Below are 144,179 nucleotides of genomic sequence, written 5' to 3' on the forward strand. Positions count from 1 at the left end.
CCCCAACAGTAATTTTTTCAGATAGTAAGTCATACGTGTACGAATTTTATATGAGGGCTATGCGGGAAGAAAAACACATTCCTTCCGTATTTTCGGTCATTTCGAACATTTTCCTTTCCACCCCTTCTAATATCCATGTCGATAGGGGTGAACAACGACAACCGGAGTGTCATTTTTCACCTCAGCGACCTCGAAAACTGTGGATTGTACATGAATATTTGTCGTTTTCTATTATTTTTTATATTTCACCCGTCTTTCTGTGTTTGTTATAACTCACCCTCGCCCCTAGGGGTGCTAGGTGTATCTGACCCCCACAGTAATGTTTTCTATGTAGTAAGTCATGTGTATACCAAGTTTGGTTGAGAGATATGCTAGAACATACACACATACGTCTTTAAACTCTGTCCCTTTGGACATTTTCTTTTCATTACCAGTTCTAACCCGCCTGCTGATTAGGACTGAACTTAACCTTAAACGGCATCCAGAGTGTCACAGTTCATCTCAGCAACCCCGAAAACTATGGATTAAACACCATTATCGGTCGTTTTCGGTTAATGTTTACATGAAATGAAATGTCGTATGGCTTTTAGTGCCGGGATATCCCAGGCCGGGTTCGGCTCGCCAGGTGCAGGTCTTTCTATTTGACGCCCATAGGCGAGCTGCACGTCGTGATGAGGGTGAAATGATGATGAAGACAACACATACACCCAGCCCCCGTGCCGTAGGAATTAACCAATTAAGGTTAAAATCCCCGACCCGGCCAGGAATCGAACCCGGGAACCCTTGAACCGAAGGCCAGTACGCTGACCGTTCAGCCAACGAGTCGGACAATGTTTACATTTCAGCTCTACTTTAGAGGCTAGGGGTCTCTTACCCCAAAGGCATTTTTTCCAAACAGTAGGTCCAATTTTGGTTGAGAGTTATGCTGGTAATATACACATATATGTCCATTATCTCGGTCATTTTGGAAATTTTGTTTTTTCACTTCTTCTCACCGCTATGCGAAAAGAGGCAGAACTTGGACTTCTAAAAAATTCGGAGCGTTACTATTCATCTCAGTGACCCCGAAAAGAATGGATTAGACACTATTTTCCATTATCTCTACATCTCACCCCCTCGTGGGTGTGCTAGCGTTGTCATACCTCCACGCACTTTTTCTCCTGATAAATAAGTCATCAGTGACTAAGTTTGTTTGAAATCGCTTTCGTAGTCCCAAAAAGTATGGAACACTAATATTGTTATATTTCGTCCCCATGTCTGAGGCTTCTAGGGGTGTCTTTCCCACACAGTATTTTTTTCTAGATAGTAGGTAATATTTGTACCAAGTTCAGTTGACAATTATATTGGAACGTATAAACTAACATCCTTAAACCCGGTCATTTGGATATTTTCTTTTCTTCACTTCTTCTCACCCGCCTGCCAATTGGGGATCAACTTGGACTTAAACGACAACCGGAGTGTCACTGTTCATTTCAGCGACCCAGAAAACCATTTTGATGTGACCCTATTTTCGATTATTTTTTTTATATATCACACTTTCCAACACCTACCTTTAGGGGTGCTAATTTGTCATAACCCCACGCAGTTTTTCTCCTGATAGTAATTCATAAGTGTACCAGGTTTTGTTTGAATCGCTTCAGTAGTCCGGAAAAGTAGTATTGTTCGTTTTTAGTTACGTGTATAAATCACTCCTCCTCTAGAGGTTCCAGGAATGTCTTATCCTAAACAGTAGTTTCTCCAGATGGTAAGTCATACTTGTATCACTTTTGGTTGAAAGCTACGCTGTAACATACATAGGCTACGGTACGTCCATTATTTCGGTCATTATTGTCAATGTCTGTTTTACCCCTTCTCGCCCCATGCCAAAGGGGGATGAAATAGGATTTATAAAATATCCGGAGTGTCATTATTAATCTCAGGGACCCCGAAATTATGGATTCGACACTATTTTCGTTTATTTTTATTTATCACTTAGCCCTCATCGCAAAGGCGACTGAACTTGAACTTATAAAATATTCGGAGTAAGACGAATTATCTCAGTGCTCACGAAAACTACCGATTCGACACTATTTCAGATTATTTTATATATCACTCTCCCCTCTTCCCCACTTCGAAGGGGCTGAACTTGGACTTTAAAAATCCGGAGTGTCACTATTCACCTCAGTGACCCCGAAAACTATGGATTCGGCACAATTTTCTATTATTTTTATATACCGTAATTTCCTACAACTATATACCACTTTTTACATGTTTCTGTGCATAACTTGGTTCTATAATTCACGAATCAGATGAATAATTTTAGATATGTAGAATAGGATATAAGAAGGTCGATTACTATAACAGTTGACCATAGAAATTTCTATCTGCAAGTGTAAAAATGTGCAAAAAGTGGTACATTGTTGTATGCTGAAGTGCCCAACTATAGTCCTCTGAGGGTTTTGTATATTAGACCATAGTTGTAAGTACTTTAAACCATATATTTTACACTTGTTACACTTACAATTAACATAGAAGTATTTTTTTGACAATCAGCTGAAACGGGGATAGGTTTTGAAGATTTACCACAGCACACCATTAATTGTGGCCTAATGTTAAAGAAAATTGACAGTCTACTCCACAATACCCCATTTGTCTTTCAGTTCAGGGACGTTATATAGCTCCCTCTTAGATGATACCTTTGTAGGTGGCTTGATTTTACAAACAATATCTGATAAACTGTAACTTAATATATCGTCCTGAGAAGGCCATTTCCAAAAATTTCCACTTCTTGCCATACAACTCACTGTGATGCCTGATTTGTGCACTTTTGTTATAACACCAGGCCAGTATTCTTCTTCATATTTAACTATCACATTATCATCTACTTCAGGGACATATGCTTCAGTCTCTTCCAGAGGATGTGTCAGTCCATCCTCACTTTCTGCTAGACTCAGGTCAAAGTCATTATCTGTGTCAGATTTGTATGACACAGTGTCGTCATCACTACTGATAGTTTCTATCTTCTTAGGATTCTGAAAAAGAAAGTTAAATCAAATCAATAAATCATGGCTCTAATCTCAACGGTACAAGGTAATGTAAAGAAGATAAATGTAACCCAAACTTACCAGAGATTTCTTTTTCTTTTGAGAAATTCCTGAAGATCCTTGTTTATCTTGTTGATCACTGTTGATTGAGAGAATTGGGATATCTGTAGTATGTACACTCTTTCCTGGTTCAGCATTGAGTTTTCTTTTCCTTCTGTTTGTACCGTAAAGTGTCTCCTGTGCCCTGACTGATTCTAGATGCGTTATAAAGGACGAACTCACTAATGGCAATGACGAATCTAGTTCAGCATTCGGGAGCCTGGCTAATACTTCCTTCCTGTTGATAGGATACAGTCCAGATTTTCTGAACCTAGCCTTCAAAATTGATGGTCCATTGTTGGCTAATTTGTCCACCAACTTCTTTAATAGTGAAAGAAATGTGTCCTTTGGGATTGTTGGGTATTTCCTTCCGAAAGATGTTCGTTTCCAGTCATCTAGTATCTGCCGCCAGTAGATCTTCATGGGGCAGAAATAAGACAAATCCAGAGGTTGTGTCAGGTGTGTAGCATTTGGAGGTAAACAAACAAATGCAATATCATTGCGTTCACACGTCTCAATAACTCTAGGGCTAATATGGCTACTTAAATTGTCCCCTATTATAACCTTTCTCCCATCCTTTTTCTTTAGCTCAGGTAAAAGTAAAGTGTTAAACCAATCTTCGAAAGTAGTTCCATCGAACCATCCGCTTTTTGTACGGTTATATCTGGCACCCGTAGGGCCACCCTCAGTCCAAGTGTTCCACATTTTCTCCGCCTTATAATTAACATAAGGTGGTAAAATCTCGCCAGCTGCATTTCCACACATCATGACAGACACTGATGCTTTGGATGAATTCTTTATGGCTTCAGGATACTTACATCCCCGTTTTGTTAACACCTTTTTCTTCCCGGGATCATCAACCAGGTTAGTCTCGTCGTAATTATACAGATTTTCAGGAGGAATGCCTTCCAGTTCCTTCTGAATGTTATCAAAGTATGAATTTATTATGGCCTTATTCACAGCAGCTCTACTCCTCTTAATATTACTGGCAAATCTTTGTGATAAGGCAGCATGATGGCGTTGAACAAATGATTCAGCCCAACGTTTTCCAGGAAAATTTGCAGAAAACCTCAGTTCCTCGCGGCCGAAAGCGTCCAAATACATTTTTTACAATGCAGCGAAGGTCAAATGTTGAAATAGGAAAACCGAATTCACTCAGTTTGATGGCATGTTGTAGAAATGATTCCTCCTCTTCAGAAGTAAAGACACAGCAACGCCCAGGCAATGCCTCGTTATTTTCTCTTACAGCCTTCATCTTAAGTATTATAGAACTACGGGGAATTCCATAAGTCTCAGCAGCCTTACGGGATGATAATCTTTTCTCTTTTACATCTTTCAAACACTGTTGCATTACATCCTCCGAATAAGGTTTGTACGGGCGACCTCCTATTTTCCGTCTCTTTTCTTTGCTGTCACTCATTGCTGCCTAGGCCTAAAAAAGTAAACAAGAAAGCCATGCGGCTTGTTAGTTTGCGTTTATGGCAATAAATACGTGTGAAGAAGCTTGCACCATCAGACAAGTACACTGAACACAACTATGGTCCACCCAGAAACATGGACCATAGTTGTGTTCAAGGTTACAGTAATTTATTATATTGCACGTTTCTCATAAACGAAATCGACAAATCTACTTCAAACATGTGATAATGCGTGCCTAATATGCAACAATGTAAATAAAGAAAACACACTTGAGGTAACACTTACCTCCCTTTCAGTACGATGGAAAGTAGAACACCAAAGAACAAAGTATTCACCCTCGTGGTTATGAATCAGCTCTCACTATGCATTGTCATGCGGAAACGTGCAGTTCCCGACCCTGCCAGTAGATGGCAGAGTAGTTTAGCACTTCAGAAACGATGATAGCGCACTGCTGTCCATAAATGGTAGTACGCGGAGAATTTATAACCACAATGGACCATAGTTGTGCTTAAGGACCATACTTAGGGGAAATTACGGTATCACTCCTCCCATCGCCGCCCCACCCCCACCCCGAAGGGGGTTAAACTTGGACTTTAAAATATTCTGGAGTGTCACTATTCATGTCAGCAACCCCGAAAAGTATGGATTCAACACTACTTTCATGATTTTCATATCTCATCCCCCTCACCACCTTTCCCCTAAGGGTACCTGGGGTGTCTAAACCCACGTGGTTTGTCTCATGATACTAAAAATTCGGAGTGCCGCTATTCATCTCAGCGACCCCGAAAACTATGGATTCCACACTATGTTCGATAATTTTTATATATCATTCCTCCATCGCCCTCCACCCCGAAGAGGGCTAAACATGGACATTAAAAAATTCTGGAGTGTCACTATTCATCTCAGCGACCCGAAAAGTGTGGATTCGACACTACTTTCATGATTTTTATATCTCATCCTCCTCGCCCCTCTACCGCTAAGGGTACCTGGGGTGTCTAATCCCCACATGGTTTGTCTCATGATACTAAAAATTCGGAGTGCCGCTATTCATCTCAGCGACCCCGAAAAATGTAGATTCGACTATTTTTATGTATCACTCCCCCCTCGCCCCCACCCCACAGGAGCTAAATTTGTACTTACAAAAAATCCGGAGACTCACTATTCATCTCAGCGACCCCGAAAACTATGGATTCGACACTATTTTCGATTATTTTTATATATCACTCCCCCATCGCCCCCACCCCGAAGAGGGCTAAACATGGACATTAAAAATTCAGGAGTGTCACTATTCATCTCAGCGATCTCGAAAACTATGGCACTATGTTCGATAATTTTTATATATCATTCTCCCATCGTCCTCACCCCGAAGAGGGCTAAACATGGACATTAAAAAATTCTGGAGAGTCACTATTCATCTCAGCGACCCCGAAAAGTGTGGATTCGACACTACTTTCGAATATTTTATATGTCACCCCCTCGCCCCCCACCCCAATGGGTACATGGGGTGTCTTACTCCCATACGGTTTGTCAAAAGAAATCCGGAGTGTTACTATTCATCTCAGCGACCCCGGAAAGGATGGATTCGACACTATTTTCGGTCATTTTGGTATATCAATCGCCCTCACCCCCACCCCAAAGTGGGCTGAACTTGGACTTTAAAAAATTCCAGAGTGTCACTATTCATCTCAGCGACCACGTAAAGTATGGATTCGACACTATTTTTGAATATTTTATACGTCACTCATTCGCCCTCCCGCCCCCCGCCTCAATGGGTACGTGCGGTGTCTTACCCCCACGTGGTTTGTCAAAAGAAATCCGGAGTGTCACTATTCATCCCAGCGACCCCGAAAAGATGGATTCGACACCAATTTTGGTTATTTTGATTTATCACTCCCTCCTATCCCCCCACCCAAAAAGGGGCAGAACTTGGACTTTAAAAAATTCCGGAGTGTCACTATTCATCTCAGCGACCCCGAAAAGGATGGATTCGACACTATTTTCGGTCATTTTGATATATCACTCCCCACTCTCCCCCACCCCAAAGGGGGCTGAACTTGGACTTAAAAAATCCGGAGCGTCATTATAAATCTTAGTGACTCCGAAAAGTATTGATTCGACACTAATTTCGATAATTTTCTTATATCATTCCCCCCTCGCCTCCCACCCCAAAGGGGGCTGAACTTGTACTTTAAAAAATTCTAGAGTGTCACTATTCATATCAGCAACCACGAAAAGTATGGATTCGACACTATTGTGGAATATTTTACGTCACCCCCTCGCCCCCCCCCCGCATCAATGGGTACGTGGGGTGTCTTACCCCCACGCGGTTTGTCAAAAGAAATCCGGAGTGTCACTATTCATCTCAGCGACCCCGAAAAGATAAATTCGACACTAATTTCGGTTATTTTGATATATCACCCCCTCACCCCCACCCCAAAGGGGGCAGAAATTGGACTTTAAAAAATTCCGGAGTATCACTATTCATCTCAGCGACCATAAAAAGTATGGATTCGACACTAATTTCGAATATTTTAAAATTCAACCCCTCGCTCCGCCCCGTCCCCATCCCTATGAGTTTGTCAAAAGAAACCTGGAGTGTCACTATTCATCTCAACGACCCCGAAAAGGATGGATTCGACACTATTTCCTATTATTTTGGTATATCACACCCCTCACCCCCACCCCCCACCCAAAAGGGGGCTGAATTTGGACTTTAAAAAATTCCGGAGTATTACTATTCATCTCAGCGAATCCGAAAACTATAGATTCGACACTATTTTCGTATATTTTTATACGTCACCCCCTCGGCCCCCACCCCTAAGGGTACTTGGGGTGTCTTACCCCACTCGGTTTGTCTCCTGATACTAAGTCATAAGTGTACCAAGTTTGGTGTAAATCGCTCCAGTGGTTTAGGAAGAGATTTAATACATACATACATACATACATACATACATACATACATACATACATACATACATACATACATACATACATACATACATACATACATACATACATACATACATGTAACAAGTTCCCTAACCTGTTAGATGCTAAGCTGAAGGAGGGTGTGTTCATTGGTCCCGATATTTGGAAAGTAATGCTAGATGAAGATTTCCTTAATTCAATGAATGCCGTGGAGCGAGAAGCCTGGATTGCCTTCAAGTGTGTGGTTCAAAACTTCCTGGGAAACAATCGCAGCCCAGAGTATGTCGACATACATACATACAATGACATTTACAGATATATAGATATGTAATTCAAAGAAAACTGACACGTTATAATTTTTGTGTTACAATCTACAGAAGTACCTACATGGTTTCAGCGTACAAGCTACGATTTACAATTACTTGGATGGGAATGACAATATTTTCATTAAAAAAGTAAAATTCCTGTTATTCATTAAGGAAAAAGTAATATAATTACATAGTGCAACAATGATTGGCACAGTGTTGTAATGTTGTGTAACTTTCCCTCTTCACTGAATTCCTGAAAATATTATTTAAAATTTTAACAGGCGTCCGGTGATAATAGACCTCGTGCGAATGGCGAAATTTTACCTGCTGGCGCTCCTAGCGGCAACTCGCTCAGAACATTCATGTGACGACTGTGTGTACTGGCTTGTGCGGGAGAATCAAGTGTGACAGTGAAGGAAGCCATTTAAAGCTGAACTGTCGTCGTCCATAGAGATTTGTATGGACTTTCAGAATATTCGTTGGGATAAGTCATATTTCAGTAATCACATATTCCAGGTGAAAGAACGATTGGGAGAAGAAACGAGCATTAATTAAACGCCTTATGCAGTTAAACTTACAGTAATAGTTACCTTTCTTTTTGCACCATAAGTCATATGTATATACAGACTATTAATTTCAAACATAACTTTAATATACAGTACACATTTTCCGTGTCCATTGCCGTTGTAAATTATTTTTTTCATTAATTAATGCTAGTCTTGTTTTAACATTTAACAGATCGATTGCAAGCCTTGCATTTATATTAATACAGAAAGATTCTTCGAAGATTTCCTTTCTGCAACAATGGGAAAAACCGAAAAATGTTGCCGCAGAATATTTAGGAGAAATGTTCAAGGACAGATTAAGTAAGCGGCTAGTTTGTAGCGTACTGGAAAGTGAGGGATTTGAAACATTCAGCAAAACTGAACTATATGATAAAATTAAATTTATAGACTGCTTTTACAAGAATTTTGAAGGCCGAGTGTGAAGGTGAATCCTTAATTATCTCCAATTCGACTGTTGAAGCTACCGTGGATGATGCTGTAGAACAGAGCGAAACAAGACTTTTACTTCAGTGTCTACAGCAATTAGACCTTCAAAACGTTAATAAACTGTTTAGATGCTATGGAATAAATTACTTGTCAAGTGGCAAGATATCAATAGTGCCAAACAATTATTATGAATGCACGTTGCAAAGTGACGTCCTGAATTTTTATTATGACAACGTAAAAGTCACAAAATCGTAGACGTATGCTATAGCGATTGCGACTAGGGCTCAGTCTAAAAATCGTGCGTGGTTCGATCAAAGAAAATTACACATATCTGCCAGCCAGAGTGTTCACAAGATCATAAACTGGCAACTCAGCTTCTTCTTTCTGAGGACATATACAGTCCTGCAGTGAGATATGGCAGAGATAATGAACAGAAGGCATTTCAGGAGTTCTGTTTATCGTCCCAATGTTGCGTGTCACAGCTGGGTTTGTTAATAAACGAAGAGCAACCCTAGTAGCCTGGATGGGATAGTGCTAGGTCAGGACTGATCCTCTCTTTTGGAGATTAAGTTCCCTTACTCGTGTTGGGAAAAGCCCGTGATTGATGAGAACATGTGTAATGTTCCAAATTTGTATATTGACATTGATGGCGATATCAAGTTAAGGAAACTCACGTATATTACACCCAGGTACAGGCATCATTGTATATTTTGAACCTCAACTCCCGTGACTTTTTGTATATTCTCCAAAGAAAAGTGTGAAAGTGGGTGTCTCCAGAAAAGAAGAATTCCTTTCAAATATTATTCTCACGGCACGGAGGTTTTATTTCGAACATTACCTTCCACTAATTTTCAAGCGTTATGCATAGTGTTACATTGTTACCATACTCAAGCATAGATTTTACCACTATTCAGACATTTCAAACATAATATAATTTCTACTTGAGTTAGAAGTAAAAAAAAAAAATAGTGAACTAAATCGATGTAATCATGTGCAATTCAATAATTATATAATCATGTTTAAGTTTAGGCCTTTACCTAAAATATACTAGTCGTCTGTTTTATTGATCGGAGGACTGAAGTTCACTAAGACACCTACGAGACGAACAATTTTGTCTAAAAGAGTTAGGTACCAAATGTGTGCTTATTGTTTGGGAATACGAAGAATTTCGTTCCAGGAGGACAATTTGTATAGGAATAGTTACATCCAACCACAGACCAATTTGTTCTACTCTTTGTAGAACTTTCTTCCATCTCGAATTTGATTTCGTATCTCAACAAACGCAGCCTGATAATCGCGTTGCTTCACTTCACTGACGAGAGCAAGTCACATGAACTATTCGAGCAACTTGCCGCCAGAGCGCAGCAACATCCATGCGCACGAGGTCTATAGCTAGCTTGTAAGTGGCTAGAGGGAGTTTCATTTCGAGTGAGGACATAGATATTTGCTACAAATAGATATACAGTATGCCTTCAAATAAACAACCTCATTGATTTTATTCCCGGTAAACATGATTGGATTGTTTGTGAGTTTATCAGATAATTTAAACCCAAACAACCAGAAGCCACAGTCTATCTACCTTAACTCAGTATTATATTAGAACTGTTTCTAAACCACCTCTTAATATGTAATAGTGAAAATTCTAATTAACCCTCTACTCAATGAATTATTTTTTGTTTTCGTTTGGTGAAGGAAATTTAAAGCTTTAATGTTCAGCATACGTTCAGTGTTTTAGATGTACCAGCAATTCTTAACTGGGGCTAATAGCTTAACACTCGTATGTGATGTGGGCAAATAACTTATTTCTTACAACGTAAATTGAAAATGACTCGGATTTCTGCCCTCTTTCTTTCATTATCTTCTGCCTCCATTTCAAACTCTGGTTTCGTAGCAGTGATCGAGAGTGACTGGGAGAATTTCGCCCAACCTTCACGGCCTGTGACGTAGCCACGTCACTGTGGTTGATTAGCATACGCTGCGCTCATCGCCTGCCAATCCGCCCATTTACAGTGCTGGGCGCCCGCGGGACGAAATGCCCAGCGTGAGCACCTGTGCTCTAGACAATACTGGATACTGGATACTAAACTGAGGGACATGTTGACAGTGGCGCACCTGGCGGCCCGACCTCAAACACCGGGCGGCAAATTGAAACTACAAAAGTAGCATGTTTGCTTTGTTCTACTACGAAAGTTGAATGTTGATACTGATAGACATAACGAAACTAAATAATGATTTCGTTTTGTCCGGATCCTCGGCTGTTTGGTCAACGTTCAAGCATTCGGTTCAGAAGGTCCCGGATTCGATTCCCGGCCGGATCGGGGGATTTTAATCGCGTCTAATTAATTCTTCTGGCTCGAGGACTGGATGTTTGCGTTTGTTCCAACACGTTTCTCTTCATATTCGGACAACACACTACACAGGAATATAGAATAGTGATTTCTACATCTCGGTTTTAGGTGCTTGAGGCCCGATTTCACAGTATACGCTTAAGCCTTGGATCGGGCTTAAGCGGGAGCTTAAACTCTGGACGAGTTTCACAGTGGGGAGTGCAAGTGGTAAGCCGAGCTTATCTGTGACTGGCTTAAGCTGTATGAAACTGAGGTTTAAGCTAAGGATTCAGTTCAGATGGTAGAGCGCTGGCCTTCTTATAGCCCAACTTGGCAGGTTCGATCCTGTCTCAGTCCTGTGGTGAAGGTGCTCAAATTCATAGTTAGTGGGACATAAAACCAATAACATTAACATTAAATAACTTATATTTCAGAATATATTTCGAGGCTCGTGAATTAATACAGTTTCCTTGTTCCGATATACAGTAAAGGAGACAAAAATGTCGGTCGGTCACTTGCTTTCTTGGCTTACGCTGCGTGAACCATCAACGATAGACCCCAAGTGTAAGTGTACGAATTGTAGAGCATAGAAACCTCTACAAAAAAGTCCGTGATGGTATATAGCTATTTCCAACCGTTTGCCCTCTAGAAGCGATTTTATGCTATACTCAGCGGTAAAAAATATAACTCCTTAATATTAAATAAATATTTCGATATTATCCTCGAATTCCTCATCGAAATAAATTGTTTGAATTCCTCCAGTATTTTATAAGGATTACAATAACCTTGTCAGGACATTATTTGCACGAATGGTTCAGAAGTTATGGCCATTTTAGACTGTAGTGGTAATACGTGTCAGCAGGACGGGCGAGTGACCTTTTTTAAACTTTATTTTTGTTACTATTATTGGAATCACATTTTCCGTTCATTTTTCTAAATTATCTTGGCTGATAAACGATGTATAACCTACAAGTCAATGAATCATAGGCTACGGATGTAAACAAAGATGAGAATTGAATCATTGCGCATGCGCAAGTATTACCAACTTCGGAGATGTTCAGCTTAGTAAAGCTGCACATGGTCCCCCTACTGTGAAACTCGTAGTGTTTAAGCCAAAGAGTAAGCCTTGCTTAAGCGGCGTGCGTGGCTTACTAAAGCTTCGGCTTAAACTCAAACTGTGAAACCGGGCCTAAATGTTATTTAAGTGCCTAAAATAGACTCTCAAATAGGTTTAAAATATGTTTAAGCAGCTTCAAGTTTACGTATTTTAATCGAGAAATCGTTCACGACATCGTCAGGAGCATGTCGTAATATCCTGTGAATATAATATGCCATTTTCCGTGACATTCTATGTTAAATAGTGTCGTAATCAACATGTTTTGCCCAGTACGGGACACGAATGGTTCTCTGCTGGCTGGCAGGACTAGGGTCTCATTACGAGCATTTAGAGAAAAGAGAGCTTGCGCCAGCAGGTACATGAAAAACGCTCTCCCTCTGTAGAAGAGAGAAGGCACGCTGCACGTGATCGGTGATTGAGGTCAAAGGGAGGTGCTTATCACGTCGTGTCAACGCATGAAACGGTAACTCTCTGTGATTTTCCCCGCAAATCCACTGATACCAGCCTACAGCCTTCAGTTGTTATTATTATTATTATTAATAATAAAGGAAATTCTAAAATACGTGACAGTTATTTATGAATAAGGGCTCATGTGAATCAGGGGATTTTGTACTAATGTATGATATCAAGATGTGCCCTACATAATTAATGGATCACTAATTACGCATTGTATAAGGGTGCAGCAAATTGCAAACAGATGTCTGGGGCCTGACCGTACGACAGAAATCCCGGATTCCCCACGGTATGGCGTCCCCAACAGGAAATTATCTGATGATGCTTTAGAGATTGTGAACAAACCTACGATGGCGATCAGAATGAAATTTAATCAGTGGAAAGAAGAATATTTGAGCTTTCATTTGATACCTCAACCGACGTTGACAAGCAAGTATTAGTGGACCGATGTTTGGGAAGTATGCGTGGTTTTCCCCTTCTACTATCGCCAGGTCAGTTCCTGTATAAAAGAAAGGAGATTTGGAGTCAATTACTCAGTCTTTATTCGGTCTTTATTCAGTCTTATTCTTAGTGCAGTCTTTATTCATTGTATTCATCATATTGTGCGGTGTACAGATACTTTGTACCCAGTAATCTATAGGCACGGTGTTAATTATCGACCTATGTAAATCAAGTATTCGAGTGCTACGGAGATCATTGTGAGGTTTTAATGTCATGTGTGAAACCATGTAAGTATAGTGAATCGAGTGCTATTCGCCTACATTGAACCGTGTGGCAGTCGGTGATGTTTTATTATGTACGGATTGATATGTACATAACGTAATTAAGTGCATGGGTCAGACAAAGAAAGTGAAGTGCCGTAGGAGTACTTATAACGTCCCGATAGCAGATTCGGGAAGTAAACTTGGTGAGAAGGAATAGCGGCTTATGTGCGATAATGATAGAACGGGCAGCGTCTGCTGAATACCATAAAAATACAGTGAGTAACATGTCCTACAAATAGTAAGTGCCCTGAATTAGGCGAAAATAATTTCATTAACACGCAAAGTGTTAAAATAACTAAACTTTGTGTATCCAGAGACAGTGTTCGGGTGAGCGTGTGGTGCTTCAATACCTAGCTGATTGTTAGTAATTGTGATAAGTAAATGAGAGGAAATAAGTAATGAGCTACAGGACAATATTGTTACTGGTCTAGTAAACTCGAGTCTATGAGTTATTCTAATCGCAACGGGTTATAGTATGTGGCATAAAATTAACATGGCTGTAACAGAATAATTTCCTCATTTGCATGAACGTGACCCAGAAGCAGACGAACCCAGGTTTCCACTCTACTGAAGCTGACGTGATGATCGCCTACACCCTTTGGTTGTACCTGCCTGATGACAACTGATCACAAAGCTGAAGTACATTTCCAAATTTTAGGCGTGAAAGTTGTATCACCCCTTAACTGTAAATAGACAATTTTATGCTTGTAAATAAATTATAGTATAGGTAACTGTCTCAAGCTCTTTGTAAGACATTGGAATTTTCTTAGTTTTATTATATTTTTATATGGGGAATTTTTCTTCTATGGTTGGGTAACCATTCATTTTATTTTGACCCGGAAATTTCAATGCATGATGTAGTTATAAGATCCTAGAATTGATTAAGTGTGAAGTATCGTAATGAAAAGGGGTTAGTGTTCATTAGATTGTCTCCAGCTGCCATCAATTTACATATTGTTATGAGTCCTCAGAAGGTTCTTAAGTTATTTCTTTTATACTTCACACGTATTATAGGAGATTTCCCCAATTTTTGAGACTGCTGATCAAGATGACGGAGACATGACAGCCTTGCCTTGACATTGCTTGGGACATTATGCGAGCTGTTCATTCTGCCTTGCCACGATGTAACATTCACGTGCAGAAGCATAAATTACCACCGTCGTTGTAGGCTCAATAGTTCAGGAGATGAATGAATTCCTCCCAATTTCTTTCTTTATTTAATTAAATCGATATAGGAAATTTCAGGAAATGCACCCCAGATGTCTGAGGAGCGTGGGTTCAATCCCATGCGGGCAGTAATGACCTCAGTCACTGTCAGTGATCATAGGGGGATCATACCTTCCATGCGCCTTTCTCTATATAAAACGTGGTATACCTTGTGTTTCTTTTTCAGATAATTGCTATTGCTCATGTTGTATATTGGTATTTTTTGTCGAATGTGTTGTCCCATAGGAAACAACGTTGTTTGGAATCTGTTTTGTCAAATAGTGTTTATTAATATCCTGGTGAAACAAGCGTTGTGCGACAGTTTCATAATTCATAAGTATATTTAGATAGGAGTTAATAGGCTAATGTTGTGATATGACTTTCACGTGTCTCGGAAGTGTGCTTAATATAGCTTTATTAAATGCCTCAATCACAATGATATCACGATTTTACGAATTGTAAACTTGTAAAATTTGAAAGCATGATACAGGAATAATGAATAATTGCGAGATATGCCCTTTTATTATGTGTATTTGTTAATTAATCAATGTGTAATTATATAATTAGTGTTAGCGAGTGTTAATTAATTAGAGGAGGGACGCCTCTTCGATATCGTAAGATTATGTAGTGCAAAATGCAAATCAGACACCAATCATAAATCAAATACATATTTCCTCTCTATAAATTTTATGGCATATCTTCTAGTATATAATATGTGTTTTCCTCCGTTCTTTGAAGTTTGTGTTTGAAAGTATGGAACACCATTCTTCTCATTTAGTAGCAACGTCGTATTCCTTTCATATTTAGATTCCCCTTTATAGACATTTAATTTAGTGTCCATTTAAGCGAACAGACCATCGACGCGTTTGCTCTCGAACTTAGTCGTGGATACTACGAAGTAGGGGGGATGGGACTTCGATGCCGGTGTTTGTTTCCGAAGGTCTCATCCAGCATAGTCCATTCAGCCATCGTTTTTGTGAAGTAATTAATTGTGCTCTGGAGCCCTGGACAGGTGCAATAGGCATACATTACAATATCAATTTTATTTTGCCAAATTAATAACAACTCATTGGGGGGAATATAAAACAAGTTTCACTCACCTCTTTGCTGCAAACGTCACAGAATATAATTTTGCCATCCGATGTGAAGTGGGGAAACTACTCTAACCACTTATTAATTAAAGACGACTTGAAACCGGACAATTTCGGCATAATTCATAGTACTTACTCTACTACTTACGGCCGACTTGATGCGTCGCTCTAGTTAGTTCCTTACCGGCCTTGACAATGGGCTCCACGCACCGTAATCGGAATAGTTTCATAGCTCGACACCTGAGCTCGACACGTGCTGCTGGCGCCCTAAGTTTTTGCGGTAGAAATGCATAGTCCTCTATGGAAAAGTTATTGTCTTTGATTGCCGATTTATCGTAATTTAGAGGTATGGAGAATGTTACGTAGGTTAATACTGTTAAAATGATTAATCCTAAAGGTTACTTTCGTTGATATTTGCCAAAGTAATATCGTGAAAGGAAACTGCGGAGAGATTGAGTAGTCCAGCTGACGTTCTGATATTGACTTTTATTGCCGACTTATCTTATTTTAAATGAATGAAGGAGTATGTTACACTGAATAATACTATTAAAATGATTAATTCTAAAGGCTACTTTTGTTGATATTTGCTAAAATAACGTCGCGAAATGACACTGTGGAGAGATGGAGTAGCCCAACTGACGTTCCTTAACTGTGAGGAATAAGAGTAATCACTTTATTATCCATAGGATTATAGTATTTAGATACATAGCTGAACTTACCACAATACTTTTGTCTTCTGATGTTAATCTTGAGATTAAGAGTCATTGTTCAACTAAGAGTTTTATCATTCTTTAAGTGCTGTTGTCAGGAAGCGGACGTGGTCAAACCATAACGGTCTTTTTTTCTACGTAAATATTCGGTGTATGGATAACAAATATTTTGACTCAAACATGTTTAAATTTTAATTTCATTATATATATATATAGTTTCAAGTTACATTTCATTCATACCTTGCACTAGAATTTTAAATAAAAATTCAGTGAGAGAAAGTTATTTTGAGTAAATACTTGGTAAACTGTTCATTGCACAAGTAACACTTAGCTTCATACGTTGGCCTTACTGTCATACGAGTAATGGTTCCTACTTGTCAGTGTTTAAATGTTAAAGTTCGGAATATCTTGGATAAAAAACGTGTTGTGTTGCTGTCATGTGGCAAATATGACTCCCCCTAAAGGAGCTGAGTGGCTCAGACGGTTGAGGCGCTGGCCTTCAGAACCCAACATCCTGGCTCAGTCCGGTGGTATTTGAAGGGGCTTAAATACGCCAGCCTCGTGTCGGTAGATTTATTGGCATGTAAAATAACGCTTGCGGGACATCATTCCGGCACCTCGGCTTCTCCGTAAACCGAAAAAGTAGTTAGTGGGACGTAAAGCAATAACATTATTATTATTATTATTATTATTATTATTATTATTATTATTATTATTATCAAAGGATTATTCAATGAAAGAAAATGCACGAGTAATAAATACCCGAAAATAGAAACGGAAAGCTTAAGGTGAAAGTGCTTATTCAATGGTGCTATAACACAAACTTAAGTGTTTCAGTCATCCTTGTTCTTGTAACGTCATTTCTGCTTCAGGCATATCTTCACTTCATGCTAGTAGTTCTACAGTGAAACTGACATTTGAAAATGAATTTGTAAGTAAATCTCGAAAATATCCGAATTCATCAGATTATGTTTTCATATATTTCAACATAGTTTTGTCAGCTTTGTGTCAGCTTGTTATTTTTAGTGGGAGGCAATACATTATTTCTCAAAAATGCATAAACCAATGAGCACAGGAAGGAAGAAATTCAAAACACATGTAATTACCACATCTTTTTATCTCTCTGGTAGTATTGTGTCCAATATCTTCAAAACAGAAGTTTTAAGAACTGGAATATTATCAATAATTTTCTAAAAACCCCTGTCTGTACCTTCGTTATTGGCTGTTGAACAGCTTGCATCAGGATTTAAACAATGATGAGCAGCTTCAAATCTTCTGCGTTTCTTGGGTGAGGGTAGTGCGGTTCTAATAATTTTTCTTCTATGACCTTTGGTACTAGTCACCTTATAACTAGGATAGTTAAGGAACACTGATGGTACAGCATCTTTCTTTAGTACTCTTCTACTTTTGCCTGCAAATGAATAATCATGTTCTTTGGAATGAAGTTACAGACAACAGAAGAAACAGAATATTAGTGTTAGGAACAAAGTTATCGTGAAAAATTGCTGTGAGCCACTCGTTAGTTTTGCCCTTATCTACAGAATATTCAAGAAATTATAGTGTCCCTATGTTCTTTTTTCCTGTTCGAAGTACAAAAATATATAATATTTCCATAAAAAGTTAAAGAAAAACAATTACTACAGTACACAATTTAAAATTAGCGCATAAATTAGAATTCTTGTTTAGGATGAAGTCACCGCGATGAATCACTTTGAGCCACCCATTACATTTGTTCTTGTTTGCAGAAAATTTCTGTTCGAAGTACAGAAAGGCGAACAACAATATCACATATTCCAAGATTTGTAAACAAAATTTAAAAAATCAAATCACCACACTACACAATAAAAAAGTAAAGTAATTATAGCTTAACTATCAACTCTCAATAACAAGCCAACAAACACCTCATTACGAACACATTACCAACACTTACGACAGCAAAACAATATAAATGAAACTGAAAATGCTGTAATTTGCATAGAGTTAGTAAATAATACACTAGAGGTAGCAGAGGCGTCACCGTCTGTGACAGAGTCATTGTAGCCAGCGGAGCATGTTGAAATCTCAGCTGTTCGGCAGAAAGCTCGCTCCGCTATACTCATCAATGTAAATAGGGGACTTTTAAAACTGTGTGGATATTGATATGGTTTAAAATTCTTACATGTACACATTCTCAGAGAGTAAAGTATACTTGCGACGTCTCTCTCCAGTAGAAGGAAAGCCCCAAAAGAAGAAATAAACGACACATGCTTGATAAGAGAGGACGGTGTTCAATAGCAGTTAAGTAAACATAATCAATTTACTCTTCATGTTAAGTCTTCTAACAACGTGCTTTTAGAACGGGGATACGTATATTTCGTTATCTTTTGTGTGAACGTAATAAATGGACAGGACTTTGACATAATTCTGCTCAACGACCGAAAACATTCTCTCTCGTACGAAGCGAATAAATGAGTTTTTAGGCCAAACAGCGTTGGCGAGATTTTGGAGAGAAAAAAAAAAAAAAAAAAAAATTGTTATCGCTGGTTAAGACGCTGGCTTTCTGAGCACAAGTTGGCAGGTTCGATCCTAGTTCAGTCCGCTTCGTCTCCGAAAACCGTAAAAGTAATTAGTGGGACGTAAAGCCTATAACATTATTATTATTATTATTATTATTATTATTATTATTATTATTATTATTATTATTATTATTATTATTATTATTATTATTATTATCACTGTTTCATAAAAGTGATTACAAATGGAAATACACTGACTGACAGTGACAATGCAACACCAAGGAGGAGTGGTTCGAAAGGGATGAAAGTTGGGGAAAAAAACAGAGTCGGCACGGAAGAATAATTGATGTTTATTTCAAACCGATATGCAGGTTACACAATGCGCACGGCATCGACTCAGTAGGATGTAGGACCACCGCGAGCGGCGATGCACGCAGAAACACGTCGAGGTACAGAGTCAATAAGAGTGCGGATGGTGTCCTGAGGGATGGTTCTCCATTCTCTGTCAACCATTTGCCACAGTTGGTCGTCCGTACGAGGTTGGGGCAGAGTTTGCAAACGGCGTCCAATGAGATCCCACACGTGTTCGATTGGTGAGAGATCCGGAGAGTACGCTGGCCACGGAAGCATCTGTACACCTCGTAGAGCCTGTTGGGAGATGCGAGCAGTGTGTGGGCGGGTATTATCCTGCTGAAACAGAGCATTGGGCAGCCCCTGAAGGTACGGGAGTGCCACCGGCCGCAGCACATGGTGCACGTAGCGGTGGGCATTTCACGTGCCTTGAATACGCACTAGAGGTGACGTGGAATCATACGCAATAGCGCCCCAAACCATGATGCCGCGTTGTCTAGCGGTAGGGCGCTCCACAGTTACTGCCGGATTTGACCTTTCTCCACACCGACGTCACACTCGTCTGCGGTGACTATCACTGACAGAACAGAAGCGTGACTCATCGGAGAACACGACGTTCCGCCATTCCGTCATCCAAGTCGCTCTAGCCCGGCACCATGCCAGGCGTGCACGTCTATGCTGTGGAGTCAATGGTAGTCTTCTGAGCGGACGCCGGGAGTGCAGGCCTCCTTCAACCAATCGACGGGAAATTGTTCTGGTCGATATTGGAACAGCCAGGGTGTCTTGCACATGCTGAAGAATGGCGGTTGACGTGGCGTGCGGGGCTGCCACCGCTTGGCGGCGGATGCGCCGATCCTCGCGTGCTGACGTCACTCGGGCTGCGCCTGGACCCCTCGCACGTGCCACATGTCCCTGCGCCAACCATCTTCGCCACAGGCGCTGCACTGTGGACACATCCCTATGGGTATCGGCTGCGATTTGACGAAGCGACCAACCTGCCCTTCTCAGCCCGATCACCATACCCCTCGTAAAGTCGTCTGTCTGCTGGAAATGCCTCCGTTGACGGCGGCCTGGCATTCTTAGCTATACACGTGTCCTGTGGCACACGACAACACGTTCTACAATGACTGTCGGCTGAGAAATCACGGTACGAAGTGGGCCATTCGCCAACGCCGTGTCCCATTTATCGTTCGCTACGTGCGCAACACAGCGGCGCATTTCACATCATGAGCATACCTCAGTGACGTCAGTCTACCCTGCAATTGGCATAAAGTTCTGACCACTCCTTCTTGGTGTTGCATTTGCTCTGTCAGTCAGTGTATGACACTCGTTTGTGGTTTCAGACTATTATGGAATTCTTTATTTAGCTGTTAGTGAGATGTTTGATTTGCTTTAAGATTTCAAGTTGTAAAATGACTTCCTTTAATGGAAAGTGAAAGTGGCAAATGATATAATTGAAGAGAATTGAAAAAAATCTTTACAATATTATTTTGTTTGTTTCTAATTTGCTTTACGTCGGACAGATAAAGATAGGTCTTATGGAGACGATGTGATAGGAAAGGGCTAGGAGTTGGAAGGAGGCGGCCGTGGCTTTAATTAAGGTACAGCCTCAGGGTTACCGACAGTGGAGTTCGAACCCACTCTCTCCCGAATGCAAGTTCACAGCTACGCAACCCAAAACCCGCAACCACTCACTCGGTAGCATGCACATCAGTGGCACTACAAGAAAGGAAAATAAATACATCAGGTTAACCTATAAACATTGAGTAATCATGGCCATGAGGAACCAATTATACCCGTAAATGTAATCAGCGCTGTAAGAAATCACCATTACTTTCTGATTATAATGAAGAGTAACAGTGTGTGTGTCCGCCTCTGTGGTGTAGTGGTTAGCGTGATTAGCTGCCACCCCCGGAGGCCCGGGTTCGATTCCCGGCTCTGCCACGAAATTTGAAAAGTGGTACGAGGGCTGGAACGGGGTCCACTCAGCCTCGGGAGGTCAACTGAGTAGAGGTGGGTTCGATTCCCACCTCAGCCATCCTGGAAGTGGTTTTCCGTGGTTTCCCACTTCTTCTCCAGGCGAATGCCGGGATGGTACCTAACTTAAGGCCACGGCCGCTTCCTTCCCTCTTCCTTGCCTATCCCTTCCAATCTTCCCATCCCTCCACAAGGCCCCTGTTCAGCATAGCAGGTGAGGCCGCCTGGGCGAGGTACTGGTCATACTCCCCAGTTGTATCTCCCGACCACGAGTCTGAAGCTCCAGGACACTGCCCTTGAGGCGGTTGAGGTGGGATCCCTCGCTAAGTCCGGGGAAAAACCGAACCTGGAGGGTAAACAGATGATGATGATGATGATGAACAGTGTGTGTATCAACCTATTGGTTATAAAACAAAATTGCCTTTGTTAACCTACTTCGAACATTAGGATCATGCATGTATGATCTGCCAACACGATGTATACTTAGGCCTATGTACGTTTACTCTTTCACTCGATTTTCTGGATATTCGCTTTCAAAGACACGGCCATTCAGTGAAAGAAAAATGTCTTCCCTTAGGCCTATATTTCCTAAAACATTAATTTCGGTCTTCGTGGTAAAGTCCAAAGAATCTCATCACGCCGACAGGGAAAGAAACCGCGATGTCAGCGCAGGTAGGCCATCCACGTACGATAAGTGTCACACAAATTCTTATTTTATTCGCACGAAAATTAATTTCAAATAAACATACCTGTGAAATAATACGCAATTGCCCTTTATGAATCTCCCTGTGCTGCCCAGGAGACTGACATTTTCCGTAAGAGAAGTATAATACAGTACTTCAGTTTATCGAGAAACTCCAATAGTGACAGTGCCAAACAATCCATCTTTTGCCAAACAGCGCACTCGCTCAACTTCGCACGCGACTGCAGCGCCAGTGCTACCTCTAGTGTATTATTTACTAGCTCTATGGTAATTTGCGGCATTCAGCTTCCTGTCAGTGACTTAGGTGGCCAGCGCTCCAGTGGCATAATGGTGAAACCACTGCGGTGGGTGAAACATTCCAATTACAGCTTTATGCTGGACTTCACAAGCGATTGTCGAGGTCAGCACAAGACCAACCGCAATACTCAGACCACAATACAGAAAAGCATGGCTGCCGTACCGGGCCAAAGCTTTCATGGCGAGGATTAACCTAAGAATGGTCTGAGAATATTGTAGTAACGAAAATGTTTAACGAAGGTTTTAAAAACTTAAGCATTTGATACGTAAAATAAATGTAGTAATTTTAACGTGATCTGTAACTGGGAGAATGTTTTCTTGTTTGACATCTCACTAACATATCGAAAATTTTCGGCATCGGATGGAAGAAAAGGGCTAGGATTGAGAAGGTAGCGTTTGTAGTCTTAATTAAGTTACAGCCCCGGCATTTGAATGATGTGAAAATAGGAAACCACGAAAAACCATCCTTCAGGGCTGCCAACAATGAGATTCGAACCCACTATTTCCCGAATGCAAGCTCATAGCTGCGCGACCCTAATCGCATGACCAATTCACTCGGCATCTGTATGTATAAGGGATGCTGGCTAGATAAAATTAAGGGATACTTAGAGATGATAGGCCTGGGGAACATGTGGGAAGAGGTGTGGACGAAGACAGAAGCTAGAGGGATGAAGGTACTGGTAAGGAGGATTAGAGGTCTGGGCAGGCAGAAATTATTGGTCGAAAGTAGATTAAGAAGTTCCCTTAGTTTTTTTAATAAAGTTGAGGAAGTAACGGGGATAAACATTAGATACGTTGATAGGTTGAGAAGGAGAGGGTTGGTATGGTGGTTGTTGGGGATACATAAAAATACGGGGTGACTAAGAGGCAGAGATAAGGCAGTATGTATACTTTGTTGGGCGGAGAATGGTGATTTTCACTTATTAGGTAAGTGTGAAGACACAAATAAGATTAGAAATAGTTTACTGAGTGCCAAACATCGGAAAATTTTAGGTAAAGGGGACGAGCAGGGTATTATAAGGTGGATTATTAAGGAATGGGAAAACGGAGGAGAACAGAACAGGCATTTATGTGCGGTAAAAAATTCCTGTGTGAAAAAATGGAAGAGAAAGGGGCATAGGACGATATATCAGGATGTAAGGGAGAAGTGGTTAAGAGTATGAGGATATTCAGTCGTTGGAGTTTGTTGGAAAATTTAGAAGCTAGTGAAGTGTAGGTGATGTGGATATAGTGAAGTAGTTTGAATTCGAGCCTGGAGGCTAAGTAAGACCAAGTGGTGATAAAGGTTGTTGAGGTGGCGAGGTAGTGAGTGAGTAAATCTTTTGGTATCTTGGAATGTAGATGCCTTACCGGTTGCGATATTGAGTATTGTACGCAACTGTTGTCATTTGGTTTACTTGAATCCAGAGGAATTAGGTCATGGAACAAAGAATGCGGAGTAAGCAGTAGTGATTACAAGGGCGTGAGCCGAAACTGTTGTAAAGTACACTCAGCGGTTTTTGCAGTATAATATGTTGTGAAGGTCATGTGGAGTGTACAGTCATGTGGTGAATGCAAGGTCAGGGTAGGGCCAGATTAGTTGTTTTGAGGTAGATTTTTGTTTATTATTATTATTATTATTATTACTATTATTATTATTATATTTAATAGGATTATTGCTTTGTGAACATGTATCTGGGCTGGAAGCCTGTTATGTTCATTCATAAATAATACTACTCACTCGGCATCTAGTAGAGTAAGACGCTTTGAGCAGATTTTAAAAACATTACACCAAGTGAGTTGGCCGCGCGGTCAGTTGAGTACAGTAGCTGTGAGCTTGCATTCGGAAGATGGAAGGGGTTCGAATCCCACCGTAGGCAGCCCTGAAGATCTTCCCGTGGTTTCCCATTCTCACACCAGGCAAATGCTGAGACTGTACCCTAATTAAGGCCACGGCCGCCTCCTTCCCACTCCTAGTCCTTTTATATCTTTATATCCTTCCGTCAGCGAAACATTTTGTAGCGTTAATGTGATTTTAAATAACTGGCAAAAGAAAAAATGCATTACAACAAACATCAAGTTATCAACAGCTAAAAAGTTTCACTTCATTTAAAACAGAATATGAACTTAAGAAAAAATCAACACAACACCAAACAAATAATTCGTTTTCCCCTTATTAACACTATGACAGCATGCCCATTATCCTATTATGCATCATTCTCTAAAATATTGAAGTTGACTAAAATTAGCACTACACGCATCCAACAAACAATTCTTCTTGGTTCCCTGACTTTGAAGTTTCTTGACAATTTCTTTTGATAATCTCCTTTCATTTGAGATTTTCGCATAGTTGTTGATAAAAACTATTGGCCAGAATTTTTAACACACTCTTTTATAATTTTTATCGAAGGTAAACCACAGTTCTACACATCAATTTAATTAGTAATGTCTCTTTCAAGGGCTATGTATGTATATTCAGTCCGTCAGCGCTTCCGCTGGTGGGATCTTCAACAGCTCTGCCATCGGCTGTCATAGATGGCCTAGGCATCACTGAAGAGGCGTACTAGGGAAATAAGGAGTGAGGTCGTTTCTCGTTGCTTTCCTCACCAGCCAGAGTTGCTATTACATATCAGTCTGCCAAGCTCACTGAAATGCATCAACCGACCCTATGAGCAACATATTCACACCATTCATAGCAGGGACTGGCTGCATAAGGAATTAGCATTACTAGCATCGCTCATACCTCAGTCACTTTCATATTGTCAAAGCCAAGGATAAGACAGAGACAGATCTATGAAAGTAATAAAATTGTTCTAGCCTATACCAGAAGACATAATGCACTGTAAACACTAGGTTAGCAAAGGCATTTCAAGGGCTAACACAATCCTAAAACAAGGGCTTTATTTTTCATCAAGTTCCCCAAAATAAAGTTTCTGTAACTCATTTCAATATTACGACACTCTTCATAACTACCTAGATGAATTGCCAGTGTTTCACGTTTTCTCTATCTGTCACACTTCAGGCCATTTTGTCCTTAACATCCTAACACCTATAATTTTTCTGCTAGTAAAGCAATAATTTTAAAATACACTTGCACTACAAGTCACTCGTCATTTTCATATCGATGGAATATCTACAGTAGGTATTGAGAGCACTATCATTTTTCGCAATCACGTTGAATGGTTTCACATTTTTGTTGAAAAAGACTGAAAGTTATCTTTTTCACACCAACGTTTAAACGCTTCCTCGTCTGTCAGTGGTAGTTGCTGTCCATGCACTTTAAGACACTTTCTTCCTCGAGGTAAATAAATGTTATGCGAAAGCTGATTGTAGAATACGGTTAGATAGGGGACAATTTAATATATTTTCTAGGTCGGGGAATAGGTTCACTATTCTCAACGGGAAATATATATTTTAACTTAGAATTAAAATGTTTGATGCACACGTCAGTTTCATTATTTATATCAGAATTCTCGATATCACTGCACCGAGTCCATTTCTCTCGAAGATTGTATCCTTAGGTGAGGACAGACATGCCTGAAGAATTGCTTACAGAGATTTACACAACACGATCGATCCATACTAGGCCTAGCCTTATATATGCGCACTACATTCTACGTAAACATCAATAATGACACCACTTCTCAAACACAATGATAAACAAAAACATAACCTATGCGATATCACGTTCAAACACGAAATAATTAACCTACAAGTATTTAAAACTTCCACGTGAAAGCATCTGGCGACACAAATACTTCCTTATCAGTACCGGTATTGAAAATCACGAACTCGGAATACCATACCTATTTCACAATTATTACTTTAAACTCGTATCCACGATCTCACTTAACCTATGCCTGACCTGCACCCACGGCCATATTGCCTCCTATCGAAACCTGCCTTGAGGTCTGAGAATATTGTAGTTGGTCTTGGCCAGTATAAGGAGCGCAGCGAGGGATCTAGTCGGCCGTCGTACTACTACACTCGGTTTCAAGGTCTGTCGCGATAGGTGCGCTGGCAAAGTGGCACGTATTCTTTATAGTGTATTTGAAGTTATTACTTGAGCTTTGGGACCATGATATATACGACTTAACGCTGCATCCTGAAATCAGATTTCGCAGTTTAAGAGTACTAGTCACATTTTCTTCTTTATGAACTTAAAACCTGTGCATAGTCAAGATATGATGTATTAAGTAGACCTGTGTAAGAATGGACATATTTATGCTTATTGGAAGGACATGTGACATTTATGGCTGCAGATACAAGGCTTAGTCTTTAGAATATGATGATGATGATGATGATGATGATGATGATGATGATGATGATGTGACCCTATGAACTTATGGATCGGCCATCGCTGGATGTGGGCTCCGATTACATGTTTCCTTTGGTGGTAGACAGTGTGTGTAACAGAACATATGATTGTGTAATGAAAAATGCACACCCACTCCGTCCCCAACTTAGTGGAATTACTCAGGTAAAATAATCGATTCGGACGGGTATAGAACCCAGCATCCTCTGAACCGAAGGCTACTACGCTGGCCGTTATCTCAATCAATGTCCGCGCGAAGAAAATTATCAAGATCGCTGTGAAACAAATGTGGAGGAAATAGTATCGGGGATACAAGTTATAGAAGTGATGTGACTAATATTGAAAAGGAGGTTCGGTCGCGTGTTTGGACGACTTTATGTCGCTATCCTGAGTGCATACCTCCCCCACGTGTTTGGATGCTACTGACGAGCCATAAATCTCCTTTGAGCCCGTTGTGATAAGGAGGAATTACATCGCCATTGTATCGCAAATGTTTTCATGCTTCCAAATTATCATCTAGTAACTTATCAATTAATGAGCCATCGTTTTCTTAAAACGCAATCTTTCTCTAACATCACAGTAAGAAAACAGATCGCAAACTACGCACTGCGCTCTCATAACATTTTCTCACTGCACTCACCTCCACAATCCTCTATTTGAAACTACTATCTGCGTCTCACGAGAAGTCGCGGCACGAGTAACAGATTACTACAGTAAACTACAAACATTTGTCGTGATATACAGTGCGAGCTCTCTGAAAAAAAATGCATGTCCATTATTACACTGTTAATATGTAACTAACTATGTAACTAAATATGTAACTAAAGCACATTTGCACTACCACTTTCAAACTTCACCGTTCGCAAGAATCACCACGGACGGAACAGATGTTTATTGTCAGGTCTCGAGACTTGAGACTGGAGCATGCGCAGGAGCCCCTCGCACCCCTTGACTCGCATCGACGTGACTTCTCCTCAGACGACTGTGGCCTCGTTTAGCTTTAGATCGACACCTCTTATCATTAAGTTATTAAAACCCGAGTCTAACCATCGTCATCTTGGTCTCCCTCTACTTCTCCTATCCTCCATGGCCGAGTCCATTATTCTTCTTGATAATCTACTTTTCTTCATTCACCACGCATGACTGCGAAACCGGTGTATGCTGTTCCATCGAGTTTATACCTAACTCAGCCTTTATTTCACACTCCGAGTATCTTCCCGTTATTGTTCCCACCTGCTTGTATCAGCAATCATTCTCGTTACTTTCATGTCTGTTACTTCTAACGTATGAATACGATATCCTGAGTCTTATCCAGCTTGCACTCCCGTACAGCAGAGTCGGTCTGAATACTGACCGATATAAATATAGTTCCGTACGAGAACTCAATTGTTCTTACAGAATACAGTTGATCGCAACTGCGAGCTCACAACAGTTAATTGTCTGTACCTTGATTCAGTTTTACATAGTGTGCTGTCATCCTGGGAGAATACACATCCTAAAGCAGCCTACTTGAAATGATCTACCTGTTTCAATTTTGTATCCCTACCTGGCATTCAATCCTATTCGTTTCTTTTTCCGCTTCTGATAGTTTTTCAGTCTTGGAAATGCTCATATGATATAATCACTGCACCTGTTTTCAAACTCCAAGACATATGAGTGCAGGCCTTCAGCCCCTGAGGGGCCGCGACGATAATCCAGGGGTCCGCAATAATAACGTAAGTTGCAAGTATTTCAAGAGCGAAATTTTATTGTCACCCCCGGAGGCCCGGGTTCGACTTCCGGCTCTACCACGAAATTTTAAAAGTGGTACGAGAGCTGGAACGGGATCCACTCAGCGTCGGTAGCTCAACTGAGTAGAGGTGGGTTCGATTCCCATCTCAGCCATTCTGGAAGTAGTTTTCCGTGGTTTCCCAATTCTCCTGCAGGCAAATGCTGGGATGGTACCTAACTTAAGCCCACGGACGCTTATACCCCTCTTCCTTGTCCATCCCTTCCAATCTTCCCATCCCCCACTATGGCCCCTGGTCAGCATAGCAGGTGAGTACGCCTGGGCGAGGTACTGGTCATCCTCCCCAGTTGTATCCCCCGATCCAATGTTTCCCGCTCCAGGACACTGCCCTTGAGGCGGTAGAGGTGGGATCCCTCGCTGAGTCCGAGGGAAAACCAACCCTGGAGGGTAATCAGATTAAGAAAGAAAGAAATTTTATTCTACACACATAATTCATAGATCATTATTCTAAATTTAGGAACATTTATGTCTTCACTGTTGTATAACTTACATACAGTATATGTAGTTCTTGGCCGATAAATGGTACAAGTTGGCAGTTTCTTGTGAAGACCTTGTCTATGTCTCCACGTCTCTGATCGACTTTTGGGTCCATGACATCTCCTATACCCTACAATTTCTAGAAAGTAAGTCCGGCTCCATGACTAAATGGTTAGCGTGCTGACCTTTGGCCACAGGGGTCCCGGGCTCGAATCCCGCCAGGGTCGGGAATTTTAGCCATCATTGGTTAATTTTGCGGGCACGGGGGCTGGGTGTACGTGTCGTCTTCATCATCATTTCATCTTCATCACGTCGCGCAGGTCGCCAATGGGCGTCAAATTAAAATACCTGCACCTGGCGAGCCGAACTTGTCCTCGGACACTCCCGGCACTAAAAGACATACGCCATTTCATTTTTTCTAGAAAGTAAATGCTGCGTTTAATGCTTTTCGTGACAACATACATGTGTGAGTGTACCTTTTCTGCTCTCGCACAAATTAACCAAGTACAAAAACGGAACTGATGTTGAGCCCGATCTCGGGTGACTACGCTTGTAAAACGCTTGTCTTTGGAAAACAGCCCCATCCGTCCAATTGATCCAACAACTGTACCAAGTGAATTTTCTGAAGTAAGCGTCCAGATCCAGACTGTTGTAATAATTAGCCAAGTGTCACACTGTTTTATAATTTCTATGCAGGTTGTGAGTTTCACAAATAGGAAAAGTCCTCTCAGTTTTAATTACTGCGTTGATGGGGTGAAAGTTCCTTTTGGGGATCATTGTAAGTATCTAGGTGTTAATATAAGGAAAGACCTTCATTGGGGTAATAACATAAATATGACTGTTAATAAAGGGTACAGATCTCTGCACATGGTTATGAGGGTATTTAGGAGTCGTAGTAAGGATTTAAAGGAGATGGCATATAAGTCTCTGGTAAGACCCCAACTAGAGTATGGTTCCAGTGTATGGGACCCTCACCAGGATTACTTGATTCAAGAACTGGAAAAAATCCAAAGAAAAGCAGCTCGATTTGTTCTGGGTGATTTCCAACAAAAGAGAAGCGTTACAAAAATGTCGCAAAGTTTGCGTTGGGAAGACTTGGGAGAAAGGAGACGAGCTGCTCGATGAAGTAGTATGTTTCGAGCTGTCAGTGGAGAGATGGCGTGGGAGGACATCAGTAGGCGAATCAGTTTGAGTGTTTTCTTTAAAAGTAGGAAAGATCACAATATGAAGATAAAGTTCGAATTCAAGAGGACAAATTGGGGCAAATATTCGTTTATAGGAAGGGGAGTTAGGGATTGGAATAACTTACCAAGGGAAATGTTCAATAATTTTCCAATTTCTTTGCGATCATTTAAGAAAAGGCTAGGAAAACAACAGATAGGGAATCTGCCACCTGTGTGACTGCCCTAAATGCAGATCAGTAGTGATTGTGCATATAAGAAGTATCATTATGTAAATGACGTTACATTTAAATTTAAAAGAAAGTAAATATTTCTCCTAAATCTTTATACATAAAATAAGAGTTTTGTCTGTACACTGCTCAGAATTTGAAAAGAATGGTATTTCTGTATCGGTTATGTCCACAATAACAAGGAAATGCACTTTTTACTTTTCCGTAATTTCTGTCTGTCTGTCTATCTGTCTGCCTGTATGTATGTACACCCATCACTAAAATACGGCTAAAGATAATTTAATGAAAATCGGTATGCAACGTCGGGGAATAAGTCGCTACAATCTAGGCCATAAACAATTTTATTCACGCTGATAGAAATGGTAGTTTAGGGGAAGACCTAAAACTTAACTTTCAAATATTTATATTATTAGTGGTCCTATATTAATGAAAATTGGTATGCGTCGGAGAATAAGTCGCTACCGTCTAGGCTATAAATAATTTTATTCACGCTGAGTAAAATGGTAGCTTAGGGGAAGGCCAAAATTTTAATTCTTAAACATTTGCGTTATTAGTGGTCCTATCTCAATGAAAATTGACATGCATAGTCGGAGAATGAGCCTCTACAATATCATTTTATTCACGCTGAGTGAAATGGTAGTTTAGGAGAAGGCCTAAAATTTAATTCTCAAATATATTATTAGTGGTCGTATCGATAAATGCTACATAACCAAAGTTATATAGAATTAAATTTCCGACCATTTATGCCTTATACATTTTTACCGTACCGGCTATGATAACACAGATATTCAAGAATTTGTAATTTTATTGCTAAGTCCATATCAACGCCGAGCCACGAGAAAATGGGTTAACAGAATTTAATGAAAATCGGTATATGGAGTCGGGGAATAAGAAACAACAGTCTAAGCTATAAACAAATTTATTCACCCTGGACTGAAGTATAGTTTAGGAGAAGGCGCCTAAAATGTAATTTTTAAATACCTATGTTATTGATCCTATCGAAAAGTATGACATAACAAAAGTTATAGAGGATACAATTTCCGAACATTTATGTTTTATTCAGTTTCTTTGTTCTTTTACGTCGCACCGACACAGATAGGTCTTATGGCGACGGTGGGACAGGAAAGGCCTAGAAGTGGGAAGGAAGCGGCCGTGACCTTAATTAAGGTACAGCCCCAGCATTTGCCTGGAGTGAAAATCACGGAAAACCATTTTCAGGGCTGCCGACAGTGGGGCCCGAACCCACTATCTCCCGGATGCAAGCTCACAGCTGCGCGACCCTAACCGCACGGCCAACTCGCCCGGTTTATTCAGTTTTACCGTACCGACTATGGTACAGTGGTATTTCAGAGTCGGAAGAAAACTAAATGTAAAGGCCTACAATATCGAAAGCGTATGACATTGATCAACAATAACATTACATTGATCATTGTTTGTTGTGATGTTCTTTGTCTCTTATGCTGCCACTCAACTCCGATAGATGGTATTACTGCTGCGTACCGAGTATAACAGTATGACTGGATATTGGCGGGAAATAGCTGGGGAGTTAGAAAACTTTCTTCTTTAGCATGCCATTCTTCTGGTTCATACATTTTTTGATACAGCTGGTATGTAACACACTGCTTCATCGTAGTATTCCAGCTATTCGATCCCTACTCTGACGCGCTGTTTTGAATGAGCAGTGTGTATACTTAAAGCAGAGGCTCACTTAGTAGTATGGCCTGGTCTATGATAACAATTTAGGCCTATTACAATTATAGCACCACTCAAAATCAAACCCTGAAAAGAGCGTTTACTAAGAAAAGCTTTTATTCTATTCTGCATTTATTTTATTCAAAATTCTCCTCTGGCTTGGAAGAAAAATTTGCCTCCAAGTCAGATAGATTTTTCCGCCGCCAGTGTACTGTAGTGAATTAAGATTTTCCGACTCATAGGGTACTCCTAGGAAACAGATTGAAAAAAAGAGCATAGTTTTTGCCCTGGGAGTCTCCACTATTCGATCCCTCTCCGCCGAAAAAAGACAAAGTGTGTTCACGGATCACGGTTGTCTGCGGCTTTGATCATTCCAGCACTGGGACTTTGGACTGTTAGATCGGCAGCGTAGTCCTGTTCGTTAAAAGTGAGAAAATGTGTGGTTTTTCATTTGATCGGTATTTCATATGAAAGCATTGCATTTAATTGCGCCATTCCTACTGACGTCATTGTAATGACCTTTGTTCATTTTAGTTGGGAAAACCACTAAGACAGTCTTTCTGAGGATGTAAAAATGCAGGTGGAGAATGAGTGTCTACCATTATAATGAAAACTCCCCAACCTGATTGTGACTGATGGTAGGCAAGCGGGACTACCATTACAATGAAAATTCCCTAACTCAGTCTTCATATGAGAAAAGACGTTTGGTGACTTCCCCGTCGCGTTTCTAGGGTAGCGTTAAGAGCTCTGCAATTTAATACAATCTTGCTCACAACGCGTACACTATCTAACCTAGAATTCTGTATACAATGTAAAATTCCGTAGCGAAGCACGGGTCATCAGCTAGTTATGAATACAATTAAACATGGTAACATGACAACATTCTGTTTCTTTGTTCACTGAATTCAGTATTACGCTCTGTGGTTAGGAATTCTTTGGACATGAATGCGATATGCTAACGGGGCCTCGGACACAAAAGTTTGGGAAACCCTAGCATAGGCCATTGAGTAATTTAATGCATTTTGTCGATATGACCCTTTGATTTAACTGTTACGGAATATACAGGATGGTCAGAAACAACGTGAACCGACTATATGAGTGTTAGAGTGTTGGTCATACTGATAAGTAATTTGAAAGAAATAATTCGATATCTCGCGTCGTTGTCATTTTATCAGCTGTTGAAATTACCCAATCAGTCGCACTCAAATGGGCTTTGCGAGGCGGTGTTACTAAGCCTGTACGAGGCTTAAGACCGGTTTGAGAGCAGCAGACGGAGAAAGAACTTCGTCAGGATAAGAATTTGAATACGGACCTGCCAGGTGATAGCAAGCACGCTACGATGAAAGCCACAGTGTGTTTGTGTTAGTTGCTCAAGCCGGACTAAGCCACAACACCGCCCACAAAGCCCATATGAGTTCGACCGCCAAGCGATCTGATTGGCTCATTTCAACAGCTGATAAAATGACAACGACGCGAGATATCGATTTATTTCCTTCAAATTACTTATCCGTATGACCAACACGCTAACACTCATATACTCTGTTCACCTTGTTTCCTATCACCCTGTGTATGTAACCTTTTTCTATTGAAAAACAGAAGATCAATAACACCAATGCAAACCTTAAAAAAATCTCATAGTCAGAGTTAATTGTTCAGAATCACATATGTGAACTTTATTTCGCATCTCCAGATCTAGACTCGTACATTACATTAATTACCTACTTGTAAAATACTGTTCATTTAGCAACGCAATCAGTTCTAATGGAAATGTATTCTCTAGCCTCTATTCTCTAGATTTAAAGATATAATGCTGTAAATTATTAAACAAATACTCCAACTAGCTGAATATTTGGAAGTCCAAAAAGGTACTCTTTTCAATTTCCTTCTATGATTATGATGATGATCATCATCAATGTTCCACTCCAGTCGCCCGGGTGTGGTTTCCTTCTATGATGATTTAGTTAATTTAGTCACCTGTAAGCTGTGTAAAACTTGTATGTCATTTTAATATATTCTGCTTTTAACATGTTTCGCATTCACCTCTTGTTATATAGCACATTTATTTTGAGATACGAAGGTAGGCCTACATCTCCTTAATTGAAACTCCTACCCTCTCGTTTGCACCAAGCAAGATTTAGTGAAGGCCGCGCCAAATGGTCGAAATCTCGCCAAATTCTGGTTCGATATGATATAATTGTTACTTTGAATGTACCTCTAGTATGTTTTTACCAGTTAGGCCTATCTAATTATTTTTCATTCTTAACTAATAAAATTTATATGATGTATTGCTTCTGATACGAATAAATAAATCTATGAGCATTTATGCCCTGTACTTTCATGTGCATAGCAAATAAATAAATAAATAAATAAATAAATAAATAAATAAATAAATAAATAGGATGGAGAAGGTGAGGGGGTTGGTGGCCGTGGCTTATACTAGGAAGTCTCCAGCCATTCGCCTTAGTGCAGGAGAATGGAAAACCATGGGAAACCATATTCAGGACAGCCGACGGTGGGAACCAGACCTCCACCGCCCAAACGCAGAGGCGTAGAACCAAAGTAGAGTCGTAGCCACCTATCCTCTGTTCGGTTGGTCGGTCGGAGTGCAGAGCTGTCGGATCACGGACCAGCCGTGGCAACTTGTGGGCCGAAACTTTCTCTGCATCCGCCGACCAGATTGGTGAGGCACGAAGGTAGGCCTACATCTTCTTAATCGAAACTCCTACCCTCTCGTTTGCACCAAGCAAGATTTAGTGATTGACCTGTCTCGGTCTCATCCTTGGCATGATGATATGAAAGTGACCGAGGTATGAGTGATGCCAGTTCCTTACGCAGCCAGTCCCTGTTATGAATGGTGTGAAAATATCGCTCATACAGTCGGTTGGTGCATGCATTTCAGTGGACTTGGCAGACTGATATGTAATAGCAACTTCTGGTTTTGTGAGGAAAGCAACGGGAAACTACCTCAATCCTAACTTCACTAGTATGCCTCTTCAGCGACGCCTAGGCTATCTATAATAGCTTTTGGAGGAGCTGTGGAGGATCAAACCAGCATTCGGGCTAAATGCCCAACATACAATGTACGTGTAATTTCTTACCGCACGCCAGGGACATCAGCATTTCAAGAATTTAAAATCAATATCATTGTAACATTGTCCTCAAATTTGTTTCAAACTTACAACTGATTTTTGAAAATGTAATAAAAATCTTACATTACTTCCCCTGTTTCTCTTAAAAGGTCAGTGGCCGGGCGAGTTGGTCGTGCGGTTAGGAGCGCGCAGCTGTGAGCTCGCATCCGGGAGACAGTGGGTTCGAACCCCACTGTCGGCAGCCCTGAAAATTGTTTTCCGTGGTTTCCCATTTTCACACCAGGCAAATGCTGGGGCTGTACCTTAATTAAGGCCACGGCCGCTTCCTTCCCATTCCTAGGCCTTTCCTCTCCCATCGTCGCCATAAGACTTATCTGTGTCGGTGCGACGTAAAGCAACTAGCAAAAAAAAAAAAAAAATCTCAGTGAATGTCTCTCGTAATTTTATCTCCGTGCTTTCAAGTGGCCGAAAGAAGTACTCGGTAGAGGAGGATTCCACTTTATAACTTACTGCTGGACGCCTGCTCCCACCTAGCGGCGAGATCAGCACAAAAGGAGCTCTTATCTTATCACTTTTATCTTTTCATTCGTGAATCACTCAGTTTACATTCGAGCGTTCAACTGACTTAAATCCATCTGTGTAAATCCCCGAGGATTTATAACTTACGAGACATGGCGACGAACACTTGAGCCGATAGTGTTCTGGCTGAGTGGCTCAGACGGTAGAGCTTACAGCGTCCAAGTTTTCAGGTTCGATCCCGGCACAGTCTGGTTGTATCTGAAGGTGCTCAAATACACAAGCCTCATGTTAGTAGATTTACCAGCAAGTAAAATAAATCCTAAGGGACAACATTTTTGGCACCTCAACGTCTCCGGAATTCTTAAAAGTACCGAGCCCGATACCTGCAGTCGTTTAAGTGCGGCCAGTATCCAGTAATCGGGAGATAGTGGGTTCGAGCCCCACTGTCGGCAGCCCTGAAGATGGTTTTCCGAAGTTTCCCATTTTTACACCAGGCAAATGCCGGGGCTGTAACTTAATTAAGGCCACGGCCGCTTCCTTCCAGTTCCTAGGCCTTTCCTATCCCATCGTCGCTATAAGACGTATCTGTGTAGGTGCGACGTAAAGCAAATAGCAAAAAAAAAAAAAAAAAAAAAAATCTGTAAAGTAGTGGGACGTAAAACCAATAACATTGTTTAGTTTTGCGAGGTTGAGGAAGTGTTTTAAAGTGTACAGACGAAAAAATCTGTATCACACACTGAGCAAATACCAACACATACACTGTAGCAGAATGGGTGTCATTTTATTAGTAGTTTTTTGAGATACCATTACTAAATATTAACCAAAAATTGTCTTGAAAAGGCTTAAAATATTTGCTGGATAAGATTATATTTTATAAAATCAACCATAAACGCAATCACTATAAATCTGCTACAGAGTATTAAACATGTATATTTCATTGTGTGTACCAATATTCACGACCCTGTGTTATCTAGATCACAAGAAATAGGTACATAAAGTAGCAGCGTTTTTACTAATTTTAAAAGAAATTGTACACTTCCTCCACTGCTCACTGGATCAGTCAATCCCTACTGAATTCAACAGATCCATACGGATAAGTCATCGTAACAATACTTCAAAATCTCACAATGATTATTCAAGTAGTTTAGATGACATTAAGGATTTATCGCCGACCCACGTGTCCACAGTCGCTTCCTTCCCGCTCCTAGCTCCTCCCTATACAATCGTCGCCATAAGACCTATCTGTGCCGGTGTGACGTAAAGTAAAATGCAATAATAATAATAATAATAATAATAATAATAATAATAATAATAATAATAATAATAATAATAATAATAATAATAATAATAATAATACCGTGCCCATTCAGCTTTCGTGGGGTCTGGCACCGAATTGAGTAAGCGCTAGACATAACTCCTCGGAAGACACTTGGGTGGGGGGCCTCAACCCCGACACGGCGCGTCCCATATGGCTGAAAGGGATGTTCCTGTAGATATGCAGGACAGGTGTGAATAAGGCCAAGCCAAATAAGCACCCGCGGATCAACAGAGGCAAAAAGGACTGCAGTCAACGGTCTCGATGGCGGAAGAGGATATTTCCCAACGGCTGAGAGAGCGGAAGAACTGGCTCTTCGGCTTACAACCGAAGTTCTAACCACGGACCCCTAATTAATCGTAAATGAGAATTTAGCCGGAAGACACCAAGAGGCACCTCTCGATCTTAACCATCGAGTTGTAACCTTTTGATCATACCAGTATGATCACCCCCCTGCATGTATCTTCAACTTGCAACATTGGCATGACGGATAACACGTTATCACAGCAACTACCCCAGGCTTTGGACACACCTAGTCCGGTTTCTCCCGATCATCGCATTCTGGGGGATCGGGAGCATCATGCAGAGAAGTTTCGGAGCTTATCAAAACCTCTTCGTCCCAAGAAAAAGACCTTCTTAGATACAATTAATGTCAACACCCTACTGAAAACAGGCAAGCTTAAACAGCTAACGGACACCCTGGATAAGTTCGATATTCAAATCATAGCACTCCAGGAAACGCGCTACCAGGATGAAAAGCATTTTGACTCTGAACAGTACAGAATATTCAAGGGTAAACCTACCATAAGAATCCATGGGAACTTAACACAACTTGGAACAGCTTTTGCGGTACGAAAAACTATCATCAGTTCTGTACTTGACTTTACATCCCCATCTGAAAGAATCTCAGTACTTACTGTGAAATCTGGCAATAAAGCTTACTCCTTGGTCAACGCCCACGCTCCCACAAACACTGAAAATAAGAAAAACCCAGAGAAAGTGGAAGCCTTCTGGGAACTCTTAGAAGAAACCACTAGCAAGATTCCAAAGCATCACGTGAAAATCTTAGTAGGTGATTTTAACGCACAGGTTGGCAGAGAGAGGAAACACAAATGGATTGTTGGTCATCACTCGGCACATTGGAGAACGAATAAGAACGGAGCACGTCTTATAGACTTCTGTAAAACCTTTGTCTTAAAACTCATGTCTACGCATTTTGCGAGACCCCCACATAAGAAGAAAACATGGATATCACCAAACCCGTTATTGGGCGAATTCCAGATCGATCACGTCGCATTCTCCAGAATATGTGTGAGATCCAAAATGTTATAGTACGGAACGGAGTTGTCGACTCGGACCACTACCTATCACAAATCAAAGTGAGATTCCAACCCAACAGATGCAGATCTAAACACAAAAGATCTCTAAGAGTTGACCCAGAATGTCTTCGACAGAACGCAACGACCTTTCTACAAGAAATACGAGAGCAAGACCCCAAGGACTGGCCAGGCCTTCGTAAAAAACACTTCAGACATCAGCCATGAAATTAGGACAGCCTCCAAGGAAACGCAAACATAGGTGATTGAACACGACCTATGATAAAGCCATTGATGAACGGACGAAAGCATGGAATCAGTGGAATGAACACCAAACAAATAAGAGATGGGAGACCTTTCTAAAAGTTCAGAAAATCTCCTCAAAAATAATCCGCAGGGAGAAACGAGCCTATGACAAAAATAGACTCATACAAATCGAACAAGATTTTGTTAGAAACAACTCCAGGAATTTCTACAAGACCTTTCGTGAGAATTTATCCAGTTATCAACCATCATCTTTGTGTTTCCGTCGAGCAAATGGAACATTAGAAACGAACACCAAAGAGAACTGCACCATTCTAGCTGACTACTTCCGAGACCTCCTCAATTGTGATCTTCCAAAGGAAAGACTGAACTTTGAAAAGCCCATGCCCAACCCCGATTCACAACCACCGACAATACAGGAAACAGCAGAGATCATACGATCGCTTAAAAATAATAAAGCTCCTGGAGAGGACGACATCACTGCGGAGATGTGTAAACTTGGAGATGATCTTGTAAGCAAAATTCATGCAATCCTAGTAGAAATATGGGAAACGGAAATGATTCCACAGGATTGGAAGTGTGCATTAATACACCCATTGCACAAGAAAGGTGACAAGGCAGATCCAAACAACTATAGAGGCATATCTCTACTGCCAATCGCATACAACATTCTTCCCAAAGCTCTCTTAAACCGGTTAGAAAAACAGACAGATCACCTGATTGGCGAGTACCAAACGGGTTTCAGGAAAGGTCGATCATGTGCAGAACAAATATGGAACTTGAAGACGATATTAAGGATTCGCCGAAGTGCCAGCACGATCATCACCTTTGTGGATTTTAAGAAGGCGTATGACTCTGTGGACAGACAGACAGACAGTATTTGATACTCTAGAATAACTCAGAGTGGACAAGAAGGCCAGAGCACTTATCCAGCAGACCCTTACAAATACGACCTCTAAAGTGAAATTCCTTGGAGAAATCTCTGAGCCTTTTGAAATATGTACGGGCGTTCGTCAAGGTGACGACATCTCCCCTATGCTGTTTAACTTAGTTCTAGACAAAGTTAGTAGAGAGTAGGAAAAGGATATCAAGGATGTGAACGTCGGAAATTTGGGAAGCAAGGTCAATGTGAAATGTTTAGCATTTGCTGATGATCCCGCAATCATTACTAAGCTCAGGGATGAAACAACGTATGCATACAGAGACACCACAATATAGCATCAAAGGCAGGCCTCCACATATCCTACGAGAAAACCAAGTACATGGAAAATCTACGTCAAAATAGCAAAATAACTACGCTAGAGATGGAAAACGGCACAATTTCACAGGTGCCCTCCTTCAAATACCTTGGGGAAATTGTACTACCATCAGGATTAGACAGTAGTGCCAATGTAGAAAGAAACGCCAAACTACATAAGGCATACAGGCTGACGTGGAATTACTACAACCAAACAGTCATATCGCATAATGGAAAATTACGACACTACAAGACAGTTGTATTGCCCGAAGCTTTATATGCCTCAGAAACCATGTGCTTAGGTGGTCACTCTAAAATTACAGAAATTGAAAAGCAGGAGCGGAAAATTCTCAGGAAAATTTATGATCCTACGAGAGAAAATGGAATGTGGATTAAGAGGAGAACAGCGGACCTCTACTCCTTCACCGACAGGTTTACTGATGCCGTACGGAAAAGACGCCTTAATTTCTATGGCCATATCTACAGAATGAACAGCGACAGACTAACTAAAATATTATTCAAAGTAATCAACTCAAAGAAGGTCAAAATAAAATGGCTAGAAGAAACTAAGGCGGACCTCCAAGAAATAAATATCACAGACGACATCATGGAAAATCGTGGAGCTTTTAGAACAAAAGTAGCCAATCATAAATTTGGGGAGAAACCCAAAAAGACAACTGGTAGGAAGTGGTCGACAGAACGCAAGATGCAACACAGTGCATTCATGAAGAGATTTTGGGAGGATAAGAAGGCACAAACCATCAAACCAACTAACAAGTTCAAACGCGCTCTATGAATGGGCATAACGAAGAAATAATAATAATAATAATAATAATAATAATAATAATAATAATAATAATAATAATAATAATAGAAACATTTTCTTCATTTCATCTGATAATAATAATAATGGCGTGTGGCCTCCGAAGAGGCCTGGTGCAGGTCTTTCGCGTTGACTCCGTATAGGCGACCTGTGTGTCTTTGAGAATGGATTCTAATGCTGAAGACGGCACACACCCCCCAGCCCCCGAGCCACTGGAATTAACCAATGAAGGTTAACATAACCGACCCGGCCGGGAATCGAAACCGGGACCCTCTGGGCCAAAGGCCAGCACGCTAACCATTTAGCCATGGAGCCTGACATTTCATCCGATAAAAGGAGCAAAATGGAGATAGGAACCAGAATAGCACAAACCAAGGAAGCCTTGTATAAGAAAAGATCATTGTTGACATCTAAGGCGACTAGCATGGACGGTCTTAAGAAATACATAAAAAACATGAGTATGGAGTGTTGCACTGTATGGGTTAGAAAGCTGGACTCTCATGGCCAGGGATAAAAGAAAATCCAGGCTTTTGAAATATGGTGTTGGCGCCGCATGCTAAAAATATCCTGGACCAGTAGGGTAAGCAATCAAGAAGTGCTGAAAAGTTTGAATGAAAAATATCAGCTCGTAGAAAGATTAGAAAGTAGAATAAATAGGTTCATAGGTCACCTGCTAAAACATTCAAACTGGCGCGCCAATGAGGAAGACCAAGAAAAGAATTTATGACCGACATCAAAAATGGACGACCGTACGCAACAGTACAGTAAAGAAGTTAGCACTCGAGAGAACAACTCTATCGTGAGGATGACAATGCTACCACCATCCATGAAACGTTGAGGACATTAATAATAATAATAATAATAATAATAATAATAATAATAATAATAATAATAATAATAATAATAATAATAATGCAGAAAAGGGCCCCGACATCCGCCGAATTTGTCATTGACCCTACATAAAAGTGTTAGGACATTCTGTTGTTGTTGTTGTTGTTGCTGCTGCAGCTGGAAGGTAGCCTGGGTGGTTACGGCGCGTACGATCCGCTGCTACATGCTACTACTATCGTCTCGGCTGTCGAAATCTCTTGTGATTTGGTGCTATCTGGACGACTTCTGCGATAATTTCGACGTTCCATTCTTGTTGACAGATCGCACCACTGTAGATAACAGCATTGAGCGCTCCCCGTTGCAAAACGGAGAACTGTTAACAGATAAATTACAGAAGAATGTCGAGGGAATCAGAGGGAATAATGGCACTTGTTTGTTGACCGGGGTGTGATAAACTGATGAGCCTGGGTAATTCAAGCGATTCCAGAAATAACCGGGATAAGCTGAAGAAAGTGTAATAATAATAATAATAATAATAATAATAATAATAATAATAATAATAATAATAATAATAATAATAATAATAATAATAATATGTAATGTTACTTGTTTTTACGTCCACGGTAGAGTCGGAGTGCAGAGCTGGCGTACCAGTGACCAACCGTAGCAACTTGTAGGTCTAAGCCTACTCTGCAACCCCTCGACCTAGAGGAATTAACCAGACGTCATTAAAATTTACGGATTTCGGATGCGCTGAGTTGCCGAAATTTAGTCCCGTAGGAGTTCTTGTACGTGCCAGTAATTCTATCGACACGAAGCTGACGTGTTTGAGCATCTTCAAATACCACCGGACTGAGCCAGGATCGAACCTGGGGTCAGAAGAAAGTTTGTGTACTTCCTTGACTGAATGGTCAGCGTAGTGACCTTTGGTTCAGAGAGCGCCATGTTCGAATTCCGACCTGGCTGGGAATTTTAATGACGTCTGGTTAATTCCTCTAGGTCGAGGGGTTGCAGTTGCTACGGTTGGTCCCTGGTACGCCAGCTCTGCACTCCGACCGACCAGCCGAGAGGAGGACTACTCTACCGTAGCTCTACACCCCTGCATTTAGGAGACGGAGAGGAGCTGGTCCCCACCGTCGGCTGTCCTAAGAATTGTTTTACGTTGTTTTCCATTCTCTTGCGTCCGGCTCCATGGCTAAATGGTTAGCGTGCTGGCCTTTGGTCACAGGGGTCCCGGGTTCGATTCCCGGCAGAGTAGGAATTTTAACCATAATTGGTTAATTCCGCTGGCACGGGGGGCTGAGAGTATGTGTCGTCTTCTTCATCATTTCATCCTCATCACGACGCGCAGGTTGCCTACGGACGTCAACTCAAAAGACCTGCAACTGGCGAGCCGAACTTGTCCTCGGACAGTCCCGGCACTAAAAGCCACACGCCATTCCATTTTTTCTTCATTCTCCTGCACTAAGGTGAATGCCGGGACAGATCCTAATATAAACCACGGCCGCCAGCACCCTCATCTTCCCCACACATCACCATCACCACCACAAATCTCCTGGCCTGAGAGACGGCGTCACTGTCTAAGGGGCCGCCTCCCCCTTCAAGGGAGGAATGAAAACAATTTAGTAGTAGTAATTCCTCTAGCTGGGGGATTGGATACTTGTGTATGCATCTTAATTAACACACAACACATCACACAGCTAAATATAATAGAAACGTTCAATAGTGAATATGCCCTCCACTTAGCGTTGGTGTCTGGAAGGATATCCAGCCGTAAAACTGGACCAGCCGCCTCTGTGGTGTAGTGGTTAGCGTGATTAGCTGCCACCCCCGGAGGCCCGGGTTCGATTCCCGGCTCTACCACGAAATTTGAAAAGTGGTACGAGGGCTGGAACGGGGTCCACTCAGCCTCGGGAGGTCACCTGAGTAGAGGTGGGTTCGATTCCCACCTCAGCCATCCTGGAAGTGGTTTTCCGTGGTTTCCCACTTCTCATCCAGGCGAATGCCGGGATGGTACCTTACTTAAGGCCACGGCCGCTTCCTTCCCTCTTCCTTGCCTATCCCTTCCAATCTTCCCCTCCCTCCACAAGGCCCCTGTTCAGCATAGCAGGTGAGGCCGCCTGGGCGAGGTACTGGTCATACTCCCCAGTTGTATCCCCCGACCAAGAGTCTGAAGCTCCAGGACACTGCCCTTGAGGCGGTAGAGGTGGGATCCCTCGCTAAGTCCGAGGGAAAAACCGAACCTGGAGGGTAAACAGATGATGATGATGAAAACTGGACCAAATCACCATCATGTGCCGACCCCAAGGAGAAGACACCTATGTCTCTCAAAGTCGATATTGGCTTCTAAGTAAATCAATTCTTTCATACATAATAGAAATACATTAACACCAGAAAGATATATTTATGAATAATGTGTTGTTTGACGTTACACAATAATGAAGCGAGCGAATGGCTGCGTGGTTTAGGTCTGGAAGCTGTAAGCTTGCATTCGGGTGGTAGTGGGTTCAAACCTTACTGTCGGCAGCTCTGAAGATGGTTTTCCGTGGTTTCTCATTTTCAGACCAGGCAAACTCTGGCTGGGCCTGTACCTTAATTAAGGCCACGGACGCCTCCTTCCCATTTCTAACCCTTTCCTATCCCATCGTCGCCATAAGACCTATCTGTGTCGGTGCGACATAAAGCAACTTGTAAATAATAATAATAATAATAATAATAATAATAATAATAATAATAATAATAATAATAATAATAATAACAGGACGAGTTGGCCGTGCGGCTCGGGGCGCACGGCTGTGAGCTTGCGTCCGGGAGATAGTGGGTTCGAACCCCAATGTCGGCAGCTCTGAAGATGGTTTTCCGTGCTTTCCCATTTTCACACCAGGCAAATGCTGTGGATGTACCCTAATTAAGGCCACGGCCGCTTCCTTCACACACATAGCCCTTTCCTGTCCCATCGTTGCCATATGGCCTACCTGTGTCGATGCGACGTAAAGCAACTTGTAAATAATAATAATAATAATAATAATAATAATAATAATAATAATAATAATAATAATAATAATAATAATAATAATAATTTTAATAATAATAATATAAATAGTTTCGTGTGGCTATTTTAGCCGAGTGCAGCCCTTGTAAGGCAGACCCTCCGATGAGGGTGGTCGGCATCTGCCACATGTAGGTAACTGTGTGTTATTGTGGTGGAGGAGAGTGTTATGTGTGGTGTGTGAGTTGCAGGGATGTTGGAGACAGCACAAACACCCAGCCCCCGGGCCATTGGAATTAACCCACGAAGGTTAAAATCCTCGACCCGGCCGGGAATCGAACCCGGGACCCTCTGAACCGAAGGCCAGTACGCTGACCATTCAGCCAATGAGTTGGACATTAAGTAGCTTTTCTTTAAATATCGATCCACTGTGCGCATCCTAACTCTAGTTTTATTTTGTTTTCTTGTAACTTGAAATATTTTTCATGAAAACTAGCATCGGTAAGATCACCATAAGAAGGTCTGTAACTTAATTTTATCACAGTTTGCATTTCTGATTTCATGTTTATGTAAGTATTCTTTATTTCCTTTAAAAAAATAATAAACAGAGGTTAACTGAATTTGTCTTTTCGAAATTTTGCTAAAAGAAGTTTATGTTCTATCGCCTTGTAGGGTTCCTAAACCTTTCCACATCCTTGACCTTTAGCTGTCGTTGGTTGTAACAAATTTTATTGTGTTTTGATGTTTGTTGTTACTTGTTCTAAATCTAATTACTTTTTTGCATTTCAAAAGATTTCTTTTTAATTCATATATTATTAGCAGTTTCCCGCTGGCTCCGCCCGCAATGTACAAAGTATGGTGTTGTTCGTTACTATCCTCACGGATGTATTTGCAAAGTTCCGAGTTAATGAAAAAAGCACATGGCCTGCTGTGGTAATAGAATGTAATATTATGTCAACAAAACACTTGAAAATTCATCACACAAAGAAATTGAATTAAACGCTCCTACGCGCCGAACTGTTAAAAAGTCCTTCAAAGATCTTCGTCATGGAGACAAATGTACTCATAACTTGTCTCATAATCTACCAATTTAAGTAGTTTTTACCTCAAAAGAAAGCGCTTGATCCACTGAGTGTTTTTAGATCAAAGCGAACTGCGTACCTCAATTAGAACGAAAGATATGATTGCTTCAATCATAAGAAATGTTGAAGAAATGAGGCGTCAAATTGAATGTGCACTCATAACTTTCCTCAGAATCAACCAATTTGAATAGTTAAGAGCTAAAATAAAAGAGCTTGATCCACTGAGTGTTCTTAGGCCAAAACGAACTCCGTACCTCAATTAGAACCAAAGATACGATTGCTTCAAGGAGACAAAAAATTTGAAAAACCATATAATCTGAGGAAGGCGAAAGTTTTGTGATTTATGGTACCTGATGACAAATCTGTTCATGAATACCTTTCAGTAAAAAAACTATGAAGGAAATCGACCGGGTAGAATGGCCGGACTGACTGACTTTATTCATAATTTTTTTAATATATAGATAATGTTCGTTATTTAATCATTTTCCTGGAGAAACTAATGGTTTACTTAGAACGTCACACGGAACTCATGGTTATGCCCCAATGTAAATGTGTTACTCTCTAAACACCACGGAAAATTTGAAACAAAAGAAACGTACACACTATTTTAATAAATAGAAATGAGCACAGTTTTGAATTAAAGTGCTTAATATGCATTATGATTTATTTTTTTGTTTGTTTGACTGACTGTGTGGCTTGTGTTCAGTTATTACTGGGCCGATGACCTTCGATGTTAGGCCCCAAAACAGCAAGCAAGCAAGCAAGCAACAAGCTTCAGTCATTACTTTTTTTGAATTAGCAAGGTTACTGCAACTTGTATTTTTTGTTTGACTGACTGTGTAACTTGTGTTTATGTATTACTTTTCTAACTTAGTAAGGTTTTCGCAACTTGAATTCGTGCAAAAATTTGACCTCGGTTTTTGACTATTTTGATGTTTTATGACAACTAGGTACATAAAACATTGGGTTTCGCAACATTAAGTGTCATTTAAGATGTTGTGGGGGCCCTTCTGAGTCATTTGTGCTGCAGATCTCATCTGAAACAACTGGGAACTTAATTTTTGGTATAAAAGCCAAAGGCATGCATTTAAACAAGTGGAAAGGTGTGGCAATCCAACTGACAAGCTAGATGTCACAACAGAGCGAAACACTAGTTATTTCACAATTTAAAAGGCCTGAAGAAATTAAATAATTTAACCTTTACTGGTCGACTGGGGGGGGGGGGGATGTTATGTTTTTCTCAAGGAGGTTAAATGATTTACGATCGTCTTATGGCAATTATGCGATTCATTGCACAATTTCAGTGGTTGTTTTAACTCAAAGGAGTTAAATATTTCTGAAGAAGTTAACAGAAAATTAGTTGAAGAACTATCGGCCGAGAGAAAGTCTGTGCCAGGATCAGCAAAATAATAATAATAATATTAATAATAATAATAATAATAATAATAATAATAATAATAATAATAATAATAATAATAATAATAATAATAATAATAATAATAATTCTTATTCTCACACCAGCAAATGCTGGGGCTGTACTTTAGTTAAGGCCATGGCCTCTTCCTTCCATCTCCTAGCCCTTTCCTATCCCATAGTCCTCGTAAAACCTATCTGTGTCGGTGCGACGTACAGCAAGTTGTAATAATAATAACATTGTTGTTTTTAGTCATCAGTCCATAGACTGGTTCGATGCGGCTCTCCATGCCTCCCTATCCTGTGCTAACCTTTTCATTTCTACATAACTGCTGCATCTTACATCCACTCTAATCTGCTTGTCATATCCATACCTTGGTCTCCCCCTACCGTTCTTACCGCCTACATTGCCCTCAAAACCCAACTGAAAAAGTCCTCGGTATCTTCATATATGCCATTTCATTCTTTTCCTTCTTCTCGTCAAATTTAGCCAAATCGATCTTCTCTCACCACTTCGATTCAGTCTCACTCCATTCATGATCCGATCTATCCATCTCACCTTCAGCATTCTTCTGGTACACTACATTTTAAAAACTTCTATTCTCTTTCTTTCTGAGCTAGTTATCGTCCATGTTTCACTTCCATACAATGCCACGCTCCTGATGAAAGTCTTCAAAACCATCTTTCTAGTTCCTATATCAATGTTTGAAGTGAGTAAATATTTTGTCTTAACAAAGACCCCCCTTGCTTGTGCTAGTCTGCAGTTTATGTCCTCTTACTCCTGCCAACGTTAGTTATTTTACTCCCCAAGTTACACTATTCATCTATTTCCTTTAAGATTTCATTTCCTAATCTCATATTACCTGCATCACCTAACTTCGTTCGACTGCACTCTATTACTTTTGTTTTGGACGGATTTATTTTCATCTTGTACTTCTTATCCAAGACTCTGTCCAAACCATTCAGCAATATCTCTAGATCTTCTGCAGTCTCAGATAAAATAATATCATCGGCAAATCTCAGGGTTTTGATTTCCTCTCCTTGGATTGTGATTCCCTTTCCTCATTCCTCTTTGATTTTCTTTAATGCTTGTTCTATATAAACATTGAAAAGGAGGGGGCGGGGGGGGGGGGAATTGCAGCCTTGCCTCACTCCTTTCTTTATTGCTGCTTCTTTTTCAAAGCCTTCGATTCTTATCACTGCAGACTGATTTTTGTGCAGATTGTAGATAATTCTTCGCTTTCGGTATCTGATCCGAATAACCTTCAGAATTTCAAATAGCTTGGTCCAATCAACATTATCGAATGGTTTTTCTAGATCTACGAACGCCATGTACGTGTGCTTGTCCTTCTTAATTCGATCCTCTAAGATCAGACGTAAAGTCAGAATTGCTTCACGTGTTCCTACATTTCTTCTAAAGCCAAATTGATCTTCGCCAAACTTAGTTTCAACATGTCTTTCCATTCTTTTGCAAATTATACGTGTTAAAAATTTGCAGGCGTGAGATACTAAACTAAATATTGCGGCAGTTTTCACATTTATCAGCACCCGCTTCCTTTGGAATAGGTACAACAATATTCTGCCGAAAATCGGATGGCACTTCTTCCCTCGCCATGCTAGTTTCTGCTAAGGCAGTCAGTAATTCTGAGAGAATGTCATCAATTCCAGCTGCCTTGTTCCCATTTAGGTCTCTCAAAACTCTGTAAATTCTGACCTCAAAATTGTGTTTTCCATTTCATCAGCATCAACAGCCTCTTCTTGTTCCAGAACTATCATCTACGCCTTAACCTTGATAAAACTGTTGGTTATGTTCCTACCAACTTTCTCCTTGTCTTCTTTCCCTTCAAGTGGTTTCCCATCTAATCTCTTATTATTCAAGCACCTAGTTTTCCTTTCTCCAAAGGTTTCGATGATTTTCCTGTATGCAGCATTTACCTTTCCTAGGATCATACAACCCCCCCCCCCCCACACTTTTTTTTTGCTACTTGTTAATTGCTATTTGCTTTACGTCGCACCGACACAGATAGGTCTTATGGCGACGATGGGATAAAGAAGGCCTAGGAGTGGGAAGGAAGCGGCCGTGGCCTTAATTAAGGTACAGCCCCAGCATTTGCCTGGTCTGAAAATGGAAAAACATGGAAAACCATCTTCAGAGCTGCTGACGGTGGGATTCGAACCCACTATCTTCCGGATGCAAGCTCACAGCTGCGCGACTCTAACCGCACGGCCAACTCGCCCGGTCATACAACCTTCAACATCCTTGCACTTCTCCTTCAGCCATTATTCCTTAGTTGTCCTGCACTTTGTATTCACTTCATTTTTTAATCGCCTGTATTCTTTTCTACGCTCTTCATTGTTTGCATTCTTGTATTTTCGTCGTTCATCAATCAGGTCTAGTATCTCCTGAGTTATCAATTGATTCTCAGGTGTCCTTTCCTTTCTTTGTAACATTTCATCAGCAGCCCTACTGACCTCATTCTTCACGAATGTCCCTTTCTTCCTCTACCGTGTTTCCTTCATTTAGTCCTTGTGCAACATGTTCCTTGGAACAGTCCCTTACATACTTTTCTTTCAACTTGTCTAGATTCCATCTTGAATTCCTTCCGTTCTTACATTTCTTCAACTTCAGATGGCATTTTATGATCAACAAGTTGTGGTCAGAGTCCACGTCTGTTCCTGGGAAAGTTTTGCAATTCAACGCCTGGTTTCTGAATTTCTGTCTAATCATAATGAAATCTGTTTGATACCTTCCAGTATCTTCAGGCCTCGTCCACGTATACAGCCGTCGTTTGTGGTGTTTGAACCAAGTATTAGCAAGAACTAGTTCGCCTCTGTGGTGTAGTGGTTAGCGTGATTAGCTGCCCACCCCCTGAGGCCCGGGTTCGATTCCCGGCTCTGCCACGAAATTTGAAAAGTGGTAGGAGGGCTGGAACGGGGTCCACTCAGCCTCGGGAGGTTAACTGAGTAGAGGTGGGTTCGATTCCCACCTCAGCCATCCTGGAAGTGGTTTTCCGTGGTTTCCCACTTCTCATCCAGGCGAATGCCGGGATGGTACCTAACATAAGGCCATGGCCGCTTCCTTCCCTCTTCCTTGCCTATCCCTTCCAATCGTCCCATCCCTCCACACGGCCCCTGTTCAGCATAGCAGGTGAGGCCGCCTGGGCGAGGTACTGGTCATACTCCTCAGTTGTATCCCCGACCAAGAGTCTGAAGCTCCAGGACACTGCCCTTGAGGCGGTAGAGGAGGGATCCCTCGCTGTGTCTGAGGGAAAAGCCGACCCTGGAGGGTAAACAGATGATGATGATGATGATGATGATGATGATGATGATGATGATTAGCAAGAACTAAATTATGATCAGTGCAGAATTCAACCAGCCGACTTTCTCTTTCATTTCTTTGACGCAATCCGAATTCTCCTACTGCATTACCTTCTCTGTCTTGACCTACCACAGCATTCCAGTCTCCCATCACAATTAGATTCTCGTCGTCTTTTACATATTGTATTAAATCTTCTGTCCCTTTATACATTTTCGTACCGGGCGAGTTGGCCGTGCGGTTAGGAGTGTGCAGCTGCGAGCTCGTATCCGGAAGATAGTGGGTTCGAACCCCACTGTCGGCAGCTCTGAAGATCGTTTTCCATGGTTTCCATTTACACACCAGGCAAATTCTGGGGATGTACCTTAATTAAGGCCACGGCCGCTTCCTTGCCATTCCTTGGCCTTTCCTGTCCCATCGTCACCATAAGACCTCTCTGTGTCGGTGCGACGTAAAGCAACTAGCACAAAAAAACAAAAACAAATGCATTTTCGATTTCTTCATCATCCGCTGAACTAGTAGGCATATAGACCTGCACTATTGCGGTGTGTATTGATTTGGTGGCTATCTTGACAACAATAATCCTTTCACTATGCTGGTCGTCCGGCTTCATGGCTAAATGGTTAGCGTGCTGGCTTTAGGTCACAGGGGTCCCGGGTTCGATTCCCGGCAGGGTCGGGAATTTTAACCATCGTTGGTTAATTTCGCTCGAACGAGGGCTGGGTGTATGTGTCGTCTTCATCATCATTTCATCTTCATCACGACGCGCAGGTCGCCTACGGGTGTTAAATCAAAAGGCCCGCACCTGGCGAGCCGAACATGTCCTCGGACACTCCCGGCACTAAAAGCTATACTATGCTGGTCGTAGTAACTTACCCGCTGCTCTATTTTCTTATTTATTATTAAACCTACTCCTGCATTTGCTCTGTTTGATTTTTTGTTGATAATTTTGTAAGTCTTTTACATATTGTAAATCCTGTTCTCCTGCCAACGTACTGTACTTCGCTTATACCAACGACATCTAACTTTAGCCTATCCATCTCCGTTTTCAGATTCTCTAACCTACCCCAACGATTCAAACTTCTAGTATTCCACGCTCCGACTCGCAGAATGTCAGTATCCATCTTCCTGATGATCGCCCCCTCTCGTGTAGTCCCCACCCGGAGATCCGAATGGGGGACTAGTTTACCTCCGGAATAATTTACCCGAGAGGAAGCCATCATCAGTACACCATTCATACAGAGAGAGCTGCAAGTTCTTGGGAGTTAGTTATGGCTGTAGTTTCGCGTTGCTTTCAGCCGTGTTGCAGTATCAACACAGCTAAGCCATGTCGAGTATTATTAAAAGCCCATATCAGTAAACATCTAGACTGCCGCCGTTGCAACTACCGAAAGGCTTCTACCACCATTTCGATGAACCATTGTTAGTCTGGTCTCTCGGCAGATACCCATCCGATATGGTTGCACTTACGACTCGTCTACCTACTTCAATGGGACACACTAGCCTCCACACAATGGCGAGGTCACATAATAATAATAATAATAATAATAATAATAATAATAATAATAATAATAATAATAATAATAATAATAATAATAATAATAATAATAAAATCTTCCAGGCCTTTCTCCCAATATATTGTGGTCGAAAATTGATGGCGATTTGGCCCACTTTTACGGTGAGATGCCCTTCCTGACACCATCACTATGGAGAGGGAAGTATAGTGGACGCCGCTTAATATGATCACTCTGGGACGCAGATAATTTGATGACATTAACCGATTGATAGCATTAGCCGAAAAATAAAAATTGATAGGTAGCCTACTGTATTTACTCATAACGTACATGCACTACAATGAAACAGATACCGGTCCACAGCACTGCAGTACAGTATGTTCGGGATGTTGCGGCAACAACATCATCATCATCATCATCATCACTATCTTCTGCTCCATGTTCTTCACCTCTCATTCTAATTCTGCGACAGTAACTGCCTCACATATGTCGTCTTTGTCTGTTCCGCATCGGCAATGATGCCCTCATCAATGTTCATCCATTCCTGAAATTCAACTCCCGTTAAGCCTCGTCCACTTCTGGTAACTCTCTTAAAAGTCCCCCATACCAGAAACAGTTCCTTATTGTATTTGCTGAGACATTATCCCATGACATGGCTAGAAAATGCAGGGCATCAAAGAAGGCTGATTGTTTTGACACTAGTTTTATGTGAGTCCTCTATGTTTTCTAAGATTCTCGTGCGCATTCCATGGCGTTAATACGCTTTCATGGTGCGAATGACTTCTTGATCGCATGGATGAATTAATGAAGTCGTATTCGCTGGTAAGAAAACCACATTGATGTTCTTGAGCTCACAATTCACAATGTGTGCTGCACAGTTGTCAACCAGCAAAACGGCCCAGCCTATTAACCCACTTCAGTAGCCATTCTTTGAAAATCAGGGCAGTCATCCATGCATTAGAGTTGGAATGATAGTCCACTGGAAACTTATTGGTGCCTTTAAAGCAACGTGGGTTCATACTTTTCCCAGTCACTAACAGTATTTTCTTTTCACCAGACATACTCGCACATCATAGAACTCTTACTCGTTCTTTGGAGGTTTTACAGCCTTTAGCACTTTCATATTTGAAGAAGTAAGTGTGTTCAGTCAAGGCGCAATAATACTCGCATACTTGAGAAGGAAATCCTTGAAATCAAATATGATAACAGAAACTGAATTCGTGATCACAATAAACGGAAGATTTTCAATGCTTTTTATATTTGACCGTACGGGACTTCATAAAAGTGATTGCATAATACGGTTGATAACATTATCCGTGATTACAATAAACGGCGTCCACTGTATTTACTATAGCGTGTTTCCCCGAAGAGGCCTGGTTCAGGTTTTTCGAGTTGACACCGTATAAAGGATCTGCGTGTCTGTGAGGATGGAGGCCAACCTATGATGAATTCTAATGTTGAAAACGGCACACGCACCCAGTCCCTGAGCTGTCGGAATTAACCAATGAAGGATCATATCCCAACCCGTTCGGGAATCAAACCCGGGCCCCTTTGGACCAGCACGCTAACCATTTAGGTATCGAGCCAGACAAGTAAACTCGTGTTATCATCCCGAGGGGGTGAGCCGCAAGTACCATTTCAACCCCATATCAACTCTCCTGCCATTCTTCAATCTCTGGCAGTACTGCGAATCGAACCCAGACCCGCGAGGACGGCAACTAACAGTTACGCTACGGCGGTAGGCTGTATGCAGTAGGCCTATGTGGATGTATTAAGACGAACAAAGACACCCAATTCCCGCCCATAGAAAGCAACCATACGCACTTAAAATCCTCAGCCCGGCCAGACGTCTAACCTGGGGTCGTCTGAACCAAAGGCCACTACGCTGATCATTCAGGGAGAGCTGGAGTTTTAATAATAATAATAATAATAATAATAATAATAATAATAATAATAATAATAATAATAATAATAATAATAATATTTTGCGTCCTACTCATTGATTTTTCGGTTTTGGGAGACGCCCGAAATGTCCCGCAGGAGTTTCATTACGTGCCTGTAAATCTATCCACACAAGGCAGACGTATTTGACAACCTTCAAATAATACTGGACCGAGTCAGTATTAAACCCGCCAACGTGGGTCCGGAAGCCCAGCATTGTAACGTTTAAGCCGCTCAGCGGTATTAGAAGATGTTGGCTCAGCCCGGAAAGTCTATTCTATTATGGTAGCGCCGGGCTGAGTAGGTCAAACGGTAAGAGCTTGGCCTTCTGAGCCCAACTTGGCAGGTTCGACCTTGGCTTAGTCTGGTGGTATTTGAAGATGCTCAAATATGTCACCTTCGTGTTGGTAGAATTACTGGCACGTAAAATAACTACTATAGGACAAATTCCGGACTCTCAGCGTCTCCGAAAACTATAAAAATTTAGTTGGTCGAACGTTAAACCAATAACCTTATTATTGTGGTAACTATTGATTATAGAAAGGACGTAAGTTGACCTTGTGAACGCAGTCCGAGATATTCCTCCTTCTGTTGCTTTTCGTACGCCCTAGTGGTTTTGTAGGAGCGACTCTGAGACACATGTGAAGTTGGACCTGTTTACGGCCGGATGCCCTTCCTGACGCCAACCCCATATGGGGGACGTATTCACTATGGCGTGTTTCTGTGGTGGTTTTTAGAGTGTGTGTGTGGTGTAAATAGGAATATGTTGGAACAAACACAAACATCCAGTCCCCGAGTCAAAGGAATTAACCAAAAGCGATTCAAATCCCCTCAACTTGGGAGCGAGGGTTGGTGTCCACCGGACCCTTAGCTGGGTAATGGCATTGCTTCCACTTACTTGTGCTCGTATCCTCACTTTCATCTACTTTATCCGACCTTCCTTGGTCGATTCTTGTTCTTTTCTGACCCCGACAGTATTAGAGCATTCGGGGCCTAGGGAGTCTTTCATTTTCATGCCCTTCGTGACCCTAGTCTTTCTTTGGCCGATATTTTCATTTTTCGAAGTGTCGGATCCCTTCTATTTCTCTCTCTCTGATTAGTCTTATATAGAGAATGGTTGTCTAATAATACTTCATCATAAAACAATAATTACCATCATCATCATTTTGAAATCCCCAACAAGGAATCGAACCTGATACCTCCGACGCTGAACATTCAGCCAAGGAGCCAGATTACAATCTCAGATTTATCAAGGAGTTAAAAAATGGAGGAAACTTCGGAAAACTGTTCCAAGTATGATTAAAACAGTGATTACCGAGCTCGATAGCTGCAGTCGCTTAAGTGCGGCCAGTATCCAGTAATCGGGAGATAGTGGGTTCGAGCCCCACTGTCGGCAGCCCTAAAGATGGTTTTCCGTAGTTTCCCATTTTCACACCAGGCAAATGCCGGAGCTGTACCTTAATTAAGGCCACGGCCGCTTCCTTCCACTTCCTAGGCATTTCCTATTCCATCGTCGCCATAAGACCTATCTGTGTCGGTGCGACGTAAAGCAAAATAGCAAAAAACAAAAAAAAAACAAAAAAAACAGTGATTCAAGTCTATGGGTAATTGCACATCGGCTAGCATTTACAAGTACTCAGCTACGCTAATCACTATAATGTGTTGATCTGTTGACCTTGTGTTCTTCCTCTGACGCACATCAGGTGCGATATACTCCTTGTATCAGCCAGAAATTCAATTAGAATGACGTCTTACTCATATTTTAAACTCTTTGTTCTTCGACAATGGCGTTTGGCGTCCGGAGAGGCCTGGCGCAGGTCTTTTCCTAGTAGACGGCCAATAAGTGACCTGCCCCTACTTAAGAGGATTTCTAATGTTTAAGACATCACAAACACCCAGCCCCAGCCATACGAATTAACCATTTAAGATTAAAATTCCCCACCCCCCGGGAATCGAATCCGGAACTCCTTGGGCCAAAAGCTAATCATTTAGCCATGGAGATGGGCAGTTTGGAACGATATGCTCACACGGTGGAGTTCCGATTACTCAAAGCCAGGGATTAGCAACGTGGAAAGTGTGGGCGCCATGCCGCCCTCTTCACAGATTTTATGCGCCCATCTTATCTTTTGTACATTTTATTTTACAACGCTTTGCCCGACTCCTTGGCTGAATGACCAGCGGTGAAGTCTTTGGTTCAGAGGGTTCCGTGTTCGCATTACTGGCTGGGTCGGGGATTTTAATCACGTCTGATTAATTCGTTTGACTCGGGGACTGGCTGTTTGTATCTGTCCCAACACTCTCCTCTTCATATTCAGATAACGCACTACAGTACCAACCACCACAGAAACGCAATAGTAATTACATCCCTCCATATAGGGTTGGTGTCAGGAAGAACATCCGGCCGTAAAACAGGGCCAAATCCGCATATGCGACACAGTTTGCAGTAGAAGAAGTGATATAACTCCTTGTATTTCAAGAATCTTACAAATTCAGAAGTTTTCGAAGTGAAAATTATAAAACTGCAAAATTATTTCATTCTAAACTCTCACTGCAGTGAAGATACATTTTTGAAGTTGGCAGATTTATCCAGTGTTCATAACGTGTGCCTTGGTATTCTATACCTATTGTTCATCAACTTACACACGTGAATCGGTGTCCTCAACCCTGATATACCTTGAGACGAAATACTGATAAAGGTTAACTGATATTTTATCTTGATAACTACCTACGCACAGTGATCTTCACATACATTCCTGACTGCATCAAGTTGGATGACGCTTTGCAGAGCCAATTTTCACATTGATGATATCGTTACTTCAGTAAAGTTCAAAATTTGCAGATTTTTTATATTTATACTAAACCGAATTGTTATTAAGTAATTTCATTAATTTCTTCAAAAATTATTTTAACTGTAGTCCCTTTTTGCAACATGTGTGAATATGCGAAGTGAAAATACTCAAATATATGTTATAGTTTGTGTTTAAAATGAGTTTCTTCTCAACTTGTTACTGATAAATACATAGACCTACGTGAATAAGATATAAAAATTCAAACATAAAAATAGCCACTTCCTTCGCTCTCCTAATTTAAAAATTTTAACCACTTTTCCTCTTTAGAAAACAAATGATCATGCCTTATCTCTCTCTCTCTCTCTCGGCCATGGCCATCCACCAACGGCTGCTGATTTCAGATTACCACCAGACATAAACATAGCCTGTACGGTTGCTAGGTAATATTGTGTCGCCATCCATCGATACCTTATATCACTGCCTGCAAGGTTGCTAGGCTACACTTTCTTCACACATTTTTTGACGGTAATTTCGTAACGCAAACTTTCAGATGAAACATATTTATTTCAAATAGTCCTACATACTTAAAACATTTCTTATCCCTGTGTCCAAGCGGCTCTCTTCGAAATATTTAATTTAAGAGAAGTGGGGAGGAGGTTAAATATTTACTACTTAAAATTGCGAAAATTTCAAATGTTTAAGTCTAACAACTATCAATGTTATATGAACAACATTTTGCTTGTTTAACATACATTCATTACCATTCATTGTCACCGAGGTGACCATGGTTCGAATCCCAGTCAATGCGTAGAATTTCCGAAATGAAAGTCACGTCCCCATAGTTCGGATTCGAAGTAAAACTGGAGGTCCATGGCTATGGTCTCAATTCATCAGTCACGTAAAACTACAAGCTTGCTTGCTTGTTATATTCTTCTTTTTGTTCTTCAGTCTCCTTAACGAAGGCTGCCGATCATGGCACACCAATTTCTGTCCTGAGCTGTTTTAATTAGCTGTCCTCTGTATGTTGGCCTATATTAGATAGCCAGGAAATCCTTCTCATCCCTTTTCCTCTCCTTGCCTCGACCTTTCCTTCCACGATGAGCTGAGGCAGTTCATATCTTTCATAATCATAATATGCCCTTTTCCTTATTTTAATTCTGTGAAGCAGCCCTCTCTGTAATCCTACTTTGCATAGGACTTCTTGGTTGGTCGTCCACGCTGTCCAAGGTATTTTCAGCATACGTCGATATTCCCACATCTCAGACGCTTCGAGTTATAGCTACTTTGAGAGTCCGTTATTTTACACCATATAGAAGGACAGACAAAATATAGCACTTAAAAATCTAATTAGATTTAAATTAAGCCGAGGATCACACAGTAACTTCTTCATTTGCATATATCCGCTTCTTGCTAACTCAGTCCTTATCTTGATTTCTACATCCGGATTTAGTTGATGGCCAGTCCAACTTGAATCTGCTTACTCTTTCCAGTATTTTACCATTTATTTTAATTGGTAATGGTACATTATGAGTATTATAACTTGTGCTGAGAAACGCAACTTTAGTCTTTTTGATGATTATTTATTGCTGTTTTATTACAATTCATGCAATGATGATCAAATTGTTTAGATCATAATAATGACGTGTAAATTTTTAAACAAATTGTGTATTCATTTCCTGCAGCTAAATTAGGTTGTAACTTTTTTTGATGATAATAATAAATAAAATCATAAATAAAAATATATAAATAAAATTACTCAAAAACTTAATAAAATTAATAAGCATAATTAACCGAAATGTCCGTAGTATGGGCGCCAGAGTTCACCAGAATGGATCCCTCGAATTTAGATAAGAGCATGATAAACTTTATATCCCAGGGCGTGTACATAAAGCTGCGTACTGGTACATCTGCTGCAGGCCTTACCTAACCTCCTGAAAACGACTAATTAGGTAGGAACTGCACCTAGGTTCATCAATAACACTGATTCTAAAATAGCTAACTGTATTCTTAACAAATTCCGTGCATGAGCACCTCATCAACATACAACATTATACATATAATACACACATAAAATATTGCTGGAAGACTCCATATTTACAACAACAACAATAATAATAATAATGAAAACAGTGGGAAAACGAAAGCGAGAACTAAGTTACCATTTGTAAATAGTCCGATGAACAATGTACATGTATGAAGATAAATACCCTTCACTGTCTCTATATCAATTCGACTTACCGATTCTCATAATCGGCAGTTATCACATCACACAGATACTGTACCTTGTACTACTGTGTTCACATATTTTAACACTTGTTGTAAAGATATATACACACGTCTGTCGATCCTCAACATAAATTTATGGAAAGTCTGAGATAGCTTTCACCAACATATAATGCTAGGCCACCACAAGTGCTACAATACTTAATGCGCAAGCACTCTCCACAATCAGCCACTTTCCACGAACATAACTAGACTACGTTCCACGAACGTTTGAAGTCCAGTCCATTGCTGCCGTGTCACTCCAGTACCGTGTATCAGCACCACTTCCTTCCAGTACAGTGCGTCAGTTGTAGTTGTAGTTATCTTCCTTCTCGTTCCTTTACAATCACCTCTACAATCACCCTTACAATGTTCTTCATAATGTCCCGGTTGCCACCGTATCATCAACCTTTATAGACATCAACATCCCCCTCCTCTCAGATGATACGTCTGGATTGGTGCTTGCCAGCCAATCATGGGTGGTCTCTAGTTAAGACCAAGCCCTGAACTACTTCTTCCTCCCAAGACAATAACAAACTCTCGGGAGTTTTACATGAATCACCAAACTTCCCTGGTACAACAACAAGCTCATCTCATCAGGCTGGGATATATACATGACTAATGGAATTTCCTGACACAAGTACATCACAACACACACTGGGGTAGCCAGATGACTCATTCAAATTACCAGAGTTATTAAAGCAATGTTTTCCCACTCGTGCAAAACAAATTACTCATACCTACATATGTGGATATCTTCCAGCTTACCAATATAAATGGCAAAATATATAAATGAAATAATAATAATAATAATAATAATAATAATAATAATAATAATAATAATAATAATAATAATAATAATAATAATAATAATAATAATCGAATACTAACAATAATATCTCTAACTTCTACATATAATTCTGGGGTGTGATATATGTACTATCACATAACGCCCCCTTGGTGAATCGATGATATCACATATTATGATTCACCATAAAACAGAACTTCATACATAACCTTATAATGGCATAACTGAACACATAATTTACTGTAATAATGATATATACATTGCGTCTACTGCATTGTATTCGCACACACGAAATACAATTTGTCCAAACAATAATAATAATAATCATAGTATGGCTATATACACACAACTCTGATTGTTTCATATACCATTGAACACAATCCCTTCTTACTACTGTACACATACATTAAAACTGATAATATATAAATCCAAGGTGCAGATCCTATCTCTTATATCTGCGAAGGCTATAGATATTAAATGTTCCAAGAACCTTGTTGTCAGTGGTTAGGAGCCTATAAGCACACTTGCCTATTCTACTGTCCACAGAATACGGACCCAGATATAATGAAATACTATACATAAACTTAACATTGGCATCGATAGACGAGGAATGCGTACCGCAATAAAAACTAACTACGTCTAGAATACAATCTATCTCACACACAAACATTCATCCCATTCGGTCACACAAGAATCATACAAGCTTTCATTCAGAACATTCATAAAAAGGAAATTCCTCTTTCTGAAATACGCAGGAATCTCACAACGTTTACTCTTCCACCAAACCATAAATAATGCAAGCAAATGAATCACATACTTTTTCACACATTCCACATCGCTATCATTCAGCACGTCATTCAAATCATATACACAAGTCTCAGAATTAAATAAAACATTACACACCCGCTGGGATAGACTTTCTTTCATCTCACGCACACTTCCCTTCTCACACACGCTCACTCTATTACTGGAATTCTTACCATAATACACTAGGAAATTGCTGTCATTACTACTTAATGACCCAACAATTAATCCACCTTCACCACCTTTCGTATCAGCTCCTACTTTCACCACTTTCATGCCAACAACACTGCTACTTTCGACTCTCTTATCAGAAGTTTCATTAATCTCAAAGTCACCTAACTTTACTCTCCTCACATACGCTTAAATCAACAAAAACATCCTCATGATGTATACTCCGTGAACACTCTTCACTCACAAAACAACCTTCATCAACTTCACAAAAAACTTCACTTTCAATTTCAGAAACTTCCACAAGATTATCGATCGCAACACCGCTATTACCATCACCACTAGCACAAAGTAAGTCATCCGACACATCATTCTTACTTTCATCACGCCCCCTATTCTCAAAATCTCCCTGAACACAAAACAATGGTCATACAATAATTCCTCTTTCACGTCTAAATCATAACTTACCTGTTTCATCGCGTGAATAGGAATTTCGGTATCGGACTGCCTATCTGACCCAACTAAGAAGTCCGATTCCGGTTTAAATTACTTGACATGGACTGTTCACTATTATCATGTCTCTGCACTTGATCTGGAGGTCTTTGATCCGTACGCCCCCTACTTTCTGATTCCCCTTGATTAGGTCTTCTGCCAAAATATTCCTGGTGATTACCTCCCTGATTAGACTGTCTGTTTCCCCTTCCGGAATTACCACCCTGATTCCCTTGCCTAGAATGACTGAAATTCTGATTATTCCTATCTCCCGCTACCTGATTACCTTGTCTCCCATTATCCCCGTAATTTCTACCTTCACTTTGCCTAGTCCTCCCCTGCCCTTCCAAAGCATCAAACCTCTCTAACAGCTGCTCTAATTCCTTGATCGTAACAATATTCTGCATACATGCAGCTAATCCGACCTTCTCAGGAAAATGCCTCAACATCTGGCGGACTGTATCTCTCTCCGATGCTAGACCTTCAATATTCTGGCTGATCAGAACATGCGCCAAGAAATATTCCGTCATAGATACACCTTCCTGAGGTTTATACTTGCCAAATAGCACGCGATCTCTTTCCCTTCCCTGAATAGCTTCACTCCAAAATTTAGAACTAAATTTCTCCCTAAATTCCTCTAAACTCGAAATACCCTGTCTATAAACTTGAAACCAGGATCTCGCTTCTCCAACAAATGCAATATCCAACATCTCATCAACCATACTCCACTCGATCAAACCATCGTCAAGATTCTTGGAAAACCGTTTCTCCACCGTTTTCAAGAATTCCATCGGATTAAACTGCCGACCATTAAACTTGGGTAATTCAGAGTCCTTCGTACAAGATACGTACCTATTACATATGCTGCTACCTAATTGGATTTGACTGATCTGCTGCCTTAATTTCACATGACATGATTTAATTCCTTCTTCCACTACCATTCTGGCATTTCCTTCTACTGACTTGAGGTCATCTTTCACCGACTTAAGGTCTTTCTCCAATTTCTCATCCTTCTCATCTATACGCTTCGCTAAAACGTTCTGATTGGATTTAATTCTATCTATTTCTTCGACTTTATCTTCCACTATTTTTATTCTCTTATCACATTCCTTGCTGTTTTCAACAAATTCTTTCCTAACTACATTCAATCGGCATTCAATTTTCTCAGTCAATTCCAAGCATTGAGCTTCTACCTTATTATTGACTTCCTGAATTTCCCTGCTTTGATGGTCAAACTTCTGGTTTAATTAATCTATTCTACCATTCACAGCGCTACTTAAACTATCAATTTTACTAGATAATTCAACACTCACTAAATTGAACTCCTTACTTTGATTCTCAATCTTACTGGACAATTCCGTACTAACTGAATTTAATTCACTATTAATACTGTATATTTCATTACTTAAAAAACTCAATTCACTCTTCAACTCTTTACTCTGACTATCAATCTTACTGGACAATTCAATATTATTATTATCGATTTTGCTGGACAGTTCAACATTATTATTATCGATTTTACTGGACAATACATCACTTTTACTGTTAACAACATTTAATTCAACAGTCACTGAATTTAATTCCTTACTCTGACTATCAATCTTACTGGACAATTCATTAAATAGTGATTTAATCATACTAAAAGTTAATGCCTCCCCTTGATCCCCTACATTCTCAATTTGAGACGGGTTACTCGGTTCCTCACCCATCGTTGCCAATAGATCCTTCCTATTATCAGCCATTTTGCTACTCTCACTTAAATTAGATAAACTCAATATGGTGGAATTCTTTTGCCTTCTCTTCTCCTGATTCTTAGTACCAGCAACTTTCAATACCTCTCTACTTCTCAATTTTATAATACTGGACTCGCTACAACATTTCTTCATACTCCAAAATACACATGAAACATATAAAGCTCTTCACTGACATAGTTTGCAGAATTCCAACCACACCTGACAAGTGCACCTACGCTCATAAGCCTAACAGATGTACCAATCATTCAGCCACACGTTGGGAAGTCAATTGTAACTTTTTGATGAATACTAATAAATAAATAAATAAAATCATGAATAAAAATATATAAATAAAATTACTCAAAAACTTAATAAAATTAATAAGCATAATTAACCGAAATGTCCGTAGTATGGGCGCCAGAGTTCACCAGAATGGATCCCTCGAATTTAGATAAGAGCATGATAAACTTTATATCCCAGGGCGTGTACATAATGCTGCGTACTGGTACATCTGCTGCAGGCCTTACCTAACCTCCTGAAAACGACTAATTAGGTAGGAACTGCACCTAGGTTCATCAATAACACTGATTCTAAAATAGCTAACTGTATTTTTAATAAATTCCGTGCATGAGCACCTCATCAACATACAACATTATACATATAATACACACATAAAATATTGCTGGAAGACTCCATATTTACAACAACAACAATAATAATAATAATGAAAACAGTGGGAAAACGAAAGCGAGAACTAAGTTACCATTTGTAAATAGTCCGATGAACAATGTACATGTATGAAGATAAATACCCTTCACTGTCTCTATATCAATTCGACTTACCGATTCTCATAATCGGCAGTTATCACATCACACAGATACTGTACCTTGTACTACTGTGTTCACATATTTTAACACTTGTTGTAAAGATATATACACACGTCTGTCGATCCTCAACATAAATTTATGGAAAGTCTGAGATAGCTTTCACCAACATATAATGCTAGGCCACCACAAGTGCTACAATACTTAATGCGCAAGCACTCTCCACAATCAGTCACTTTCCACGAACATAACTAGACTACGTTCCACGAACGTTTGAAGTCCAGTCCATTGCTGCCGTGTCACTCCAGTACCGTGTATCAGCACCACTTCCTTCCAGTACAGTGCGTCAGTTGTAGTTGTAGTTATCTTCCTTCTCGTTCCTTTACAATCACCTCTACAATCACCCTTACAATGTTCTTCATAATGTCCCGGTTGCCACCGTATCATCAACCTTTATAGACATCAACATCCCCCTCCTCTCAGATGATACGTCTGGATTGGTGCTTGCCAGCCAATCATGGGTGGTCTCTAGTTAAGACCAAGCCCTGAACTACTTCTTCCTCCCAAGACAATAACAAACTCTCGGGAGTTTTACATGAATCACCAAACTTCCCTGGTACAACAACAAGCTCATCTCATCAGGCTGGGATATATACATGACTAATGGAATTTCCTGACACAAGTACATCACAACACACACTGGGGTAGCCAGATGACTCATTCAAATTACCAGAGTTATTAAAGCAATGTTTTCCCACTCGTGTAAAACAAATTACTCATACCTACATATGTGGATATCTTCCAGCTTACCAATATAAATGGCAAAATATATAAATGAAATAATAATAATAATAATAATAATAATAATAATAATAATAATAATAATAATAATAATAATAATAATAATAATAATAATCGAATACTAACAATAATATCTCTAACTTCTACATATAATTCTGGGGTGTGATATATGTACTATCACAAGGTTTGCACTATAAATACAACAACCCATTGAATATTTACGTGATTACTTGGCTGATATGATTTAAATACATTTCAGCAATATACTGTACTCTAAAATCTTAACGATATTCCTTCAGAACATATTTTTGACGTACAATACGCTTAGAGTTTTGGGACCACACTAGGGCCGGTGAGCGATACAATAACATGAAAACCGGGCGAGTGGCCGCGTGGTTTGGGGCACAGACCTATCAGTGTCGGTGCGACGTAAAGCCAGTTCTAAATAAATAAATAAAATAAATAAATAAATAAATAAATAAATAAATAAATAAATAAATAAATAAATAAATAAATAAATAAATAAATAAATAAATAAATAAAGATTGAGAATTGAAGTAAATTTAGACAGCACATGCGATAACAGTATTCAATATCTAATTTTAAAGAGGAAGGACCAAAGTACCTAGTAATAAGAGTCAGACCTCGGTATGACGTCACTGATTGATGTAAGAGTGCTGCCTTCTTGATACACAAAAATCGCCGTGCCACGCGGCTGACAATTAATGTAGCTTTGGACTCCAATACGGTAGCAAGTCCTATGAGATGGCATTTGATTTGCATCAGTGAGTTGTACAGCTATGCAAAAAAGTATTGAAATAGAAAATTGTGATGGGACCAATTGCGAAAAAAATATTCCTTTCGTAAAATGTCGTAACGTATGGTTTCAAAATGAGCGACAACACTATTCGAGAAAATAGAATGGCTTGTCAGGATTTGAAAATCTCCTACATCTCCAATGTTGAGCGTCTCAGAGTTAAGGCGACCGAGAGTTGTGAGGCAAGTGCCATGCTGCTGGAGTCCCAGTCGAGCTCATGTATAGTCCATGTGGTAGAAAATTATTTTATACTCGTGGTATTGAAGATATGTAAATTTCTTCGGAATTAAAAAATAAAATGTCAACAAAGTTTCAAACCTATATAACCAAACATTTTATTTTGGCAATACCCATCACGAGGTATGTATTTTGCGTCAATACTTGCAGCTGTTAGACCGACACAGACCCCTTCGATTTTTTCTTTACATTTACCTTTTGATACCGAACAAGGGCAGGAGTGGAAAAGAAAAGGCAGGGCCTAGGATACTGGAAAAATGACCAAACAAAAAATCCTAAATGATCTTTACTTTTCATTCTTTTACTGTTTCAATTTTCGTTTAGAAAACAACATCAACAACAACTTAACCATTATAACAACCAGAATAACAATTTGGGAAGTGATATTTACACTTATAAGTTTTAGAGCTTAATCATTAACAGGGGAGAATAGGCTCCACTTTCACACGACTTGCCAGTCTTAATACATCTTTGATATGGAAATCTTTGGTTTTTAAGAGGCCGGCGCATCCAATAGTTCAGTTATAAAAAACAAAGAGATAGAACTTCCAAATTTCACTATCAATGGCCTGAACGGGCCTGAAACTTACATCAGGTACCTTTCAGCCCAATTAAAAGCTTAACAACACCGATTTGACACTCGCTGTCCTTAATTCAGAGGGGAGCAACACTCAACATATGAATCAGAAGGGTCCAGAGGAAGCAGGAGCAGGTCATACTACACGCCCAAGAAAGAGAAAAACGGAAGACCGAGAACAAAACAGAATGGGGCGCTGAATCAGCTCAAGCAACTCCGTGATATGACTTGCCATAAAACCTAATGGGGCAGAAGGCCCGGTGACACAGAACACAAGCCACACTACGTTGGTGTCTAGTACAGGAAAGACATTTACAGACCGAAATGCAAGATAAAAAACAAATTTAGAAATGCTTAGTCACCAAAATGCAAAGTGAACAAGGAAAACGAATGTCCACACTCGTACATCCTTAAGACATTACATGACAACCACTAGTGTTGTAATAAACTCGATCTGACTCCATAGATTCAATATATTTACTGTTTAAACTCAATAACAACACATAATCGTGATAGATTACATACTTAGACAACAACACTAATTCACTTCACTGGTCCAAGAGTCGCCATGACATGGTACACAACCAAAAACAAATGAGAGTAAAGATACTACACAATTCAAAACAGTTTAAATTCTCAACATTTTTCCCACCCTGAAATTGTGGGAATAATTTCAGTCACTTTGATATCACAAATAACTTATGCCTGCGAATATCACAGGACCCTTTCTTCAGCACAGTTCCATAGTCTATAACTTAAGTGGAGTATTTTGGATTGGGGACCACTCTGCGACCACTACGGGTTCTGTACCCATGGGGAATGTTATCAGGTGAAGAGTCTTTGGAAACTAAGGGGTCCTCACGAGTGTGTAACTCCAGAGGGTACAGTCGTTCAATAGGTCTTATCAGTGTTCCATTTTTCAGTCTTAACTTGGCTACCCGGGATACTCCGTCCGTGTCAGGAAAGAGAGACACTTCTTGCTAGTGGCCACTCCACTCTCTTTTGTTGCTCGCAACCAACCGTAACCATATCACCTTCCTTCAACGTCGATGTTCCTTTTCCTTTGGAATGTTGGATCAGCTGGGACAGGTATTCCTTCCTAAAGCGTTGTTTCAGTTCTTGCATCAGGTGTTGTCGGTAGCGCAGGCGTGCCTGGAACTTCTCCTTCTCGAGATGATCAATATCTTGCACAAAACCCTCTCCAACATCGTTAAGAAACATTGATGGTGTCAAAGGATTTAAATCCTCAGGATCCTCTGATATATAAGTCAGTGGGCGTCCATTAATAACGGCCTCTACATCACAAAGCGAAGTCAGTAATTCTTCATAAGTGAGTACAGACCTTCCGAGCATTCGTTTCAACAATTCTTTAATGGAACGGACCAGACGTTCCCTCCATCCTCCCCACCAACTTGCAGTAGGGGGATTGAACTTCCACTCTATTTCTTGAAACCTAGATTGTTGCTGAAGTTCTTGGAGATCTAGGCCTTTTAATGCATTGGAAGCATTGGAAGCCCCAACAAAATCAGTACCATTGTCAGAATAGATAATGGATGGACGGCCCCTTCTAGCGATAAATCTTCTCAATGAAAGAAAGCTTCGGTACTTAATGACGAAACTACACTCATGCTCATAAATTAAGGATAATTGCATATTGTGGTGCCACACAGCGTGGCACTACACCAAACTGGTGCTAATAGCATAGGCACATAGTGAACACAAACGAAACATATCTGTAAGTCCACAGTATTGGTGATAAGTTGAGAAAACCGTCCCAAAACACATGTGCTACAAAACGCCACAGCTTCCTGCGCATGTATCCCGACATCAATATGGGAAATGATTATCATGCACACATACACAGGCCGCACAACGGGTTGGCATACTCTGGATCAGGTGGTGGAGCAGCTTCTGGAGTATAGCCTCTCATTCTTGCACCAGTGCCTGTCGGAGCTCCTGAAGTGTCATAGGGGTTTGAAGACGTGCAGCGATACGTCGACCGAGAGCATCCCAGACGTGCTCGATGGGGTTTAGGTCTGTAGAACAGGCAGGCCACTCCATTCGCCGGATATCTTCTGTTTCACGGTACTCCTCCACGATGGCAGCTCGGTGGGGCCGTGCGTTATCATCCATCAGGAGGAAGGTGGGACCCACTGTACCCCTGAAAGGGCGGACATACTGGTGCAAAATGGCGTCCCGATACACCTGACCTGTTACAGTTCATCTGTCAAATACATGCAGGGGTGTACGTGCACCAATCATAATCCCACCCCACACCATCAAACCACTACCTCCATACAGGTTCCTTTCAAGGACATTACGGGGTTGGTATCTGGTTCCTCGTTCACACCAAATGAGAACCCGGTGAGAATCACTGTCCAGACTATACCTGGACTCGTTCGTGAACATAACCTGGGACCACTGTTCCAATGACCATGCACTGTGTTCTTGACACCAGGCTTTACGGGCTCTCCTGTGAACAGGTGACAGTGGAATGCACCTTGCAGGTCTCCGGGCGAATAAACCATGTCTGTTCAGTCGTCTGTAGACTATGTGTCTAGAGACAAGTGTTCCAGTGGTTGTGGCAGGGTACCGAGCAAGGCTACCTGCAGTAATCCGTGGCCGTCCTCGGGCACTGATTGTGAGATATAGGTCTTCTTGTGCTGTTGTACACTGCGGACGTCCAGTACTGTAGCGCCTGGACACATTTCCTGTCTGCTGGAATCGTTGCCATAATCTTGAGATCACACTTTGTGGAACACGGAGGGCCCGTGCTACGACCTGTTGTGTTTGACCAACCTCCGGTCACCCTATTATTCTACCCCTCACAACGTCATCAATATGTGTTCGTTGAGCCATTTTCACCACACAGTCACCATTAGCACGTCTGAAAACATGTGCACACTTACTCGCTGCACCCTACTCTGACATGCACCAACACAGTTCTGCGTATTTGGACTGCTGCCAGCGCCACCGTGCGACGAACGCAGGTCAAATGCACCACATGGCCATGCCCCGAGGTGATTTAAAACCGCAAACCGCCCACCAAAGCGTTGTTTCACGATGTATCAGCATTATCCTTAATTTCTGAGCATGAGTGTAGTTCCAAATGGAGTGCCCGGAAGACGGCACAGGTGTAGAGAACAATCCATACCTTAGAATTACCTCTCAGAATTAATGGTCCTGCCATGTCAATACCAACCACCTCAAAAACATTGGCATCCTTTACTCGATCATTAGGTAGAGGGGCAGACTCTGTTTCAGAATTCTTTACCTTATGACGTTTACACTGCTGACAACTTGCTATCACTTTCTTTACAGTCCTCCTAGTTTGCACTATCCTATACCTTTTCCTCAAATAAGCCATTAAAAACTGCAAACTGGCATGACAATGAAGTCGATGTTGCTCCATAATCAGTGCCTCAACTATTTTATGTTGCTTAGGTAGCAACAATGGGTATCTGAAGTTCATTAGATCCTTTCTCATCACAATCTTGGTCTTCACTCGGATGAGACTTTCCTCGTCTCTGACAACATTTATCCCATTGACGTTATCGCCTTCAGCTGGGAATGAAACTGACTGAATACATCTGATGACAATCAACTCTGCTGTCTTTATTTCTGAAAAGTGAAGGGGAACTGCAAGACAGTTAATCTTCCTTGCATTACTATAAAATCTAAGAATCCATGCCATAACCCTAACTCGTTGAGAAAAACTCAAATTTCTTGTCATTTCTAGACTTAGCATTATCATAGTGCAGTCCAACTCCGTATTCCTTTCTGCTAGGATTGTGGTGTCATCCTCATTGTCTTCCAGATGATTAAATGGCCACTCTTCTTCTGGTAGTTTTAACCATTCCGGACCTTTCCACCACAACGATTCCTTTATCTGGATCGGATAACATCCTCTTGATATGAGATCAGCCGGATTGTGTATTTCTGGAAAATGTTTCCAGTCCTCCGGACTTATTAAACTCCTGATCTCTTACTCTGTTGCCAAAAAATGTAGCCCATGGTTCGTCTCTTCTTATCCAGGCTAATGCGGTTGAAGAATCACTCCAGAAATATTCTCTCACATTTTGTAGATGTAGAGCGAGTCTACTTCCAACTAGGCAGCCTAATAATTCCAGCCTGGGAATAGTGATGGTCTTAAGTGGGGCTACCCTGGCTTTAGCTAACAGCAGCTGCACTGAAACTTCCTGGTCACTTTCAGTTCGTAAAAAGATCACAGCAGCATAAACGTGTTGGCTAGCATTTTACGAAGGTATGAAGTGACCATCGATTCCTTTCCTTTACACCGCCCGTGATAATTAGAGGAACTTCCACTTCCCTTAAGCAGTTTATTTCCTGATAACGCTTACGAAATTCATTAGCGATACTCTCAGGTAATGGTGTGTCCCACTTCTGTTTGACCTTCTTGGTATCATTTTCTACGCACCATGCCTTCTGCAACAACAGCTTGAATGGGAGAAGTGCTGGAGTGAGAAACCCAACGATATCAAAATTCTTGTGTATTAAGGAAAGTAAGATTCTCTTCGTCAACACTTTTGGGAGAGCTAAAATCTCTGTATTAAATTCAACAGTCAGTGTGTCCGATCTTCTGTTCCACTGTAGTCCGAGAACCTTTGTGATGTATCCCTTCTCAGTTTCACTGTCCTCCATCGCTGTAATTCCTTCTGTTGAATATTCCCAATTCCTAAGTTCCATTTTTGCATCATTCAGCAGTTTAACGCTCTAACTTCGAGATGTATCAAATTCTTCCTTCGAAGCCACCGATGTCACACAGTTGTCGACATACAAGGACTCCATCAGTTTATGTGCTGTTGATTTGCCTTACGTACGTTGGTAATATGGTGTTCTATTACAGCTCCTAGTATAAATGGACTGCAGGTAGTTCCAAAAACCACTCGTGAGTGTCTGTAAACTTTGATTTTTTTCATATCGCAATTCTCCCACCATAGGAAACGCAGGAAATCACGATCTTCTGTCGCAACCTCAATCATTTGGAAGGCTTTTCGGATGTCTGAAGTAACTCCAATTAAGTTCTCCCAAAATCTGAGGAGTACCTCTGGAATTAACTGAACATGATTGGGCCCTTTATCTAGACAGTCATTCAATGTCTTGCAGGATGCGTCGAAGACTGGACGAACAGGAGTTGTCAAGCTTGTTAATTTAATTACTGGCCGATGAGGAAGATAATGACAGCATCTTTCTAATTCTTCATTCGGCAACTCTTCTATGAATCCTTCTTTCTTCCACTCAGTGAAAATCTGATCGTAACTGGTGAATAGGTTTGCCTTCATTAGCTTGTCAGTTGTAGATTCAAGTCTCTTCTCTGCAATATGCTTATTGCAACCGATCTCAGGGTGACCTTTTCTCCATGGGAGGTTTATTATATAGCGACCACTGCCATCTCTTTTTAAAGTGCTAAGGAGATTCTGTTTGACTTCTTCAGTCGTTTTGTCTTCTACCTGATCACAGATACCAATAGTCTCCAGGTTCCAGAACTCAGATATGGTTCGCATATCGTCACAAGCCATTGAGATGGTGAGGTTACTCAGATTAACATCAACAGATTGGTCTTGCCTCTCACCAGCCAAAGTCCATCCGAGTTTCGTTTCCACGGCTAGGATTCCAGTTTTCAATTGAACTGCCTTTCCTGTGAGAATCTTGGCGTATACATCCATTCCTATGAGAAGCTCAATCTCAGGAAAATCATCACCCATTACTGATCCATATCCTCTTCATTTTCAACTCTTGCAACAAGGCCGAAGATCTTGACACTCCTGGAATCGACTAACAAATTCTAGGATGATCCCGTAACTCTATTTCACAATTGAATTGTCCATCATTTCTTCCTATGTTGATTTTGTATCTTTTGTGTTTAATGCTAGAAGTTTGATCTCCACCAAACAAAACATGGATTACTATTTCTTCTGCACAAGGTTCTAGCCTCAACTCTTTACCTGTACTCTGAAGGTAACTTCGTTGTGAGCCACAGTCTAAGAATGCTCGTACTGTTTTCTGTTTACTATTCCCTTGTAATTTGACCATCAGTGTTTGTAGGACAACTTGATTTATACAAGTATGGTTAGCTAGGTCGGATGTAACTTGAGATGACTGCGTTTCCTTCTCAATATTAGATTCACTCTTCTTAGCTCGTGATAAATCAGAACACATAACAGTAATGTGCTTATTTCCGCAAAGTAAGCAGTGAACGGAAGACTTGCAGTTCTTAGCTAAGTGGTTAGGTTTTGTACACAAATAGCAACGACATTTTTCTTTAATTTTTGATCTCCGATCTTCTATACTCGTCTTCCTAGTAAAAGAACATTTATCACTTTCATGAGATTTACTACGGAAAATGCATGACACTGAAGAACTGTTGTTGTAAAGGGCGGCAACATTAGAAACGAGTCTATCTACAGGGTCTTTATTATGTTTCTTCTCCGTCCTGGTAGAACCTAACCTCTTCTCATTCTTACTTTTCACAGTCAAATTACTAAATCCTGCTTGAGCTAATAGAATCTGCTGCTCGTTTTGGACTTCAGTACGCAGAAATTCCTTGAGGCACTCAAGTCGAGACCCAATTTCTCCATCTGTACTTGCTTCTTGTTTCGAGAACCGACTTCTTTGCCAGGCTCGTAATGTCTCTTCTGGGAGGCTAGATTCGACTAATGGAAAGAGCCACGTACTTGGGTCTGCAGATGCTAGATTCAAACTACTGAGGGATCGAAGGTGAGACTCTACCTTGATTAACATGGTGGGTAATGGAAGCTTGTCCTCTTGCGTCGCATTTGAAATCACTAACTTCAGTAATTCCCTGACATACACTTGTAATGGAAGATCCGCTCTTCCAAACCGTTCTTGTAGAGTTTGAATAATCTTCGGGTAATTTTCTGACTTTTTTTGGATAACTAAGCACAATTTCATGAGATTCAGTTCCTATTTCCCTAACTTGCAATAAATACTGAAATTTGTCACCACCATGCAGACTATCATCTTCGTGAATCTTCCTAAATTGCGACAAAAAACTTAACCACTCACGTAAATCACCATTAAATTTCTTAATTTCAATCTTAGGAAGTTTATAAGTTCTCCTCCTATCCTGACTATGACATGAGGCCTATTCATGTGTTTCACTTAAAGAACTGTCTGATCTACGGTGCGTCAAAACATTATTCACCCGTACACGTATAACCTCAAATTCGTCGTTATACTTCTCGGAAGTTTCTGATACAATTACTGTCATATCATCACTGCTATCTAAAAGTGCATCCATTATTTTGCTGTCTAATTCACGAAGCTCCGACATCAATGCCTCTAAACGACTGAAATTTGAAGTAAGTGGATCATTAAAATCGGGAGACGTACCTGTTGCGAGGATTCCTTTTATGTCGTTTATCTTCTTTGTGAAGCATTTTCTCACAGGTATCCTACCTTTCTACAATTTCTCCATATTTGTTCCCTCTCGACTTGGAAGAAATAGTAACCCGGGACCACGTGCTGTTGTATTTCAAATTCCTTCTCTTCTAGGACAGGAATAAACTCACAGCATCCATCACGTCGGGGTCACCACTGTTTGTAATAAACTCGATCTGACTCCATAAATTCAATATATTTACTGTTTAAACTCAATAACAACACATAATTGTGATAGATTACAGACTTAGACAACAACACTAATTCACTTAACTGGTCCAAGAGTCGTCATGACATGAGACAACCAAAAACAAATGAGAGTAAAAATACTACACAATTCAAAACAGTTTACATTCTCAACAACTAGGGTGGTTACATTCCGTCTGAAGACAGTCTGGAAATATACGTGTTACAAAATTAAATGAAGTGAAAATATCTTACATTGAAAGAAAGGTAAACGCGGCTCAACCCTATCCGTTACAGGCTAGAGTTCAGATGATAGAGAAAAGTCTTGCCGCCTACCTTACATGCTGCCCCAACTCGTTGTAGCCTCCTATGAGGAGAACTTTACTTGTCACTGTACTGACCAAGATTCAAATCTATCCATAAGGTCCAAGATTGCCATTATTTATAGGTGCGAGCTGGGCGGTGATTGGCTGGCTTAATTAAGAAAACAATAGGAGAAACAGAAGACATGTATTATATTGTGCCAACCCATCAAAAGTTACAGTTCTCCACTAATGATCATACCAAGCCCCTAGATGACACTCCAAGATACAAAGTAGTGACATCTACTAATAAACTTAAAAATCAAGTACTCTTGATAAAGTTCATATTTCCATAGGAGCTGCGTTTAAGGTATTACCTATGACTAGGGAGAGGCCTCACTAAAGGTACACCTTTCATAATAATTTTCCTCATTTTTGCACTTCTCATTATTTTTAATTATTTGTGTCAAAGAAAAGACCTAAGTGTGTTTTCATATAAATAAAATGCATTATCATGAAACATTTCATGTAAATTTCAATAACGTTGTAATATTACTTTTATTATCTATGAATAAATAACTGAAATGAATTAATAAAGTCATTAAAATAAAATAACTTAATTATAATATTTAATCGAAATGTCCGTAGTATGGGCGCCAGAGTTCACCAGAAAGGATTCCTCAAATTTTAATAAAGCATGATAATTCTCTCTCCCAGGGCATGCACATAAAGCTGCGTACTGGTACATCTGCTTCAGACCTTACCTAACCTTCTGAAAACGACTAAATAGGTAGGAACTACACCTAAGTTTATCAATAACTCCACTGATTCTAAAATAACTAACTATATTCTGAATAATATCCGTGCATGAGCTCCTCATCAACACATCAAAATATACATAAACTACACTCACAAAATACTGATGGGAGACTCCATATTTACAACAACAACAACAACAACAACAGCGGGAAACCGAAAGCGAGAACCAAGCTACCATTTGCAGTCAGCCCGATGAACATTAATTACAGAGCATACAGTATATGTATGGAGATGAATAGCCTTCACTGTCTCTGTGTATCAACACAACTTGCATATTCTCATTATTGGCACTTGTTATACCACATTGATACTGTACCTTTATAATTCTGTGTTCACTGATTCTGAACACTTGGTTTAACGATGCATTCACTCGAACAATACATGCTTGTTGTTCCAGAACATAAATTATGGAGAGTCTGAATTACAGCACCCCATAGCTTTCACCAACATGCAAGACAACAAGCCGCCACAAGTGATACAATAACAAGTGCCTAAGTACTCCAGAGTTTGTAGGTCAGTATCACACATCACATTCCACAAAAGTTCATGTCAACCTCGTTCCACACAAGTTTTAAGGCAAGTTATGTTTCACCAAAATCTGAAGTTAAGTCCTCTCCGCCGTTTTCTCACATGCCTAAATAGACCTCAGCTTCTCCCTACTCTTACATGATACGTCTAAATTGGTCCTGGCCATCCAATTACGAGTGGAAGATCCTCTTGCCATACCAAGACCACGCCCCGAACCTCTTCCGATTCCCAAGACAATAACAACAAGGCCACCTAATCGGACTCTGGGCTGTTCCAGATGACGCACAGAAAGTTTCCAAGTTGTAAATGTCACTATTTTACCATCCGCTTCCATAAACCAAATTACTCATAACACATATGGAGACCTTCCAGCTTAAAATGAAAAATGAAAACCTACAACCTGTTTTCCAATCACTGACCGGGTCGGGGATGGAACGAATGAAGCAGATATAGGCTATTAGTACGATGGGGTCGCCACGCCCAAAGTGATTTATTAATGATTGATAAATGCTATGAAATGAGAATGCAGAGTGTTGCTGGAATGAAGGATGACAGGGAAAATCGGAGTACCCGGAGAAAAACCTGTCCCACCTCCGCTTTGTCCAGCACAAATCTCACATGGAGTGACCGGAATTTGAACCACGGTATCCAGCGGTGAGAGGCCGACGCGCTGCCGTCTGAGCTACGGAGGCTTCCCATCTTAAAATATTAAGTATAAATATACAAATTAAGTAATGATGATAATAATAATACGAATAATGACAATAATATATCTTACTTCTGAATACAACGGGAGGGTGTGATATATCTACTCTCACAAAGTTACCAATAAAATACTGACCGTTTTATTGAACTAATTTAAGTGACGACTACCCAATTAGTACAGACAACAATTACACTCGACAATAAATGACAAGTCCTCACTAATAACTGGCTATGTACAAATATATTGTGCTCGCTGCAGGTCTTCGGCTAGCAGTCTTTTCCTGGAACGGGCGATCCTTCCGTAATTTTGACCGACAGGTTTCAACATTCATTTTGCTTCGCACACACCAAAGCCACTTTACACAGACGTTCCATGTACCCAGGTACGAACCCACGTCTGTTAGTTATCACAACGTACGACGACTGCATGCTTAACTCGACTCTAGGCAAGATCGATAACTCGCATAATCAACGCATGTGACTGCTCCACAGAACAACAACACAGTGCAACTCAACAACACCTTCGCGGTGACCTTGCTCTTGTATACGTCGTGACAAAGTTCTAGTATCATCGGGGTACGGCCAAAATACGAGTCTTCTGTAATAGGGATGTGTCACCTGGGCGACGGCTCTAATTACACCTCAGTGGTGATAGATGATTATTGATGAAGTGTTTAGTTTTATATAGCTGTTGATACCGTGATAATAGCCGCAGAACCTCCAGTTTTACGTGGAATTCGAACCATATGACGCGACTTTTCATTTCAAAAATCCCACATGCTTTTGGCCAGGATTCAAACCGCGGCCATTTTGGTGAGAAACCGGTGTGTACACTACTTGACTATCACTCCATCCCTAAATTATTGTTATGTTATTTATTATATACATCGCACAGTTACCATAAGGTAACCATAATTTTGTTCTGAAAGAGCGCTCAACTCATGTGACTGCTCTACTCGACAAAACAAATCACAACGCAACTCAACAACAGCATTTCAAGGCGAGCCTGCTTTTGTGTACCTCGTGATGAGTTTCTCGAATTTTACCATTTTCTCATTACTATCAACTATCCGGGTTGATCCTACAAACTAGAACATAGACAACTAACTGAAAGGCTAACCAACTGAGCTCACCAACCGATCAGCCATTTTGCACATTTCAAGCATAAATCAAGTATTTAGGCCTACTCTATTTACTATTGAGCAGATACACTTCGTGGCTGACTCATCAGCGTCTTGGATTTCGGATCAAACTGTCCCGCGCTCGGGAGACAACATGTAGGTTGTTACTGCTAGGAGCATTCCAGCCCAAGGGCCAAGGGTGCTTCCGCGTACCTTGACTGTGCAATGCTAGACCGCAATCTACAACATGATGTCGGCCTCGCTGTCCAAAAGGTTGGTAACCAAGAAGCTTTTTTCGAAGACCTTAAATCTTACCGATCTACACATCATGAGTTAAGTAAAGGTCGTGATTTGGATCACATTTTCACACTGGATCGACATTTAATACAGCAACTGACTACAGACCATGGCCAGCCTATACGACCCGTAAATAAGTGGCCTATATTTGGGTGTTGGCTAAATGTTAAGCTTTGCGGTCTTCGGTTCAGAGGGCTGTGGGTTCCATTTCCGACACAGTTGGGGTTTTTATCCACGTTTGGTTAATACCTCTGGCTCGGAGATTTGATATTTGTGATTGTCTCAATACACACCTACCCCCTCTCCACGCTCTCTCTCACACACACACACACACACTAACGCACAAGCGTATGTGTGTTAGTGAGAGAGAGAGAGAGAGAGAGAGAGAGATCGAACCCAGTGGCAGAAGATCATTTGAGCGTTGGAGCCACATAAGTCTCATGTTGTCCGATATTGTCCGCTTCACTGAAATGATGGCAGTTTCATCGCGGGTTTATATTCACATAATAGTGCTGAATATGAGAATCGATCACGCTGAGGTTACCCAGTTCAAGAACGTCTCGTCAAGTCCACAAAAACCAAATCAATCAGTAATGGTTTGTTCAAAGAGCACGCTCTGAATTTATCGATTGACCTGCTCGAGTTACCGGAATGAACTGTAGTAAAAATTTGTAGGCTGAGATGAAACATTGCATGCGATCATAAGTGTCATACCTCGTAACTGGACCTCACATCTAACGGGTGGAAAAATTTCTGTTATTTTCTATTCCTGGCCGTATATGCACTTTCTTTTTATCAGAGGCTTTCAATTGTTCGGGGTCGCACCTCTTGTGGATTTTAGCCTAATTATACGGCGGGATGCCCTTTCTGATGCCAACCTTATGGGGAGGGATATATTCAACTAGTTCTCGTTGTAGCTGGCTGTGTAGTGTGTTGTAAAAGAAGACAAACATAAAAACCCAAAACATGAATCTGATTAATTAAGCAAACGTGACTAAAATCGTCGGCCTAATCGGGAATCAAAGAATCAAACCAAGGACCGCCTGAACCGAAGGTCATGGCGCTGACCACGCAGCCGAGAAGCCACACAAGGTCTCAGTTTAAATCTTCGGGAAAAATATGTATTGCTTTGATATCTTCAATTATTTATTTTTGTTCAATTTGTTTACGTCGCACCATCACAGATAGGTCTTATGGCGACGATGTGGTAGGACTGGGAGTGGGAAGGAAGCGACCGTGGCCTTAATCAATGTACAGTCCCAAATTGTTCTTGGTGTGAAAATGGAAAACCAAGGGAAACAACCTTCAATGCTGCCGACATATGTCCCGAATGCAAGCTGATAGCTACGTGCCCAAACCGCGCAGCTACTTCCTCGGTACATGGACTTGCCTGGCATTATCCAACTGGTATTTAAATATATCTTGAAGACGTATTAAAAATATTATTATGGCTAATGGGACGAACTTTTCAGTCGTCAAAACTCCGTCTCTTCTTTGTTTACACAGGATTATCTATATAAAAAATGATCATTTTGTCTGTACAACCTGATTGAGTAGCTCAGATGGTAAGGCGCTGGCCTTCTGAGACCAATTTGGTAGGTTCGATCCTGGCTCAGTTCGGTGGTATATGAAGGTGCTCGTATCTGTAGATTTACTGACACGTTAAAGAACTCCGGAAAAGATTTTTCGGCACTTCGGCGTCTCTGAAAACCATAAAAATAATTAGTGGGACGTAAAATAAATAACATTATTGTCCATACTTCAAATTTTTGCCGCATACTACGTCTTTATCTCATATTAAACTTACGTGTACTAAGTTCGAAAATAGGTTCAGTTCAATATTGTTGTTTGTTTGTTTGTTTGTGTCGACATTACGAGAAAGCGGCTTAACAGAATTTCTTCGGAACTCGGTATGTAAGTTTAAGTATAGCCGAGGCGTGCACTTGCCTCGATGGTTTCTCGTAGCTTGTTCAGTGTAGCTGGCTTCTGTCGGTAAACTTCATTTTTCTAGGTTCCCCCATAGGTAGAAGTCAAGAGGCGTAAGGTCTGGAGACTGTGGTGGGTACTCAACAGCTCCTTTTCTTCATATCCATTGTCCAGTTAGATTTTCATTCAAATAGGCTCTGACATCTCTGTGTTAGTGAGGCGCAGCGCTATCTTTTTGTAGGTAAAATCTTTCATTTCCAAACACTTCTCGGATGGCAGGTAAAATCGATGTTTGCGACATATGAAGATACACCTCACCAGTTACGGTACCTTCATAGAAGCAGGAGCGGCTTTTCAGGTGAAGTAGGTAAAGTGCCACTTCACCATTTACTTTTACCAGAATTAATTTTTTAAAATGTATTTTTCTTATGACATTTGTTGGTTTTACGGAAGGAAAATGTTTTTTGTACGGCGTTCGGAACACCAAGAGCTCACATCACTTGATGAGAAGCAGGGGAACTCACGAAAGCGCCGGCTGTCGGCCACAGTACGGCGCGTGAGATTGAGTGAAGACGAGAGATTTCGCAGCTGGCTCTACCTCCCAAGTGCTTCCGTACCGCTTGACCTTGGCGGTTGCCATGGCAACCGTGACGTCACCCGCGTACTTTCCTCTAGCGGAATGTGCAAGTGAAGTTGCCGGAAGATCGGAATGTTTCGTCTTCCCTGCGTCATCCTGTGTGAAGTACGAGTACTTACGTTTCGTGCTTCATTCGTAGTGTTGTGCTGTTTTATTTAAACACTAGCAAGATACCCGTGCTTCGCTACGGTATTATAATGAGCTTTATAATTGAATGCTTAACGTTTTCTATATAATCCGCCGAAATTCGCGATCTAAATCGTTTTCTGAGAAAATCCGCCAAAATTCGTGATCTGACTCGTTTTCTGAGAGATTACGGCAAAGTTCCTACCATTTTTCAATCTTTCTTTCCGGCAATCGATTTCGTACTTCCTGGGCTGGGTCCAGATATTCCACCCGGCCAGTTGGGTCCCTAAATCTTTGCCATCATTTCATATAAGCCTTTTTAATATGGATCAAATCCTTGAGGAGATCCGACGTGTTGTCGTCTTGGGTGCCTTGGCGGTACTGAACCCGCGGCCGGACTGCAATCGTAGTCATAACCCGGCCAGGAACCGTTTCCAGCGCCGTCCGCACATTTTGACGACGGTCCAGAACATTATTATTATTATTATTATTATTATTATTATTATTATTATTATTATTGATGGTCTGGAACCCACAGCAAGATGCAAGACCGCTACTTGGCGGTAAATTACATCCTCTGACATTGTCATTGCTGACAATGTGAACAGCACCATCGTCGCGCGTAGGCAAGCGCGCGAGATTTCTAGCGACACGAATGATATACTTCCGTGAATTATTGACCTTACTATAGAGGTGAACAACTGCACGGTCAATATCATTCATATAGTTTATTTCAAATGTGTTTAAATTTTTATTTATATGCCAGGAGAATCTACTGTAATCTAACTTGATGTACTCTAAAGGAAAATATGGTTCTTGAAAACGAACCCAGGAAAGATCAAAAATGATCAGTTTATGGTCATAATAAGTACATTATGAACAGTAAAATCAATTGATCTCAACTCCTTTTTCACCTCACTGCCGTTAATTTGATTTATCCCCCGCCCCCTACCACCCCCACCAAAACAAAAAAGAAGGCGTGTTTCCTTTTGTTTAAAGGAGTTTCCAAATACCAATGTTCACGTCTGTTACCTTCATTTCTGAGATGTAAGTATCCCCGTAAAAATAATTAACTTTTCTTCACTTCCTTCCCCCCCCCCCCCACCTTAAATGAATTTCCCGTTAAAAATACTTGTCTCTTTAATAGTAAAGAATCTTCTAAATACCAATTATCACGACTCTAACATCTTCAGTTTTTAGATATGTGTCCACATAAAAGGAATTCGACTCCTTTTCACCCCCGACCCCAAAATGATTTCGCCCAAAAACGCTTTTTTCTTTGTTTTTAAAGGAGATCCAAATATCAGTTTTTACGTCTGTAACAACTTTAGTTTCTATTAAATGTAAGTATCCTCATACAATTAATTAATATTTTACACCTCCCCCCCCCTCCCTTCATTGGATTTTCCAAGAATACGTGTTTGTTTAATTTTAAAGCAGATTCCAAATACCAATTTTCACGTCTGAAAAATATTTCGTTTTTGAGATAATAGTATCCTCATACAAATAATTCAAATAATTTTACAATTTCCCTCCTCCCTTTAGGTGGATTTTCGAAAACAAAAAAAAAATACTAATCTTTTATTTTTAAAGGGAATTCCAAATACCCAATTTTACGTCTGTAACATCTTCAGATTTTGAGATATCAGTATCCTAATTAAAAGAATTCAACCCCATTTTCAGTCACTTTTACCCCTCCACCCAAGTGGTTTTTCAGAAAACAAAAAAATATATGTTGCTTTATTTTCAATAGAGATAAAAATACTCTTTTTCACTTCGGTATCATGTTAAGTTTTGAGATATACTGTAGAAATGCTCATTTTAAAATTTCATCCCCTTTTTAGTTACCCTTAAGTGGAGTTTCCAAAAATAAATCATCTATGTTTCTTTACTTTTACAGGAGATTCCAAATACCAATTTTTACGTCTGTAACATTTTACGTTTCTGAGATATACTGTAGATATAGTCTTTCTAAAAATTCACCTCAGTTTGTCACTCCTGGTTAACCCCCATTAATTAGATTTTCCAAAAACAAAAAATGTTTAAAAGGGCACGATATTTCGGAAAGTAATAAGATCAGCACGGTTTATATTGAAATGACACTATTTATTACATATGTAAATCACAGATGGATGCAGTGAAAACAATAGACATGGAGATTACAATCGTGACGTGTTAGAATGGACAAAAGAAACTTAGTGTGTAGGTGGCGCTACTTGATGGTGGCTCAGCCAGAGTCATATGAATATATATATTCTCAACACCCCCTCTCGAAGGCTGAACCAACTTCAACGCTTCAGTCTTCTGACACCCAGGCACTCTAAACACTTCCAGTGTTTTTCCTTCGGTAGTCCCTTGGTTAATATATCTGCAGGCATATTCTCAGTTGACAAGTATTCGAGATGAATGTCCCCAGATGAAAGAACCTCTCGTACAAAATGATGTCGCATATCAATGTGCTTAGTCCGAGAGTGGAAAACAGGATTTCTAGCAAGCTTCTGAGCTCCAATGTTGTCGTTATATAGCTGTACAGTCGACACGCTGTTAATGCCTATCTCCCTTGCTAGTCGTAGTAAGTGCACTGCCTCTTTTGAAGCCTCACTCAAGGCCATATATTCAGCCTCCGTTGACGACAATGCCAGTGTATGACCTGCGATCGTTGATGCATGCAGCCTAATCAGCATCTACGTATACATAGGCCTAGCCAGTTAAATTACTGGTATCGCTTCCAAAGGTGATTCCCACATCAGAAGAACCCTCCAGGTACCTCAGTACCCTCTTTGCCGCTTGCCAGTGTTCTTTGCCAAAAGAATCATTGTATTGGCCTAAGACACTCACTGCATGAGATATGTTTGGACGCGTTGCAGTTGATAAATACATAAGAGCACCTATGAGCTCTCTGTAGGGGGCCTCTCGCCATCATCCTTGGACCAAGTATTTGATCTTGACAGTTTAATTCCAGCTTCAATTGGTGTGGCCACGGGCTTGCAATCAGACATTCGAAAGAGATCTAAAATGTCCATAACATAACCTTTCTGTTTCAAGGTGATACCGGTTTCATCTCGAGAAAACTCAATCCCGAGACAGTACTTAATGTCTCCCAGGTCTTTGACCTCAAATGACTTTTGTAGAAATTTGTGGACCTGAAAATGCCATCTGAATTGGAACCTCAGCCAGACATACCGAATCAATTTGTCCTCCACCGTGTTCCTGGTAAAGCTTTCGCGGTCTGCCTCGTCTTCCCGAACGGATCATGTTTGGTCTTCCTGGAGCAGGTCAAGATTGTCGTATTTCTGGTTCTGGTTCTAGTTCATTTTCAAAACCAAGAAATTCTTCTTCAGAACTAACCGGATCTTTGGTGCTTTCTGTACGTTCTGTGTGTCTAGGAGTTATTTTTACATTGATGAAAGGGTCAACCTGCTCTGGCTCTATCCTGGGATGATCTTCATCAAAGTGCTCTACATTTGGGTGCTGACTTGGAAAAATATCAAGATCGTACTTTTGCTCTTTTCTGTCTCCTTTCAAAAACTTGACATCACGTGAGATTCCCACTTTTCGTTCCTGTGGTATCCAAATTCTGAAACCTTTGGACTGCTCTGCATATCCGAGGAATATGCCCCTTTTTCTCGAGGGTCGAATTTTCCCATGTTCGGCGATCGATTTAGGCAGTAGGTTTCACATCCAAATTTTTCGAATTTACAAACATTTGGAACCTTCCCAGTCCAGAATTCCACCCAGTTTACTTGTAGGACATCTGTTCCTAATGTAATTCGCTGTTCGCTAACATTAAATCGTCAGAAACATTGGATTCTACTTGTAAAAAGTAATCCAGATTTTTACACATGTGCTATGTACAACCGCTGTCGAGGCACCACACTGCATCTGCGTCGCGGTCCGTCACGAACTTGCACGAGTTCAGTTCTGATGTAATATATAACGAGGTACTTCCTTCGGCCTTGTGAGCATTGTCATGATCATTTTTACTCGATTTGCACTCCTTCGCCTTATGACCTATCCTTTTACAACGATAGCAACGAAGAGATGTGGATACTCCTTTTTTGCCTTTATCGACTATGCTTGTGGGCTTTTTATAATTCTTGTTCTTGTATTTTCGTTCAACAGTCATACAGTTTTGCATCATGTTGTTTCGATCACTGCTCCTCGCGTCACTTTCTTCGACAATTTTTATGCGTAATACCTCGGGCTTTAAAAGTTCGTCGCGAGATTCTATCGCGCACCGGAAGTATTCGAAACTGACTGGCAAGCTATATAGAAGTAATATGGATAACAAATCATCGTTGATTGCCACGTCCATACCATTGAGCTTGTCTACAGCGTCGAAAAATCTCCGCAAATGATGGCGTACATCTCCATCTTCACTCTTTCTTTGAAGCACGATCTGCTTTAATAATGTTGCTTTTCGCGCTGGCCCCTTCGATTGGTAAATCGACTCTAGGTTTAGCCACAGTTCGCGCGAATTGACACAATCTTTTCCTGTTTCAATTCCGAGGATTGAATCACCAATATGATATCTGACATTGCTTCACTGTCACGTTCTTCCCATTCTGTAATAACGGCCGCGTTCTCGCTGACCGGTTCAGGTTTAACCTTTATCCCAGCTACATACGCCCACGTACGATTTTTTACTAACACAGCCTTCATGTGAATTTTCCACGTGTCAAAGTTGCGCTTTGATAACGCCTCGATGCGCACCATACTTGAAGTGTTCATCTTCACGCCCTATTTCTTCGCAGAAGTCACTTGGCTAAGTGTTTAACTCAACCTCTCCAACCGTGCGTGACACGATATTTTCACGCGTCTATTTTTCAGTGTATTTTATCACTACACATTTAATCACTTTCCAAACGCGCGTCCTGGGTCCGTAACCCCTTTAAAAGGGCACGATCTGTCGGAAAGTAATAACATCAGCACGGTTTATATTAAAATGACACTATTTATTACATACGTAAATCACAGATGGATGCAGTGAAAACGATAGACATGGAGATTACAATCGTGACGTGTCAGAATGAGCAAAGAAAACGTAGTGTGTAGGTGGCGCTACTTGATGGTGGCTCAACACTTTATTTTCAAAGGAGATCGCAAATACCAATTTTCATGTATGTAATATCTTCTGTTTCTGAGATACAAGTATCCTCATTTAAGGCATTCAACAATTTTTCACCCCTCCTAATGGGATTTTTCGAAAACAAAAAATACGTGTTTCTTTATTTTTAAAGAGGATTCTAAATACCAATTTTTACATCTGTACACTTCAAAAGTTTTGAGATATATATACACTCATTATAAAAATTTACCCCCTTTTTCAACGCCCCCATTAATTGGATTTTCAAAAAACAAAAAATATGTGTTTCTTTATTTGTAAAGGAGATCACAAATATCAATTTTCAGGTGTGTAATATCTTCAGTTTCTGAGATATAAGTATCCTCATTAAAGACATTCAACCCCTTTTCACCCTTTTCCACCCTTCCTATTGGGATTTTCCGAAAACAAAAAAAATACGTGTGTCTTTATTTTTAAAGGCAATTCTAAATACCAATTATTACATCTATATACTTTAAAAGTTTTGAGGTATGGATACACTCATGTTAAAAATTCACCCCCTTTTCACTCCCCCATTAATTGGATTTTCCAAAAAAATACATGTTTCTTTATTTTTAAAGGAGATCCCAAACACCAATTTTCAGGTGTGTAATATCTTCAGTTTCTGAGATATAAGTATCCTCATTAAAGGCATTCAACCCCCTCTTTCACCCCATTTTACCCCTCCTATTGGGATTTTCCGAAAACAAAAAAAATACGTGTTTCTTTTCTTTAAATGAAGATTCTAAATACCAATTTTTACATCTGTAAACTTTCAAAGTTTTGAGATATAGATACACTCATTTTAAAAATTCACCCCCATTTTCACCTTCCCATTAATTGGATTTTCCAAAACAAGAAAATACGTGTTTCAAAAAGACATCAAAAGTACCAATTTTCAGGTCTGTAATATCTTCAGTTTCTGAGCTATAAGTACCGGTATCCTGATTAAAGGCATTCAACCCCTTTTTCACCCCTCCTATTGGGAATTTCTGAAAACAAAAAATACGTATTTCCTTATTTTTAAATATTCTAAATACCAATTTTTACACCTGTAAACTTTTAAAGTTTTGAGATATAGATACACTCATTTCAAAATTTCACCCCCCTTTTCACCCCCTTAGCGACGGAATATCCAAAAATTCTCTCTTAGCGAGCACCGACATCTTAATATGAATGTATTTACAAAATTTCATTTCTTTATGTTCAGTAGTTTTGGCTCGGCGATGATGAGTCAGTCAGTCAGTCAGTCAGTCAGTCAGTCAGTCAGTCAGTCAGTCAGTCAGTCAGTCAGTCAGGACAAGTTATTTTATATATATAGATAGATATAGATTTGATAAGTATGCATTGACGTAGCAATATTGCTTGTCTGTTAGGTCATCAGCCCAGAGGCTGGTTGGATCCTCAAATAGCACCACCAAAGGCTATGCAGTTATAGGGAAACTGCAAAAACAATGGCAGAGCCCAAATGAGGCGTACTAGGCAAGATGAGGAGTGAGGAGAAAACAGGAAATTTCACATTTCTCTGTTAATATTAGCTGCATCGACAAACTGTTAACAAAAAATAATATGCAAGATATGATCTGTAATATTTTGTGTTTCATGCATTCTTACCACACAGAGATATTTGCGGTTATCACATTTTTTCATGAACTTTTAAATATCCCTTGAAATACAGTATTAGTTCAATCTAAAAAGCGAACATAAAAACAATTATAGGAAATCATGTTTTCAATATTGCACGTCTAAATCATTTTACCATACAAGCTATAATAGCGGAGATATTCAAGAATTGGTTTTATTGCCAAGTCCACCGACACAGATAGGTCTTATGGCGACGATCGGTTAGGAGAGGGCTAGGAGTAGGAAGGATGCGGCCATGCCCTTAATTACGGTACAGACGCAGCATGTGCCTGGTGTGAAAATGGGATATCACGGGCAACAATATTCAGGGCTGCCGACACTATCTCCCGAATGCAAACTCACAGCTGCATGACCCTAACCGCACGGCCAACTCGCTCGGTTGGAAAATTGTTTGAGGAGAATGAATGCGTAACCCTGCTTCCAAAGCAACATCGGATATATATGACATAGTTTTACTCTCATTAAGGTTCATGACTGAGAATATGTTTTCGCAAAGGTATGTAGAGACAAACATAGTAAGTAGTTTGCATGCCAGTGCGTGGATACACGGAAACTCGTTTTATTCCAAGCTCTTATAAAATACAAGGAGACCATCTAGAATACTGCAATACCTATCTTTTAGAATTGTGTTACACTTATCACTCTTTGAAATATGGTTGGAGCCTGCTCAAATTTTACAGAAATGGGGCATCATTTTTGTTAAAACTCAGGTCACATTTCCACAATATTTCTAAACTATTGTTGAATATCTTCAACACAAATATTGTTGTCCTCATTATCATGTATGGACTGGAACTAACCTGGGACAAACTGTATACGAAAGACTTCCATACTCTAGAGAGCGTCAAGGCTCGCTTCTTGAAGGTTACACTAGGAGTGTCCACCCTCTCTCTAGGCTGGTTTATGTGCTTGCCCGAGACACCTTCTTCATAGATGATCTCAGAATGAAACTTGAACTGCCCTACACTCCTAATTTGAAAAAAGCAATAGATGAGAGAATAACGAAAAGAGAAGACATCTGGGAAGAATTTTTCACGACGGAGGCAATGTTCAACTAGACCTGTGCAGCACGAACCAAGAGCTCCGCCACTTCGTCACGTCGCTAGCAGTCCATGGATATCGCCACATACATATTATTCAGGAATCAATCTTCCCACGAACCGGAGCACAGTTGGGGAGTGTCTGTTCAAAACATAAATCAGTATTTCATCCACATGCATTACAGTAGTACAATATTACCGAATGCCATAAGCAATCCAGACCAGGAAAACGTAATTCCTTAAAATCTGTGCCAAATCCGATCATGGGTATGTTCCATGTGCCTTTTATTTTACGTTTCTTGAGCTTTTTCCACAACTTTCTTAAGGTGGAAATAGCACCTTTTGAACAGGCACTTTTCGGCTGTGCGTATGTTATATGTGAACATTTCTACCAAGAATACCATATATTTATTTATACAAATCGGAAGATAAAATTCTGCACAAAATAGACGCCAATCAATATTATTTTATAGTTCGGACTTTGTACAAATTATATAAATTTTATGACCACTTTGGCTGCAATAAATTCTTATTAATATTGTCTAACGGCTTCACAGTTACTTTCAGGGTTACAGTTGGACAAGTCACATGATTTTAAAGTTGGAAATACTTCAGAATATTTCTCCTGAATTGTTCTGTCTCTTATAGTACAAATCAACATATGTTTATCTTGCAAAGGAACATTTAAATCGTTCGAGTGAATTGTAATGTCGGCAAAAATGGCAAGGTCAGCAACCCAGCGTGTGCGTTCTTACACCCCCACAGCTCACAGTAGTGAAGGCCAGCGCTGGGCAGACTCGGGGCTGTCAGGCCGCCCTAGGCCTCAAGCGCTGAGTTGGAATGGTCTGCAGGAAGTCGACGAAATTGAGGAACGGGATTTCCACTTCTAGATATGCACATGACCCTGAGGTTCACTCAGCCTACACCAAAAATGAGTATCAGGTTAATTTCTGGGTGCAGAAGCGCCCGGACTTAGAGCTAACCACTCTACCCCACCAAGTGACGGGGTTACGGATAATAGAAACCTTTACCTTCCATCCCTTCCAGCGATTTTATGGTCTGTACGGAGATGTCTTGCCTTTCGCCTTACGTGATATATTGGAATGCGTCCGTATATTTGTCTACTGAATACTGTATAATATCTAACTTTGTGATAGTCCCCTCTTTCATGTAAGCTCTTGATGTTATCATTATTATCATATAGAACACACACCTTCCATTGCATAATTCTCATTAATGATGGATGAGGTCATACACAAACTTCTGTGAAATGGATATCAAACAATCGCTTGTAAACCTCGTTTATCTCACGTTAACTTATCAGATAACGTTCACGAGTAGTTCGTATCAAATATCAATATAGACAGCGTCATTTTCCTTCGGCTGACTTCATCTCACATAGACTATCTAATTTATCGACCTTTGATAGGTAAATAACACGTGCATGTTAGCCTTCAAGGCTGATCAATAGGTGAACACGTTAGGTAGTGCTAGGTCGTCCATTGTACAGGGTAACCCAAAAGTCCGTTAGCATTAGACGAGGCGAGGGAGGTAATAATTGACACACATGACATGGGGTTTTATTGACACAAAAATAAAGTACACTAAATGGATAACAGATGGCGCTGGACAGCAACACGTCAGATACAAATACCCACACATGCTTGATATGATGAAACCAACGAGTGCACAAACAGGCCAACAGATGGCGCTGGAGAGCAACACATTAGTGATGCCGCATGAGACCCATGAACGGTATAGAAGGAGTTGTCGTGATAGAGGGCGTCAGATACACCTGCAATCACGGCATGGTGATGTTATCGGAAAAGGCACTGTTAGTGAAGCTTTATTTACTTTATTTGGTGTCAGTAAAACCCCATGGCATGTGTGTCAATTATTACCTCTCTACCACTAATATTCCGTGAAGTACTGCCTCGTCAAATGTTAACGGACATTTGGGTCATCCTGTACATCAAATGGGGCGGTAACTACAATGGCAGAGGGGTTCAGTAGTTTGAAGTTCTCCACAACCACAGAAGGCTGTATCCGTATAGAAGTTCCACGTCTGAAAATTCAAAATTCAAATACTTCATTTGAAGGAGAAGTTTCCTGTACATAGTACATGTTTCTCTGTTGACTTCCTTGTATATTTGATTTGAAATGGTTCTTTCCGTATAATAATACGGCCCCTCATATTCAAGTTAGAGGGTACTACAAAATATAAGTGGTACATAACAGTGAAAGGGGCTGCTTGACCGAGGCGGTAAAGGCGTGCTCGGTTCGCCCGGAAGAACGTGGGTTCGAATCCCCGTCAGGAAGTCGTAAAAATTTTAGAAACGAGATTTCCACTTCCGGAGGTGCATATGGCCCTGAGGTTCACTCAGCCTACACCAAAAATGAGTACCAGGTTAATTCCTGGGGGCAAAGGCGGCCGGGCGTAGAGCTAACCACTCTACCCCATCACGTGCCGAGGTTAACAATGGTGGAAGCCTTTACCTTCCATTCCCCCAAGGGCCGTCATGGCCTGTACGGAGGTGACTTTGCTTGCTTTTTGCTTATAACAGTGAGAAATGGGTGCAATGTGTATAGTAGTCATAAGCAATAAAGATCGAAAGAAATAAACAAACACAGATACGAACAACACAAGACAAATATATACGGTATATTGATGGTGCCGGATGGTTACTGTCCAGAATTTAGCAAGCTCACTTGCGTTAGTACCAATTGTAAGTCGCTCATTGTACATGAAATGGTACAGGTGCTCACTAGTTTGGAGTTCTCTACAATCACAAAAGGTTGTCGCTGTATGAAAGTTTACGTCTTAAAATTCGCTATAGATTTGCCACTTTCGGTTCCTAATCTGTTGAAAGATTCTTCGTCCAGTTCTCTTCGTGACACGGGGTAGTGATTTCTTAGGTTCCATCCAGCTTAACAGGTGGAGAGATACATATTTCCATCTGGAGATCCTGGCTTTCTTTACAGACCTTTCAAGAGGCTCTAAAGTACTTCAGAAGCTGCTTCTCGATTTCAGTCTTGGTTGAGCAGGATCGTACTCAAATAGAGGATATAACAGATGTACTGTAGGTCTGCTTCGCGCCTCTAATTGATTTCCCTAACCTCTCTTCTGATATGAATCGGTGCAATCTCAGCAAGGTAGTTGAATTTTCTTTTTGTCTCAGGCAGAATATGATTATTCTGAAGTTTTCATTTAGGGCCACATCAATGTGCTTAGCATAGGCCGACTTGGGCCATACTGGGCAGACATATTCTTCAGCGGAGTAGCATAGCTGTGGTTCTAAGCGTTCATGGGCGAGTGCTCCCGATTGTACCAGCTTAACTCAATAAAGGTCTATGGCAGGGGAGGCCGTTCCACGACACATGCACCTCTAGACTTTCTACAATAACGTTGATTGGACAAAGCTATTTGAGATTTCCAAGTTGGTCAGGATCAAATACCGAAAAAAAGGCGTATCTATAATCTGTAGAAAAGTAATCAGACTGCAATGATAAGAACTGATGGCTATGAGAAAGAAGCAACTATTCAGAAAGGAGTGAGGTAAGGTTGCAGTTTGTTATTCCTCCTTCTCAGTGTTTATTTAGAACAAGCCGTTGAGGAAATCGAAGAGGAACTTAAGGAAAAGAATCACAGTTCAAGAAGAAGAAGAAGAAGAAATCAAAACTCTTAGATTTGTTGATGATATTGTTGTTTTGTCTGAGTCTACAGAAGATCTGGACAAAAGGTTGAATGATATGGACACAGTCTTGGAGAATGAGTACAAGATTAAAATAAATACATTTAAATCAACAGTAATGGAATGTAGATGAATAAAGTCAATGGAGGAATTATTATATTTGGAAGTGGTCTTAAAGGGAGTATATGAATATTGCCACTCGGATAGTAGAACAACAAAGGATGGTAGAAATAAGGAAGAGCGAAATACAGATTAACACAAGCAAGGAAGGCCTTCCTTCAGAAAAGTATATTTTCTGGCATCAAACACGGATATGCATTTTATAAATATATTTTTGAAGAATTTTGTGAGGAACTTGGCATTGTACTGAGAAGAAACGTGGTCAATAACCAGCTCAGAAAGGAAGAGAAGAAAACGTTTTTGAAATGTGGTGTTTTAGAAGAAAATGCCGAAGGTAAAATGGATAGATCGGGTTACAAATGAAGAGAAAGAGAGAATCGGCTTGGTGAGAGGAGGGCAACTTGGCGAAATTTGGCCAGAAGAAGAGATAGATTGATAGGGGCATATCTTGAGACACCTGAGATTTGTCCAGTTACTTTTTGAGGGAAGTTTAGATAAAAAGAACGATGGGACAAATCAAGGCATGAGTATGACGAACAAGATTGGATGCAGGATGCAGTGGATACGTAGAAATGACAAGATTAGCACAGGATGGAGTTCCATAGAGAGCTGCGTCAGACCAATCTAAGAACTGATATCCAAACAAGAACACAACTGGTGGTAGTAATTATTGTTTTAAGAGGAAATACAACTAGGCAATCATCCTCTCTTAACAGAGGAAAAAAGAAGAGGCGTGATCCTGAGAAGAATGAAGGTATCGGAAAGAGAAAGGGAAGGGCCACGAAAGGCATGAAAAGGTCTCGCAAACCTTATATCGTTGGGGTTGGAAGAAAAAAAGATTTGACCAAAGGTGGTCGAACAGGAAATACGGAAATAAGGAGCTTGACTCTAGTAAGTGAAAGTAATGCCAGACTCAGGTAGGGAACCCGTGGTCACCAACGCCCGCTCCCAAGTTGAGAGCCCCTGACACCCCCTTTAGTTATCCGCCTCTTACGACAAGCAAGGGATGCCGTGGATTTATTCTGCCACCCCACCCACAGGGGGAACAACAGCAACAACTTCCCCTTAAAATAATCACCACTACTACCAGCAAGTGCTAATAACCACCGCAATGCAGTTCTTGCTTCTCAGTGGCCAGTCGCGTGTTGACCATCAGGCGACTGTGTTGTTCACGCTGGTTATGCATTGGCAAGCATCACAAGTCTCACGCTACATCACATTTGCTGCCGTACTAAATACACGTTCATGTCAGACTGCCATCGATCCTATCGACTACTAGCTTCAATCCCATACAATCATTCATTTTCTTCGCATTTAATTACTTGCATTTCATAAATCTTGCTCACACGAAAATTTGTTTGTTTTGTATCAAAAATGAAGTTCCAAAGAGGGAATCAAACTGGTGATGGTGATTATTGTTTTAAGAGGAAGTACAACTAGGCAACCATTGGCAGGTTTGCCTATCCAGTAGCTCCTGCACACTAAAATCTGCTCCCCCCTGCTTACCCTGTTCCTGCCCCTGATATTGGATACTCGGTACCGGTAACTCTGATGTATCTACAGTATTACAGTCAGAAAGCGAAATCCGTAAAATTCCGAACTATCAGGAAATTCTAGCTCCGACAAAGCTGTCTAGAAAATTCTCGTTTTGACTAACGTAATTTAGTTTCATCTAGAAATTTCTTATTATATTAATATCAAAGGCTCTGTATAAAATTGCGATATAAGTTTTCAAGTGTTTCAGGATTTTTCAATTGTGAAATTACAGTAAACTCTTGATTTAAGGGACTATTAGAGGCTAAGGGTTGTCCGTAAAGTCGAAAGTCTGTCAGTGGTATAAATATACTTCAATGGGAACAATTTTATATACATAACCTACCATTTTACAATGGATTTGGCTGAATAAAATAATTAAGTTCCAGTTGATTTCCAATTATATGCCATATCTTGATAATTATTGATCGAAATAGCTGAAAATTCTCGTAATATGCAGTCATCTGTGGACCTGATAAGGAAGTTATGGACGAGATAATATCGTCCATATGTTCTCTAACCACCGATAGTTTCGAACCAGCTGAAATCGCTTCTTCGTCATTTTTTCTTCTCGTCCGGCTCTATAGCTAAATTGTCCAAGGGGACCCGGGTTCGATACCCGCCTGGGTTAATTCCTCTGACTGGGGGAGTAGGCACGTGTGCCGTCTTAAATATTGAAGTTCATCATAGCTAGGGCCCCATCCTTACACACGAGCAAGTCGCCTTTAGACGTCAATTCAAACGACCTACACCAGGCCTTTCCGGAGGATACACGCCATTATAAATATCTTCACCGTCATCGTCACCTTTCTGATTGCCCCACAGAACATCTACCGAAATGTCCTCCTGGCTTGGAATTCCGTAGCGTAGTTCATTTTCGACGTTGTCTAGCCATAAAGCTTCACGCAAGTCACAGGTTTCAAAACTTCTAAATAATATCGTGTTTCATTTACGTTTAATAATTATTTTTAATTTAAACTAGAAAGAGCTTTGTCGGAGCTAGAATTTCCTGGTAGTTCGAGATTTTACGGATAACTGTAACAGATACATCAGAGTTACATAGTATCTCATTTCAGGGGAAGAAGCATGGACCTGGAGAAGATTTTAATGTGCAGGAGATACTGGATAGGCAAACCTGCCAATTTTATTTTCAGAGCTAGGATAACCCGGTGTGTGTGTCCAACCCTCGTCCCATTTCTCGACGGGGTCGGGTATGAAGTGAGTTGAATGTTCGTAGTGAGTTTTACGACCGGATGCCCTTCCTGACGTCAGCATAATCAGAGGAGTAAGTGAGATGAAATGAATGATGTGATAGTGGGAAGGGAGGGGGTGAAACCGGTGCCGGCACGTAGCCTGCTCCTGTCGAATAGCACCAAGGGGTCTGGTCAAGGCTTACTGTCGTCATCCGACGGACGAACCCCCATCAACAGCGTAATATGCCCTCACTCATTATGGACACTGTTGAGAGGTTTGGAATGGAATCCAGGCTTTTGACACCATCTCCTGCCCAGCCGGCCAACATCTTCAGAAGATGAACATTTCCCAACAACGGGACTCGAAGCGGCTAACCACGGTGTCAGACCATATAGACTTGACACCTTAACGATTGAGGCCACCAAGCGGGCTCTAATAGTCAAAAGGTCGCAGAGTAAAGCCTGGCGACAGCGTCCATGGCCTTCATTACGCCGCGCCGTGCACTATCCTCGTCAAGGAGCGGCATATCAAGCGCTCCAAGTCCGCATAACCTACCGGTGACGACTTCCGAAGAATGCATTGTTGCCAATTTTTCTTTCTTGCTCATATGCTTATGCTCTTGGCTTTCTAGATAAATGTCTCCATGGTACCAGACATAGATCACGGCCGGTTCCTTTCAAATCCTACTCGCAATTAATGCAATAATTATGTATCATAACTTACAATATCCAAAGAAGTCGAAGTAATCCATATATTAATATTTTAAGACTTGTAATATCTCATTTCCCCACTAACAGTGTTCTGTAAGGATGAAGTGAGCTTCCAAACAAAAATTTAAAAACATATCTGACCTCCGCAAACACCTTAAATACTTATTAACGCGTGATTACTCAGAATATGTTAACGGAGCCGGCCTTGAAGTAAGACACAAGATTAAAAGATTTTGTTTACTTATAAACACCAGAAGAATAAGAAACAAATAGAAGAAGTAGGCTGGGGCCATTCAGTAGTCAGTGGAGCAGATAAACCTGAAATTTTCAGTGACTATTTTACCTCCAACTTCGTTACCCCTGTTCAGAATGGTGATTTCCCCACAATAAAAACTGTTACCTCCCATAGTCTCAGTAATATTTATACTGCTGCATCTGAAGTGAAAGATTACAGCGCGTCGTCCTCGATGGATGCAGTTCTTTACCCACCACCACACTTTCTGGTGTCCCGCAGGGCAGTATCCTAGGTTCTCTTCTTTCTCTGTCCTGTTTATAGATGATTGAATTCATACATTTTCCCCACAATTCATGTAACATTCTTCTCTTTGCGGATGATTGTAAAATCGTCAGGAAAATCGATTGCCGAGCTGAGTGGCTCAGACGGTTGAGGCGCTGGCCTTCTGACCCCAACTTGGCAGGTTCGATCCTGGCTCAGTCCGGTGGTATTTGAAGGTGCTCAAATAGGTCAGTATCGTGTCGGTAGATATATTGGTACGTAAAAGAACTCCTGCGGGACTAAATTCCGGCACCTCGGTGTCTCCGAAAACCGAAATAGTAGTTAGTGGGACGTAAAGCCATTATTATTATTATTATTATTATTATTATTATTATTATTATTATTATTATTATTATTATTATTATTACAAAATCGATTCTCTTTCAAATACAATCTATTTGCAAAATGCCCTTGATTCTCTGTCACATTAGTGCACTACATGGCGTCTTAAATCTTATTCCCTCAAGTGTTCGTTAACACTTCGTAAATCCCCCGTATTTCACGAATTCCATCTACTGAACCAAACGATTTCAATTATTGATGATCAAAAAGACTTCGGGATGCATTTTGATAGTTAATTGAAAATGAAAATGAAAACCTACAACCTGTTTTCCAGTCTTAGACCGGGTCAGGGATGTAATGAATGAAACATATATAGGCTAGTATTACAATGGGGTCGCCACTCCAAAGGTGATTATTAATGACTGATAGATGCAATGAAATGAGAATGGAGAGTGTTGCTGGAATGAAAGATGACAGGGAAAACCGGAGTACCCGGAGAAAAACCTGTCCCGCCTCCACTTTGTCCAGCACATATCTCACATGGAGTCACCGGGATTTGAACCACGGTATCCAGCGGTGAGAGGCCGACGCGCTGCCGTCTGAGCCTCGGAGGCTCCATTGATAGTTAATTATTGCTTTGTTTTTTCTCCACATAAAGGTCACCTAACGTGCTGTGCCACTCCTTCATTTACTGGTATCACAGATATAAATGCCATCAGAGCATTTCCTGAGTCTTGGGTGTTGAATACGCCCCTCCAGCCTGGTCCATTTCTTCTTCTTATTTTTCTTCTGCTTATTCAAATCTCAACCTGCTTGACCGTGTACAATCTTTCTTCTGTGCGATCGTCGGAGCCAGGGTCCCTGTCTGTCGCAACTTGAGCACTTGGGAAATTAAACCACTGAACTCTTTATGCTCGGAGGAAAGTAGCTAACCTAACGCTACTAAAACAGCTAGTGATATATTTAGATAACCCGAATTAGTTTACTTATTCCCCCTCCACGTCCCTTCCTGTACTACCAGAATGAAAACTCTATCCCATATTCCCTACTCACGCCTTTCCCTCAGCCTTAAAGTTCTATGTGAACCGGCCCCGTGGTGTAGGAGTAGCGTGCCTCCCTCTTACCCGGAGGGCCCCAGGTTCGATTCCCGGCCAGGTCAGGGATTTTTACCTGTATCTGAGGACTGGTTCGAAGTTCACTCAGCCTACGTGATTAGAATTGAGAAGATATCTGACAGTGAGATAGCGGGCCCGATCTAGGAAACCAAAAATAACAGCCGAGAGGATTCGTCGTGCCGACCACACGACACCTCGTAATCTGCAGGCCTTCGGGTTGAGCAGCGGTCGCTTGGTAGGCCATTGTCTTTCGAGGCTGTTGCGCCGTGGGTTTAGTTTTGTTTTTTGTTTTTTGAAGGTCCATGTCTATTGGTATTCCAGAAATATAAGTACAATACTTTATCTCTCAACAGGAACCTAGATATCTTCTTATCACACCCTTCCTTCTGTCATGGCCGATGACCTAGATATTAGGAACTTTTAAACAAAAAGCAACAACAAGCATCCTTCTGTCATGACATACCTCACATAACTTAGCTTTACTCTTTCCCATCCAGTCCTTTTCTGTTCTCTTCTCCGGTATTTACGTGAATTTTCCTTTGTTTGTGTGGGTTATACAGTTTATTTTGTGGATTGTATATTTGTGTTTCTTTTGTAAATATTTGTATAGATTAAGAACTATTTAACATATTGCGGATCATTGTAATTCGGAGCTATGCTCTTGCTGATCCTAAATTAAATAAATGCATAATCTTCAAATCTCTTTGTCTTCATGTCGAGTTTGCTCCACGGGCATGAAAGCTAAGTGGAATCAGGGTATCTTATGCCTAAGCTGGAGGTAACGTACATAAATAGAGAATGCATGTTTGTACAAACAAGTGGGAACGATGGCAGGAGGACATTCGTAACGAAGAGATAAAGGAACGAGTTCGATGGATGAAGCTGTGCCTATGAACATGACTTCGACGATAGGGTTGTGTGAGACGAGTGGAGGAGGGTATTATGTTTCCCAGGAAATTAACGCAATTGGCCATGTAGCGTGGGAAGAAGCAGTGGAAGACGAAGGCGGCGATGGTTAGATTCAGTTTTTAATTATCTCAACGTAAGAAGTGTAGAACAATAAGAAACCACAGTATCAGTAGCAAACAGAGGGTTTGGAGGTGCTTCGTTAATTCAGACGTGTGGATGACGCTGATAACTGCAATAGATAAATCATACCCTTCCTTCTGTCACGATATTTCTTACACAAAGGGTTTTAGTTACATTAGACTTTACAGTTTACTTTTTTATATTTGTGTCCTTTGTAAATGTTTGTATATGTCCAATTTTAGATGAATTGTTGTAAATATTGTAAATACAAGGATTATTATGGATTTTCATAATTCGACGCGATGCTTTCTGAATCCGAATAAATAAATAATTAAATAAATAAATAAATAAATAAATAAACCTGTGTACAAATAAATAAATAAATAAATAAATACAAATGAACTAGAATTAATCATGTGGAGGTGAATGGGGCAGACCGTATGATCTTGAAATCAACTTTATGAAGACCAAAGTGACGACTGCAGAACACCTCAATAACAGCAGATCTGGATACCACAAGTTTCCAACTACCAGCTCGTTGGTCGCTTCGAGTATCTGGGATCTTTTGGCACTAATACCGCTGTCTATGAACCTGAGATCCGTAGACAAGTTGTAATGATGAGAAAATCAACAACAATGCTGGGGCTGTCCCTTAAAGGCCACGGCCGCTCCCTTCCCAGTCCTAGCCATTTCCCATCCTTGCGTCCCCGAAAACCTTCGATGTGTTACAGTAGTGCGACGTTAAACTACCAGCAAAAGAAAAATATCAATAGCAAAACTTACTCACATTTGAAAGGATACCTCGGTCAATAAATAAATAAATCTATAATATTATAAAAGGAAGTGTTTGTCTGTCTGTGTGTGTGTCTGTGCGCGATGCCCAGCAAAATCTACAGCACGTAGAGATCTGAAATTTTGAACATAGGTAGATGGAAAGGGGTCCGAATGCACCTCGAAGCCAGAATTTTCATTTTCGCTTTCGTTGCTGAGTTATGAACGAAAAACCATCGGAAAACGTGCATTGGGATATGACAATCCAACGTGCTGTTGCCAAGATTAAATGCATAGAGTCGCTGTCGCTAGGCAACGTACATAAGATAGGTAGAGAACACAATATTCAAGGAGCCATTTTACGTCCAGGACGTAGGAACCTGTTTTTGGTCTTATATGGTGGGAGGGCATATGATTCGTCCGTCGGATCGGGACGTTAAGTCTTGAGCTATTCGAGAGGAGTGGGCTATGTGCCGGGGCCGGGTTTCATCCTCTTCATTCTTGCTATCATATATCATGTCATTCATTTCTTTCAACAAGCAACTTTTACAAGAATTACCCGATGTTCTACACAGTTACAACTCTATCGACTACACGGCAGAGCTTCGAAAGACCTGGAGTCACCTGGAGTACCCTCGACATCTTAGAGGGGACAATTGTGGCACCAATTATCCTTCTTAAGTATAAGACCTGCCCTCTGCAATGAACACGACTCTGAAACTGATGACTAATATTATTGAAGCCATTCTCATGATTGGGCATGCCGCGAGCGAAGTAATATTCATTCCTCGGATTCGAATAATTTCTTCGGATATACAGTTTAAGTTTAGATGTCTGCAGAGTTCAAAATAAAATAAATAATGTAATAATAAAGCAAGCATAATCTTCTTCTTCTTACTATCTTACTATATATAAAAATGCATGTATGTATGTATGTATGTATGTGTGTAAATGACACATCTCCTCCTAAACCACTGGAGCAATTTCAATCAAATTTTGAACACTTATTATTTGCTATCTGAAAACGAACACTGTGGGGGTAAGCCACCACTAGCCCCCTTAGGGGTGGGGGGTTAGAGGGTTAATGTTAAAACATAATAGAAAATAGTGTCGAATCCATAATTTTTGGGGTCGCTGATGTGAATAGTGGCACTTCGGATATTTTAAAAGTCAAATTTCTGCTCCCATTTGGGTGGGGGCGAGGGTGGGGGATTGATGATGGATGTATGTGTGTAAATGATACATCTCCTCCTAAACCACTGGAGCAATTTCAATCAAATTTTGAAACTTATTCTTTGCTATCTGGAGACGTGCACTGTGGGGGTAAGCCACTTCTAGCCCCCTTAGGGGTGGGGGGTTAGGGGGTCAGGAAAAAATAATCGAAAATACTGTCGAATACATAGTTTTCGGGGTCGTCGAGGTGAATTGTACACACCGGATTTTTAGTATCAGGAGAATCACGTGTGGGTAAGACAGCCAAAGAAACCTTAGGGGCGGGGGGGGGGGGGCAAGGGGTCAGATATACAAATTAACGAAAATAGTGTCGAATCCATACTTTTCGGGGTCGCTGAGATGAATAGTGACACTCCGGGTTTTTTAAGGTCCAAGTTCAGCTCCCTTTGGAGGGTGAGGGGGGACTGATATATGAAAATAAACGAAAATGGATGTATGTATGTATGTTTGTAAATGATACATCTCCTTCTAAACCACTGGAGCAATTTCAGTCAAATTTTGAACACGTATTATTTGCTATCCGGAGACGAGCACTGTGAGGGTAAGCCACCTCTAACCCCCTTAGGAGTGGGGAGTTAGGGGGATCAGGTGAATAATAATCGAAAATAGTGTCAAATCCGTAGATTTTGGGGTCGCTGAGGTGAATAGTGACACTCCGGATATTTAAAAAGTCAAATATCTGCTCCCATTTGGGTGGGGGGCGAGGGGGGACTGATATATAAAATTAAATGAAAATGGCGTCGAATACATAGTTTTCGGGGTCGCCGAGGTGAATTGTATACTCCGGATTTTTAGTATCAGGAGACAAACCACGTGGGGATAAGACAGCCCAGGAAACCTTAGAGGTGGAGGGGGGGGGGGTCAAGTGGGTCATATATACTAATTAACGAAATTAGTGTCGAATCCATACTTTTCGGGGTCGCTGAGATGAATAGTGACACTCCAGGTTTTTTAAAGTCCAAGTTCAGCCCCCTTTGGAGGGTGAGGGGGGACTGATATATAAAAATAAACGAAAATGGATGTATGTATGTATGTTTGTAAATGATACATCTCCTTTTAAACCACTGGAGCAATTTCAGTCAAATTTTGAACACGTATTATTTGCTATCCGGAGACGAGCACTGTGAGGGTAAGCCACCTCTAACCCCCTTAGGAGTGGGGGGTTAGGGGGATCAGGTGAATAATAATCGAAAATAGTGTCAAATCCGTAGTTTTGGGGGTCGCTGAGGTGAATAGTGACACTCCGGATTTATAAAAAGTCAAATTTCTGCTCCCATTTGGGTGGGGGGGCGAGGGGGGACTGATATAAAAAATTAAATGAAAATGGCGTCGAATACATAGTTTTCGGGGTCGTCGAGGTGAATTGTATACTCCGGATTTTTAGTATCAGGAGACAAACCACGTGGGGATAAGACAGCCCAGGAAACCTTAGGGGCGGAGGGAGGGGGGGGTCAAGTGGGTCATATATACAAATTAACGAAATTAGTGTCGAATCCATACTTTTCGGGGTCGCTGAGATGAATAGTGACACTCCGGGTTTTTTAAAGTCCAAGTTCAGCCCCCTTTGGAGAGTGAGGGAGGACTGATATATAAAAATAAACGAAAATGGATGTATGTATGTATGTTTGTAAATGATACATCTCCTTCTAAACCACTGGAGCAATTTCAGTCAAATTTTGAACACGTATTATTTGCTATCCGGAGACGAGCACTGTGAGGGTAAGCCACCTCTAACCCCCTTAGGAGTGGGGGGTTAGGGGGATCAGGTGAATAATAATCGAAAATAGTGTCAAATCCGTAGTTTTTGGGGTCGCTGAAGTGAATAGTGACACTCCGGATTTTAAAAAAGTCAAATTTCTGTTCCCATTTGGGTGGAGGGCGATGGGGACTGATATATAAAATTAAATGAAAATGGTGTCGAATACATAGATTTCGGGGTCGTCGAGGTGAATTGTATACTCCGGATTTTTAGTATCAGGAGACAAACCACGTGGGGATAAGACAGCCCAGGAAACCTTAGGGGCGGAGGGGGGGTTCAAGTGGGTCATATATACAAATTAACGAAATTAGTGTCGAATCCATACTTTTCGGGGTCGCTGAGATGAATAGTGACACTCCGGTGTTTTAAAGTCAAAGTTCAGCCCCCTTTGGGGGGTGAGGGTGAGTGATATATAAAAATAAACGAAAATAGTGTCGAATACATAGTTTTCGGGGTCGCCGAGGTGAATTGTACACTTCGGATTTTTAGTATCAGGAGATAAACCACGTGGGGGTAAGACAGCACAGGAACCCTTAGGGGCTGGGGGTGAGGGGTCAGATATACAAATTAAAGAAAATAGTGTCGTATCCATACTTTTCGGGGTCTTAGGGATGAATAGTGACACTCGGGATTTTTAGTATAAGGAGACAAACCACATAGGGGTAATACACCCCATGAAACCTTAGGGGCAGGGGATAAGGTGGCTCTGATACAAAAATCATCAAAAGTAGTGTCGAATCCATACTTTTCGTGGTCGCTGAGATGAATAGTCACACTCCGGAAATTTTTTAAGTCCAAGTTCAGCCCCCTTCGTGGTAGGGGGCGATGGGAGTGTGATATATGAAAATAATCGAAAAGAGTGTCGAATCCATAGTTGTCGGGGTCGCTGAGATGAATAGTGAGACTCCGGATATTTTATAAGTTCATCCCCCTTTGGGGTGGGTTGCGACGGGGGAGTGATATATAAAATTAATCGAAAATAGTGTCGAATACATAGTTTTCAGGGTCGCCGAGGTGAATTGTACGCTTAGGATTTTTAGTATCAAGAGACAAACCACGTGGGGGTAGGACACCCCAGGACCGCTTAGTGGGGGGGGGGCAGGGGGTTAGACATATATAGCATCGAAAGTAGTGTCGAATCAATACTTTTCAGGCTCGCTGAAATGAATAGCAACACTGCGGAATTTGTTAATGTCCAAGTTCAGCCCTCTTCGTTGGGGGGGGGGGGGATGGGTGAGTGATATATAGAAATAATAGAAAATACTGTCGAATACGTAGTTTGGGGCGTCACTGAGATGAATAGTGACATTCCGGAATTTAATATCAGGAGACGAACCACGTGGGGGTAATACACCCCAGGAAACATTAGTGGCGGGGGGCGAGGTGCTGAGATATACAAATCATCGAATGTAGTGTCGAATCCATACTTTTCGGGGTCCCTGAGATGAATAATGGCACTCCGGATTTTTTTAAAGTTCAGTCCCCTTCGTGGTGGGTGGCAATTGGAGCGTGATTTATAAATATAAACGAAAATAATATTGAATCCATAGTTGTCGGGGTCGCTGAGATGAATCGTGAGACCCCGAATATTTTACAAGTCCAAGTTAATTCCCCTTTCTGGTGGGGGGTGAGGGAATTCAAATTTAAAAATAATCCAAAATAGTGTCGAAGCCATAGCTTTCGGGGTCGCTGAGATGAATAGTAACACTCCCGTTTTTTTTAAACTCAAAGTTTAACACCCTTTAGTGGGGAGGGGGAGTAAGATATAATAATAATCGAATATACTGCCTAATCCATAGTTTTCCGGGTCGTGAGATGAATAGTAACATTCCGGATTTTTTAAGTCCAGCTTCAGCCCCCTTTGGCATAGAGGTTGAGAAAGGGTGAAAAAATAAATTGTCAAAAATGCCCCCCTTTGGCATAGAGGGTGAAAAAGGGTGAAAAAATAAATTGTCAAGAATGCCCAAGGTAATAGACGTGTGTATGTTCCAGTATGACTTTCAAGTATGACTTACTGCCTGAAAAACATACTGTGGGAGTAAGACGCCCCTAGAACAACTTCGGAAGCAGGTGAAATATATAATCCATATTAATAAATAGAAGTCAGTTTGGCGCGATATATATATACTGTACTATACATATATAAATTAGGCTTAAAAATGAAAACAGACGAGAATTAATGAGACCATTCTAGTCATCCTAGAAACTTAAAGCTTGGTACCAGACAACCTGATGACTTGAGGATCCCTAGAAAAATCTAAAATTCTCAAAATTCTCTGAGAGGGACACGTTGGGAGTTTCAAATCTGCATAAGAACACAGTCGGTGATATTTATCCAGAACGATAACCTATAGGTTAATTGTAATTAATACTTTATAAATCAATAGTGACTCTCAGCAGGAGGGCGTCTGCTGTTGTAATTAGTACTTCCCACATCGAGTCTTAATTTTTAACCCCCTCGCCCATATCAAGATGGCAGCACAATCTCCCAGACAAGTTAGAAAATAGAAATGTGGCAAAAGTTTAGCTTTTTGCCTGTAACCGATGGAAAATTTTCGAGATGTTCAAAAAATTTATTTTCTACCCCCCAAAAATATCGAAATACCGAGACAATTTTAATGACGGTGCAGACCTTCCTTTCGAGGTATTTGGTAGCTAAACGGTAAGTCGTATCACAAAACGGATGGCACAATCTCGGTTCAATTTGGAGTGATCTACAACTTTGGTCCTATGACTTTTTGTCGTATCTCTATCCCTTATGATAAATTTGGCTCTATTTCTGGATTTACCTAAATTTTGCACTTTGTACACGTATAACTGATGGTTTGAGTCACTTATAGGAAAGATAGGATCATCAAATTATACTCGAATATTGGCCCACCCAGCCAAATTCTATGTTTGAAGCTGTCGCATAAGTATCTGAATATTAATTCACTGTGTGAAAACCTTACACAAATTTCACCCTATTCAACGTTTCTAAATTATCTTGCCTTTAAATAGATGAGATACGAGGAAATATCATAGGGCCAGCCATTTAAATAGCTAAATGAAGCCAGAGTCGTCTTTTTATACAATCCGTTTTTCAATATGAATGAACCGTTTAGCAGCAGTTATTCTGTAAATGAAGGTGAACATGCATATACTTCCGTATGTCGATCTACATTTATTAATTTAAGTCGATTTATAGCGATCTAGAAAGGCGTGTGTCTTACATTGTAATTAATACTTTATAAATCAATAGTGACTCTCAGCAGGAGGGCGTCTGCTGTTGTAATTAGTACTTCCCACATCGACTTTAACTAGCAATAGGAATGGGGTAGTTCTCCAACGCCTGTGTACCATTGTAATGCATAATTCCCTTCTTGATTTGACTAGCAGAAGGCAAGGGAGCGTGCATTTTTAAAAAAACTCTTTTACCTGATTCTCTTTATCATTAGATATAGGTGCCCCCGATTATAAACAAATTTACCCATCAAAATGTGACTGACGTTACGCATAGTGAATTGTGGCAGACAAGTGGACCTGTCGTTATCATCACAACTCTGCAACTCGCACTTCACATTGGAAACATCTGCGGACCTCCCTATGCTTTTTCTTGGATAACGCCAAGAGACATGCAATTAAAAATATTTATTCACTTCATGTACAGCAATTTACTTCGATATCCGTATACATTGTAGAATACCGTAGCGAAGCACGGGTACATTTGCTAGTAAATAAATAAATAAATAAATAAATAAATAAATAAATAAATTAAATAAATAAATAAATAAATAAATAAATAAATAAATAAATAAATAAATAAATGAATAAATAAATAAATAAATAAATAAATAAATAAATAAATAAATAATAAACAGACAGAAAGATAAATAAATGGTTATGGTTATGAGGGTATTAAAGGGGTGTAGGAAGGATGTGAAGGAGAGGACATAAAAGTCTCAGGTAAGACCCCAACTAGAGTATGTTTCCTGTGTATGAGACCCTCAGCAGGATTTCGAGAACTGGACAAAATAAAATGAGGCAGCTCGATTTGTTCTGGGTGATTTCCGACGAAAGCGTAGCGTTACGAAAACTTTGCAAAGCTTGCGCTGGGAAGACTTGGGAGAAAGGAGACGAGCTGCTCGACTAAATTGTATGTTCCAAGCTTCACTGGAGAGATGGCGTGGAATTATATTAGTAGACGAATAAGTCTGAGTGGTGTTTTTAAAGGTAGGAAAGATCACAATATGAAGATAAAGTTGGAATTCAAGAGGATGAATTGGGGCAAATATTCGTTAATAGGAAGATAAATTAGGGATTGGAATAATTTACCAAGGGGGATATTCAATAAATTTCCAAATTATTTTAAATTATTTAAGAAAAGAGTAGGTAAATAACAGTTAGGGAATCTGCCACCTGAGCGACTGCCCTACTGATAATGAATCAGTCCTGAAAGAGCTAGGCATCAGAACAAGACTGTCAATCCTTATCAGCGAAAAACAACCCGGGTTCTTCGGCCACTTTGTCAGGAGACCAGAGACAATGTAAAAATTCATTATAGAGGGCAAAGTCGAAGGCCGAAGACCCAGAGGATGTGCATCATTGTGATGGATGAACCAGATCAAGAGAATAATTGGGATGAACCTGCAGCAAGCATATCACCATACCAAAAGCAGACAACTAGACGCAGACCTTCAACAGGACTACAATATTATGCCACTATGGTTGGCTGAGACAGAGTTCATTCAGAGAGGCTTGTGTACAGAACGGGAACCATAACAGCCCAGTACCCTGCAGCACAGAAATTTCGCGGTCATTAATCCGGGACAGCCGGGCGGTAAGTTACCATGCTAATGCCAGCCCCTAAAATCAATGACGATCGGTGGACAATACATAAATCATTAATAGACGTGTTCCTCTTCACTGTCCTGATTACCTGTAGTTCCTTCTCCCAACTTTCCTCCGTGATTGTTTAGCCTGTCTATAAGCAATTCGATTGTCCTTGACCTAGATTTCTTCGGTGTTCCGGAATTTCCTTTTTAAACACTTGCAATCGTACTTTCGTCTCGATATGCTTCGCACCTGTAAATCACAAGGTATCCTTCTACTTAACTAGGACAAAGGCTGTGCTTCAATCAGTGCTATGACATTAGGACAAGTTAACAATATCAGTCGCTGCAGAGTGACCTACACAGCTCAATTAGATACATGAGTGACCCACTGCATCGATGTTACTGGCTCGGCGGAAGGTCGAGCATACAGTTCGATCCAGACGGTCACGCGATAGCACACGGATTTTGGTGGTTTCCACAGGTCTCCCTGTTGTCGATAAAGGAGTTGTTGTCTTCTTGTCATTACGATATAAATTAAAATATCTTGATAAGAACAACACATATTATATTTTTAATAAAATCATCTTAATCCTATGTTTCTCAGAAACAAAGAAATGCTGAAATGACCTCCTTAAGATCGGTCAAGAGTTTCACTATCCCTTTAACACGTGAAAATTTATTTTTTATTTTAAAAGGTATTTCCTTGGGATGGGTATAAAGTCCGGAAAAGAAAGAAATCATACATAGAATAGAATAGAATTTTTTTGTCATTACGTATGTTACGTACAATAGACAATGAGAAATAATAAAATCACAATATACCCAGACTAGAAACAATATGTAATTTCACCGAGCTCGATAGCTGCAGTCGCTTAAGTGCGGCCAGTATCCAGTATTCGGGAGATAGTAGGTTCGAACCCCACTGTCGACAGCCCTGAAAATGGTTTTTCGTGGTTTCCCATTTTCACACCAGGCAAATGCTGGGGCTGTACCTTAATTAAGGCCACGGCCGCTTCCTTCTCACTCCTAGTCCTTCCCTATCCCATCGTCGCCATAAGACCTATCTGTGTCGGTGCGACGTAAAGCGACTAGCAAAATAAATAAATAAATAAATATGTAATTTCAATATATTACAAACTCCTTAATTTCGAAATATTCCAGCACTGAGTAAAAAAAAGGGCGAGTAACCATTTCTTAAGCTTATTTCCGAATATACTAGATGGAAGTTCCTTCAGATCTGATGGCAGTTTATTAAACTATTTTTTTAAGAAGTCTGGGTGTTAATATAAAGAAAGATCTTCATTGGGGTAATCACATAAATGGGATTGTAAATAAAGGGTACCGATATCTGCACATGGTTATGAGAGTATTTAAGGGTTGTAGTAAGGATGTAAAGGAGAGGGCATATAAGTCTCTGGTAAGACCCCAACTAGAGTATGGTTCCAGTGTATGAGACCCTCACCAGGATTACTTGATTCAAGAACAGGAAAAAATCCAAAGAAAAGCAGCTCGATTTGTTTTGGGTGATTTCCGACAAAAGAGTAGCGTTACAAAAATATTGCGAACTTTGGGCTGGGAAGAATTTGGAGAAAGGGGACGTGCTGCTCGACTAAGTGGTATGTTCCGAGCTGTCAGTGGAGAGATGGCGTGGAATGACATTAGTAGACAGATAATTTTGAGTGCTGTCTTTAAAAGTAAGAGAGATCACAATATGAAGATAAAGTTGGAATTCAAGAAGACAAATTGGGACAAATATTCGTTTATAGGAAAAGGAGTTAGGAACTGGAATAACTCATCAAGAGATATGTTCAATAAAGTTCCAATTTCTTTGAAATCATTTAAGAAAAGGCTAGGATAACAGACCGGGAATCTGCCGCCTGGGGTACTGCCCTAAATGCAGATCAGTAGTGATTGATTGAAGTTGCTTTACATTGGAACGACACAGATAGGTCTTACGACGACGATGGGATAGGAAAGGGCAGGAGTGGTAAGGAATCGGTCGTGGCCTTAATATCCTGATGAGAACAACACAGCCCTGGCATTTGCCTGGTATTAAATGGGAAACCACGTAAAACCATCTTCAGGGCTGCCGACAGTGGGGTTCGAGCCCACTATCTTCCGAATACAAGCTCACAGCTGCGCGCCCGTAACAGCACGGTCAACTCGCTCATTGTTTAACATCTTCAGCTGAGCAATGAAATTGCTGGAACTTGTCTTTTGTATCCTATGACGAGGTACATCGACTTGATTAAATGACATGATATTCTATTTATGAACATTACTGCTGAGCTTGATTTTGTCTGTTTCTGCGTATACCTTAAGAAGTGCATTATAAATATTAAATATATGTATTCACAACAGTCATAAATGAGAGCTGAATAAAAAGTGGCCTACAGTTAGCCACCATAGGAGATTTTGTTACAATACGTATCCTGAGAAGTAAAATTTCAGAAATGCGGCTGAAGTTTCTCCACAGTGGAATTTCGCATTGAAAAAATACTATAAAAGAATGCAAAGTAATCATTTATATTTACTAGGAACTTTATCTCTGATAGCTATCAAGGGATTCGCTACTTTTGATAGTCTACTTGAAACAAAGTCCTTGTAAGCATTGCAGTTCAAGTTCGGATCTAAATGTTTTACCAATAATTTCACATGTTGATTATCATGATCAAATTGATGTTTATATAAATTAAATATAATTGACTGAGTCTTTATCATTTACCGTGAGCTTGTTCCCAGATAACCATTCAGCTGCCGTATTCAATGTTTGAGCTCTCCAACAATCGTAGCCTCATTTTAAAATGTAGTATCATCTGAACAGGAAATAGACCCTGCATTATCAGGCAAGTCATTTATTAGCGTTAGAAATAGAGAAGGACCCCTAGGATAGAGCCTTGTGAAACTCTATGTTGAATAGGCAGTTCAGTTGATCGAACTCCTCCCACTTGCTCAGGTAGGGACCTATAAAGTTCAGCTGTCCATCCTTAACACCATAGTAATTCAATTTTGAAATTAAAACTGAATTGGAGACACAATCAGCTTCGTTAAGATCACACAAAGTGACCTAGGCAACTTTTTTGTTTTCCAAAGCTGAAATGGAATGTTGCAAGAGGGATTCTAGTGCTTCAACAGTTGATTTACCTTTGCGATGTTTATATTTTTAAGTATTTGGGCAGAGGCAAATGGTCTGTCAGTCAATAGAGACAGAACAATGCTTGTTGCATTCAGAAAAGAAAGAGGCCTATATACTCAGGATCAAGTGTATTTAGTCCAATACCCACTTAATATCTTAAACCACTATAAATATTTAGAAATGACCTTTCAAACCTCAGGCAAATGTTTCAGAATGCCTGTAAAATATCAATAAATGCTATAAAAGTTCTCAACGACATAAATTACGTATTCTAAGCTGTCGTTGAAAATTGCAAAGCTGCTCTTCACAGCAAAGATTTTGACCTATGGAATTGATAATATTTGGTACCTTCACAACAAAGGAGATCTAGAGCTTATAGAAAGAGCAGAGGTCACCTTCTTGAAAAGAGCCATTCAAGTTGGCAAACAACACAGTCCAGGCTAGTCTATGAGCTAGCCGAAGAAACTTTCCTGATAGAACTGCGAAAAACACTAACTCTATAATCAATCAATCAATCAATCAATCAATCAATCAATCAATCAATCAATCAATGAACTGCATTTGGGACTGTCATCCAGGTGGCAGAATACCTATCAATTGTTTGAAAGATTTCAAAGAACTCTTCAGCCCCTTATTTCTCTTCTTATAAATGAATATTTGACCCAATTTGTCCTCTTGAATTCCAACTTTATCCTCATATGACCTTTCCAGACTTTAAAAGTGCCACATAAGTTTATACGCCTACTACTGTCATTCCACGCCATCCCTCGACTCACAAATGGTTGCCTAGTTATACTTCCTCTTAAAATAATAATCACCACCACCACCACCTCACAGCTCAGAACATACCTCGCAGTCGATCAGCACATCTCCTTCTTCCCAAGTGTTCCCAACCCAAAGTTTACAACATTTTCGTAACACCATTCTTTTATCGGAAATCACCCAGAACAAATCGAACTACTTTCCGTTGGACTTCTTCCATTTCTCGTATCAAGTAATCCTGTTGTGGGTCCCATACACTGGAACCATACACTAATTAGGGTCTTGCCAGAGACTTACACATGCTCTCCTTTACACCCTTACCAAAACCCCTAAATATCCTCAAAACCATATGAGAGATGTGTAATCTGTACTTAGAACCTCGTTAATGTGATTACCCCAATGAAGATCTTTCCCTATATTAATAAACAGGTACTTACAGTGATACCCGTGATGTTCTTTCATACCATCAACACAGCAATTAACACTGAGAGTACTTTTCCTCTTGTTGAAACTTACAACCTGACTTTTCATCACGTTTCCCAAAACACCAGTGTCTGCTGCACACAGCACAATATTATAAAGGTCTTTTTTTTGCAATCGCTCACAAACCTGTAATTTATTTACTACTCTATACAGTATAACATCAACAGAAAAAAGTCTTATAGTGATTCCTGTATTTTACTCATATCATTTATATACCTAGCCTATAAAAGAAATCATAAAAGTCTAATACTCCTGCTTTGCGGAACACCCCTCCTAATCGCTAAAGAACGAGATAATGCTTCACCCACTTCAATTTCTTAAGTTCTATTTTCTAGACCTTTAGCCACCCATTCAACCACTCTCCTGTCTAGTCCAATAACCCTCTATTTCGTCATTAGTCTCCCAAGCTCTACCCTTGATAGGTCAATAGCGATACAGTCCATTTGACATCCTGAATCTAATATATCTTGCTGAAATACTACAATTTGAGCCTCACAGGTATAACATTTCTTAAAGGCGAAATGACTTCTGTCAAACCAGTTATCAATTTCACAAACGTATCCAATATAATAAAAATAATTCTTTCCCAGAGCTTACAGCAACACGTGTCAAGCCGGCTGGCCTGTAATTGTTCGCTTTATGTTTTTCATAATTTCCCTTGTACACAGGGGTTATTATAGCAACTCTCCATTCATTTGGTAAAGGATCTTCAGCCAAACCAATAGAATAAATATTTTACGGCACAATATCCCAACATTTAATATTTCTCCAGAAATCATATCAATCTCAGCTGATTTTCTTACTTTTAACTGTCGTACCTTTTTGTAAATGTGTGCACAGTATTATCATAGGGAAATATCAGTATCTTTCCATTGTTAGTCACCTCCTCTACCTGGTGACCATCTTTATATAAACTATCTTCAGGGTGTGAAATCGGAAAGAAATGGTGGGTGGGGTGGGGGGTGAAGGAACATACTGGTGTTTATTTCAGGTAGTATCCGGCGGGAGAGGGGGGTATAAAATTCCCCTGTAAATAAAATACCCCCTTCCTGAGAAAAATGTAAATCGTAGATCTTTTTGTTTGAATTTTGTTCTGATAACAAGAATGATAAACATTAAAAAGTTATTCCAACCAGCTGAGAAGTTTTCTTACGAAAGGCTAGAGGAGGCGCGATTTGTCCTGACTTATTGCTTTATTAGCGGAACCTTCGTCTACCAGGGTTAAGTTAAGTGCTGACGGAACAAATTTGTTGGTTTGTACACACCTTAAGTTAATATTGTTCTATTGATACCTATCGGAAACATGCCCTCTCCAAGAAGTACAGGAGTAGTGTACGCTCGAGCTGCTTACAGCAATGACAAGGGAGGAGAGCTTCAATTTTGCCCGCGTTTCAGATGGACTTGCGAGAATGAAACATGAACGATGGGCTGCAGGTGTGGATTGCCACTGCTGCGTTGTTTCCTTGCTCAAGGTCTGGGAGTCATTTGATTTATTGCTGATGTTTCTATGAAAATATGCACCGTAAAAATCATTAATTTCAGTAATAAACTATACGTGTTCTACATTTTCCTCATTATTTTATAATGAAAGATTCCCCCCGGGTAATTTTAGTGGGGGAAACCTTTGAGATAAAATCGTCGGTGGGGGGATATCTCCCTCCTCCCCCTCCCCCCCCCCGCGTTTTCGCACCCTGCCTATCTTTACATACTGCTTACTGAATATTTCTGACTTCTGTCTGTAAGTCCTCACATATACACTCTCCTTGCTCATTAATGATACCTGGAATGTCCTTCCTGAAACTTGTTTCTTGCTGAAAGTACCTGGGCAATCCCTCGCATTTTCCCCTAAAATTCTTATAACTGCCAATTATATCTGCCATCATGTTATCCATAGCTGAATATTTTGCTAAATTCACTTTCCTAGTAAGTTCCTTCAATCTCTCCTTACTTCCACAACCATTCCTAACTCTGTTTCTTTCTAACCCTTAGCTCCTGCTTAAACTCTTTATTACTGTGTTATAATATAGTGGATCTTTACCATTTCTTACCACCTTTAAAGGTAAAATTGCTTTAAACTCATCCCATATGCTGTTTACATTTTTATTTACCATTTTCCACTGATCATAATTACTTTTTAAAACTCTTCCATGCCTCTCTTATCATCCATATGGTATTGCCTAATAGTCCGTGATCACATATACCATCTATCACTTCAGTTTCTCTATAGAGCTCATCTGGTTTTATAAGCACCACGTCTAGAATATTTTCCCCTCGAGTTGGTTCCATCACTTTCTTATTCAGCTGTCCTTCCCAGAATAACTTACCACTTGTTGGTCATGGTTTCTGTCATTACCGGGCGAGTTGGCTGTGCGATTACGGGCGCGCAGCTGTGAGCTTTATCCGGGAGATAGTTGGTTCGAAGTCCACTTTCGGTAGCCCTGAAAATGGTTTTCCGTGGTTTCCAATTTTCACGCCAGGCAAATGTTGGGGCTGTATCTCAATTAAAGCCACAGCCGCTTCCTTCCCATTTCTAGCCCTTTCCTATCCCATTGTTACCGTAAGACCTTCTGTGTCGGTGCGATTGAAAGCAAGTTGTAAAGAAATTGTTCCTGTGATTCCCATTACCTTCCCAGTTCACATTTGGTAAATTGAGTTTACCTGCTATATTCATCATCGGCTTCGTCGTCACCCCTTTCAGGTCTGTACGCTCCAGAAACATCAAATTGCCTATTATCTTTAGAGATGAGCCTTACACCTAGCATTTCATCGAGGTATCAGAAATTTTGCCCTCCCAGAGATCGTTTACGATACAAGGCTAATGTACTTGAGCACCTTCAAATACCACCGAACTGAGCCATAGGATGTAAAAACCAACATTATTAGTATGTCCTCTTGCCTTCGATCCCGTTGGTATTATGCTATTCTTACCCATCGTCAAATTTGTTGACTTTTCGTGTACAAAACTCGCCGAGTGCCTTACAATGGAATAGTCTCTCATTATGGCTGTTTACCTTCATCTTCGTGGCTGTTTCTTTTCTTTTGCTGATACCCTCATTCCAAGTACGGTCGGACCTCTTTCACTTTTTTTCTTTGGTTAGTGTTAAAGAGAGGATAGTTGCCCCGGTTTACTTCCTCTAGTTACTGAGATACTCAAGATCCTCTCCATGCTATCGTACCAAACCAAACCTTCAGGAAGGGCCAAGAAATTATCCGGGGGCAGGTGATCTAAATGCTAGTCCAGTTGAAAAGAGCAATCATCATCATCATCATCAAATTTTGCGTAGAACTAGAACTGTGGTTGCCATATAGGAACGTCCCGTATCACTTGAACGCACATCGAGTTTAAGAATGTTATCTACGTATTCATGACACGTGATGTGAGGTAATGAGATAAACAGAGCCCTTAAGAAATAACATGGTTATCTATATCCTCTACTGTTCCAATAAGGAAGTAAATGTCGCTTCATATTGGAAATGGGCAGGGGTATAGTTGGGTCGGTAATCACCGGTACTCAGTACTGCTAGTTAAGTACCTTGGTGTTAATATAAGAAAAATCGTCATTGGGGTAATCACATTAACAGGATTTTAAATACAGGTTACATGTCTATTCGTATGACCTTAGTAAGAATGAAGAGGAGAGGGCGTATAAATCACTGGTAAGACCGTAATTGGAGTATGTTGCAGTGTGTGGGACCCTCGCGAGGATTACTTGATTAGAGAACTGGAAACTATCAAATGTAAAGCACCACGGTTTGTTCTGGGTGATTTCTGACAAAAGAATAGTACTACGAATATGTTGCAAAGTTTAGGCTGAGAAGAGTTGCGTGTAAGATGAGCTGCTCGACTAAGTGGTGTGTTCAGAGCAGGATCATAATATGAAGATAAAGCTGGAATTCAGGAGGACAAACTGGGGAAAATATTATCTGATAGGAAGAGGAATGAGGAATTGAAATAATTTACCAAGGAAGATTAAAAAACCCACAGCCTGTTTCCAGTTGCAACCGGGTCACGAATGGAATGAATAAAGCCCCCATCTAGCGGCGAGGATAGGGACTGTGCCGGCTGCCGAAGCCTATTGCACTCCTCTGGAGCAATGATTAATGACTGACAGATGAACTGAAATAATATTGGAGAGTGTTATTGGAATGAAAGATGACAGGGAAAACCGGAGTACGCGGAGAACAATCTGCCCCGCCTCCACTTTGTCCAACACAAATCTCACATTGAGTGACCAGGATTTGAACCACGGAAGCCTTGTAACATGTGTTATTCTATATAACTTCATCAGTCCGACTCATAGGCTGAATGGTCAGCGTTGAGGCCTTCGGTTCAGAGGGTCCCGGGTTCGATTCCGGCCGGGTCGGGGATTTTAATCGCCTCTGATTTATTCTTCTGGCCCGGGGACTGGGTGTGTATGTGTTTGTCCCAACACTTTACTCTTCATATTCAGATAACACACTAAATTACCACCCATCACAGAAACACGCAATAATGATTACATCCCTCCATAGGCCTATAGAGTTAGCGTCAGGAAGGGCATCCGGCCTTAAAACAAGGCCAAACCCACATGTGCTACACAGTCTGCACCCGCAACACCACAGGTGTGGGAAAAGGGGTAGAAAAGAAGAAAGGCTGTATAACATCAGCCACAAAAAGCTATATCTCTGGTCCCAGTTCTTTAGTCATATCATTTATACTATATATGAAAACATAAAGGTCCAATAATACTGCCTTGAGGAATTCCCCTATTAATGATTACAGGATCAGATAATGCTTCATCTATTCTAATTTTCTGAGTCTTATTTTCTAGAAGTACAGCCTTCCATTCATTCACTCTTTTATCTAGTCCAATTGCATCATTTTTGTCAGTAGTCTCCCATGATGTACCCTACCAAAAGCCTTAGATATGTCAATCACGAAACATTCCATTTGATCTCCTGAATCTAACAGTAAGATATCTGCTATATCTTGCTGGAGTCCTACAAGTTGATCTTCAGTGAAATAACCTTTCCTAAAACCGAACTGCCTTCTATCGGACTAGTTATTAATTTCGCAAACAATCAGAAATAATGTGTTCCCAAAGCTTACGTTCAACACATGTCAAACTGATTGGCCCATAATTTTCGGTTTTATGTTAATCGCCCTTTCCTGAATACACCGGAGCTGCTACAGCAACTCTCCATTTATTTGGTATTAGAATAACTAATGATGACAGAAATAAGGACGACTTAAAATGCAGACTATCAAAAGCAAGGAAGGCGTTTCTTAATAAAAATTCGCTCACTTACGAGGGCTGTAATTAAAGTAATGGCAATATTGATAGAACGCAATATTTTATGAACAAACAAGTACAATCTTTCAATGTAGTCACCCGCAAAGTCTATTACGAGTACATTTTGCCAAATGTCGGGACCGTTAGCAAGGCTGTGTTGGTGACAGCGACGGAACGACCTACTGCGCAGAGTACAGACGCCACGTCAGGAAATCGGCGGCCCCGGAGGGGTTCCTTCAACTTCGAAAACAGGTCGAAGTCACAAGGACTCATGTCTGGTGAGAGAATACCGACATAGCCCTAGTGTAGGCACTCCACGTACTCCGCTTGCTGTACACCAAGGATCATGTAAGAGAAATAGATCCGTCACTCCTGTATAATAAAGTTGGCTGAGAAAACAGGTCATAGAAGCTACAGTGGCCACTTTCTCTCTGCCAACATAAGGAAATAAATCCCACGATAGTACCTCGTAGTAAACACGATGATGATAGTTGTTACTTTGTTAAAATTGTAACTGTGATAGAGATAATGATTGTATTTCGGTAGGAAAGTTGTATCTAAAGCTTCTCTCGTGTCGTTTACTTGAAAAGTAAATTTCAATTACCGTATTTGTATGTTGGCAATACTGTTATAACGCTAGCTTGTATCGTTGTTTCACCGTTCGCATTTTAATGTAAATTTACATGTATTAAGTGATAAATGCAACATTGATTACTGAAAATAATGCAATTCATATAAAACCCCAAAACGCTCATACTTGCCTAAATCACGATCAAACATAACCTCATTCTTTCGTTGAACCCTTCCCACGACTTTTATGTATGGGAATGGAAAACACGAGAAGGAAAGGATGAAGGTAAAACACAGCATAATGCACACAGTTTATATTTTGAATTTATTTATTCCAAACAGCAGGTAAGAAGCACAATCACACAGACGTTTACTCGCAACAGCTAGGTAGTTCAATGTGAAGTACGTTCATGATCATAATACTATTTCTTCACACTAAGAACGCGCATAATTATAATTTCACACCGACTCTCAAAAAACTGGATTAAAAATCTCGTTCAATGAGAAAGAATCTCTACAAATTTTCGTCTAACAAGAACTATTACATACCGTACGACCAAGGTCCCTTCGCGCGCAACGATAACGGTGTTGTGTTTTGAATTTGCTGTACCACGCAACTGAATGTGTAATGCCAACCTTTGGCTTCTAAATTAACCCTCTAGAAGAGAATTTTAGTTTTCATTAGTTGGCGGATATCGATTGGCCCATCTCAGAACTGCTTCGGACGCTCCCTATGAAGTGTCACCCGCCTGCTGTACACCAACTGTACACGGAAGCTCTGTTCGACCGTACTTTCTTTATGATTTCTTGCAACCTTTATGGCATTGATTTGACTAGGGTGGCAGTTGTTTCTGCAGGTGGCTTTCTCCATTCGTCCTACAATGCCTTCTTGAGATCATTTTTGCTTAAGATGTCGTGTTTTTGTACTCTTTCTTCGAAAAAAATGCCATAAATACTCAATAGGATTGATGTCCAGCGATTGTGGGAGTGTTACCATCCAGTGAGGAGTTTTGTAACGACAACCATAGCTTGTGTTAACGGCTGTATGTTTAGGGTTGTTATCATGGATGAAGGTTGGGAAGGTTGGTTTTTAAAACGTTAATGTAGTGTTTGTGATTCATGATACCATCAATAAAACACAGTTCACCTACACCGTTAGCGCTCGTACACCCCCGTACCCCCCCAGCGTGTTTAACCGTAGCCGTGAGGTTTTCCGCATCCAGTTCACAGTTCTTTTTCCACCGCACTGTTACTTGTCCACTCGACTTGAAAATGTTGAACTTACTTTCCACCGTAAATACAACCTTCTTCCAGAAATAATAGGCATCCTTTTTATGCTCCGCGGCATAGGCAAGTCTCTTCCTTCTGCTAATCTTACTGATGTAAGGTTTTCTTCGGTCTGTTCGGCCAGTATACTCAGCTTAATAAAGCACATTTTGTATTGTTTGTGCCGTAGCATGCTTGCCAGTTTCACTTTTCACTTGCGAGCTAATAACTGGAGTACTTAATTTCGGGTTGTTCTTCACTTTTCTGACTACCTGTCGTTTGTCTGCAGGAGTCAGAATCTTACTGATTGGGTCTGTTTATTATTTCTGCAAGGTTTTTGAAGGATTAACCTTTTGGAAATATCTCACTGTAATTTGGCTTTCTTCCTCAGTCGTTTCCTTATTTTTGCATTTCAAGCCTGAGACACACTGTTTCAAAGATGAAAACAAAGTGACTTAAGCAAATGAAGGGCGTGGGTATGGCCTGCTGGGATTGAGTCATGTCATTGTGTTGACTAGACGAATATTTGTATGGCGTCAGAGTCGACATGCCTTATAAGGTTAGTGTTCTGACGGTAAACAAAATAATATATTAAAATATTTATTGTTATTTTTAGCCCGCCTGGTGGCCATGATCGTTAAGGCGCTGAAGTCTAAAAACGGTCTAACACCGAGGTTAGCCGGTTCGAGTTCCGTTGGTCGAAAAAATTTTCACCATCAGAATGTTGGCCGGCAGGGTAGGGGAGGTGGTGGTATACAATTTCTAATCACTAGATTGCGTGCCAAAAGCCTGGATTAAATTCCAAACCTCTCCGCAGTGCTCATATGGAGTGAGGGCATATGACGCTGTTGATGGTGATTCGTCCGTCGGATGGGGACGTTAAGCCTTGAGCAGACCCCTTGGTGCTATTCGACAGGAGTAGGCTATGTGCCGGCACCGGGTTTCACCCTCTCCCTACTATCATATATCACGTCATTCATTTCATCTCTCATTAACTCCTCTGATGAGGTTGACGTCAGGAAGGGCATCCGGTCGTAAAAAACCGCCACGACAAATTCATCTCACCTCATACCCGACCCCGTAGGGAAACGGGACAAGGGTTGGACAAACATTTATTGTTATTTTTAGAAGAACAGCTATAAACTAATTACAAACAGCAAATATCGTGTTTAACAATGTATTTGTACGAATGTACAATCCGATTACACTACAGTTCTTAACATAACACTAAGAGCTTCCCTGATATCGGTATAGTTATGATTAGGGCCCGAATGTTTATGCAGTTATAGGATAGAATGCAAATTTACTGAAGCGAGTAATAAGTAGAGTCTACCCGCACGACGGTAATGCTATGAGGTTTGCATAAACATTAGGGGTTCGGCCCATTAGAACCCCTAGAATTTATGTTACTCCCACTACACTATGTTAGAGCGGGCTAGTCTAACAAAATTACTTAGTAGGAAATGTTTAAAAATCGACACTGAAAGGCATAGCTCCTAATCAGTTAGATCTCGCACGTGAGAGCGTAATGAAGGAAACTGATCCTTGAACACTCGTGTTAGCTGTTATCTCATTTTCCCCTCTCATATCAAGAGAATGTTTTTAACTGTTAATTTAACCTATCCATGGCCCACTGTTTGTTAATCAGGTCTAACACTCCAGTTGATGTAAGTATGAATATCCTCAGTACATATCTTCTGCGTCATCGTACCTATTAGAATATCATTGACTGTGGAGGAAGGCAACTCTTGAGAAGTTCATCCTACTCACTCTAAGATGTTATCTTCATTATCACTGAATACAGCTGTTCTAATTAAAATGGTTTCTAATCAAGACTACTGAACTTACTTACTCCAAGGACATTATTCATTGTTTTCATGTAATATAACGTTATTCGAAGGTTAAAGATCGATCCTCCAAACCTTATTGTGTAACTCACGTATTGTAAGACGTAGGTGTGGAGACTAAAATACAGATATCGAGTCTCGTGCAGTAGTGTTAAAGTTTTCCTCCACGAGCTTGGATTTTCTGAGGAAGAGGAGTTGAGGATTGGAATAATTTACCAAGGGAGATGTTCGATAAATTTCCAAATTCTTTGCAATCATTTAAGACAAGGCTAGGTAAACAACAGATGGGGAAACTGTCATCCGGACGACTGCCTTAAATGCAGACGAGTGGTGACTGGTTTGATAATTTGGTTTTGATTTGAGGCGACAATAGGCAAGAGAGTTTTAAAAGGAAGTACAACTGGGTAATCATCATCTCTGAACAAATTAAGTGGAAAATAAATTTAAAATAAACAAAATTATTTATTCAACGAAGGAATTTAGAAATGAATTACATAATAAAGCAAGAAATATTCGATTAAGCCGAAAAGGTCACTAACGAATCAAAAGGGCAAAAGGCTTGGAAGCAACGCGAAGGTGATTCTGGTGCCATCACACAACCTGTCTAGAAGGTCATTAATTTGCTGTAGCAGTGGGTATTGAGAGAAACAGGTGTGAATAGACTCCAGAGAACTTGACGAGTCACTACACATGAGAAAGTAATTTCTTTCGTCCCCTAGTACAAGCTTCAGAGCATCTAGCATGACTAAAACCTCCGCAGTATACACGCTACATACACCGGGAAGCGAGATCTTCACGCTTACATTAACGGTGACGAAAGAACAACCCACATATTCTCTGATCTTAGAATCATCCATAAAAACCTGTCTAGCGCCCGGATACTGACGAACCAAGTCTTGGAAATGCCCCCCATGAACAGAGGCACCCATGTTCACCTTGGGTCCACGGCGTAGATCTAGGCGTATATCTGGTCGATGAACTAATCACGAAGGTACCTCGCTAGAAGTCCGTTCAAGACAACCATCGATAGCCACATCTAACTCAATACACAAACTATCAATCCGATACTCAACCGGCCGTGTGGCATTCGGCCAGTCTTGGTACCTCTGTTGATATTGGGTACTAAAGATGCATTGATAGCTTGGATGTAGCGGTATTTCACGATTTTTGGCAGCATACGTGAGATGTAACTGCTGCCTACTTTTTCGTAAAAGTGGGACTCCCAATTCAGCGAGTAGGCTTGGAATGGGACTAGTAAGGAAAGCTCCCGTTGCCAGCCTAAGTCCACTATGGTGAACACCGTCTAAAAGGTTCAGCGTAGATCTTGATGCTGAACCATAAGCCGCACTACCGTAATTCATTCGGGATAGGACAGTTGCCATGTAGGAACGTAGCAGCACCGCATGATCAGCCCCCCATGAAGAGCCGCAGATAAACTTAAGCATATTAAGTCTCATCATACAGGCAACCTTCAGCTGACGGATGTGGGGCTGCAGTGTTAGCCTTTTATCAAAAGGGAGACGCAGGAGCCTGCAGGTGTCTTCCACTGGTATGACATTGTTTTGCAAGCGGAGCTCTGGTTTAGGATGCACAAGCCGACGTCGATAGAAGTGTACAACTGAGGTTCTCGCAGCTGAAAATCGAAAGCTTTGTTGGAGGGCTACTCACTGTCTCTCAGCAAATGCCATCTTTCCGGAGCTGTAATGTAGAACTAAATCGTCCACATACAGCGATGGAACGACTGCGGGCCTAGCAGTGGCAACTACGCCGTTGATGGCGATTGCGAACAGCGTGATACTCAGTACGTCCCTGTGGTACTCTATTTTCTTGAACGTAATATTGAGAAAATGCATTCCCTACTCGGACTCGAAAGAGCCGGAGGGACATTACCACTTAGTTGTGCAAGGCTTCTCTCTTTAAACTTTCCTAACCAGCCTTTCATGATGAACTCTTGTTCCCATCAGATCTCGACAGTATTAGGTCTACAAGGCTTAGATAAACGTTCATGAACTTTTTAACACGACTAGCGCCAGTGCACGCATCTCCATATGCATGCCGAAGTATTTGATGAAATTTAGCAGCAGAAATATCCTCTTTAACAAAGAATTCAATACAGCACATTACCGAAACGGAACATCATTATCAACCAGTACCACTGGTGCTCACATGATCAAACCCAATGACGTCATATTACCACAATGTATTGTGTGAAGTGTGTAGATTGCGATGCTGCATATAGTTATAGTACAAGGTTTGCCCAAATTAATCTGAGACTTTTGTTGGTTTCTGAAATGATTTATTGTTTGGAATAAGTAAACATACAGGAAATACATATTAATGTATGGGAGATATATCTATCTAGCGGCCCACTTAAAGACGGATACACCGAGCGTACAATGTCCGAGATTGGCGGTGAAACAACTCTTCAACGGTTTCTCGGACTCACTCCTCCTGTGGGTGAGCGGTAAAATAACATCGACGGAATACCCTGCCTGTCGACTAAAAGGGGCTTCGGGGGCTCTTAACTTAGGAGCGTGGGCTGGCAACCACAAGGCCCATAGCTGAGTCCTGTTATTGCTTTCACTTACTTGTAATAGGGCCCTCATTTTAATCTATCCTACGCGACCTCCCTTAGTTCATTCTTGCTCTTTTCCGACCCCAACAAATGGAGTATGGTTGCCCATTTGTATTTCCATTTAAAACAGCAATCACCACCACCACTTCTCGGACTCAGTATTGCTTGGGAAACGGTATTCCTTCATTGTTTTTCCTTTTCTCACCAGGATGCGCAATGTGCTTGACCTGGTTTTAGCACGTCCTTCCTCGTCCATGTTGAAATTACAACACCATCTAACACTGTGCAGTACAGCGTGATACACACTCATTCCCGTGCACCTCTTTCATACGACGGTAAATATCGGCTCTGCTAATGCCATCTGCTACCATAAAAATAACCGATGCTGGGAAATTCTGGACGAATTCATGGCTAAACCATACCTGGTCACATTGCTTCCGCACGTAAAAGTCAGTCAGTCAATCAATCAATCAATCAATCAATCAATCAATCAATCAATCAATCAATCAATCAATCAATCAATCAATCAATCAATCAATCAATCAATCAATCAATCAATCTGCATTTAGAGCAGTTGCAGAGTGGCAGATTCCCTATTGGTTTTCCTAGCCTTTTTGTGAATGATTTCAAAGAAATTGGAAATTTACGAATTGTCCTCTTGAATTCCAATTTTATCTTCATATTGTGAGCTTTCCTACTTTTAAAGACACCACTCAAACTTATTCGTCTACTAATGTCATTCCACGTCATCTCTCCACTGACCGCTCGGAACATACCACTTAGTCGAGTAGCTCATCGTCTTTCTCCTATGTCTTCACAGCCCAAATTTTGCAATATACTCTTTTGTCGGAAATCACCCAAAACAAATCGAGCTGCATTTTATTTGGATTTTTTCCAGTTCTTGAAAAATAATCCTGATGAGGGTCCCATATAGAGCAACCATACTCTATTTGGGGGTCTTACCAGAGACTTATATGCCCTCTCCTTTACACCCTTACTACAACCCCTAAACACCCTCATAACCATGTGCAGAGATTTGTACTCTTTATTTACAATCCTATTTATGTGATTACCCCAATGAAGATCTTCCCTTATATTAACACCTAGGTACTTACAATGATCCCCACAAGGAACTTTCACCCCATCAACGCAGTAATTAAAACTGAGAGAAATTTTCCTATTTGTGAAACTCACAACCTGACTTTTAACCCCGTTTTTCATCATACCATTGCCTGCTGTCCATCTCACAACATTATCGAAGTCATTTTGCAGTTGCCTACAATCTTGTAACTTATTTATTACTCTATACAGAGTAACATCATACTTCCATTTCTTTACTCATTTCATTTACACATATAAGAAAGCCTAGAGGTCCAATAATACTGCCTTGAGGAATTCTCCTCTTAATTATTATAGGCCTACTCTAAATCTCTGAAATAAATTTTTCTAGAAATATAGCAGTCAACCCTTTCTCTAGTCCAATTGCATTCATTTTTGCCAGTAGTCTCCCATGATCCACCCTATCAAATGTCTTATACAGGTCAATCGCGATACAATCCATTTGACCTCCTGAATCGAAGATATCTGCTATATCTTGCTGGAATCCTACAAGTTGAGCTTCAGTGGAATAACCTTTCCTAAAACCGAATTGCCATCTACACACTTTCCGTGACACCAGATACCTCCCTGACATGCGTAGCTATCCACCAACGCACGCACAATGTTCTCTTTCTTCGAATAACGACGCTCGTACTGTGCCATTTCGTTGTTCTAGGAGTAATTTGGTAGAGTCGATTTGCACGCGATTACCGGTAAAAATTAAATACAACGCATTAAATTATAAAAGTCAAAGAAATGCGGTATCGCGCAAAAATTAAACTGTCACTATCATGATGGCAGTGCATATGACAAAATAGTGTTCGAATTGTACTCTTTATTTACAATCCCATTTATGTGATTACCCCAATGAAGATCTTCCCTTATATTAACACCTAGGTACTGACAGTGATCCCCACAAGGAACTTTCACCCCATCAACGCAGTAATTAAAACTGAGAGGAATTTTCCTATTTGTGAAACTCACAACCTGACTTTTAACACAAAATGAACAGACACTTCTAGAAAGCGGGCGCAATCAATCAAGAAGCAAGCCACGCCATATAACATTGAGAATAATATAGGAAGTAAAGAAAGAAGAACTTAGAAACATTTATACGTGAAAACTACGTATAAATGCAACGTAATTAATGAAATATTCGCGTCAAATACGTAAAATACAGCAAAAGTTGAATAAGCCAAACGCTAAGAAGAAGGCAAAGACTAGGCCTTGGCTCAAAGAAGAGAAATTCGATCTAACGCAACAGTTATAAAGATCAATTCATTTAGCTATTGTAGTGCAATTGTAGTAAATATAATAAATTGAGGCTACAGTAGACATTTTGGAGGTCCTAATTTGAGAAGAAAAGCTTATATTAGGCTTAACTATTAATGACATACTAATGTTAGAAGGCTTTGACTGCGATATAATATTTCAGCTGATGTCATCTGTGTATTTAATTCTCCTAATTGCGCAAGACAAGCCTGCCATGAGTCTCTAAGGAGAAGACTGTTCGGCAACGTCTCGATGGCTATCGGTGAACCATGAAGACTAACCACAGCTGCTAATGGTGAACCAGAAACAATAATATCCCGATGGCTAAAGGAAAAAGGTAAGTTTCGTAGAGAATTCAATAAGATTGCTAGCTAATATTTATTGTACATTGCTTGCATTTAATGAATAGATGATAGGGTGATTGTGTCCTCGAAATGAATCAACTTACATTAACTTCTCGCGAGTGACCTAACAATTTGTCGATAATATGATGGAAATAGGTATTCTTCATAAGAAATTAGACCATCTTTGGTTTGGGAAAGTGACTTAAATATGTAACAGTGTTATTTCAGTGATATAAAGAAACACATTGGAATACGCCATGATGTGTTTAGGAATAGAATACTGTGGGATTTTAGATGAAAGGTAGGATATTACTTTAATATGTGTAGGTTATATGTTGTCATGAATAATTGAAATAAGGTTAAATATAGATATGAAGGCAAGTGGAAGACATGTTGGTGTTGTATATGAAGTTTGTGATCCTATGATATATTTAATTAAGAATGAAGTTATTTACGCGTTGATATGTTATATGAGATGAGTATCTGATATAATTTGAAGAGATATGTTGTGAAATGGGAAGATAGAGATATGAAACGACGTTATATGAGAATGATAATGAAGGAATCGAAAGAATATGTTGCTACGATGATATAATTAATGTAAATGAAATGTTTGAAGAGGAAGATTAACGCGAGCTCGGATCAATTTTATTTATGATTCAGTAACAATGTTTCTTTGAGTGGGAATCCATATAATACAATAATGACAACATGACGTGATACTTATATAATAGTGTGGCAGGAATAGATAATCGAAATGAGTCCTGATGAGGAGAATTATTTATTTAAATGATTATCTCAACATAGTATTCCTACAATAAAGTCACATATTCTGAAATATTAATTATGGCAGGTTTTGATAGTTATGAGTAGATAATGCCACTTCTTACCAGGAAATTCAATTGAAAAAAGACACTTGATATCGTTAACCATGGTATTCCGTAATATTTAGTTGAGTCGCATAAGACCACATGTTGAATTTTCAATGTAGTTGAGAATTTGTTTGCTTATTTATGATGTATATTCTATTTAAGTTGGAGACTAAGTTGACACATAATGCAATGACAATTAATATTATTATCTTAATTTATATTAGCCTTTGTTTGCTACGCAGATATGAAAACAATGTTTTTCCTTACGCTAATTTTTATGAAACAGCGTATATAAATGAAGGAAAGTAACTGACCTAAGAAATAAAAGAAGAATTACAATTAGAATAATCAAGAATATATAGTGATATGATTAATGGCTTAACTTAACCAATTTTTTAACCACGATAATTTGCAATTATTCCATTGTTTTCTTTTAATTATGAAATGTAATGTGAAAAAGGAACATTAGTTCATTTCAATAAGAAATTAGTGTAACAAGGAACGAATGATATGTCAATGATTGATGTCTTCAAATAAAATTAATTAATTTTTAAATATTCCATCCATTTATTTCACATTCTTCTATTATCCATCACATTTTGTCAATATATCATTGTGATTAAGATATATTGAGGTTTTATTCATACCTTGCTGGAATACTATACAACTTAGAACTATGATATAGCTTAATCTACTATTTCCGATTGTGAAGTGATACGTTAGGTGAAGACATCAATCAATAGTTATGATAAATCGACGAGATATTTGATTACGTATCGCCGTCTTCTTGAATTCACGTAAAAATATAACTGCAATAATCACCCTGGGATAAGAGCTGGCTGGAGTTTTCTTATGTGCACGGCGCAGTACTAAAATCTCAGTTTCATTTGGCAACGCTTATACTACTGGTAGATTCACTTTTAAAAAGAGTTGCTCATTAATATCGAGCTTGCTGCATGTGTGGCGAGCCTGCCTCTTACCTGGGTGCTCCGGGATCGATTATTGGCATCATCAGGTATTTTTAACTGGATCTGAGGGCTGGTTCGAGGTCTACTCAAACTACAAGAGAATAACTGATGTTGAGACAGCAACCCCCGTCTACAAATCCAAGAATAATGATTGAGAGGATTCGTTGCGCTAACCACGTGTTTACTTGGTAATCTGGAGGCCTTCGGGCTGAGTAGCGGTCGCTTGGTAGGCCTAGGCAATCCTGGTTCTAGCAGCATGGGTTTTGGTTTCGGTTTCGGTATCGCCTTCGTACATTGACACACTGGCGAGTCAGAGCTCGCTCTGCAGGTTGTCCAATTGCTGAACTCTGTGTGTGAAGTAAACATTACAGGTCAATTGTCGTTTCGATTCTCTTCTCAAATAAGGCAAATCCCAAAAATATTATTTCCATTTATACAAAGATTAGCAAAGCCAAGGGAAATCCTTGGATTAAGGCGGAATCTGTCATTGGACACGTACAGTTGAACGTTGCCCTGCAGTGCGCTCGACGTTTTGAAGACATATACACTGACTGACAGAACAAATGCAACACCAAGAAGGAGTGGTTCGAAAGGGATGAAAGTTGGGGAAAAAACAGAGACGGCACGGACGAATAATTCATGTTTATTTCAAACCGATATGCAGGTTACACAATGCGCACGGCATCGACTCAGTAGGATGTAGGACCACCGCGAGCGGCGATGCACGCAGAAACACGTCGAGGTACAGAGTCAATAAGAGTGCGGACGGTGTCCTGAGGGATGGTTCTCCATTCTCTGTCAACCATTTGCCACAGTTGGTCGTCCGTACGAGGCTGGGGCAGAGTTTGCAAACGGCGTCCAATGAGATCCCACACGTGTTCGATTGGTGAGAGATCCGGAGAGTACGCTGGCCACGGAAGCATCTGTACACCTCGTAGAGCCTGTTGGGAGATGCGAGCAGTGTGTGGGCGGGCATTATCCTGCTGAAACAGAGCATTGGGCAGCCCCTGAAGGTACGGGAGTGCCACCGGCCGCAGCACATGCTGCACGTAGCGGTGGGCATTTAACGTGCCTTCAATACGCACTAGAGGTGACGTGGAATCATACGCAATAGCGCCCCAAAACCATGATGCCGCGTTGTCTAGCGGTAGGGTGCTCCACAGTTACTGCCGGATTTGACCTTTCTCCACGCCGACGCCACACTCGTCTGCGGTGACTATCACTGACAGAACAGAAGCGTGACTCATCGGAGAACACGACGTTCCGCCATTCCCTCATCCAAGTCGCTCTAGCCCGGCACCATGCCAGGCGTGCACGTCTATGCTGTGGAGTCAATGGTAGTCTTCTGAGCGGACGCCGGGAGTGCAGGCCTCCTTCAACCAATCGACGGGAAATTGTTCTGGTCGATATTGGAACAGCCATTGTGTCTTGCACATGCTGAAGAATGGCGGTTGACGTGGCGTGCGGGGCTGCCACCGCTTGGTGGCGGATGCGCCGATCCTCGCGTGCTGACGTCACTCGGGCTGCGCCTGGACCCCTCGCACGTCCCACATGTCCCTGCGCCAACCATCTTCGCCACAGGCGCTGCACCGTGGACACATCCCTATGGGTATCGGCTGCGATTTGACGAAGCGACCAACCTGCCCTTCTCAGCCCGATCACCATACCCCTCGTAAAGTCGTCTGTCTGCTGGAAATGCCTCCGTTGACGGCGGCCTGGCATTCTTAGCTATACACGTGTCCTGTGGCACACGACAACACGTTCTACAATGACTGTCGGCTGAGAAATCACGGTACGAAGTGGGCCATTCGCCAACGCCGTGTCCCATTTATCGTTCGCTACGTGCGCAGCACAGCGGCGCATTTCACATCATGAGCATACCTCAGTGACGTCAGTCTACCCTGCAATTGGCATAAAGTTCTGACCACTCCTTCTTGGTGTTGCATTTGCTCTGTCAGTCAGTGTACATAAAGCAGTGGCGGTGCGTGCTATGTGTTCAGTGGTTCAGTGAACCCCCTAGAAATTAATAAGTCTATGTAAAATGGTATATTACAGCCTGTTCCTTTAAAAAGCTCTGTATATCCACGCGCGTAGCGGTATTTTTGACATCAACACTCTGTTGCTCTTCGGAACCAGCGGAGAGGTTCAATTTCAGGACTGTGGTAGCGGGGCAGTGAGACGTAAGGAGGGTGCACAAGGCGAGGGGCTGTGAGGAGCAAGGAAAACATAGCCCAGGAATCGCTGGCGACTGGACCAGCGATAGACACGAGTTACATCGAGCAGTTCCGAAATTAGCCGAAGCACTGTTAGAGCGCGCGGTTAAGTTTGCCGTATGCAGTAGACAGACCTTGCCGTATGTGGTAGGTTTTTGAGGGGTTTTAATTTGACGATTTTGCAGTTCTGATGTAATTAACCACAATGAGCCAGAATATTTTGGTAACTACGTTTTGTATAGAATCAACAGGCGTTCGTAGCCTGTCTTTTTGTAATTAATGTCGTTTCATTTGTAAGTGGTGATGGCCATTATTGTTTTAAGAGGAAATACAACTAGGCAACCATCTATATATAAAATAAGAGTTTTGTCTGTACATAGCTGAGAATTTAAAAAGAATTGTATGTCTGTGTAACGGTCGTGTCCACAGTAACGTGGAAATGCACTTTTTCGTTTTCCGTAATTTCTGTTTGTCTGTATGTACACGCATCATGAGAAAACGGCTGAAGAAAATTTAATAAAAATCGGTATGTAAAGGCTGAGAATAAGTCACTACAATCTAGGCCGTAAATAATTTTATTAACGCTGAGTGAAATGCCAGTTTAGGGGAAGGCCTAAAATTTAATTCTCAAATATGTATGCTATTAGCGGTCCTATCGATAATTACTACATAACTAAAGTTATATAGAATTAAATTTCCGATCATTTATGCTTTATACATTCTTGCCGTATCGAATATGATAACAGAGATATTCGTTAATTTGTAATTTTGTTGCTAAGTCCATATCATCACCGAGCCACAAGATAATGGATAAACAGAATTTAATGAAAATCGGTCTGTAGAGTCGGGGAATAAGAAACTACAGTTTAGGCTCTAAATAATTTTATTCACCCTGGACGAAATGGTAGTTCAGGGGAAGGCGCCTAAAATATAATTTTTGTATGTTCTTGGTCGTATCGAAAAGTACTACGTAAAAAAGTTATTTATGTTTTATTCAGTTTTACCGTACCGACGACGGTAATAGTAATACTTCAGACTGGAAGGAAACTAAATCTGGGGGCCTACAATATCGAAAGCTCATGAAATCGATCAACAATAACATTACATGGACCATTGTTTGTTGTGATGTTCTTTGTCGTTTATGCTGCCACTCATCTTCGATAGATGGGGCTACTGCTGCGTACCTAGTATGACAGCCTGTCTGAATATTGGCGGGAAGTAGCTAGGGAGTTGGATAACTTTCTTCTTTAGCATGCCATTCCTCTGGTTCATACATTTTCTGATACTGCTGGTACGTAACACACTGGTTCATCACAGTATTCCACCTATTCGACCCCTACTCTGAGGCGCTGATTGGAATGCTCAGTGTGCAAACTTAACAAAATAATAACAGAGTGGAAGCGTAGTACAGTTCGTTAAAAGTGAGAAAATGTGTGGTTTTTCATTTTATCGCAACATTCCTACTGACGCCATTATAATGATATGTGTTGATTTCAGTTGGGAAAACCACTCTTTCTGATGTTGTAAAAAGGCATATGGAGAGTGAGTGTCTGCCATTATAATGAAAATTCTACAACTTGATTGTAACTGATGGTAGGCAACAGGGCCTACCATTAACATGAAAATTCCCTAAACCAGTCTTCCATGAGAAAAGACGTATGGTAAATTCCCCGTCGCGTTTCTGGAGTAATGTTAAGAACTATGCAATTTAATACAATCTTACTCACAACGTGTACAGTACCTAATCAAGAATTCCGCAGCGAAGCACGGGTTAATCAGTTAGTCCTCTATATAACACTATTCATAAAGAAAAAATGGAAGGGATCCTACGCTTCGAAAATGAAGGTGTCGGCCAAAGAAAGCCAAAGGCCGCGAAGGGCGTGAAAATGAAAGACTCCCTAGGCCTCGAGTGCTCTAATACTGTCGGGGTCGGAAAAGAACAAGACTTGATCAAGAGAGGTCGGACAGGGTAGATGAAAGTAAGGATCCTGGTGCAAGTAAGTGGAAGCAATGCCAGGACCTTGCTAAGGGCCCCGTGATCGCCAACCTACGCTCCCAAGTTGAGAGCCCCTGGAGCCTTTCATTAGCTATACGTGTTTTTATAAAAGTAAGCAGCAAAATACGTCAATACATAAACAACAGTAGTCTGCCTAAGACGTTCTTGAAGAAGTTATTTGTACACAAGCAACGTCTCCAAAATCAGAGGAAATTGGATCAGCTTTAAGTAATTGCACATCATATTCTCTGTCCTTCATCTTCATTATTTTGGTAACTTCTTCGAGTTGTAGCCATGTCCCTTCAAAGAAAAGTCGCGTTTCTAATCAAGCAATGTCACTACTTTACATCTATGTAAACATCAAGTAACAATAAATCTCAACACGTTATTTCCGACAGCAGTGAACCCCCAGACGCTTTATCCACGCGCCGCCACTGACATAAAGGTAAAAATATGATGATGATGATGATGATGATGATGATGATGATGGTGATGATGATGATGATGATGATGATGATGATGTTTGTTGTTTAGAGGGGCCTAACGTCTAAGGTCATCGGCCCGTAAAGATAAAAATACACACACGGGAAACAACTTAGAAACATTGTTTAGAAGGAGATTCTAGCACATACAGGGGTATTATTTTATCTGTTCGGGGGATTCTCACTCGTCCGGTCGCCTGCACTGCGAGCCTGTCTCCCGCCAAGCACTTTGCCGTAATGCAACCAGTGCATGTTTTCGCACAAGATTTCCTGTATTTTATGAAGGTATTATGTATATACACTCGCTCACGTAATGAAAATGACATTGGAACAACACACTGAGCACTAAACACGTGAAATTTGACTAAACTGAACCTTACACTCTCAGCAGACTGCATAGGAGGGGAGCTTGTGGCACCGAGAACCGCATTACGGCGAAGTGCTTGGCGGGAGACAGGCTCACAGCGCACGCGACGGGACGACTGAGAACCCCCGAATAGATAAAATAATGCCCCTGTATTATTTACGTTTTAAATTATGTTACCAAATGTTGAAAACAAGTCTAATAATAATAATAATAATAATAATAATAATAATAATAATAATAATAATAATAACTCTTTAAGAACTAACCTATGTGACGTCCATTCAAAATAGTTGACGCAGTTCAGGTCGACGAATTGAAGCCACATATTCTTCAAGATAATATATCCGAGAAATCAAGAATGATATAGTTAAACCTATTAGGCTATCACACTTCCGATTTGATGGTATGACTTGGAATGAACGTAAATGTATTGTTCAGGCTCCCGATCTCTCAAGCAGAATATTTAATACTGATCATCATAAGAGCTCCAGTATTTTTAAAAGTTCTTTGCATGACATCGTGTTGACTTCCCTATTGCTTTCTCCTCCTTCCTCATAGTCTAGAACAGGACTTCTCAAACACCCAAAATCTCACGCGTGCAAGTCGAGGCGCAGGGCTCCGTGTACTGTGCATCGGTCCGACTCGGCTCAACTCGGCTTGACTCGGATGGTGTAGTGTGTTGAGGGCGACGAAACGTTCGGTGATAGACGGATTGTTTATCAGTGAAATAGATAAGCGCAAGACAACATAGTAATGGAGCAACCTGTTTCGAAGAAAGCAAAGACTTCCGAAAGTCCATTTCAATCGAACTGGGAACTTCCGTATTTTTTCTCAGTCGTGACGATAATGCCAAATGCTTAATCGGTGGGACAATAATTACGTTATCATCAAAAAATCTATTTTTCAATTCAAAGGCTTTGCTCGGATTCTACGAGAATTTGTCAAAGGAAGATTGCCCTAAGCTGCATCGAAAAGCAGCTAAGATTATTTCTTCGTCCCACATGCATATGTGAAAGTATTTTTTCTGTTTTGATTTGTAGGAAAACTAGATTGCGTGCGAGTATTTCTGATTGTAATGTAAAGAACGCCCTCAGAAATGCTGTCAGCCGATCCCTAGTTCCAGACATTACATGCATAATTGCAAAGAAATAGGAAAAGAAGAGCTAGAGAAGAAAAGTTGTCTGCTCAAACCAAATTGAAGAAAGAGTTTTTTTACCTCCAGTAACATTATCCCATACAACAGATTGTTAGACCCCTGCACGGATGTGGATATCCGCGAATCCGCGGATATCCGCAAAGTTAGTGTCTTGGCGGATGCAAACTGTATGGCAGTACGGATAATTTTGCTGATAATTTATAAATAATGTTTATTGATTTTCACTCAGGTATACTCTTTTTTGTGCTTGTGGTTAGGCGACTTTAACAGTGGTATGGGAGAATGGTTATATACAAAGAGCCTTGAGACCATAAAGCCGCAAATCTGACCTAAGCCTAAAAGGCTCCAACCCGCAATTAATAGAAGGAAGGAACAAAGGTCAATACATCGATAGCTGTCGCAAGAGAAAATTCCTCATAAACCTGCAACTGTAAGGGATCTGGTGCCAGGTATCAGGCCTATTGTATTATGTTAACAGATCTCTCCGTTTCACTCCCTTAAATGTAGTATACTATAGCTAAATATTTACAATATCTGCGGATAACCATTTGCGGATGCGGATAATATTTTTTATATCCGCGCAGGGCTCTACAGATTGTCTCCGCTCACCGCACATAAACATTTCGCAATGAAGGGAGAATCAGCAGGGAACGTGAAGAAGGCGGAGACAAGCCGAACGGGTTAGACAGATGTAGGGAAAGGCGAGTGGGGGTTTCACTCTGATCAACCTAGTGAAGTCGTGCCCTGCACCTTGCGCCGTGCAGTGCACTGGCGCATGTACCCTGAGAGGCCCTGGTCTAGAATCTAATCGTACGGTGTACTGCACATACCATTTCATATCTCCGTGGAACTTAGCGCACAAAGACTCACAAGTTGAATAAAAAGTTATTTTCCTGTTTGCCTACATTTATATTAATATTCATCTTCCTTGTACTACAGAGAAAGGCTGCTACGTCACAAGCGTCTCAAGGAAATACAGCGTATGTTATAGTACAGTATCTCGAGGAACCTTTTAAAGCTTTATCATGTCTTCTGAATTACATTAACATTACAAATTATAATTGTACTGATGTACGACGTTAATGATTTCCTATACGTACACGGTATATGGACCGAATAGCTACTCAGGGCCGGCTCGTGAGGATGGTTGCCTAGCTGTACTTCCTATTAAAACAATAATCACTACCACGACCACCACTGTTATATGAATCTGACAAGGCTGCCCGTCCACCTCTTGTTCACGAGTAATCGCTTACTGTTGACGTGTCGCCACAGAACACGGGGTGAATCGCCCACTCCGTGTTTCTTCTGATTTATAATAATAATAATAATAATAATAATAATAATAATAATAATAATAATAATAATACCGAGCTCGATAGCTGCAGTCGCTTAAGCGCGGCCAGTATCCATTACTCGGGAGATATTGGGTTCGAACCACACTGTTGGCAGCCCTGAAGATGGTTTTCCGTGGTTTCCCATTTTCTCACCAGGCAAATGCTGGGGCTGTACCTTAATTAAGGCCACGGACGCTTCCTTCCCATTCCTAGCCCTTTCCTGTCCCATCGTCGCCATAAGGCCTATCTGTGTCGGTGCGACGTAAAGCAACTTGAAAAAAAAATTGTACCGGAAGGTACAGTACACCTCAACGCCGCGCATTCAGAATAAGCGCCTTAATGAACTCCTCTATCGAACAAAAGTGGAAACTACTACAACAGGAACTTAGAACTTTAGTCAGAAGATGTCACCACTGAAAAAATAAGTAATTGTTTTGTTGTGAAGTTTCCTAAACTGACTGAATTTCCCCTTGTTTTGTTTTGCTATACATTAAGAAGTTTGGACATTTTTGTACAGATGACACTACTAAAAACTCTGATCATGCACTCTGGTGCAAGGTGAAATAACTTGTAACTTAAGAAAGTTTGGTATTCCTAGGTTTACCATAACTGATCTTTGTTCATTTATTTTTGGATTGGCAACACTTCCTTTCCTTTCCGCCAGTTTTGAATCTTGCCAATCACTGCTTTTTGTAGTTAATTTTCAACCAATCCTGCATTTCTTGTTCACTTTGTATCTGCCAATAAAATTTAAGAGGATGTGTCCTGATTAATCTTGAATGATCTCGAACATTCCCTGAGGGTTTATAAACTGCGGCTTTTCGCGTTCCTTGACCAACTGATCGTCGTCTTTCTGAGTGTGTGTGTTTAAGCAGGAGGCGGGCGGCCTCTTTCGTCGGTAGCTAGAACATCTACAAGTTAATGGTCACATAAATTATATCTTTCTTTATGTAGCTACCTCCGAGTCTTAATCCGAGGGGAAAGGTCCGAATCTTTAACCATGTAACCTACTTTTCTAAAATGTAAATTTTCTTTTGGCTAATGAAAAACTTCATCAAGCTTTAACTGAAAATTGGGGATAGAGAGTGAGCTACCCTCTCGAGCTCCCCTTCATCTTGGTTTGGGGTGACTACATTTTTTAACTGTTTTTCCTTCTGTAATGTGTTAAAGTGATTTCCATGCGAGTTACCTCAGTAGTTAGGGAACAGCCCCTGCTTCATCGGCCGAGAGCCCTATAGGTTTTAATATTACATTATCTGGAGCGCAGTGTTCGCCTCCATTCAGTTTGTATGTCGGGCCGTTTACTTAACCTGTTCCTTTTCACAAAGGCCCTATAGGTCGGATACTAGATACCCCCGTTTCAAATTAGAGTTGGGCCATGGAAGGCCAGGGAGTGTAAGATTTTGATGATTGCCTTGAGTGGGCCGTAAGAAATTGATGGCCTGTTAGGTCTTTCTCAAAGTTTTGTAATTGTGAAGGGTGCCTCTGGAAGGCTTGACATTGTAATTGAGGGAGCCAGTGCTCCTAAATTAAGGGGATTTCTGCCCTTGGATAAATGATTCCTTAGTTTGAATTAAAGTTTTGGTAAACTGAATCCGGTATCTCTGAGATTGTAAAATAGGGACTTGAAGCCCAAAAGTGTTAAAGTTCTGAATCTTGGGTTTTCCTTGTCTTGTTTCAAGATTGCATTTGTACCTGATATATTGTTACGTTCACTCAGTGAAAAACATTGTTAAGTTTGTTTTTGGAAAAGAAATATAACCGTTTAAAGTTTTAACTCAACGTTGATATTGTAGATAGACCCATTCACCCCGGCATCTTCTTTAACCTGTTTCTGCTCCACGGGTAACTTCGTAACAATAATAATAATAATAATAATAATAATAATAATAATAATAATAATAATAATAATAATAATAATAATAATAATAATAATAATACCGAATTTCACACAATGTGCATGGAATAATTAATTTTCACATAAATTTCTTAGAGCGGAACCGCGTCGGTTACACCACAGTACGTTATATTTGTCACATGGCCGTCCGCATAACATCAAATCTTCATAAACGATGGCGACTCAAGTACGAAATTAAAATAAGAAAGCCGTGAGGATTCGACCCTTCACTGCTCTGAGAAGCCAATGCATAATTCCACACGGCTAAACAAAGCATGCAGGTTTACGCATTATAATTCTGTATTCCTAGGAGACCAAATGTTCTCATAGAAAAACTGCTTATGAGTTACAAACTCTCTCCTTTTTCTTAATTTGCTTTACGTCACATACAGCTACGGAAGGGATAGGAGTGGGAAGGAATCGACCGTGGCCTTGATTAAGGTACAACCCCAGTATTTCCCTGGTGTGAAAATTTCAGACCACGGAAAATCATATTCGGGGCTGTCGCCGGTGGGGTTCAAATCCACTATTTCCCGAATGCAACCTGGCAGCTACATTACGGAAGTATTGCCCCATTTCAAGCCTTTCTTTATAATATAATTACATCGATATATATATAATAAGAGTTTTATCTGTACATTGGTCAGAATTTAAAAAGGATGGTATTTCTGTATCAGTCGTGTTCACGGTATCAAGGAAATGCACTTTTTAATTTTCCGTAATATCTGTCTGTCTGTCTGTCTGTCTGTCTGTCTGTCTGTCTGTCTGTCTGTCTGTCTGTCTGTCTGTCTGTCTGTCTGTCTGTCTGTCTGTCTGTCTGTCTGTCTGTCTGTCTGTCTGTCTGTCTGTCTGTCTGTCTGTCTGTCTGTCTGTCTGTACACGCATCACAAGAAACCGGCTGAAGAGAATTTAATGAAAATCGGTATGCAAAGTCGAGGAATAAGTCGCTATAATCCATACTATAAATAATTGTATTCACGCTGAGTGAAATGGTAGTTTAGGGGAAGGCCTAAAATGTAATTCTCAAATATTTATGTTATTGGTGGTCGCATCTTAATGTAAATCGGTATTCAAAGTCGGGAAATGCATTGCTATAATCTAGGCCATAAATAGTAGTATTCACGCTGAATGAAATGGTAGTTTAGGGGAAGGCCTAAAATTTAATTCTCAAATATTTGTTATTAGTGGTCGTATCTTAACGAAAGTCAGTGGCGAAGTCGGGGAATAACTCGCAACAGTTTAGGCCATAAATAATTGTATTCAGGCTGAGGAAAATGGTAGTATTTTTTTTTTTTTTGCTAGTTGCTTTACGTCGCACCGACACAGATAGGTCTTATGGCGACGACGGGACAAAGAAGGGCTAGGAGTTGTAAGGAAGCGGCCGTGGCCTTAATTAAGGTACAGCCCCAGCATTTGCCTGGTGTGAAAATGAGAAACCATAATTGTATTCACGCTGAATGAAATGGTAGTTTAGGGGAAGGCCTAAAAAATAATTCTCAAATATTTATGTTATTGGTGGTCGTATCTTAATGTAAATCGGTATTCAAAGTCGGGAAATGCATTGCTATAATCTAGGCCATAAATAATTCTCTTTCAGGGCTGCCGACAGTGGGGTTCGAACCTACTAACTTCCGAATACTGGATCGAGCTCGGTAAATGGTAGTTTAGGGGAAGGCCTAAAATTTGGTTGTGAAATATTGATGTTATTAGTGGTCCTATCGTAATGAAAATCGGTATACAAATTCGGGAAATAAGTCGCTATTAAATTTATTCACATTGAGTAAAATTGTATTTTAGGGGAAGGCCTAAAACTTAATTTCTCAAATATTCGTCTTATTAGTGGTCGTATCGATATAAATACTACATAACTAAAGTTATATAGTATTAAATTTCCGATTATTTATGTCTTATACATTGTTACCGTACCGGCTATTATCACAGAGATGTTCATGAATTTGGATGGTTCATACCAAGTCCATATCTCTGCCGAGTCACAAGAAAATGGGTAAACAGAATTTAATGAAAATCTGTCTATAAAGTCGGAGAATAAGGAACTACAGTCTACGCTATAAATAATTTTATAAGACGCCCTAATATCACAAAGTCGAAAGAAAACTAGTGAAGGCCTACAATATTGATCAACAATAACATTACATTGACCATTGTTTGTTGTGATGTGCTTTGTGTATTCTGTTGCCACTCATCTCCGATAGATAGGATTACTGCTGCGTACCGAGTTTTTTTTAACCTACCATACGTTGCCCCGACACAGATAGGTCGTATGGCGACAATGGGTTAGGAAAGGGCTAGGAGTGTGAAGGAAGTGGCCACGGCCAAAGCATTTGTCTGGTGTGAAAATGGGAAACTACGGTACCATCTCCAGGGCTGCCGGCAGTGGGGTTCGAATCCACTATTTCCTGGATGCAAGCTCTCAGCTGCGCACCCCTAATTACACGTACCGAGTGTAACAACCTGCCTGAATATTGGCGGGAAGTAGGTGGGAGTTAGATAACTTTCTTCTTTAGCATGCCATTCCTCTGGTTCATAAATTTTCTGATACAACGGCCGTAGCCGTGTTGAAACACCGGATCCAGTGAGCTCTCCGAAGTTAAGCAACATTGGGCGTGGTCAAGATTTGGATGGGTTGCCACGCGCTGTTGTTGGAGAAGCGGAAAGGAACTGGCCACCCTACCGTACGTAAACTTCAGCTCAGGCACACTTCTGCGGAGGTTCGGACCTGCCTTCGGGCAGAATACACCCTTACCTTTACTGGTACGTAACACACTGGTTCATCGAAGCATTCAAGCTATTCAATCCCTACTCTGAGGCACTGATTGGAATGAGCAGAGTGCATATTTAACGGAAGAAAGGCAGAGGAGTGTTCACGGCTGTCTGTGGCGTGGTCATTCCAGCTCTGGAACTTTGGACTGTTAGATCAGCACCGTAGTACTGTTCGTTAAAAGTGAAAATATATGCGGTTTTTCATTTGTCCGAGTATTTTATATGATAACATTGCTTTTAATCGCTACTTTCCTATTTACGTTTTTGTAATGACCTATGTTGACTTCAGTTAGGAAAACCACAAAGTTAGTCTTTCTGAAAATCCCGTAGCAAAGCACGGGTACATCAACTAGTAATAAACATAAAATAAATTGAATTAGTAATTGAAATTTCCGAATTTGGACGCCAGAATTCACAAGAATGGATCCCTCGAATGTTGATAAAGCACGATAATTCTCTCTCCCAGGACGTGAACATAAAGCTGCGTACTCGTACATCTGCTACGGGCTTTACCTAAACATCTGAAAACGATTAAACAGGCAGGAACTGCACCTAGGTTCTCCAATAAATTCTCCAAACCAAACAAAACCACGTGGCACTACAGCCCTTGAAGGGCCTTGGCCTACCAAGCGACCGATGCTCAGCCCGAAGACCTGCAGATTACGAGATGTCGTGTGGTCAGCACGACGAATCCTCCCGGCCATTATTCTTAGCTTTCTAGACCGGGGCCGCTATCTCACCGTCAGATAGCTCCTCAATTCTAATCACGTAGGCTGAGTGGACCTCGAACCAGCCCTCGGGTCTAGTAAAAATCCCTGACCTGGCCGGGAATCGAACCCGGAGCCTCCGGGTAACAGGCAGGCATGCTACCCCTACACCACGAGGCCGGCCAATAACTCCTCTACTGATTCTAAAATAAGTACTGTAACAGGAACGCCCGTACTTCAGTTTATCGGAGAGCATGAGGAACGACAAGGCGTGTACGGCCCATGCTAAGAGAGTAAGAGAGAAGGGTAGTGAAAGAAAAATTCATGATTAAGTGGATCCTTTAGTTTATTCAATAAATAGGCAAATAATTATGTCACCTTTTATAGCTGAATTGTAGATTTGTCCCTGAAGGCGTAAAGAGGTCGTTGTCCCGCGGCGGCTGCGTCGTCTTGCGGTCGGCGTCGGCGTGTCTTCCGTCGTTGGTGTTTGTATTAGTGTTGATGACTCGAACCAGAGGCAGGAACGGGGAAATGTGGAGCTTCCACATTTGACGTCATGGGGTACTGGTGTGACACTTCCCTATGGCGAAGCACGCCGAAATAGTTCCCACAGTAGCAAGGATAAAGTTAGAGTCACAGTTCGTATTGGGAATAATACGCAAATGAAACAATCTAGAACCTTCCGAGGTGCGGTGATCAAGCACTTCATAAAGAAAATTAAATTTATCGAGTACAGTCTCTGCACTGTACTCCACCAGCATAATACATTTGTTGAAATAAATGACAGTCCAAATTCCCGTGCGTCGTGATTTTCAGATTAACACTGGCACTTAAGATCATAATGCAACACAGTTCAACGGATAGACATAGTCTTTAAATGAAATTGGGGCTGGCTAGAAATACTACCGCTGCTTTCACACAGTCTTTGAACGAAATTAATGCTGGCACAGTTAATGCAAGAACACAGTCTTTAAATGAAAAAAAGCTGACACAATTAATGCGAGAACACAGTTTTTAAACGAATTCAAAGCTGACACAATTAATGCAAGAACACAGCCTTTAAACGAATTCAAAGCTGGCACAGTTTATGTGAGAACACAGTCTTTAAATGAATTCAAGCTGGCGAGAACACAGTCTTTAAACGAATTCAAAGCTGGCACAATTAATGCAAGAACACAGTCTTTAAACGAATTCAAAGCTGACACAATTAATGCAAGAACACAGCCTTTAAACGAATTCAAAGCTGGCACAGTTTATGTGAGAACACAGTCTTTAAATGAATTCAAGCTGGCGAGAACACAGTCTTTAAACGAATTCAAAGCTGGCACAATTAATGCAAGAACACAGTCTTTAAACGAATTCAAAGCTGGCACAGTTTATGTGAGAACACAGTCTTTAAATGAATTCAAGCTGGCGAGAACACAGTCTTTAAACGAATTCAAATATACAGCCGGATCGAGAGACGAATTATGTCGCGACGGCTTACTTGCACACACTCGCTGACTCACGGCTTACTGCCGACTCACTCCACTCTCTGCCTTCAGCACACTGCCGTCGCATACCGCGCACTCCCTCTGCTTTACTGCAGGCTCTCTGCTTACATTCTGCCTTACCCCAGGCTGGCGACTCGCTTATATTTCGTTCATGCAGCAATGGAACACGAAGGAACCTTCTGCGTGACGTCGCTTGTCCTTGGCCGGTGTTCTGGAACGTCGCGAACTTGCTCGCAGTTTCCACTATGCCTGTGCGCTCGGCGCAAGCTTACGGTCGGGTATTAGCGAGCTTCTCTTAATAAAAGAATGAAACGTGAATGCTCGTAGGGTGTTACCGTTTCATCTCCCCCCCTGCTCGGGAAAAAGAAAATTGCTGGGCGATTTTCTTTTCGCTCATCTCCTAGTAAAGTATTTCAAAAACTTCAACAGTCTTCTCACTATAGCCAGAGGATTAATGTAAAGTGTGACGCATTTTGATATGATTCCATCATTCTCCATCTGTTTAATGATGACCCGTGCTTCTTCCAAGTACTTCATGGGTATCGGATAAGGCCGTTTCTTATAAGGTGATGTGTCAGTAACATCTAAGTGGTGCTTGAAACCCTTAATGACTCCAGGTTTCTCGGAAAATACATCTGGAAACTTCTTGAAAAGCTCTTGGATTGCCTTTATTACTTCATCATCATCGTAATCTGGGCTTTCAGCTACATTGGCGAAAAGCGTGAAGTTGTAGTGGTCCTCGTTAAACTCATCATCGATAATGGACGCCATCTGGTCCTCTACGGGTCCCACTTCCTCGGGTCGCCCCTCTTCATGGACGCTTTCTTCGACAGGCGGAGCCTCGCTCATCTTGCCTTCTACTATGTCCATCGGGGTCTCACATTCCGGATTCTTCACGTCATTATAAGTAACCAACTATAGCCCTACAGATTCGACGTGGAAAAATTTAATCACATTAGCGGGATAATCAATGATTCCCCCATGTTGAATGAGAAAGTCTGATCCAAGAATTAAGTCAAATTTCATTTGCGTCAAAATCAAAAACAGATGTTGGAACTTAACACCACCAATTTCTAACTCAAGAAACGCTTGGAATTTGCATTTAATAGCTTTGTCAGGAACTATGCCTTTAACCTTAACTTGAGCAACCGGCAAGATGGAGATGTAGGTCGTCTCCTGCGCCACCTCTATTAATTTCTGCGAAATTAGTGAGGCTTGCGATCCTGAGTCTACTAGAGAGTGGACAATCATATTGCCTAACTTAATGATAATGATCGGTAAGCCGCGTTGTATCTGAGGCTGTCGTGGTGTTGAATCCTCATATAGTAAATCTGCATCCTCTAAATACCAATGGTTAATGAGTGCACTACATACTACCTCTCCTCCCTCCGGGTTTTCAGGCAATCTCTTTATTGCTTCGACAAAGTTTTTTTTTTGGTACCCGTAGCTCTTGGATCCATTTCTGTTCTCTCATTTCTTCTCTGCATCTCTGCCTGGTATTCCAAAGAAGCTGCTCCAGGTAAGCCCTCTTCCCTGTTCTTATTCCTTACATATTCCGTAGTCTCTCTCCAACGTTTCTCTAATTCTTCCCGCTGGGAGTTCCTATTATCATTGGGTTGGTTAGCTGCCTGCCTCCATGAAGGTCCAGGTTGAAACTTAGCCCTCCCTTCGTAGGGACGATTCCTAGATCTTCTGTACCGAAACGGAATATCTCGGCGAGTTTCTCTTTCTTCTCGCGGTTCTGGATTTACTTGAACCGGAGTCTTCATTTCCATAAAGTTGGTTGTAGTTTCTTTGGTTCGACCTGCTTTTGCTGCGCTCTGAGTGTGCGCAGTATCGAGTCTCCTCAGGACATCATCGAGCTGCTCCAAGTCCTGGACGTTTGCTGCCACCAATATTTCCTGAACATTTGGTGGAAATTGCAGCGTTATGACCTGAATAAGTTCTTGCTCCGGTAAAGGAGGGTCGAAAAACTGCATCTTTTTAAGCTGAGATATGAGATAATCTGAGTATCGCGAGGAATTGACGGACGTGTTATACTTTCTAGAGTATAATTGAAGTTTTATCAGGTGCTGAGCCTCAGCACTCCAAAATCGTCTAAGTAAGGCTTCCTTAAATTCTTCGTAAGTGTTAATACTGAATTTAAAAGCGGTAAACCACATTAACGCCTTGCCTTCTAACAATCGAGATGCTATTCGTAAACGACGGTCGGTCTTAACGTAATTTTCTTGAAAGAATTCTTCGAGGTTGAGGAGAAACTCCTTAGCAGTGTACTCCTCTTTCCCCGAAAATTTGGCTGGTTTTTCCTCAGTTATTTTAAAAATTGTGGAAACATTCATGGATTCTCCACTAGTGTTGTGAAGGCTAGATGATGAAACATCCTGTTCGATTTGCGATACTTTGCTGTTGAGAGCTTCTATACCCCCTTGGAGTTCAAGTTTTAGGGTTCTAATTTTCCCCTGTACGGAATTCTCAATTTCCTTGACCTCCTTCTCTATGTCGGTCTTGACTTCTGCTACGTCGCGACAGATACGAGTAATCTGTGTGTGAGCATTATCTAACTGAGTCTTAACACGTTTATCGGCCTCCTCTTGCTGACTTTTCAGAAGAGTAATTTCGTTTCCCAACTTCATGAAATTATTTTTAACAGATTCATGAAGTTTGTCTTGAATAGACGCGATTTTAGTTTGCGCAAGAGATAATTGAGCATGGGACTCTTGAAATTCTTCCTTTAA

Source organism: Anabrus simplex, chromosome 1 (assembly GCF_040414725.1).
Source record: "Anabrus simplex isolate iqAnaSimp1 chromosome 1, ASM4041472v1, whole genome shotgun sequence".
Lineage (NCBI taxonomy): Eukaryota > Metazoa > Arthropoda > Insecta > Orthoptera > Tettigoniidae > Anabrus > Anabrus simplex.